Below are 144,179 nucleotides of genomic sequence, written 5' to 3'. Positions count from 1 at the left end.
ATAATGGATGGAAGAGGACAAGGAATGGGGCAGGAACTGGAGCAGGGTGTTCTCATGAGCCAGTGATCCCACAGATTTGTGCAACCTCACAGGGATCTAGGACACAGATCCTGGAGACAATGAGGAAGAGAACAAGCACAGATTTTTGTCACTGTGTTTCTGCCTGCCCAGGCTTTAGCCCAAGTCACTCTGTGGTCAGATTCAGACAATGTGCCCCAATGCCTGCTCAGTGAAACCACATGGAACACATTTGAGAAGCTAATCTTATCAGAAACTGCTTTTTGAAATTCATGTAATAATTGAACCATTTGCAAACTTCCCTACTGGTTTCTGTTTGCTGTTCCACTCAGGCACACGGGGATGGATGCCCTGTGGGCAGGTTCATCTAGCATTAATTCTGCAGCTCAGCAAAGGGGAATTAAAGTAATAAGGCAGGGAGACAAGGGACTTAGGCTAAATCAAAAGTAGAAGTGCTGTGTATAGATGTTAAAAAGGGAAAAGCCATGGTCTTCAGGGTGGAAGTGAATGGAATGAAAGGACTCAGTGGCAAAACAAATATCAGTGGGAAAGTCTGACTCCATCTGATAGCAGCACTGTTAATGCCAGCTATTCCAAAGTCTCAATGCCAGTTAACAAAAAATAAAAAATTAAAATCACACTAAATGAAATAATAAGTTCTTCTTTTCCCTCTATTTTCTTTTCATGAGTACAGTACACGGAGTAGTCCTGTCACATTTTTTGTCATTTTTCCCCACAACAAATGAAGTATAGAAGTATATTTTCTCATTAAAGTGAGATCAGTGTGTGCAGCAGGTTCTTGTTATGTTTCTGAATCTGCCATGGCCCTGCAGGGTGATCCACATTAGCAGTTTTCCTGCACTTACATGCTTTGCAAAGCAGGTTGAGAGCTGTGGGTGTGAGGTTCTAGAGACCAATCCTGTGATGTGTGAGCCATATCCAGAGGGCTTTCCTCTGTGCCAAGTCCCTGGTAGGTCCTGTTCTCTCATGTACACCAAGGAACCACAAGAAAAACTGGGTAGTTTTTACTCTCATCCCTCCTAATCCTTGGTGTCATTCCTCAAGTCTGCACATCTGCATTGTTTAACATTTACTTCCTTTGTGTTTATATAATCATTATCTTGGCTTTCAGTAGAAGTTTATGCCAGGGCTCAGCTTATTTGGAAACTTTTTTTTTCATTTCATTTTTCTTCTAAAATAATTTATTTTGAAAATGAAGTCCATATTTTGTATTTTCTGGCTGGTTCTTTTTACTCTGCCCTGGAATTTACACAATCATTCCAGTATATTTGTGTTTTACTTTCTGTAATTTGGCAAGAAATTTGGAATAGTATGCATTCCTCCAAGTATTTTCTTCTAACTTTTTGCTCAGATTTGCTTTTTTTCTTACCATGCCTTAAATTTGACAATAAGCACTTCTCATAAAGATTTCAAAGAACACCACCTATGTCTCAATAATATTAAGTTATTTTCTATTCCTCAGACTTTTGAAAAAGCAGAGCTTAAGTTTTCATGCTGGAACTTAAATTTTTTTAGATTCCTAGTAAGATATAAAATGTTTGTGAACCTATTTCTTTAGTTCATTGATATTATTGGTGAAGGAAGGGCTTTACTTCCAAAAAAGCCTTTGTCTCACTCGAAGTGAAATTGCTCATAGCAGTCTTAAATGTGAACTACAAACTAATAGAGTTCCTCTGTAGCAACTGCTGTCTTTCCAGCATATGAACTGCATTCTGAAATTTGAATATGTAAAAGGACTAGGTCAGGCTGTCTTGAGGATATAAAAATTATTGGATGAAGTAAAATTTTGCCTGAAATCAAATTTGCAGAAAATCAAATATCTGTTGTTTAGTTCTAAGCAGATGTTGAAAAGGTTTTCCTGGATGCCATCCTTCTTGATAGGATGTATTTTGATCTGAAGCCAAGTAAAAAATCTGGATGCTAGTCTGGATCTGGAAATTTTCTTTAAATAAGCATATTAGTTAAGTATGTAAATCTGCTTATCATCACTTAAGGAACATTGCCAGAGTAAGAAACATCTGGAGCTCAATATCAGCTAACTTATTAATTCACATTTTTAGTATGTTGCATCCAGAGTATTGTGGGATTCTGTTATCTCAATTGCTTAAGTCAGCTTTATCTTAAAGGCAATTAGCTGTAAGTTCTGTTGTTTACATTTAGACTCACACAAAATCCACAGAGTGCAGTTTTATAGCCCCACACACTCAGCTTCCCAGAGCTGCTCAGAAATAGAACAATGCACACTGTGGTACAAGGAACTCAGAGCTAAGGTAATCATGGCTTTAAACACCAGTGCTTGCTTCCATGGGAGACAGATTCTGGAAATGATTGCTGTTACTGGTCAGCATTTTGAGCTCCATGGTCTGGTTTCTGTATCTGAACTCACCACAGTCTAATTCCAAGAAATGATTATTTGACCTGTTCTTGGTAAGAACATAACTACAGATGTCAATAAAACCATGGACTTACTCAGTTTTATGATTATATTTCCCCCTAAGCTGAAAAAAGATTCTCAGCCTTTAAATTTACACCAAGCCATTTGTATAATTTTTAGCATTTTCAAAACTGATGGATGCTGGATGTTTCATAGAGTATTTCTGCTAGCTTAGATCATAGATTATATTAACCCATGAGAGGTACCTTGCAGTTATTGAAGTGAGAATGGCTAATGGCTGTCCCTTTATATGTGAAAAGTCTAGAAAATAAAGGAAACGTTGTTTCAGGAAATATTGTTTATTGGTGATGAGAAATTAGTATAAATCTCTACACAGAGGAAAAAATATCCAACATTTTGAAACTGAATCAAAATCTTAGAACTGCACAACTAAGATGGAATATACAATTCTACATAATTATAGTGTATTCTGCCTAGTTCACATACTCTGGCTATGCAGTTGAGGTGCCTCAAAAAAAGTGCACATAATTGTCAAACTTAGGTAGTAACACTTAAAGGATATAAATGGATATAAATACCCCTTTGTTTCTTTTTTTTTCAGTGAAATTTAATGATAATGGTACTATTAAAGTAAAACTCTTCAGACCTGATGGGATTCAGAAAAAAGCACAAGCTCCAATTAATATTCTAAACAGATCCAGCCCTTTCCAGGAACTTGGTAGCAGCCTAAGGTAGTTCAGGTTTGTGTACCTTAAAATTAAAGACTGTCTTAGCTGCATCCTCCTGCCAAAGGATATTTATATATTTATATTTTGCATTTACTCCACGGGAGTCAGGCCCAACCCAAAGCATTCTGTGAATTAATTTTTCTCAAGTACTGCTCATTGCAGTCACAGTCCCTTAGCTGTGGATCAAAAGTGTTGGTCTCATGTCCTTGAGCAGATTAGGTAACAATTTATGACTGCATGTGCTTGATGTGGCATCTGCTGATGAATTTAAATGCAGCCTTACAAACAGACCATAATGATCACTATTACTACTTTTAATAATTTGATTAGATGTAATGGCTTTGGAGCAAGGATTGCTTCTCTGTTGTTTGTACTTGTCACTGTGGAAGGGAGTACTGATTCAGAGTTTGATTTCCTTGGTGCTGCCATAAAATGAAAGCTACATAACAATATTCATAGTAATTTGGAAATATAAGGCAGATGGGGCCTTCAGCTTATAAAGATGATTTTCTCTCATGTTCTTGCTGTTGCTCTGACTATACAAAGTCACATTAGGGCATAAAGAGTTCAGTTTTTGATATATAGAAGGAAAATTAAAGTATCTTAGTGTGATTCCATGAAAGAATTTTAATATTAACTGGGCAAACAAAGCTTGCATGTATGATCTTCTGTTACTGTTTAAATTCTCATTATGTTTCAGGGTTTTAATAACTGGAAGTTTCTTCACAATGTACCTACTATGTGAGCTAAGCTGGTCCAAATATTTTTCCTGACTCAAATCAATTAAGAATATTGTGTTTCATTGTATACTTATAAATACAGATAGAGTCTCTCTCTAGAGAGTGTACACATTAGAAGAGACAAGTTTTGGAGGGCAAGAAATTACTAGCATAGTGTTGAAAAGTGTTTCTATTCTGTGAAACATAGAAAATGTATTCATTTTTATTATATACAGTAGTTATACATTGCATTGCTCAGCTTGTTGTGTACCTACTTGTTTTATGTCCTTATAGTAAGTCATGTTTCTATATAATAGATTGTAATTTTCTACTGGTCAAGATAAGAAAACAACACAGGGAGTATAATAATATATATATATATATATATATATATATATATAAACAAAAATTAATATTTTATCATACAACAACATTTCTATTCACTTATTTTTTAAAGGAATCAGTGTTGGGGTGAGAGAAACCTATCTTGTATTATTTTAAAATCTATTTCACATGCATTTGAGCAGTGGAGTTAAAGTAATCCTCATACTGACTTGCATACATACAGGCAGAAAATATTTAACAGGAGCATTACTGCTAATTTCTGTTGTGATTTTAATTAATTAATGTCAGTTCATCTGTGCACAGACGACATCCTGGGTTGGGTTCATAAGAGTCTGTGAATCCATTACCTTCAGGTGAGACACAGCAATAAGCACAAGCTGAAACTTGTTCTTTGAACTGGATTACACCCAAGTGTAGGCTTATTTCTATCTATGTTGGTTTGGGCCCTCTCCTCTTTTTTTATGTTCTCTTTCTTAAAAAAAGTGAAAAATCTTACCCAGATTGTAGGGAAAAGCTTCTAAATACAATGTAAATAAACACCTGAAAGAAAGAAATCTGTGATACAGTTCATAGCTGTTTATCTTTGAGTGAAAGACAAGAATTGAAGGGTGCTGTCCTTGCTTTTTTGTTCCTCTGGAAGAAGCATAATAGGAGAAGGTGAGTCATGAGTATGTTACAGGAAACATGCAGCTCAGTAGTACATTCTGTTTGGCCTACTGAAATTGTACTGTTAGGAAAATTCCTCTACATTGGCAGTGAAAGGTCTAAAAATACTTTTCCAGCCCCTAAATGATCAACTGTGTGTGTGTAAATGATCACCAGTGTAGCTTTTAGGCTGAAAAGTTGTGACATAGATGTAAAAATGACTTCCATGGAGCACTCAAAAGACAAACAATCCTTCTAATGTCATTGGGGGTTGCAGATTATTTGCTGAATTAAAATGAAAACACTTTCACACACAAAGAACACAGAATTTCATCACATTGATATATCTTGAATGAGCTGTTGAAAAGGAAGATATTTACTGGAATTCAGAAAGAATTTTCTTGAATCCTTTTGGTGATAATAGGCCCTCTTTCTCTCTGCATCACTCAGCATCTGTCAGCACTGAAAACGTGGGCCTAAAATTTTCACATGGAGTTTTCTCCATTATATTACTATTTTTTAAGAACAAAAAATAATGTTTTTTGTTAAATCCAAAGAAGAATTTTGTTATGACTGTAGAATGTGGTTCTGGAGAGGAACAGCAAGTATTACCCAGTGAATCATACTTTTCAAACAAAAAGCAGCATACAGGAAAAGATCAAGGTTTATTATGCCTCACTTACTATCAAAGAAAAATCTAATGGCAGATGCAATGTTAGCAAATTCATGGTGCTCTCTTCAGTTTTCCACAGCAGATGAATGACTGTAATTGATGCACTGGTCAGATAGATGAAAACAAAATAACATTTGTCTTTGACAGATCAAGGATTCACCTGCTTTCTTTTAAGAGAAAAACATGAAAGCTGGAATGAAGTTTTATTGGAAGTGATGCATTTTCATTGTCAGCAACAGGCATGTGAGTGCTGGCGTGACAGAAGGTAAGCTCAATGTTCATATTTAATATTTTATTGCTAAAAGGCATGGATTTTTTTCTGAGTAATTTATAATTCTAAGAGCAAGATTGAGCAGGACCCTGTGTTTAGCAACAAGTGAGGAGGCCAAATGGTTTTTCAAAACTTATTGTGTGCAACAAAGCCACTTCACTGCTCAGAATACCTTAGAGTGTGCACTATGGACTCAGCAATATGGAAAATAACCAGAAAGTCCTCCTTCTACCATCTTTTCTCCTTCTTGCTGGTTGGTATTTTCCTTTATGATGTACCTAATGATTCCTTTTGGTTTTTGAGGGGTGCTTGTCAATATGGTTAAAATATTCTGGAAAGCCAAAGGTTATCTTTGTACCTTAGGGAGGGTAGAAGACCCCATTGACATTGGTAGACAAGATCATTGGTAGACATGCCTCCCTCCCACCCCCATTGTACTGTCCCTTAAAACTATGTGAAACAAGCAGAAGATATAGTTAGTGGTTTTATAAATATAATTTTATCCAAAAATTCCCAGTTCAGAGGACTTGCAGAAAAACCCCACTATTTAAGTCAATATCTATTGTTCTCGCCCCCAAAAAATTAGGGTGCTTCAGAAAAAGAAAGGACAAGGTTTTGTCTGCTGCCATGCTATCTAAAGTGCATGGCCTTTGCAATAAAGAAATACAGTATATAAAACAACTTTTCCAATGAAAGCTGAATAAACAGTATTGTGTTTAATTTGCAAACTATTAAATTTGTGATAATGCTATTTAAACATTGTGGTTCTCTACTGTACTTATCTGATATAATTCTTTCTTTGCATACAACCATGTCCTTCCAATATGAGTTGTCACATCTCTGATAAAATGGAATTGAGAGTCATGACAAAAGCAGGAACATCTGGGAAATGAGAGCAGAAAAGCTGAGTGTCAGATAGCAATCAATGGATCACTTATGGCAATTATGCTTAGGAAATTAAGGTAGTGCAGATGATGTAATTTGCACATGACCAGGCTGGTGAAGGGAGTCAACTCTGCTCCCCTTAGGCAGTTCTGGAGATGCCTGTGCAGATGTCTGTCCTGGAAATGCCACACGTGCAGGAGAAGCTGTCAGCTCCCTGAGGAGCCACCCACCTCAGCTGAGGCAGAGCAGGGTGAATGCCCCCTGGCAGTGCCATCCATTAGGACAATCTGGGTAAGCCACACTCTAAAGAAATGAGAGAAATGAAACATGAATTGTAAAGCACAGAGAAGCTCCCCTTCCACTCAGTTTAAGCTTCCTGGCTCAGTCCAATCTTGACACCTCTCCAGTGACACGACACTTACTCTGTTTTGCCAGTCTGTCCTTTCCCATTTATCCAAGTGTTTTTGACTTTTTTTTGTCATTTCAACTTAGCCCATTTTCCTTCTCTACATTTTCTAGTGCAATTAGTTCACTGACTTTGCTGCCTTCCCTTTCACATCATGTCAACTAATCACTTGTCTATATTTCTCTTGCCTCAGCTGGGCACATTTCTCTTATGCAACAATTCAGCTTTAAGCTTCCCCTCCTCTTTGTGCTGCCCCCATTATTATTTATTAATGCTTTGCACAACTCTTCACCAAGAACTTTGACTTATCTTAAAGACTTTCAATAATTAAGCCCCACAATAAGCCTATACAGGATGCAATTATATTATCTATTTACCAGATGGCTAACCAGGAACAGACAGAAGTTAGCTAAATTGCCCTGGGTTAAAAGTTGGAGAAAGACAGCACTGGGAATAGAATCCAGTGTTAGTTGAGTTTCTCTGCCAAAAGCTTGTAGTACTACAAAGTGTGTATACCAGCTGTTGGGGAATCACTGTGCTGGCCCAGAATTGTCCTGCTCTAGCTAAGAGCTTAAGATCTATTATTGAATAGATTTTCAAACTCAGTCCTTGCCCTTTTCTTTCCTAAGGGGACAACAGAAACATCTGAACTTGTAAACGTAAAATGAAACTCTGCTGATGTTTTCCCACCTCTTCTGTCGTAGCTCTGTAACTGAGTGAGGTCTATGGATAGCTGTTTTTTTTTTAAAATCATGTGTATTGTCAACAAAACACTCTGAAAAAGAGAATGTCATTGTTTTTCTGTCTATCAATCTTTCTGTTTGTCACAGTGCGAGCCAGTCAGACAGCCTGCCCATAGCACCAAAAAGCCATGCTGGATTTGTTATCTCTGTGACCAACCATCTGGACTACATACTGACTTCTCTGTCACCATCAAACAGAGGAATCACACTTTGTAAATAGTGACTTTAGGGATTTTTTTCCAGAGCTACTTATTTGGTGAGGCTGGCAAATTCTAACCAGTTCTTCTAAGTTTAGGTCTTGATGTCCATGTTCATCCTATTGTCATGTGTATGATCTTTGATATGTAGAATATTGAACAGAATAAAGCCTATGGACTATTCCAGATGCAGGGTTTGCTGTGTATTTATGAAAGCATTGACATGGTGCTCTATTTTCATGAAGTATTTTAGGATCATTTTAAGTCTTTGGGATCATTTAAAGTGTTACAATGGAGACTTGCAGTCCTTTCATGATCCTTTCACTGATCTTGAAATCTTATTTTAAACTAGACATGACCAATTTTCATGCTGGCAATTAATCTACAAAGAATGATTCTTATGATGGACAGAAGTACTGATTCTCTGCTGCCAGAGCTGTGGCCAGAGTGTGATCTCTTCTATAAAGTTGGTCCCATTCCCCGTGGAGGGAGAGCTGTTGTTCAAAATATTGTCATTAAGTTGTAAACATGAAGAAATACCTTTTGGTCATTTTGCCTTGAACAACCTATGGGTTCCTGGAAGCTTTCCAGTGTGAATGGTGAGGGCAGCAGTCTCCAGTTATTCTCAGTACAGTTCCAGATCTTCAGGCACGTGTGTATTCCAGTGCCCAAGGTGATGCCTTCCAGTTGGACTAGTTACAGCATCCTGCATAAACCCACTGGAGCTGCAGAAAATCTTTAAGGGCCATTTGAGATTTTGTCATAAGCAAGATTAAATGCTGAAGTCTAGATGGCCTTTCTAATTTGGGGAGGAAAAAAAGCCCATCCATATGAAATTGTGCTCATTACTGAGGAAAATAAATTCTTGTCTGTCAAGCAAACTGCTAGGCTTTAGAAATGGTTAGACTTGCACATCAATTACTAGGGAAAAACAACACCTGTGTACACTAATTACTTATTTAATGGAAGGTTTTCAGATATAGGGTCAAATTCTCCACTTGCATCAGTTGTATGCCACAGAAATGTCATTTTTGTCAATGGAAAACCCCACTGATTTACACTGGTAGGTGTTAGAGTAAATCAGGTGAATGAGATGTTATGGTGCACAAGAGGAGTGTCATTGTAATAAATAACATCTTTAACTTTTAAATGTATGCTTTATATATTCTTACACGATTGATGTCCCTTTAATACTGTTTGAGTTAATTTGAGCGCAGTTTTGTTTAGTCTTTGTCTCATGTTTGTTGACTTTTTAGTCTCCTTGCTATGTCAAAAACATTTCGATGCTATAAATAAGAGCATGGATTAAATACATCCTTTGTGACAAGCAATGTGCAGAGCATTCACTTCTTTCTTCTAGAAGATAGATTATCTTTTTCATTATTTTGAATCTGCACTCTTCCAGTATTCTGAAGATCAGTAGAAGTACATTTAAACACAGTTATGGAAAAATGATGTTATATATATATTTTTTTCTGCTTGTGACAGATGTGTGCTTGCACCTGAAAATATCCACACTCATACAAAGTACAATTTTAAGAAGTTGCAGAATCCATGACTGTGGTTTTATTTACTACAGGAGCTGTGTATGATGCTGTAGTACAAGAGCTTGCGCTATAATGGGATTGTGTATGATTCATAGGTTAAATCAATTAGGTTTAAAGTATTCCCTCTGGCTAAAGAGGTGGGTGTACAAAGGATCAGACTGAGGAGGTCATCATGCATCAGCTGTAGCTCCCTGTGCCTGGCACTTGAGGAGCTGTGTCCTTATTCCCACCCCCACCAAGCATTCTGAAACATGTCTGATGTCCTGGCAGGTATCTTTATGGTTATATGGGTATGGCCAAACCTCTTACAGGTGTAAGTTAACTTGAGTGAAACTGTGTGTTTGCATTAAGGGAAAATTTAATGGGTGGTGTGCACTGCACCCACAGCAAAGGGAGACTGATGGAGTACAGTACAGTTCACTTAAATAAAAGCAAGAAACAGGAGGAAACATCAAGGGCAGTTAGCCATACAGTCTAGGTGCACACAGAAGACATCATTGTATATTTTCAAGTTGTATATTTTCACCAAATATCCCATTGAGCCAGTGATCTGCAGACAGGAGTAAGACAGGATGAGTCTTTCCTTGTGTAACTGTCCTAGGGCTCAGAAAGCCCAGTGACTCTGAAGTCTAGTCTGATCTCAGGCAATTCTATTTTATATTTGTCTTCATTATTGAGCACGCTTCATATTCTCTTCCTCGGCTCACTGCAGCTTCATTGCTTCATTTCATGTATCAGGAAGCCGGACAAAGCTCAACTGGCAGCAGGATTTAGACTTTTATTAAGTCAGATAGAAATCATCTCACTCAGTAATCTGGAAAGATGTTGAGAAGTCGTGAGTTTGGCAGGATGGTCCTTTTTAATTACTGCAGATTTCTGATCTACATTTCCCTGCAGTTTAGCATATTGTTGTGAACTTGCAATGTGAGTGTCAAACTCCCCTCTAGTGGTTGCTACACAGAGAATAAACATTGATTTAGCTTGATGACAAGTATTTAACTTTGGACAGAAAAAGATGACAATTCATATGAGATTCTGATGGTTGTACATAGTGAAATTTATTTATTTGTCTTTCTTCCTCCTTTAATGATTTAGTTACTTCACATGTTGAAATACTGTAATTAAAACATGATTCATTGTCAAAGCAAACAAACAAACACAAACAAACAAAAAGAATGATGGCATTATGCTCTGCAAAATGCGAATGTGCCACCTATTGGTGATGCCTCTGCACTTCTTGATTGCTCTCCAGCAGGTCGGTGGCAAGGTCACCACGAACAATGCCAGTTGTCCCAAACCACACAACAGGGCTGCACACAGCTCTCTGCCTGCTTGTATTAATGCAGGACTAGTGCTGCAATAATATAAAAGCAAGAATTGAGCAGTAAGTGTGAAATAAAGAACTGAGTGTTAAAAATGTGCAAAGAATAGAGTGACTCATTAAGTGTCATTATGATTAAAGAGTTCCATTTCTTGCTAACAGAGTTCTCAGCAGCAGATTGTGAAACCAGAAATACACTCTGCAAGGCAGAAGTTTTTTGCTATGTGTGAAGAGGAAAGATATGGTGAACTTGTATGTTTCTCAGCCATCTGAGCTGTAAATTTGCACCTCTACAATCCTCTCAGAGAATCTGTTAATAACTTTTTGGAAGCTATTCTGCTTGAATCCTATAAGGCAGTAAGATTGGATCCTGCCTGCACAGGGTCCATGCATGGAAAGGAAGAAGCCTCAGGACATCTGACACTGTAAACTCTGTTGTGAAAGTTTTGTTTCCCAGTTTTCAAAAGCAGCCTTCATTCATCCTTTATGCATATTCAGCATTGTATTTCTGCTGAATAAATATTTCCCACTGGTACCTCTGTTCTTCAGCAAGTGCCAGTGATTAAACCAGTCTATGCAGAAGTGGAAACTGTATTTTAAATCTGTGGTCCTTCTAATCTGGTTTTTCTTATAGTTTATATAGCAGTTACCAATTGTTCCACTCTCCAGGATAGTACTCACTCACTGCTTATAGTACAGGGTCATCTCTACTTCATTTCATTTAGTAGAAAAACAAAAATCAATGTTATTAGTTTCCTCAGTCTAAACCCAGCCAAACTGCTATTTAGTAAAAAATTTTGGAATGTATTTTTGCTCATAATCTTCTCTATTGCATAGTTTTAGTGATGGTTTGGTGCAGTTTTTGTGCTTTGTCTTTTTTTTTCTGTTTTTTTTTTTGTTAGTGGCACAGCTTAGTGATAGGACAGAGTCAGCCCTGACTGGCTGCAATAAGCTAAGCACTGGTGTGTGACATTAAATGTACACACTAGAATGTAAGATGTCATTGGAAACAAAACCAGTTCTGGAGAGATAAGGTAATGAGTGCTAGCATACAGCAAGCACGATTAAAGTATACCACAGTGTAATATTTGACTAATCATCTAAAAATATTGGTTTTCCTTAAACTTGAGATTTGCCAGAATCACAAAACAACCCAGCAGCCTAGATAAAAGTCAGAATGAAGAATCAAAAAACCACATTTCCACATTTGAAAATATGGGGTGTGTTGTTATGCCCATAAAGATTGTAAAGCAATAGCTGTGTCAGGTCCTCTTAAAAATAATACACTTTCATCTTATGTCTTAATGTAAGAGCTTCTTTTGGAGCAGATGTTCTGGGAGTGCTCCCTCCCTTCTGCAATGACAGAAGCACAGCAATGCTCCTAGAGAGGTTTACCTTTCAGAGCTGACAAGTGTTAAAAGAAAATGGGGGGTGCGAACAGGTTTATAATCTACATCACAGATATGTGGGAAAGGGTTTTAAAATACACTGTGTAAGGAAGAGGAGAAAAATCAGACACATTAAATAAAGTCTATATAAATAGTAACAGTGAAGTCATACAATGATCTTTAGCAAAATAAGCCCCACTAAAGCAGGCCATGAGCAGTGAGAGCTGCTATTTCTTATGGGATGCAGTGATAAAGAAATTACATACTTATTTGAGAGGAACATAAATAAAGATTAATAGGTTAATGAGTTATTTTCCTTTCATTACTATACTATTGTACTTTATTATAATTGCTTTGCACTCATTTAATTAAATTTGAACTAGGGCCAACACAAGATAATTTGTTTTCCCTGTACTAAACAATGAGTATGCAGATTGGAAGTACTGAAGCAGTAATCAGCCCTCTGTTTGCAACACTTTTCTACTCTGAGTAGACATTATAATTGATAATTTGATTGTTGCAGCACTCTGTGCAATATATTTTAAAGCAACATTAACATAATGGAAATTATGTTGTGTGCCTAATCCAAGCTTTTCACTGTGTAAGTATATGAATCCCATTCTGTAATGAATTAGGGCACTATCCACCAAACATGCATTCAACCTTTACACGCCTCATTTTGGAACAGAGCTATCTCCTTCTAGTCTCCAGTCAATGTCTTCTCTATCAAGTTATATCACTGAAGTTGTACACAAAAAGAGCTAAAACAGCTAAGCTAAGCATTTCAATGAAGGCTGATTTGTTCTGAAATAAATCTTTCATTAAAACTAAGTAGGTTTTTTATAGTCCCTGTATAATTTTTGCATTATTTCCAAGGAAGGTGTTTATCCTGTCCATTAGATTTTATCTTTCCATTGTCTCTTTCCACCTTCTGAGAACCCCACTAGCAAAACAATGATGTGACTGAGAAGCTGAGGTAGGACTTTTCAATGCCTTTAATATAAACAAAAGCTACCTCATTATATTTTTATATATATTGAACTTAGGAAACAAAGCTTTTTTTTTTTCACGTTCTGCAAGAATGAGAGAAAAGACTGAGGTTCTGTTTGATCTTTTCCTTATCCCAATCACATGCCCACCATGCAGTTTTAATGCATTCCTTCCTGCTGCCCACAGTCCCTGCAGAGGAGTTGGTGTCTGCATCTCCTGGCCTGATGAAGTCCTGAGGGTGGTGGGACAGTCCTGAGCCCTTGTGTGCCATCCCAGCAGTCACCAACTTGCCTTTCAAGTTTGGGCCATGAAAAAGAAGAAGGAAAACATAGTGAAGTGTGCTGGCTTATAAAACTCTGCCAACTTTAACTTTATTTGTTTTCTGACAAAACAAGAGTGGTTTTGCTTGTGTAAATATTTGAGTCACCTCACTTAATATTTACCTGAAGTGTCCCTGTACTAGAAAGGTGAGTTGTGGGTTTGTAAAATAAGTTCAACTTGTTTGAGAAAAGTGTTGTAGAGGAGAGTATTTCACTTACTGTCTTTTAGAACTGAGCTTGCAAAGTCTCCTATGGTGTTCCTTATGCAAGGAATCCTACTGAAAATAATCATGATTAGTATTTTAGAGAAGTCATGATGAGCTTAACTGTGCTGCTCACTGGAGAGCAGTGCTAATGAGTGTGGAGAGGCACAGGTTGTCTGCACAGACTTTTGTTCTCCACCATGTTTCCAAAGGAAGTTTTTGAAGGAGGTAGGAAGCCTGACTGACAGGCTTGACTTCCCTCTTTTTCTCTTCTAGTGTATAAATCCATTTCCTTCTGCTGACAATTCTTTAACATCATTATAAAGCCTAATATATTAGGAGAGAGGCCACTATAATACTCCTGGAACTGAGAGAAAATTAGAACTACAGGAAAAATGAATGGTGTTACAGATATTCAAAAAGGTGTCAGAGAGTGCTCCTTGCATCACCACCCAGCTCTAAAACCACTGATCCCCTGAGAGGTTCCCTCTGTCTGTCACTATGGTGTGACACTACGCGCTTCCACTTTTATTGTTTTGGGATTTCTGTGCTTTTCCAGCCATGTAACAGGACCTTGAGGAACCCAGCCTCAGAGTTCCTCTCTTACATATGAGTTTTCACTAAATAGGTCCCCAAGATGTGTTTGGGGTCCAGCAGTAATGAGGTGGATTTGTGTGCATGAAAGGAGATGGAGCTGCTGCCCATGGTGAGGCACCACGGTGTGTTGGGAAGGAGCTGGGACTGCAGGATCCCTGCTGGAAATCAGGGTGGAGGGAGCTCCTCTCAGCTTCTTCAGGGCCTGCAGGAGGCTTCTCTCCTGCACTTAGTAGCACAGAGACAGAAGCCTTTTGTAACTTGTCTACCATGAGGCCTAACCAAAGTCCCCTGAGTCTTAATAAAGGTTGCAGTCATCCTCAGCGTGTTCAGTTTTGCAATAAAGGTTGGTGCATTTCAATAACTTTTGAGTTTTCCAGAGATAGGCTTTGCCTGAGCAAAGAGACACGGGGTCCATAACAGACAGGGCATCATTTAGTGTTCATATCAAGGATTGGTGGGATTTTTCCACACCACCTTAGAATCTGTTACGGTGGATTATGCCTTCAGAAAAACTAATTTATAATGTCTCAAGTAGAAAGTGGATCATAAGTGCTCTGTCTTTTTAACAAAGCCACTGCTGTCAGCCCATAAGGCAAATCCAGGGAGGCTTCTGTTTTCCATTTACTGTACTTTTCAATTGATTGGTCAGTCGTGTGTATCCTTTTTCAGTTTCTTTATTCCCTCTCTTTCAGACTTGGGATATCATTGCCTGAAATCCTGAGGGTAACATTATAGATTTCTTTTTATTTCACACAGAGACCTTTAAACACACAACATGCCTGAGTTACCCCTCTATCTAGCTTTAAATCAGTCTGGGTGTGTAACTCAAATCACAGATTGAATGCTATAATATTGCTTCTTTGCACAATTTAAAAGCTTGGACTAAAAAGGGAACAACCCTTTTCATAGGTGTGCATAATAAATATAGCATGACTAGAGATGTAAGAATGGGAGAATATTTTGATATGAGGTGTTTTAACTGAGCTAGGTTTATAGTGAAATTGAAAAGTGCAAGAAGAAAGAAAAGCTCTGAAAAGCGTGAGGGGATCATGGAAGGGTATGGATGGAAAATAAAATAGGAGATTTTCAAAGCTGAAGTTTTGTAGCTAGAGAATTCTACCTGCCATCCAGTGTGGATATTTATTTGGGATAAATAAAATAGCAGTTGAGACTGTTGAAATGCATATATCAGTCATCTGTAAGATAAAGCAGGTGGGGAAGATTGAAAGATTACAGAACAAAGGGGAAAGTGTAAGTAAAAGGAAGAAAATAAAAGAAGTCTGTGTGAAGGCTAAGATAAATAAGAGATTTTCTGAATACACAAGAAATGAGGTCACTGGAGAATGCAGTTGAGTTTGAGACATTGCAAAGGTAGCCTACCTTTGGTTGAAAGAAATATATTTTTCAGATGTTAAATTCTTTGAGTCAGTTTTCTCAATGAAGATAAGGATAATACAAAGAAGAGACACTGAAAAAGAAAAAGGAATGAATGTAGACTCTGAGTACTGACAAAAATTAGCACTTTAAAAATCAACCTAGAATTCTGGGAGAAACTGAAACGCTCAAGAGGAGACATGAACATGCTGACCGTGGTATTGGAAATAGTGCCTGGCTGGAAATGCCTGAAGGCTTGAAGTACAGTCCTGGATGGTGATTTCTTGGCAGACTTCAAGTTATGACATGCAGTTTGGATAGTCTGTGGATACAAGAGAATAGTTCTGTACAAAGCAGTTTCCACTATCCTTGTGTACTATGGGCTTTTTTCAAGTTTACAACAGAGAGAAGGGCACCCAAATGAGACCAAGGTGAGGTTGATGTGGAGGAGCCATATTCTCACTCTGTTTGAGTGAGGGTATTTAAACACAATGAACTTAGGAGGATAGGAAAGACCATGAGCTTGTAATCAGGTAAAGAATATATAACATGCTTTCAGAGACAGCCCAGACCAATGGAGAGCAGTAAGACTGAACAGTTCTCAGTGGCAAAACAAAACAAAAAGTTAAAAAAAAAAAAAAGAACAGCAAAAAGAATCAGTTCATCAAGGTGTGAAATGCAAATACAGAGGTTTCATGTAGCCTGATACTGATGAGGCATGACAGTAACATCGTAATGCTCGAAAGACCAGTTTTAATTATCTTTTTAAAAAGTTACTGTATGATCAAAAAAGGTTCAAAACCACTGCTAGTATGGTACAAGGGCAGAGAGACCTTAGTTATTTGTTTAAGTTAGAGAAAGCAGGTCCATAGAACAGAGGAAATTAGGAGGTCATCTCATTGAGTCAGAGATAATTCTGAAGGGAATAGGCAGGATAAATGCTACCAGGTTAGTTGAACTCTTTTGAGATGCAAGAACAAAGGAGATGAACTAAGAGAAATCAATGGCCACTGTATTTATTGGGAATTCCTTAGCCAAACTGGGAGCAATTGCATGTATAAAACATTTCACTAATGGCAGCAAGAGAAAGAAACAACTGAAGCAATAATTTAAAGGGCTAGTGTATTCTAAGGTTTTAAAAATATAGACATTTAACATTAGCATTTACAATGAGCTATTTTCTTTGCAAATAATTATACATAATCTTTTTGCAAGGCAGCTCTATTGCAGTAAATAATAACACAAGGCCAAAAACCTTCAAAATAGAAATTTTAATTTAGAGGTGAATATAACTCTGGTTATTGGAATTTTTCCTACAGTGATTCCCCAACAGCACAAGTAAATTGTGTGTTGAAAGAGGGAGTAAACACTACTTTACTATATATACTTCTGTGTCTACCATTCATCTTGTTTGAAAACAAGTACAACAGAAGGGATTGTGTCATCAGAGTGATTTTTGGGTTTGGCTGGGTTTTTCTATTTGTGTTTGTTTTTTGGTTTTTTTTTTAATTAATTTAAATTTACATCTCTGCAGAAGAGTACACAAATGCACAGACCACACACACATATATATTTTTGTATATATATTTATATATTTATATATATAGTATCAAAACCCAGAAATTTTCATGCTGTAGTTCTGAAGTAAACTTCTGAGAGCCCTTCAGGGACTGGTGCTTCCCAAGACCCTCCCTGTTTAACAAGGAGCTCCCCTCTTCTGTAGCATACTTCATGGAAAAGTGCTAACTGAAATGGGGGGTAGAAGGGATACAGGATTTTCTTTTGCCAGAGACAAATGAACTTCTGTTCCAATGTAAAAATGCAGAATTCTGTCTGTACATGGACTATACTTTGTTATATTAGGAGTCCATCAAAGGCTGAGATGAAGCTGTTACATTCTGTCTGGAAATGGGAGCCTTTCCACCAGAGTGCTGATGGATCATCAGACTCACTCTGTCAAAGAGAAAAATGAATCTGCACTAAGTGAGGCTCAGGTATGAGGCCAGACCACTTCTACTCACCAGCAGTGACCGCCTCTACAGAAGCTGTCAGCAGAGGTCCCTGTGGTCTGCTGAAACCTGGAGCTTCCCTTTTCTTCCCAGGATGTGAGGATGGACAAATGTAAGTGAAGAGTAAAAGATGAAGCACATTGAAGGGTGGAGAGTGGTGCATGCTTGTGAATATTGAATTGCTGTATGTTGAAGCAGTTAGGAACATTAATTACTCTGGATTTTAAGTATTAGAAGGGAAACATGCACTATATATGTACTTCTAGGATGAGTACCTGAGAAATTAACATATATCTGCATAACCCTAAAAAACCCCTATAGATTCAGAGCCGTTCCTGAAATTTTCCTAGTTTGTGCTTTGCTTTGCTAGGCACATAGAAAAAGGATTTTCCCTTCTCCTTCTCAGGCAAAGTGGGTTCCAAAGTGGTTCAAATCCTGGTAATCCAGCCTGAAGAATGAAATATTCCTGAAAAGAGGGGGTATGCTATCTGAAGAACAGATCTCTGCCAGGGCTGCTGCTCTTACAGACACATCCAGGCTGGCTGTAAATGAGGTTGTTCAGGCAGTAATGTAGCCACAGCAGCTCAGAGCTGCACAGGGCACGCTGTTTACCCAGTTTTTCAGCCATGGAACAACATTCACATCAGTGAATGCAGTGGAGACATAGCCAGAATAAGAATGTGATTTATTCTTTCAATGTGAGAAGCAGCTATATGTTCAACAAAGGCTTTCCTTAGACTAATGGCCAAAGTAGGCCCCAGTGCAGCTCCTCTATAGACTGAGAAGAAAGGATTGTTTGTTGAGGCCCAACTGTCCCCAAAACCCAGTCTGCTGAGTGGATTCTGTCATGTATGAGTTCTCTGCCCGCTCCATTGTCACGGGTGTTTCCGTGAGCCTGCCATGCACGGCATAACTGGGAATTTACTGCAGCACTTGCTGATAGAGCAAATAATTCAAAGTCCTGTCACAGCTTGGAAAGAACAGATGACTACTACAGAACAGTTTAATATATATAAGATATTGTTTGCCAGTAGAATACTGGACAATGTGATTTTTCTATAGATCCTCTCATTCTCAAGGAATGGCAAAGCATTTAATGAAGGAATGAGTTAGAGTTGTGGTTGTTCAGTCCAGAGCAATGGCTGGTTTAGCCTTTCAGTGCAAAATCATGATGTGCTCAGCAGTAGCTCACAGAGCCATGGCCAGTAAGGGCTGTCGTGCTGAGACAGGGACACTGGCCCTGACACTCTCTTTGTCCCCTCGAGCTGTCTGTGGTGTTGCTTGCTCTCTCCTTGGATGGCTACCAGAGGAAGAAAGAAGGAAACTTTTTTTAATTCTGAAGTTTTCCCCAGTGTCAATGACAATAACTTTGACATGTGTGCCTTTAATTGTGCATTGCAAGAGCTGCAGTTTGGTGAGCCCTGGTTTTTGTGTAGGAACTCTGTTCTTCACAACTATTTTCTTGGTCAGCATGTGCCTCCTGTATTCTTGGGAAAAAAATATACGGTCTCCTGCTCCAGTGTGGGTAGCTACCCTTCCTGAACTGGTGAAACAGCCAAGGAGTAAAACTACACCATTTGCTTTCCAGGGAGGCTTGACTTCAGCTGAATTTCAAAGGCAGTTACACATGTGCTTCATGTAAACTAATGCTCCTGAAAATTGCTGCTTTTGAAACCCAATTTATAATATCACTCATTTTGGGTGCTACTCATTTCAAGCCTTTTGAAGTGCTGTTTTTATTTGCATATCTCTAGCACTGATTTTTGGATGTCACACTGCTGTGTTCTTTGTCTTTCTTAGTATTTGGTTTACGTTGTCATTACAGAAAAGACCACTCCTCCCAGCAGTGAGGTCTGTCTCACCAGGTATTGAAGGACATTCAAGGATGCAGTGCAGAGCAAATGGTTGTGCTTGCACAACCAGCTTGCATGTTATAACTGCACATTAGCATGGTTTTGGTGCTTGCACAATTTGCAGTAAACTTGGCTGGAACTGTAGGGTAGAAGTCTTTGCTCTAAAACAAAAGTGATCAGCTGAAGAAGGCAGTGTTAGTCTGTGTGTAAGTTATGCTCTAAGCATGAGCCCTGTTAATGGATCCCCAGCTCTGCTCTCCCTTTTCCAACCCTTGCACACCATACAGTGGTGGATCAGCACAGATCCACAGCCCCTCTCCAGCCTGGGCATTTGCTGGGCCACATGTGGAGCCCCAGAGCAGGACAGGGATTGTGACTTCATGCTCCACAAATGCAGAATTTCTTCTAGTTGGGCTCAGCTCTCAGAACCTGTTTGTCATGCAGGTTTGCTCAGATGGGGCTTGTTATACAGGGCCTCACAGCTCAGTGTTTAGACAAGTGAGTGCTCTGGTTTCAATCTGTGCAGACAAATACAGATTGATTAAGAAGATAGTACCCCAAAGGTATCTGATTCAACCAAACTCTTCAACACATCCCTATCTTCAGCCAGGTGGAGTATTTAGATTTAATGATACTCATATTTGGACAAAAGCACAAGCTGCTCATGAGACTACATGAGCAGGAGAGGCTGTGTTGATCAGCTCTTTTTCTGATGGAAATGATTCATTCAGGCCACACTTTTACTGTAAAAGTTTGGGAGCAGGAGTGAATCATGCCAAGAGCTTAAGGGGCTGGAGTGGCTCCATTTGATGCAGAATGATGGAAGAAGGGTGAGAGGGTGGGGAAGAGAAGGGCCACTGCCCCCTCATGCTCCTGGTCCTGCATGAGGTGACTTCCACTGCTCCTGCTGCTGCTCTCCTGTGTGTGAGAGTGATTTCCCAGCACCTCTCAGTGACTGTCATGCCTCCTGTGGCCCTGCACAGGTGGCTGTCTGCGTCCCTGGGCTGTGTCTGTGTCCCTGGGCTGTGCCCATCACCCTGGGCACTGCAGGGAGAGCTGCCCCATCCCATCAATGCCCTCTGGGCAAAAGAGGAACTTGCAGAGTTGAGGCTGTGATTGCTGGGAAGGGTGTTGCTGCACCTCAGCAGCTGGATAGATGCCATTGAAAGTGAGAGAAGGGGAGGAAAATCCACAAAACAAGTTTTGGAAAAATCTTTATCAAACAATACCTGTTGTGGGAACTGCTTTCAGTGAGATTCAAACCCATTTTCCTCTCATTTCTGCAACGGTTCTGAGCTGCTTCATTAATAACAGACTTGTTTGGGAGACTGACAAGATGGGAACCAGCACTGTAATTACACACTGCTCTTTTTGTGAGGACTGCCATGAAAACAATGCTGTGTTCTCATTTTCTCCAAAGACAAGCAGGGAAACAAATTTCTAACACCTTGCCCTCCGTTGCAGCTGGACACAGTTCCAGACTGACATGAATCAATTAAAAGTAATAATGTAACCCATAGAAACATTATTCACCAAGCTTCATACAAAAGAAAGCATTTCTACTTGCCTAATTAAGGGATGAGAAAAAAAGTATATATTTTTGGCAGTAGTTGTGGAGTTACTTTGCTTTTTTTTTCAGAAGTCAGACCATCATAGCACAAAAAATTAACAAAAGAAAAATGTTTCCTTTTCCTGGAGTTGGCTAATTAAAAACTTTCTCCCTCATCAATTCACTGAACACGGAAGGAGACATTTTGTGGCTTTTTAGCACCTGGAATGCCATATTTATTTTTCAATTGAAAAACTGTATTACAGTGAACTGCCATACACACAGCTTACCTGGATTCTCTAAATAAAGCAATGATAATCTTTATCATTGCTCTCTTGACTTTGTTTCAACATTCTTTTTAATGCAAATTTCCTAATCTAACTTGTAAAACATTTAATATTTAGAATATACTCCTTTAAGATCCATCAAAAGAGGCAAAGCTGCACAACAATGCCTGGTGCTGGAGCATTGTGAGCCTGCTACAAAGGAATGAGGTGATTCTTTCTTTCAGGTCAGGAGGTCAGGCTTCACTGCATTAATTTTGCTGAGTCTCTTTGTTATTTATAACAAACAAGGTCATTTATTTTCATTTCCTTGTTTCTAATTGCATGCATCTCCTTTGGAGTATGAACTCGGTAAACAGGTGGCTGAAATGCTGGGGAAAATACTTGAAGCAGTTCCAGAAAAAGGGCATGTCCCACACTGGTAAAGCAATTTGATGAGTTAGAGATTTAGTCATAGCAGGATGTGCACCTGCTTGAAAGCAAACACACTTCTCTTTGGCACACACAGATACATGCAAATTAAAAGAGATTATTTCACTCTGAATGGTGGGTTGATATTTGATCAAATTTAACACTGTATATTTTAAATAAAGCCTTGGTGTATATTAGTGAAATACAATCTCTTTTCAGCTGCTTTTGATTTTTTTTTTCAACTTCTCTTTGAGTATCACAAATGAATGATATTTCTTCACTAGCTGAGCCTACAAAAAGAGTATGTCTCTGGAGGAGAACTTTATCAGTGGATCTTTATGATGAGAACTACCTACATGCACTGAAAAAAATGGGATAATGAAAAGCTAGGATGTTTGACTGACAAGGAATAAACCAGATCTTAAATTTTTATACTAAAATGAATTCCCACAAATTAAAGGGCATTCATTGGAGTGATAGCAGTATGTCTTTTTAATCCTGTAAACCCACGTTTCCAGGCAGCCCAAATGGAACTCCTAAATATATTCATGGGCAGCTTTTGCATAGGTAGTTATTGAATTTGCATTTCAAAATACTGGCACTGTAGGGCTAAATCTGCGGCTGCTTTGTCCTGAAAGATGAGACACACTGTGGACTACCTTGATTTTAGGGGTATTTGAGAATATAGCAGGAAGCAGTGATTGTCTGGCATGACTGAGCTTCTGTTGTTGGTGGTTGAGAACAAGTCCAGGGCTGAATCCATAAAAGGAAACAGAGAGAGATTTCTCAGCATGGTTTTCCAGTTCCCCAGAGAATGGGAGGCACCATGGCCGTGTCCACAGGCTCTGCTCTGAGCTTTGGAGCTTCAGAAATGTCTGAGCAGGGGGAAAGCGTGGCAGGAACGCTGGAGAGAAGGATGTGCATCCCAAGAGACAACTGCTTTGTCTCTTTTCCAAGATTGGGCATAGAGGGGCTGTTTGGAGGAGGCTCTGCAAGGGACATGTATCCCCTGGCTTAAATTGTCCTTTTCTGCACATTATTTCCAAATAGTGGGGCAGGGAAGGCAATTTGGTTGTAAGGACTATGCTACAGCTTTCATTGTTTAAGATGCATTCTGTAGCCTTTCTATGAGAAGATTACTGTCCTGGGCTTTTCTTTCCATGCATATAAAAACATACTTTGTAATTTCAGGGAGACAATATCATTAAATGGTATGTTGGAAGAAAGAAAATATTTTTTTATCTCTAAAATCGATAAAAATCCAAATCCTTTCTTTAGCAAAATATTTGTTTCTTGAATGTAATTATAAATGTCATTGTACATTCTTCCTGACTTCAATGCTTATCTTGAGGAGTTCAGTGAAAATAAATTGTTTTCATGAAAGCAGAGAAGCCATTTGATAAACACACTGTCTCAGAAAATTGTTCCTGAAGCAGAGGTCGTTCTCTCACTTTAAAAGAAAGAGAATATGTTTTAGAAAACAAGCCAGGCAGCAGAAAAAGCATTTTTTGTTTCAGACAATTCATTTTAAAAAGCAATGTGTAAATCACATGGAAAATTCTGCATTGATTATTTTGACTGCTGTAGAACCCTGGAATAAATGAAGTTGAAATAGACTTATATCAAAGAACATTGCATTTAGTAGCAAGTCAGAGTGTTATTTTACTACTGGTGTTGGTTTTTTTTTAGATTTGGTTTTGTGATCAGATGTTTTATTAAATATTAGCCATTCGTGGAAATGTGGACAGATTCTTTAAGACCAGCTTGGCACATACTGTTTATGAGCTTCAGGAAATAGTCTTGAGAACTGGAATCTGTCCTTTCAACACTGAAAACCTGGCCCACTGAGGCATACAAAAAACCAAAAAAGCCACCAGCACCACCACCAAACCCACCCCAAAAACCAAACAAAACAAAAACCAAAAAAACCCCTCAACTCTATAAGTGGACATAAGTCCTGAATGAAAGTATAGCAGTTCATTTAGAGATGTTATTGCAGTCCCTAATCACACCTTCAGAAATCTGTTCCTTAATTTTCAGTCTGATGAATTTATGTATGTGTCATGTGTCTATTACTAAGTCCCAAACTCTTTTGTACAAGTGCTTATAAAATAGTGCTTCATTTTTTTAATCCTCAGCTAGAATTATGCTGCTATTAATATCAGAGTTATTAATATGCTCTCAGAAGACTACATCATTAATTAGAAGACCTAAAGGATAACTAATGGGTCCTTTGGAAGACTACTCTCAGTTATTGTATGGATCTGATCTATCCAAATAAAGCAGTATGTCCAGAGCATTATTAATTTTTTTTTTTTAATATCTTCAAATTCCCTTGCACTGGTCACTAATTGTTTAATCCTATATAACCTGTGCTGGTAGATAGTTTGACATTAATACCATGGTAAGTCACTGTAACATTTGAAAGGGACACGATGACAGCAGCATTTTTAAATGATTCATTTTGTTTTTAAGGCATGACTGTGAAACTACACACTGCTTTTACCTTGTACCTTGGCTGTGTCTCATCAAGTCCTTCATTGGCTTCCAGGAGATGACCAAGAGCCCATCCCTTCCATGGCCACCAACAAAGGATGTGCATTGTGGTCACTGGGGACGGACAGAGCCACCTCCCCAGCCCTGGGGAAGCCACTGCTGCTCACCTTCCCCCCAGGCAGCTCTCCAGGGTGAGTGTGCCCTTGAGATGGGCATTGTTGAATTAAACTCACAGAATGTCAGAAAGACCTTTCATTGATCACTCCAGAAACATCCCCACATCGTTCTCTGGGTGCTGTATATTGCAATGTGTGCACCTGAAATATATCAGAGGTCGTATGTGGATATTTCAAACCATTGCCTAAAAGAACATTGGATGAAATTAAAACTGAGAAACATGCATGAGTGAATTTGTTGCAGATACAAGGATTAAATGTAACCTTTCTTACCTGGAAAAACTCTTCAGTATATCTCACTAAGACTTTTTTTTTTAAATATTTCTTTCAGTAATTAGATTTGGTTCTACTGTAAAATGAAAGTTTCTGCCTATCACATTCCTCTAGACTCACAGAGAAACTTAGAGAAGAATTTGGATTGTTTATGGTGAGCATATTTTTCTTTCTGTAGACATGGTCCTTGTAAATTCCCTGTAAAATGTAGATGCCAGTGGCTTTTTTTCCCTCTCATAATAGTTCCAGCAGTTTAAATTCAACAGCAGTTTAAATTCAACAAATGTATGAATGTGGAGAGAGCTGGAGGAGAAAACCAGAAACATACCACACAGCTTTATATCAACAGATGATACAAATTATATATATGTGCATGTAATTATATATATCTATGTGTGTGTATATATGTATATATAACCATACACAGCACCATCTCTAACCCAGTTTCCTGTCTTGCTTTAAAATAACATCCCTGGAAGAAAGGAATACACTGCATTAATTTCTTAGTTTCAGTTAAAACTTTTAGTTTTTAATGCCAATCTAGAAGTGACAGTGTTCCAGTCATTGTTCTCCTAAAGAAGTGAATTTTCATATTACTGGACAGTTCCTTTACTGTTTTCAGTGCTGCAATCAGTTTGTTTTTCAACACGGTCTTTATCCCACAATAACTGTGTACTAGTATGTGAGGATACTGTAACACTGCAGTCAATAGCAACAGGATATTCCCTCTGCCAAAAAGTAATTCTATATTGTCCATTACACACAGGTTATTTTGGAAGGTTATGGAATACTTTCTTTAAAGCAGCAGAAACCTTTTTGCTGTAACATAGTTCAACAGTATTGATGGTTGTCTCTGCTCTCTAAACAACTCAAATATCTGGTTTTCTGGTAGAACTGAAATATTGTATGTGATTTGAGGTGGTAAAATACTTCAGGTAAGGTAAGAGACCTCAGCAACCCACAGAAGCATCAAAGAGGCAATGTAAATCTTTGAAAAGTTTAATAATTATATTTTATTCCCAGTTTCACAAAGTAATGTATTTCCTGATTTGGGCCTGAAAGAATTTTCACAACCCAAAAACTTGCAGTTGTGATTTTTTTTTTGTCCCTCCTTGCAACAATCTATACTTGTATTTTGAAATAATGATTTGTATTTTAAAGGAATAACTGTAGTTTTAAAATAATCCTTTGATCTGCAGTACTCTAGATGTGGCAACTGGGACAATGAGAAGGTAAGTGATCATCTGGCAGGCAAGCACTAAACTCCAGCTCTCTCAGTTGTTTGGCTTCTCTGATCTGTTGGCTGAAATTCCCTCCTTTACTGCAGGAAACATAGTCAGTGACTAATAAGTGTTTATTGATCTCTGCTTGAGATACTTGCTAAGAGATGTAGATATCAATGAATATTTGATCTGACTTAATGTTAGTAACAAAAGTATTTTCTTTATTGCCTCATTTATACAGGATATTCATGCATGTGTGATCACTTCTAAATGCCATCTGACTCTACCACCTGATGAGAAGGGGGCTTCAGTGGGATAAATTCTAATGAATTAATATGCTATTAATTGTACTTTTTCTTAGCCAGAAGTTAGTAGTGTAGTTGTTGCTTTGAAGGGTTAGTCAAAATATCATTGATTCTCAGCAGCTGTACTTGATAAGTAGAATATAGGTCTCATTCAAAACTCATTGCAGTCAATTGAAGGGACTTTCTATTGATTTCAGGAGGCTTTAGAATCTTTTCTAAACCAGACCTGCTTGGTGCTCTTTCTTTTCTCCTTCTGCATTCTACCCTTTTTGTTTTGTGCCCTTCCATCCTCCACATGTGCTCTGGGGGGAAGGAGCTAAGTCAGTCTTAACAGGCGACACCAGAGATGTCCTGTTCTTCCCTTTCCTCTTGTTCCTCCCAGTTCTTACAGAAGCCAAAAGACAGTGTGGGAGACTGGAGGAATAGTGGGTCATAGGATGAATATTTAGCTTTCTCCTTCTTTCTTCTACCTTCCTCTTCTTAAAGCTGAACCAAAAAATTTCTGGTAAGTACCTTGTTGTGTCTGGATAGGTTAAAGTTTGAAGAGTTAAAAGAAGTTTGTAAAGTGCCTTACTTCATCTGGATGTTTTAAAATTTGCCAAATTTAAAATTTATTCTACTTAAGAGTTCTAAAGTTTGTGGGTAAAAGCTGTTATTGAACCTCCTGAGAATTTGGGCGTTTTTCCCATGCACTGCCCAGGGTAAATCCATCTACTTTCCCCTAAGTCTGTGGAGAAGGCAGAGGTGCAAGTGAATGTCAGCTCTTTGTAATGTTGGCTCTGCATTGTAAAACTGGAGCAGAGAGCTTCACTCCAGCCTTGGCTCCTTCCATCCCTTCTCCCTCACTTCTTTCCTGCCCTTCCATCCCCTCTCCTTCATTTTCCTGCCCCTCCCATGCTTTGTCAGCAGGAGGGAACTGTGTGGTCAGAGATGGGGGGGCTGCTGAGGTGTGGTGCTTGGGGAGGACCTGGCTGCCTGCCTGAGAATTTGGGTGTTAAGAGATCTGGTCTGTTCACTCTCACCTCTGAGGCTCCTTCCTGACCCTGTGGTTTGCTGGAGTAAATCTTCCAGTGCCTTTCTTACTGAGCCTCAGATAATATTTCCATGTTGCTGAACTGACACAGGGTTTGCAAAGGCTCTAAGGATGCAACGTTTGGCCTGGCATGGGGAAAAAAAAAAAAAAAAAAAAGGGTTGCAAGGCTTGTGTGGGAATCAGCCAGGCTTGGAACATTCATATTTACCTGTGCAAGTTGAAAGGTTTCTGGGCAGCAGTGAGAATTTGTGCAGGCACACTTTCAAGTCTCTATATGACTGATTCACTCAATACAATTTCTGTTCTTACATCAGAAAAGCAGTTTGAGTGTTCTTAATGGCTTTTAAAATTGAATTGTGATGATGAGTCAGAAGAAAGTATAGCTGAAGATGGAACAGAGTCACCATTTGTGTGTTGGTTCCTGAATCATAATTGTTGGCATCAGTAGGCATACATTCAAACCTTTATGAAACAAGGCTTTTTGAAAAGTTTCTTTGAAATTGAGGCTACCCAGGACCAGGGAAATTACTGGAGTACTCCACTTACTGTAGATAGATACCTGCTTTTATTAAACCAGCAGGGAAAAAAAGAATACTTACTTAAAATTGCAAATACTTCATACTCCATCTACTCTGAAAGAAAAAAAAAAAAAGATAAAAGTGGACTTTCAAAGCCATAGTTTTACCGAAGGACCTTTAAGAGAATGGCTTGAGAGAAGAATTTGTTGGACTCCTTTCAAGCATCATGTACAGAAGTTTATAAATACTTTGGCTCACTTTTCATCTTTAAGGTATTCCTGAGATAAATGCACTTAAATGCATTGTAATAAAAACCATGTAATGACGTCATGTATATGCATTAAAAGTATAGCAGAGATTATTCAAGTTTACTTATTTAATATACTGCATTGAAGAGGTGTTGAGAAAGAAAAACACACACTTGCATAATTCTTTAGTTTCTTTTTTAGTACAATTCTCTCTGGTATAGTATCACATAAACCATAATATTTTATTTAAAAAGAAAAATAAATTAGCATATATATGCCAGTTTCTCTTCTGCTTTTCTTTAGATCACTAATTCATTTCACTGCAAAAAACTTACTTTGGGCATTAGGTAGAAGTCACAAAAGTAGCTTGTACTCAGGAATGGTAAGTCTTTTACTATAGAAAATACTGAAGTTCTGCTTTATTTTCATGATAGTATTAACAGAGAGTATTCCAAAACTTTTCACTAAATAATACTTTGGGGATGTTTTGCCTAGCTTAAGGCTTTTTTTAAATTACTTTTTTTTTTTTAATGCTGACTGAGTCTGTTCCAATTTACATTAAATTTCTGAGCCAGTGATGTCAAAACAGAGTATTTTGAGGTATTACTGTTGTGGGTATTACTTTCAGAAGGAACTGTGTTGTAAACAGCAGAATACTTAAAATCATTGCTATTTACATCACCATTATTTGCTCACGTGCTGACCCCAAGTCTCCTAACCAGTGGCAGTAGCTGCTGGAGCACCTGCTGTGCCTCCCACCTGCAGCCAGCCTGCAGCAGAGGCTGCTGCTCCAGCAGGGGCCAGGACAGGTGAGCGGGGCTGGGCTGCCAGGCAGTGCCCAGGGCCGTGGATCACAGCTCTGCAGCCCTGCAGTGCCTCCTTGCACTGCAGCAGCAGGACCAAAGCCAGACTTGGAATCACTTGCTGTTCACTCCTCACTCATGTAATCTTCCTCTGAGTTCAGTGGAAATATGCTTTCAGATTTCATGAGAAGTGCAGAGACCCAGAGCTAGACAGTGGGAAAGAGCAGTGTTCATATAGCAGAGCAGTCCAGAACTTGAGGGCAACAATCTGTTCCTATACCTAAGAATCTGTTGAATGTAACGTGCACTTGGGTAGAATTCTACTTTTACTTTCAGCCTCAATTGAAAGATGTTTACTGTGCCTGTACACTACCACTTTTCCATCACTGTGTTGGAGGAATGCTCTGATGTGATGTTGCAGTCTGAAACAGTTTCATTGCCTTTTTCTGAACAATTTGTTTCTCTCAGGAGCATAAGTAATTTTTTGCCACTGATATGGGGTGTGCCTGTGTGAATATTCTGTGCTGTATGTGCCTTAACCATTCCTCTCCTGGTAACAGAGTACGTTTTGCAGTCTTTTGCCTTTGGTTAAAAACAGTTGCCATAATGAATATGAAATTGGATTAGGTATGTGACAGTGTATGCCTGTTATCTTTGCTATCGAGGCATTTACCCATTCATTCATACACAGTTTTCTAGAAAGTTAAATTCTGAATACTCTATGGAAATACAAATCTGCGTTATGTTTAATTCTGCTCTTAGTACAAAATACCATGCTAGAGATGTTTGCTTCAAAGTGTGATACTTCAGAACCAATATCCTGAATAAGGGTGATCTGGCATGTCCTATGCAACCAGGAGCTACTTGTGCCACCACAAATATTGAACATAAGATTTCTAGGAATGGAGATGGGAAGATGTTCCTTTCTACATGATGTAGCTGTTTTACAGTTTCTCCCCAATGTTTTTAGACAGTGAAGAATCATGGCTGGAGATGAAGTATGGGGCACTAAGCTCCTGAAGCAGGCAGTAGAAGTGGGACTGAGCATGGGCCCAAGGATGTTTGTCCTTCAGAGAAGGTCTTGCTGCTGTTGTACAGTTAAACCTTGTATACTTATATTACCATTGCTATTTTGCAGCTGAATGGAGGAATCTCCATCTGGGGCGTACTTTCAGCAGCATGAGAACTGCCCAGGAATCCACCCTGGACCCAAAAGGCAATCCTCTCCCTGTCACTGGAGCCTTGACTCCAGGGCGTGTTTCCATTCCTCTTCCTTGCACCTTGTCTGTAGGGCTCAAGTTGTAAGGTTAGCTGGCCCTGTCTGCTTTAGTGTTTTCTCCAAAAGTTGTGGAACAGATTTTCAGATCAGCAAAGCTCCGTGCAGGGGAGCAGATACGGCTGGGCTGTGCCTACGACTGACAAAACAAATTTGGGTTATTAGCGGGTTGCTTTGACTCATCACCCGGAGACTTTGAGAGTGTGAGGAGGTTTCTGTAAGCGATGTAAGCGAGGCAGGCTACTGTGGTTTAAAGTCTTGCTCCTGACAGCACGTTAGAAAAACCTCGTTTCTTCTGCTACCAACCTGACGCAGCAAGGCAGCGGTGTGAATCGATAAAGTGCATTATCCAAAAAAAAAAAAAGGGCGGAAAACTGGTGGAAGCGGTGAAAGTTACTCACCTGGAACCTTCCGGGAGCGAGGACAGCCATGGGCAGGGCCGCTGCCGGCCCCGCTCCGGCCCGGGCGGGGGGAGCGGCGGCGGGCGGGGCGGGGAGGGGCGCGGGCCCGGGAGCGCTGCCAGCGCGGCGCCGCTCGCTCGGCACTTGGCCCCGCAGCGCGCCCGCCCAGCGCAGCCCTGTTGCACCGAGCCCGGGGTAGCCGCCCCCTCCCCGGCAGCGCGGGGCGGCCGCGGCCCCGCCGTGCCCCGCTCCGCCGGCGGTGACGGTCCCCCCGCCTTTGTCGGGCGGCCGGTCCGTCCGTCAGTCCGTCCGCGCCGGGCGCGTGGCTCCTTTGTGTACGGCAGCTGCTCCTGAATGCGGAGGCAAAGCCCGTGGCTTGGCACTGAGCTTTTAAAAAACAACAGCCCTCCCTCCCTCCTTCCCTCTCCCCTGCCCTCCCTCCTTCCCTCCCCTCCCCTCCTCCCGCCGAGGTGGACGGGCATCCACCTGGGGTCCGCTGCCCACCTCTCCTCTCATCCTTCTCTGTTCTCCTCCTTGTTTACCTGCACTTTTCCGCCGCCTCTTTCCCCGCTGTCCCCGCCGCCCCCCGGTCCCCGCTCTCGGGCAGGCTCGGCGCCCCGCAGCTCCGCTCCCTCGGCGGTTCGCCCGTGCCCCTACCCCGGGGAAGGCACTTGAAGGTGGATCTATTAAACAAACCTCCCGGCGGTCTCTCCAAGTGGACCAAATCTCCAGCATGGATGTAAGATTTTACCCGGCTGCGGCGGGCAGCGCGCTCCCCGGAGACCCCTCCAACCTGGACTTTGCCCAGTGTTTGGGTTACTACAACTACAACAAGGTGATTATTCCCGCGGGTGTTAATTCCTCGTGCTGCTGCCCGGGGCTCCGTCGGGGCGGGGGGAGGCTCGGGGCTGGGGGATGCGCGGAGCCCGGGGCGGTGCGCCCGCCGCTCTCCGCGGGGCCGGGGGATGCCCAGCCCCGGAAAGTTGTGGTCGGCGGGGCCGGACGGCTCCTGCTGCCGCGGGGCTCGCCCCGGGGAGCCTGCTCTCAGGCCGGTGCTCGGGCGGTTCAGAGGGGTGCGAGCGGCAGACAGCCGGGAGGAGCTCGGGGGGGCGATGCTGCTCCCCGTGGCCGGCGAACAAAGGCGCGTCCCGAGCGCGCAGCGTTCGCGCTGGGGTCGGGACTTGCCGAACTTTCCCCGGGCGGAGCCGCGGCGGCTCCCGGCGGGTCGGGCAGAGCGCGGTGGGCTCGGACGGCCCTGAGAGGAGAGCACGGAGCCTTCCTCTGCTCTGTTCTCTCGGCTCAGCGCGGCTCTGTTATGGCCAGTTCCTAACTAGAGGATTATCCAAACGGGAGGATTATCCAAAAGTGCATCAGCTGCTGGTACAGGAGGGTAACTAGCGCTCCGCTTTGGCGAGGGCTGTCACAGAAGTTGCAGTACCACTTCTGTGTATTCACACCTCTGCGGCATGTGCAGTGTTTGGAGTAAACCCTAGAAGCAATAGTCATTTCCTAGTGTCTTACCTTCATTTACAGAAATATGTTTTAATAATACGGGGATGATTTACCACAAATTACCCAAAGTTGAGAATGACACTGTGACTCACGCTATTTTGAAAAAAGACTTAGCTGTTTGCACTGTGATGTGTCAATAGCACATTGAGCTATTAGCACTGGGCCCTCACACATGCACATAAAGATCCCTTTCACGCTGTGTTTTTCCTGGTGCTATGTTTGTCCAACCTCTGGGGCCTTTTGTGAGGCACTGTATGAGATGCTGGGGAAAAGAAGGGTGCTGCATGAAGCCTGAACTTGCGTTAAATCCTGTTTTTTTGCAAAACGAAGAGATAAACTTTGCTGAAATACAATGCTCACTTTCAGAGAGAGAAGTAACGTGCGTTCAGATAAATTCAGGAGCTGGAGAAAACTTTCTCCTGGAGCAATCGCGTCTGGCTGGATGTCGTGGGTGTCGCTCTGCAGGCTGATGTCCACCGGGGCCGCTGCTGCTGGAGTTGGGCAGGCGGGGCGCGGTGTCCGGCCCGTGTCCGGCTGTCCGGCCCGTGTCCGGCTGTCCGGCCCGTGTCCGGCTGTCCGGCCCGTGTCCAGCTGTCCGGCCGGCCGCGGGGCCCGCGCATGCGCCCGCGCGGGGCCGGCGCTGCGCGGCTTTGTTAGCGCGGAGCGGAGCGCGCAGGGCGTGAGGCAGGGCTGAAATGTCAGCCCCAGCTCTGAGTGCTGCCGAGGACTCCGGGAGCTCCAAAATGCCCCGTAAATGTCCGCTGCTGGCTGATAAACCGGCTAATTTTGGAAACTTGCAGCGCTTGCTGGCAGCCGGCGTGTTTACTGTAAATTTCACTTGTTCTGTGACTTTCCTGTGTTGTGCAAGGCATGCGCTCAATTCAAGCTCAGGTGCAGGTTACTCTGTAGGCTCTTTCTAAATTTCTTTCTATGTCCAAAATTTTTAGTATCTCCTGAATACCGGTAGTTTCTCATGTCCATTAGCTTGCTGCTAGGGCACAGTTACATATAACCTTTTAACTGTATTTCCCATCGTTGTACAAAGAGAACAGAGTGTGCATTCAGAAAAAGTCAAAAGTAACTAACTTTTGGCCTATTCAGAAACATATTTCAGTTGCTGTACTCCTGAACATAATTTTGGCAAGTACCTCGTAGGCCAGGCTTCCAGTCTGCAGCAGAAAATATTTTAATTAACAGAGTACAGCTCATGATGCTTGTGCCTTATAATAGATATCTTTGTATGCAAAAGGCCTGATCTGGAGCAGGCTGACACACGCAGAATTGTGTTGCTGTTGCTGTGAGCTCTTCATTGGCTCAGCTGGCAAAACAGCAACGTGGTGTACAGGTGTTTCAAGGACAGAACAAGAATTTGTGAATGAGTTCCTAGAAAGGATGGGCCTAACTGTGTTAATCTAATCTCATTTTCTGCATTGTTTATAATCTGTAGTTATAGGAGTCATTGTAAATTTGTGGGCTTTTTAATTATTCTGATAAAGAGAGTACATCTGTTTTGATATCTTGCCTCCCTGCCTTGCTTTCCCTGTCTTCTATCCTTTTCCCTGTGTTTCTAAGGAAAATAAATGATTGTTCTGTTAGGTACCGAGATGACCAGAAGGCACTGAAAAAAAGGGCTGAAATATTTACTCTGCTGAAGTAAATGTGAGAACTGTTATTGATTTCACTAGGGACAGTATTTCACCTCAAGTCTTTCTGAAACTCATTTGAGTGTCCTGCCCACTCATCCATGCCTGCTTCATTGTTAGGAGCTGAATCCGTATTCTCCTTGTGACAGTGACATTGCCTGTGACAACTGCTGGGAAGCAGCCTGATGGCAAGAGTAAACAGACTAGGTGGTTGTATATATGTGAAAAAGCAGAATTATTTATGTGAAAATATTCTCAAGATCATTAAGACACAGAATTGATGGCATGTGGCCTGCCTGTGGAAAATGGTATCTTGTATCATAGTGTCTAAAAATATCAAATTTAAAATCTTTTAGTGCAAATACACTGCACCCTGTGAGACAATGCTGCCTTCCACCTGCCTGCTTTAAACAGAATTTCCCAGGACTGCAGGGTTTTTGTCCTTCAGTGGATGCAGCACTGGCAGGAATGTGGCAGACTGACCCATGAACCCCCAAGCAGGACTTGGGATCTCAGGGTGCCCTGTGAGGAAGGGTCAGGGGTGGGAGGGGAGCTTCATCCTGAGCCCTGCGTTTGGAGCCAGGCATGCTGAGGAGCTGTGCTGGCCCTGACCTGCAGGCAGCCTTTGACTGGATTCCACCCCAGCTGCTTTCTAAGTGCAACGTTGTGCTTTTGGAACTGGAGCTCAGGACTGGATAAGAAGACCTAAGAGTGAGGGATAAGAAGACCTAAGAGTGAGGGATGTCATCTTGGGGTATTTTGGAGGAGGGTTAGTGTTGAGTGCAAGACAGGTGTTTGAAATGGACTGGTGTACATCCACATCCCTGCCACCACTGGCAGTGCAGCAGTTTCTGGGAGATTCATGGGGGCTGCTTTTGGTGAGGTGGTGCAACATGGCATGCACATGGAGAGGGCAGAAGAGGAAACAGGGGCACAGAAGTGCAGTGATTTGTCCAAGGTTACCCAGTCGGTCACTGACATAATCAGGGCCACAACCAAGGTATTCTGAGATTCAGTCCAGTGGTTTATGCTGAATCTCATTTGCTCTAATAGGATTACTTACATGTTTAAAGTAAAGCATGTGCTTAAGTGCTTTGCTGGATCAGGGCCATATTTGATAAGTTTTCAGCCCTGATGTGAGAGTGCATTACTTGACCCTGCATGTGTGTGCCTGGTTCGGGATAACAGCGATCCACTTCTGCTTCATGGAATTGCACAAGTGAAACCATGGTTTGCCTGCTTCTAGAAGAATCCTGCTGCAGTATACTAAAAAAAAAAATCGCCAAAAAGGAGCTATAAAAATTACAGAAAGTTGAAAGAGACCAGCTGTTGTAAAACATTCTGCTTCTGTTTTGAGCCCTTTTATGGTTCTGCAGATGGAGAATGACTTTGGACATTCAGTACAGTTGAGTAGCTTTTTCTAAACAAACTTTTTCACTTATTGAGTAAATTATATGTCTTGTACTAAAAATATTTAGGGAACTAGTATTCATCCTGGCATATACACGTGTTTTTGGGTGGTTTTTTTTTTTTTAAGGAGCTGTAATTCTTATAATGCCATTTGGAAAAAGTGAAAACTCCAAAACCTAAATACATACAGCTCAGTGCTTGAGTTATCATATTAAATTCCAGAATCCTTACTTCATTATTTAGCTGCCTGCATTTTATAACGTTTATCTCTACTACACAGATTGTCCTTGAAGGATACAAATTTCAAACATACATACCTTAATTTAGGCACTACCATACATATGAGATTGTCAGAGCTTGATGTTTTTGGCTGAAATATTTTTCATTTTACAAAGGAAGCTCAGGAAGTTTATCTTGTTCTTCCAGAGGTAAAGCAAAGACAGCAGTAGTTTAGTAGCAGCTAAACTGGGGCTCTAAGTCATTCCTATTAGAGTGTGTTGTTAGAAAAAAGTAGATTACAGTTATGCAAATAATTTAAAACTACTCTTCTTGCAAATTTAGTGTGGCTCTATATGCATAGGTTTTCTTCTCCTGCAGCAGATGGTGGGAGACAATGGGTGCATGTATGTTGCTAAGATAGAAAGCTCCATGCTCACTCATCAGCTGCCCTGCAAATATGCTTGTTTACATCTGGGCTCTGCTCTGCTGCTCTGTGCTGAGCTCCTGTGTGTGTGTCCACAGCCTGACCATGGCAGAGGTGGCCACAAAGCACCAGGCAGCTCCCGAATAGTAGAGGTGTGTAGCACAGACACAAACACAGGTCTTGTTGGAGACAACTTAGGTAGGGGATTGGGAACTTTCTGTTCAGTGTCAACTCAGTAAATGATGTTTTATCACCAGTATTTTCCACTGGTCATCTGGCACATGTGGCAAGTGTGCTCAACTGCTTCTTTCCCAGAACAGCCAGCTCCTGCCTTGGATATCTCAAAACCTCAGGACTGTGTAGGCAACTAATGCTAGGGAGCAAAAAATTCCCCAAATATTTGTCTATCCAATCCAGCACTAAAATTGTTGGATATATAATTCCTAGTCCCTGGAAGAGGAAGTAAAATGGTCATATGAGTATGTCCACCAGAATGAAAATTACAATTTGTATCATCACCCCACCTTGCATTATGCTGTTTTGCAGGCAGAGTCACCCCTGAGGTTTTCTGCCATAGCTAAGAGCTGGCTGTAAAACAGGAAACCCCTGTATGCCACACCTGGGCAAGAACCTCTGGTGCTCAGAATGAACACCTGTAATAGGGATACAGATGGGATTGTGCAGGGTACAGTTCTTCTGTGGCTCACAGAATGCAGCTCCTATACTGAATGTACCATTTGCTGGTTGAGAGTCGATTGTATAAAAATATATACTTTGTAGGAGTTAATTTTTAGAAATTTTTCTTAGATGTTTTCATTACAGAGGGTTACAACCAAATCAGTGAGATGCTTGCAAGAATACAGTAATACATGAAGAGTTTGAAAGTAATGCTTAGGAGATATTTAGAGTACTTAAGATATGTATGGAAATCATTAGTGGGTGGAGTTTTTAAAACAGTGATGTATATAGCAATGACAACTCTGGGGTGTGTGTGGTGTGGACATGGAGCTTCACTTTACACCTCTGGCTCTGGAGTGAGAGACATTGACCAAATCCACTGGGATGACAAGAACCTCATTCCCATAGTACCACCCACAGTACACCACGCTGTACTTCACAGACAGGACCCAGTCCAGCCTAACCTTATAATGAATTATTGCAAATTTATAATAAAATCTAAAATAGAAGCACAGGAAATAACAGCCTCTATTCTTTGGCAGATACTCAAGAGAGGCTCTCAGTTGTGTGATTCATTTGTTGCAGTTTTGTGCAGTGTCTGACAAAGCGAGGCCAGTCAAACTGTGACCTGTGGTTTGTGCTGCAGCTTTTATTAAATTTACACTTAATACATCCCTGTGTATTTGTTGAATTCTGATACTCCTTAAAAACCTAAGTAACGCTACTGAATGATGATGGTCAAATTTAAGAGGAGAAGAATTTGTACAGCACTAATCCTACCTCTTTATCTGTAATCACTTTTCCACTGCTGTAAAATTGAGTACTGTTATACAGACCTAATGGCAGGGTTGAATTTTCAAATGCTTCACACTCTTATCTGATAGCTGTGTTCTGTACTGTTACCTGTCTGTGTGATGTATTTATAGAGTGCCAGTCACCACAGTATCTTTGTGATGATTGCTACCAAAATTGAGAACTCTGAGGTGAAAATCTAATCAGGACTTTAGATAACAATGTCACACAAGAGCCTTCTGGTCTTTGCCTCTGTGCTCTGTTCAGATGAAGCCTTAGATGAGATCATGCTTGCTGCCACGTTATTCATTTTTTATTTTTGTAATAAGATTTCTATTTCACATCTTTTCCACTGATGTTAGCAAGTGTCAAAACAGTCCAAATCCTGTTTTAAATGTATTCTCTCTGTTTATACCTGAAACAATGTATTCAAAATCATAGGCATTACAGGGCAGCTGAAATATTGAAACCAAAAGGGGAGACTGTCATTACACAGCTGCATCTGCCATGGGTAACCTTGAATATCCAAACAGATGTTTTCATGAACTTCTTCATTCACTTCATGGTAATGGGCAGATTAGCTGAAAATATTATTTTCATCACATTAAAAATAACTGAGTGCTGGAAGTATGACTGACCCATGCTGCAGACTGAGTTGTGTTGGAAAAGGTGTGCTACTGAAAATAGACAATGTTAGTTTATAATTGAAAACTGTTTTAAGCAAACAGTTCATCTAGTTTGTTTCCAGTTTGTTTGTATAGTTCATGTTCCAGCTCTTGGCATCAGTGTTTGCTGTTTATTCCTGCACAACCAGTTTGCCCAGCAGCCACATTTGGTTGAAAAGCTCCATATCAAGAGGGAAAGAAAAGCAATCCATTCTCAAAAAATGTAAGTTGAAAGTATCCCTTGTATCAAAGTGGTTTTTACATCCATAGAAAACTCAGTGTGGGCATCTTTCGCTTACTTCCATGTGCATTAGATCAGGCCTGACCTTGGTATTTCATGGGAGAAATTTTTATCCATTCAATGTTTTATTTTCACTGTTTTAAAGTAACAGCCCTTCTCACTGTCTGGGTCTTAGAGCCACATGTTATTGTTCCTGGCCAAAGACTTGTGTGAGCTGAGAATAATGTGGAAAACAGTGGGTTGTGACATAGGTTAAAAACAAAGGGTGTTTTGGGGTGAAATGGCAGGACTTGGACTGGTAACCTCTGAAATAAGGGATCAGAGGTCTCAGCTGCTGGCTGGAGTCAGAGCTGCAGAGGCAGCAGCACAGGGATCTCCTCCCTTCCCTGCTCTGCTTTACCATGGATGTAAGTGATGGCTATGTTAAATCATTGTGTTAAAGCAGCACATTTCTCTGACAGATACATTTGCATTTGGATTTTCCTTCTCTACAGTGAATATTCTGAAGAGTTCTGATCAACTGGGCAACCTAACAAAAGGTTGGAAATACATAAAATTTTGCACAAATCCTACCAGCATGGTGGGATTTGTGGAAAATGAAGTCTATGTGCAGATGGCTGAGATCACTTGAGGCTAGGTGTCTTCATCTCTCCCTTTGATTTCCTTAAGAAGCTCTGCTGTGTTTGGCATTCCAAGTGGTTATAGTTAGTATTGTAATTCTCTGAGCAGTTAATTTGAGAGAAATTAGATAGGGACCTAAAATCTAAATAGTTTTAGACATCCAAGTAAATAAATTAAGGGTCTTTTTTGTTGTGGGGTGGGGCTTTGTTTGATTGTTTGTTGTTGTTGTTGTGGGGTTTTTGTGCGTTTTTTGCAAGGAAACAACATGAGCTTTATGAATCATCCTTTCTGTCCCAATGGGACAATGCCTGTATTCAAAGTCTCTGAATTATATAAAGGTTTGTAGGTTCAGGACATATTTAAACACCTCAGTATTGATTAACTGTCTAATTTTGATAAGAAAATGGTGTTAAAACCATACAAAAATCAATTGCTGAATGTTGGAGTAGCTTATTTTCAGAGCAGATCATATTTATCTGCCATTCTTTTTATGCTACTTTCTTCATGATTGTAAGGCTTACACAAATAGTTGGATTTGTGAATAGTTTGAGAACTGTATTTCAGTACTTTTTATTAATAAAATTTGTTATTAATAAAATGCTTTTGTTAAACTGTACTTTTATCAGTAAACTGTTTACCTGATAGGGGATTAACAGTCCTCTATTTACATTCTTTAAATAAAGAATAATTTTATTAGGCAAGGAAATATAATCATTTTGTTTGCTTTAATAAGTTAATGCTGTTACTTTTGTGGTTTCCTGAAAAGCACGTGGCTGAAATGATGATGACTATAATAGGTGGTGGCCATGTAAATATGGGGCTATTGTGCTATTGATCTTTTGTAGCAAAAGTCTTGGTAGTTGTGGTTTCCTACCACAACCCAACATGGTTCTTTTTTCTCCTTTTGTTTGCTTGATACAGTTTGAAATAAGTACTATACTTTACATTTAAAAATGCCTATTCTATACATGTGGTAAAACCCCCAGAATTGTATGATGCATTCTCTGCTCTTTTTCACAGCAGAACTTTAAGTAAAAACAAGACTGATCTCAAAACTACACTGGACCATAGATGTAAATACACTGTGAGGTGCAAACACAAGAGCTTAGTATAGATTTGCACTACAAAGCAATCATGAGAGTGAATAATATGTTTATGCCTATGTGACTTTCTCTTTGTGGTTTTATGAGTGTCCAATTGCAGTGTTCCAAATGATAAGATGAAGTCATTTGTATCAATTTCTTTTGTCCTTCCAAATAATTTGCAATTTCAGGATATTGTTAAATAAAAGGATCTAACAGATGCTTGTGCTGTCCTTTCCTCCTGACGTTTTTAAATCCTACTTAGAGCTATCTTTATGCTCCCGTGGTGGTGCAGCTGAGACCCAAGGAGAGCATGTGGAGTGGTAAATCAGATGTTATGTCACACAGGGCAGCCAGGCTTCCTAAACAGTGGTTTGCATCACTGCTTCCATGATAGAGATCTACCTGCTGTTTATGACAGAGCAGAAGTGCCTTTGTTTCATTCTCATCCTTTCATCTAAGCCTCTTTTAATGTAATAGCTCTGTGCTGGGGTCTTGGATGATGCTATAAGGTGCATTGGGTATTGTATGGCTTCTGTAATTGTTGTTTCAGGGATGTGATGAGCCCTCAGAGTGTGCAGTCTCAGTTCCCAGGGTGCTCTCCCCTGGGTCTGCCTCCAGCACTCTGAGTCAGCATCCCTCTGTGTCGGGGGCTGCAGGGCAGTGGTTCAGTGCCCCCTGCTCTCCCTGGCCTGCTGATGGAAACAATGGTTTGTTCTGAGATTTTCCCTTCCTGCAATCAGCTTTGGGGGTGCCTTTGCTGTGAGAGGGCTCCTGGAGAGTGCTCTGCCTCAACACATTCCTTGGGTGGCTTTCTGATCTCCCCATGGCTCTGCCTTGGGCTGGCTGATGGCACGTACCAAAAACCTGACATCCTTGGAGCCACCACAGCTGGGACAGAACCTCGGTGTTTGTGCAGCTCAGACTGAATCAGGTGAAAGACAGGGCTAAATATGACCAGGGTGATGAATCAGAGATCATATGAAAGGAAAGTATGTTCATGAAATACCTGCTCAAGCAGGCAAGCAGCACTTCAGTGTTGTGCATACACAGCTGTGTGATGTGTCCAGTGTGCAGCTTGGAGAACAGTCTTGCTCTTCTACCTGTAATTCTTCACAACAAACAGCTATAGAATGGTAGCGTGAGCTTCTGTGTTTATTTTGCCTCAATCTGCAGCTTTAGCTTGCCCAGTTTAAGTAGAAAACTGTTTTTCTAAATTTAGTTGGCAAACAACTTGTGATAGGATAGCAGCCTTTTTCTGTCTTCTCTGCTAGAAAGTGTTTGAGTAGGGATGGTGAAGATTGGCTTTGACTTCTATCAGCACAAATATATTGCTGGTGATACTGTATCATAGGAGTATGCTGCCTATCTCCTGTATTCTTGTCTCTAGTAAATAGCAATTTTTCAAGAGAGGTCTCAGAATTTGCCCTTCTGTTAATATTCTGGTGGAGAGTTTACATACCAGAAAAGAATCCTGATTCTTCACTTGATAACATATTAAAGGGCTTGGTTTTTTGGTTTTTGTTGTTGTGTTTTTTGGTGGGTTTTTTTTGTTTGTTTGTGTTTTGGGTTTTTTTGAGGTTTGTGTTGGGTTTTGTAAAGAAAATTGGCAGCTATTGCTTGTAATACATGCAACTAATAAATGTGAAATTGAAAACGTGACTCTTGGACAGTCACACATTTTTAAAGCTCAGACAATGTGTATTGGTTTGCACCAGTTCTAACACAGTGCCACTGCTTGGAAAATGTGGGGAGGGGCACTTTGCTCCTGCACAGAAATACCTACATTAGGATAGAAACATCATCTTTGGAGATCATGGGCTCCTTATGATGGCTTGTAACATTTGGATTGCTAACTAACTGAGTTCCATTATAGTGCACTCTGCATCATATTCCTTGTCATTTGTGTGTTTATGCAGAATTATTTCTAAATAGAAGCTTTTAAGGTTATTCCATCATGAGGCATAAGTGAGAGACAGTGATAAAAAGCTTGATTTATTATGACTAACTGCAGGTGAACACTGTTGTTATGCCTCATTCTGAGTGTTTCTGTGACTCAAAAAGGACTCCATTGAAATACCATGACGTCAATGGAGTATTTTAAATGCATATGAAAGGATAAAGTCTAGAAATCATAATAGTAAAAGTATCTATCCATATACTTTTAGTCTAAATAAAGCATTTGTAGATCTTCTGAGTTTCATTTATTCTCTGTGTGGGTGAGACCTGATACAAATGATACATTTTGCTTTCTGCTCCCCCATATGTAACCTTTTTTCTTTTAAAATAAATGTGAAAGTAGAAGGGACAATATCCATGGAGGAAAGTTATTCTGTACCTTCAGGCTCATGAAATCAGATTGATACTTTGCAGCTGCAGTGACTACAACCAATGCACCACCCATCTGACACAGAATTTTAACAGTGAGAAATCTTTGATCTTCTTCTTTTTAATGATTTTTTTCCCCAGTTCTTCTTATTTTGCTCATTCTTAGAGTTTTGCCTTATCTTCCACACTTCTGTGGTAGGAAGCAGTCTTTGCATTATCTGTTGCCAAAGGAAATGGCCATTTGTTGATTTAAAAGGATAGAAAAGGGGATGTGTAACACCTTGGGGACAAAGAGGAAGTAGTGCTTTGGGAACACTGCTAAATATTTACAATTGGAGGATCAAGTGTTTTCAGTCTCTCTGAGTTCTTAAACTTCTTTCTTTTGTTGGCAAGAAGCAGGAATAGAAAGGGGTAAAAATACCTGTTATTCTCACTAAAAATTGTTCCCTAGATTTTAAAGAACTGATCTTTGCTTCTTATTTGATCAAAAGAAAGAGGCCAAGTTCATCTTTGCTTCTTGGTTCAGTTTGTTTATGGCACCCAAACAAAGGAGCTTGTATCTGCAGCTTTTTTCCCCAAACCTCAAGTATCCAGGGGTCTTTGAATGCAGAAGTAAGAAATAAGAAGATTTTAGATGATGAATCTCAGTATGTATGCTAGAGCAAGGCCAGTTGCTTATTGATCCCAGCTACTGAAGTTTTCCCTGTGAAGCTGATTTATGTTTATCTTAAAAAAAAATAATCAATCAGTGAGACAAACTGAACCTCATGTAAGAACTGATTTAAAACATATTCAGCTTTTTCTTTCTCATCCTTACTTTGTAAGAAAATCTTCTGTGGATTCAAAAGGAAAGGGTGCAATCCTGCTCTTGCACATAGGAATGTACTCTCTTTAAACAAGAGAGTTGTATCTGCTTTTGAATTGAGCTTCATAAACTTGCTGGGAAAAATTCAGCTCACAGGGTGTATTTTCAAATAGTAGTTTTTGGGCACTGAACCACTCATTTCCTAGAAGGATAAAGGCAGTTCTTTGTACCTGCTGGCAAGACAAAGGAATCAGTGCTGCTGCTGCTGTGTGATGTGGGGACAGCTGCAGTGTTGGTAAGGGCTGACTCTGGCTGGTGGGAAACACCTCTGCTGCTGGGCCTCTCATCCTCACCAGAACCAACACACTGGTCTCACTGGTTTTGTCTGCACTTTTACTAAATAAATGAATGATTGCTATGTTTTCTCTGGCTTAGATACCAAACAAAGATGAAGGAAAATGCTACATTCAGTGGAGAAGGTGTAGATAATCTTCATGTCTGAAGCATAAAAGAACTGACCCACAAAATTGTAGGTCTGGCAAAAATATTTAGGTTTTTTTTTTTTTTTTCATAAGTGTCTTATACTGGAGAATTTGTTTTTCTTACAAGAAGAAAACGTAAGAGACAGTGTCTATGGCCTGGGAGTAATAATAGAAAATGCAGGGTGAGAAAGAAAAGAGTGTTGTTCCAAGCATGGCTGTATAAACCCTGGCCATGAACTAGATTGAGAAGGAGAGGAGAGCCTTTCTCTCCAGAGGGCTGAGCTGCTGAGGCAGCCTTTGCCTAGGGAAGGAGCAGTAATCACTTTTAAGGTTGATGCTCAGGGTTGATGCTAAATGTCATCTGGCTGGGTGAAACACAGGCCAGGGGGTTGGCTGTACTTTTAATCTTGTTTAATGTTGTTCTTTTGGGTTTCATCTTTACCTTCCTGTGATATTGAATTTGTGTTATGCACTCTGTGAGTCTTAGAGGGAGTCTGTGAGACTGGACAAGGCAACCACAGATGTGATAGTTACTTACACACTTAATAACAGCTTTGGAGTGTTGCATAATAGCTAGTAAAGAAAATTCATGTCTGAAGTCTAATTATATAATGGAAAACAATTAGAAATGAGATTTATAGATGGTGAGTAGTTATCTTTTATCTCTTCATGAATGTGGAGAGACTATTCAGTTCTTCCTTCAGAAGTGATGAGCTTTTCTTTGGTGGTGATGAGTAGAAAGGGAAAGGCCTTTAAGCATCTGAGGTGATGGAACAATCCACATCTGGAGCCTTGACAATCTCTAGAAGTGTGGTATTAAATCATTAGATAGTCTTGATGTGGATGTTTTGTAAGTGCACATCAGGTAATCATCTGCTTCCTCACCTCCATGCTCTGCTGACTGGTAGCTGCCTCAGTTTTTGAGAACACAGCACTCCCAGGAAATATGCTTTGTACTGCATCCTGTGGTGTTCATTTGAATTATATTTTTAGTTCAGTGCACAAAAAAAAAATAACAGCATACTTATTTATCTACTCTTTTAGGGAAATTTGCACTGTCCTCTATTGCCATCATTATTATAAACATCATATCTTTCTAATTGATGTAATGATTTTTTGTCCCTGTATGTCCTTTTCCAGGCCTGTTACATGATAGAAAAATGTGGGCAGTGTGTTTTTTCATTTTAAACAAATATTATCTGATGGCTTCTTGAAATGGTCCTCTGGTTGGAGTGTATAAAATTGAAACTTCATCCAAGTAATTTTCTTTGAAAAATCACATGAAATAAGGGTAAAGCTGCAGAAGTTGTATGTCAACAAACAGTATCTTGAGAATTCTTCAGAGAGAGCCCAAGTGTGTGGCACAAGGACCTGGTAGATCTCAGATCTCTTTGAAAGCCTCTCATTCAGAGCATTGGAGATGTGACACACTGATGTTTTTGGAAGGGATCATTTGGCTGAACTGGTTTTGTGTTTCACACTCAAAAAACCTGTAGATTAATCTCAGAAGTTCAGAAAAAATTAACAGTAGTAAATATTTGCTAGTTCTGAGGTTTAAAGAATTAGATGGCTCCTTCTGAACACTGGTAGCCTCATGTTTAGGTAGCTGATTATTTACATTTGCAACATGATTTTGTGGGAATTACTGAGCTCTGAAATACAGTGTGAAGATGTGCTGCTTGATTTTAAGGCAGTTTAATCGCAAAAATCTTATTGTCAAATTTCATTGCTGCTAATTCTTAATATGTCCCAAGACAATTATATTAATTTTGTGCTATTAAAATGTGATTAAAAACCAGTGAAGATTTTTTTCAATAAGATTCTAACTTTGTCTTTTTTTGAAGAGTAGGTTGAAATAGTTGAAAAGTAAACTTTAAAGCAGGTGATTGTAGCTGATGTAAAAGTTTTCTTCAAAACATCAGTTGTCCAAAGTAATTATTCTTCCTACTTTGGCTGCTAAGTACTAACAGTGGGATTTTATTTTGTTTATGCTTGTGGATCAGAATGGGAAATGAAGTGTTTTTATCTGGTTGAAAGAAAGATTCTTTTTCTTCTTAAGTGGACTTTAGAAAAGGGAATATGTGGGGCTTTTGTAGCATCCCAGACCCCTGAAGCTCAATGCCAACACTTTTATCCTTGGCCTAATGTATCAAAAACTGATTTTGGGGTACTGGTTTGAGAGATACAGGCTGGGGTCTGGCTGGCAGGGAAGCACATCTCAGCAAGGACCAGTGGTGGACTGAAACAGAAAAACCTGCAGTGAGAGCCTGCACAGTGGCCAGTACCTGACACACTTGCCCTGTGTGAGCAGGGGCTCAGGGACCAGGGCTTGACTAGCCTGGGGAAGGAGAGACTTCAGGAGACTTGGCAGCATCCCCTGCACCTGTGAGGAGGTGGGGCAGGCTCTGCGCAAGGGTTCATGGTTGGAGGTTGAGTGGTAACAGGCACAAGCTGAAATGGGAGTTTCAGGCTGGATGAAAAGAGGAAAAAATCACTTTGAGGATAACAGAGTCTTGGAAGAGGTTGCCCAAAATCCCTGATGGTTCTTAAGACTGGACTGAAGAAAATCCCCAAGCAAGAAGTTCCTCAGTTTAGTGTGGCTGTACTTTGAGCAGAGGTTGGATTGGAGATCTCCTGATGTTCCTTCTTAGGGCTGCACAAGGTGAATAGGCAGCAAAGATCAATTTGATCCTCCTTGCACTGTTGTAGAAAAACAGCTCTGGAAGGGTGGCACTGCCTCAGCCTCTGCTTGGCAGGGCCCTGCAGTGGGAGAAAGAAGTTACACATCCAGGATAACCATCTCTGCTCTGCTGGGATAACATCCAGGATAACCATCTCTGCTCTGCTGGGATAACATCCAGGATAACCATCTCTGCTCTGCTGGGATAACATCCAGGATAACCATCTCTGTTCTGCTGGGCTAACCATCCAGGATAACCATCTCTGCTCTGCTGGGGAGGAGCTGGCTCTCCAGGGGCAGTGAGCTGGTCACTGTGACCTGTCAGACCATGGAGATTTGATGCAGCTGCCTGGATCCCCCTGCCTTTGTAGATGCATGTTAACTCATGCCATCCTAAAACAAGCAATTTTTCCTTAGCTCCATGTAACCTTGCTGTAAGGGATTTCTAAAATGGAGCCCATCAGTTTGGTTTGGCAGTTGTTAGAGTGTAGGAAAAAAGTGTGTAAAGACTTTATTTGAAACTCCAATCTGGAATAGGTGTCGCTGGTAACCGTTAGCTTTTCATATATGTGACTTGGCTGTTGCTTCTATAATAAAGTTTTAGAGTTTCTTCTTTCCTTCTTCAGAATTCCACATGATAATTCAGTTTTTATTCTCTTTTAGTACTCTTTAGAGAAATTCATCTAAAGGAAGGTAGCTCAAACATCAGAATTTCCTAGAAACCCTGTTGCTTTTGATACACAGAAAAACAAATCACAGTAGCAGCACAAATTTGGAGATGTAAAGTAGTTTTCCTAGAAAATAAAATTTTATTGTGCACAGCATTCTTGGAAGAAGGTTTTTGGAGGAAGCTTTTAACTTTAGTAGATGTTAATTACTGTATTCTACATTTCTTCTTCCTCTGTAGTTGGTGCCAGGTGCTGGTTGCATGAACTGACAAAAGTGCCCATGTGTGAGAGGAATAGGGAATGTGCTGAACTTTAAAATCATACATTGGATAATTTGGTGTTTTTCAAAGTTCTAGTTCCAACCTAAATCTCTGTGGTATGTAATGGTACCAAAAATGTTCATTGTAGCATTGTAGGATATTTTGGATTTTGCATTTAAGACACTAGAAAAGGATCTGATTTTCTGATTTTGGATGTTATGGTTATGGCAATGAAGTCTTTAAAATGTCACATGCCCAAACCCCTCCCCCAGTCACCACCTGTATTGTAGTAAATTAAACCCTGACTAGCTGGTGCAGTCTGAAATCATCATGGTAGTGATTCAGATCATTACTACAAGAGAGTGGCCTAATGAAATTGCTTTGTTGGGCAGGAAAGGACAGAACCTAAACACTGAAATGGAAAATAACTCAATATAGTCTTCCAAAACTCAAGATTTCACTAAGACCTGCTCCAAACATTGAAAGTAGGTTGAAGAGAAAGTATCAGCACCGTTATATCTTAGTACATTTCAAAGAAACTTTTTTATTCTTATGAAAATATTTTATAATCACATCAATTTATTAATCAGAAGTAATTAGCTTTTGCAGTTTTAGAGACATTAGTCACAGAAATCAAATACCCTGGAGAACATGGACCAGGACTTCTTACATATGGCAAAACCATGGTGCTGCCTGTGTGGAAATTGTGCTTTTCCTGCGTTCTTTTGTATTAGTTAATAGAAAACCTCCTTGAAAGAAAAAGGATACTCATCAAAGAATGTTTTATGAAACAGAAAAAGAGAACTCATAAACCCTGTTGGATTCCAAGAGTTATTACATTTTACATCATATGCAGTTTATTTTTCCAGATGCCACAGTTGAAAATAATGTATTTTTAATATTACTTGAAGGAGTCTACAGATTCATAATAGCACGTGACATGTTAATATGCTCTGTGACATCCTACTGGTCATATCCAACTGTGATAAACAGTTGTATGTGCTATAAAAGTGACATCTATTATAAAAACAAGGATAATGCAGGAGGATACAAACAGTCTCTTAAATTTGTAAAGACTGTTGCAAATCTTGAATGTTAATTTAAGAAAAAAGTACATGCTAATGCTAAGTTTATGCCTTCAGTTAATAGTCTTTTATTCTTCCAGAAAAAAAAAATCAAGCAGCTATACTTTAAATGAATTTAATGAACTGCAAAGACTTGACATTTTCACTATAAAAGTCACACTTCATTTAATGAAGTAGTTAAATATTGATGCTATATTAAAATACAGGCTGAATAAAAATGACAATATGGTTTTTAAAGTAAGAATTTGAGCTGTTTTTCCTTGTTATATTGAAAATTTCATGAACTGAGAAAAGGGAAATACAACAGAATATTTCCATAATAAACACAAGGCCCTTTGTTGAAATAACATTAAAGTTGAAAGACCCAAACCTATAAAAGAAAGGAAATAAAGTCACCATACTTTTAACTTGGCATCTTTGTAATTAAACACTGAATGTTTAAATGAGTGGAACCAACAGGATTTTCTAAAATTTTCAAAAATTCTTGGAAACAAAGACCTGTGCTACAGGTGGTACACAGAAGGCCTAGACATGTGTTTACCCAGGATCAATAGCTGAATTGAGACCAAACAGGATCACAGTATGAAGTAATTGAGCCTTAAGTGCTGTGGTTTTGGTGACAGTGTTCTGGCCAAGCTGCATTTCCTGTGTTGTGGCTTCCACACATTTCAGTTGGGATAGTTTGAATTTTCAACTGAATTTTTACACCTGCACTTTCACCACAATGTTGACTAAAGGAATATTGCTGGCAAGCATGGCTGAGGTGTTTCCAGCTCCAACACTTGGATAATGGTTAGGGAAAAAGAAAACAAGAATGAATCCTAGCATAGGTGTGAATGGGACCAATGATTGAGTGATGGTATGATTGTCTTCACTTTGATGGATTGAATTATGTTGTAATGTACTCCATAAAGCTGTACCAATTCTGACACCAGGCTTCTGTGTGTAGTAAAACACGGAGGATGACATCTTTGGCTTGTTGAAGTCAATGGCAAAACTCACATTAATTTCAGCCCTCTGTAATTTCATTCTCAGTAGCTGACTTATAAAACAATGGCAAATTGATTTAGTACATTCTTTTCCCCCCTTGGGAAAGAGCTCTACTCTATGTAAAATGATTTGTCTTTTGACTTTCATGCTCTTACTCTGAAAATAGGAATTTTAATTCAGGATAAATACAATCTGATTTCCTTCCCATACTGTGAGCATGTAAACATCAAAGGTGATAAAAGAAAGTGGAGCTATTTTGAAAGTGGTGGGTTATGTGTATAGTTATATACACAACTGCTAATTGAAACTGATGGTGAGGAAGGCAATTGTCCAATGGAAGACTGTTGAATTCTTTCTGTGACTAGCAGCTATCAGGTGTGGGCTCTACACGTGTTAGTGGAAATCTGATGTAGGTGTTTGGGTTTTTTTTTCTCCTTACATGCAAGCAGTTTTTTCCTTAAAGCAAAAACAAAGAAAACAGTGGATTCTGAAGTTATATAAATGTATTTGTATCTGGAATACATGCTGAATTTGTGTTTATAACAGTGATCTTCAAAATTCTTCATAAGCTGCTACATCAGCATGTAATAGCATAGTTATGTGTCCTGGTATTTTGGCACAGCAGGCTCTGAAACATGAGCTACTTAATAGAACATAAAATTTTGTAGGCTATTACATAATATCAGTGAAATTTACCTAGAATTAATAGAGCATTGAGAATTTCTTCCTCCTCTAGACATCCTTCCAGAAAATGGAAGGAAATGGATAATGGATGTCAAATACATGTTTATGCTCTTCCTTGTCTTAAAGTAGTTCAGGTTCTGCAATAGCTGTGGCTTTGGGCAGCTGATCTGCTTCCTGCCTAGGGCAGTGCTCCCAAGGAATACAAAAGGGTGAAGCACAGCCCCAGAGAGGATCTTTGGTGGCCTGTTTAGGAATCTGTGTCCTTATGTAGGTAAATCTTCAATGGAAGAATTGTAAAAGGTGCTTGAGAAGGTACTCTCAAATTTCTGTACTGCAGAAATTCAATAGTTATGTATTAGAGTCATAATAGTAAAACTGTGTCAGTGCTGCTGTCTTTAACAGTTGTATGGGGAAAATGTTTTATTAAACACTAATTTCACTAGTTATTTAAGAAGTAGCTGGCTTTGCACACATTAATCTCTTTTTCTTTTTAATTCAAGGTTGATGGTCTAGGTCTTACACATTGTATTTATGAATAGGGCACTCAATAACTATGCAAAATATCTATTTCTCTCATGGGAATCTGTGCTTTGATATATTCTGATCCTTATTAAATTTAAACAGGATCAAATTTATACAGCTTTGGCAGAGATTTATTAAAATACACTGAGTGGACAGCTTGTGGGAGTGCAGTGTGCTGTAATAACATATGCCTCTTACCAGAGAATAGTAATTATTGAGAATCAAATAAATCTGTAGGAGGTTAAGTATATATGGAAAAGATATCAATTGTAGTTTTCTACAACCAGACACAAGTACTGTCTGAAGATTTGTTGCTGTATAAAGAAGTGAAGCACCTTTTTAAAACTCTAAATATTCAAAATGTCATTTACCAACAAAGCTAATGTTCATCCAGTCTTCTAAAAATGTTAATGACATTTGCTCAGTAGCATTAAATTCATTATTTAATGCTCTTCATCTGCATAAGAAGCTATTCACATTTATACCAAAGATTTATTAAAGGTAATTGAAAACTGTTTGTTACAAACTTGTGCAAATTTCTTTTCTTAATCTGAGTCATCATGTCCCTGGAAAGGAAAATACAGAATAATGGTTGCTGATTAAATAAAGAAAAAATATGGTTTACATATTTTATATAATGTCTACCATTCATTCATAGTTTGGCATTGGTTTGTTTAAGATTAGATTTAAATTATTGTATGTGATGATTTCACTAGGCTGAGAATTGAAAAGTTTATAGGTGTGCCAGGAAAAGGAGTAACTTCTGGCATAGCTTTGAGTTTGATGAAGCTCCTTTTGTTTTTGTGATACAATTCTTTGGAATTTCAAAGCTGGAGCCATGTAAAAATAGTGACTTTTCTCACTAAACATTGAAAAAAGACCAACCATCAGGTATGAGGGCAAACCCAAATATTCTATCCATCTGCACTGCTACTGTGGAAAAGATTCCTGATGAGGGTTAAAGAGAGGAGAATTTGGTGGAACATGTTCTAGTGTGGGTCATGGGGAGGTCGTGCTCCAAAACACAGCAGGCAGGGTCTCAGGTCTTTCATGGTTTGGTTCCTCCAAATAAATTTCCTTGGGAAGGCCACAAAAGACATTTCTTTGATGCCCCCCTGGTTCCTTCAGTTACATGTGTAATTTGCTACCTGTACTGATTAAGTCAATGGAAAATAGATTTGCTGTTGAAGCAGAAGTTGAAAATCTGTAGGTTTTGTGCTGTAGTAATTAGTAATAAACCATTATTCAGATTTTTATGGCTTAGGGATGTTTGAAAGGCAGCAGTATCCAAATAGACAGTTCTGGGTGTGCATGGGTGTGAGGCAGCAATAAAGTGTCCTTTGGGCTCTGGGCTTTGCTAGTTGTGGTTTAAGTGAATAGAACTTCATTTGGACTGTTTTACTTCCATTTCTCCCTGTGGTATGAAAGATGTGGAGTAATTTCAGCAGGAAATGTATTTCTGAGGGTTTATTGTGTGAAGAGAGTGACTTTTTAAAAGAAAATGCATTTAAATAGAGATTATATTTGATTTAAAACTACTACCATCAGAATTCCTCTGCATTTTAATTTGAACATCTAGTCAAAGCTGTCTAGTTTCTTGGTAGGAAATTTAAAAGATATTAATTTTGGTAAAACTTTCTGTAAGTCTTTATGCTTGAACAACTGTATCTTTTTTTAAAAAAAATTCACTTACACTGATGTGGATGTGATATAAATCTAGCTCACTCCTTATCAAATTCCTGGTGGTTCTTTTATTAGTCTTTTGTCCTGTTCTTCTTTCATCCTACATTTCCAAATGGAGTTTAAGATTTTTCTAAGTAAACTTATGAAACCTGATTACTTCAAGCTAGGAAGTTTATTCTCTTAAAACAATACATGTTCTGTTTCTGTCCTTTCTGTAGGTGCAGCAACACTGTGTATTTGTTAAAACAAAAGGGCATTTGGGTTCCAATCACATTTCAGTTATCCCATGGCTGTGATCTTGGCACTGTTTGTGGTGCCTTTCCCTCCCTCACTGACTTGTTCTGTGAAAGTGGAGACGATGATGATGATGATACACAGGGACCTCCTGGTAGTGCTCTGAAGCTCAGTTCCTGGCTGTTGTGTTGGGCTCTGCAGGCATTTCTACACTTTTTCATGCATATTATAACTGTGCATAATATATGTTAGCCTAGATGAGGTATATATGTATATATGGTGTGTTATATCAGCAGGGTTCAGCACAATCCTGTATAATTATAGTTCACCAATGAGGCATCTTTTGACACTACTGAAATTTTTGTTTCTGTTTGTGATTATAGTAGAATAAAGGTGTAAGGAGTAGGAGAAAATTCTTCTTCTTAAATCCCCAGGTGGTTTGACTCAGAATGTTTATTTCTGTGGAAAATTTTTATGTTTAAGTCTGTATGAAGTCAAGTGATTGTGGAAGAAAACTGGGAGTCAGATGAGCTGCGGCCCTAAGAAAATGTTCATCTTGTCTGTTAAATATTTATAGGTCATGCTCTTCATTGTCTAAGCCAATTCAAGAAAACACAGTGTTTTGCAACTGATTCCTGTTGTGTTTTCTTTGAAATATACGAATTTCCTTTGGTGCAATATAGATGAAGATTTATTTGCTTGTAAACAGACATAAGACAGTTTGTAGCTTAAGCACAGGAAACTTATAAAAGATTGCTTTATTTGTTAATAGAGAGCAGCCACATTACACTGGTTTGTATGTACTTTTATTAAATGTGATATGTGATACATAAAAAATTTAAATATTCCAAATTTATAAGGATGCTCACCTCTTGAAATTATTTCCTCTTTTAATGCTTCAAATCAAATGTATAGAGACAAGCTATTAGGCTATGAATTTATTCATTCATCACAATGAATCAGGTTGGCTTATGAAAGATCTTCGTCTATATTGATATCTTCAGGGTCAAATAGTCATATTGCTTTTTACTTTGAATTGTTGCTACTGGCTACATGCTCTACTACAGGCCCTGACAGAGGGGAAGATTTGTGATAGTACTGAGGGGATTATTAAGGATTTAAAAAAATGTACTTTTGCATTTTTGACTAAGATTTATCCTGACTGTAATAGTTAGATGTTTTGTGTAAAGCAACAATAAAATTTGTTTGGAGATGTAAAACTATTTATTTAATTTATGTATGTCATGGGTTTGTGTATGTTCTACAAAGACAGTGTAAGCTAAAGGCAATAGCCTTGTGCTGTTGGAAGACAGCTAAATAATTGTTCTGAAATGTCAGTGGCTGTGACATTCCAAAAACACTGACATTCTCTTGAGTGATGTCTATTTCATCTCAGACTCACAGTGATTAATTAATAATGCTGAGCAAGTGAAAGTTTTAATTTGAAGATAACATATGAGGTACAAGATATTAATTGCTCCAAAGATAACATGCTAATTAAAAGGTTTATGCACAGTCATCTAAGGTTAACTGTGCATTGAAATACTCGAAATAGAAACATAATTATAGTCTCCTATCTGAATGCTGCATTTTTTGCAAAGGTAGCATCTTTTGTGCTTTCTGATTTGCTTTTGCTGGGGAAGAACTCTTTGTGCAACATTCCTTTTGCAGTGAAGGTAGTTCAAAAAGGAAACAGACATTGTAAGCCAAGGATTTAGAGCAGTGTAAATAGGTCTGTGTTGAGTATTAGTTCCAAACAAATAAAGTCAGTTTTGAAGAGAAAACACCAACTTCTCACATCATAAAACAAGGGAGTTGTTTCTAAGTATTAGAGTCTTCATATTTAGATAAAGGAGTGTGTCTGGTGGCTGTCTCCTGGGCCAAGCTCTGTCTCATTCTCTAAGCAAAAAAGGGAAGGAGAAAAATGCAACTCCTGTGGCTCTCCTATGATTTATTCTGTTGCAGTACAATTTTCCAGCACAGCAGTTTCTGCTGTTCCTTCCTCTGTCCTCGCCAACCTTTTGGAAGTTTCAGCATCACCTTACCCAGCTGACAGGAGTAAAAGGAGAGCTCCTGGCCCTGGCAAGCTTTGGTTTTCATCTGCAGAAACGTGGCACGTTGGAGCTGCTCCTGGCCTGAGGAGAGCCCCTGTGGCAGCATTTACATATCCATGTAAACAGATAACACATGCCATGCAAGTGTCATGGCTTTTGAGACAAACATCACCTCACACTGAACGTGCATGACTTCTTATGTGCTCCCCTTGCAGGGCTGTGCAGTGGAAATAGACATTTTTGTTATTCCTAGATTAACATAATGCAAGCAGCTTCACACCAGAATAAAACTAAGTGGTAGTGAAGTGAGTTTGGAATTCTTACCTGCATGAAGTAATGGCTGTGGACATTGTCTGTGATCTCACACCAGTGTTAACATCCATTCTTTGTTGGCTCAAAGGGAGCAGCCATTCTTAAGCTCTATAAACTATTTATTACATTCACTAACTCAAAGTGCAGAGGTAGTATCACTTTTATTTTAAATCATCAAGTTGAATAATGGAAAAAAAAAGTCTCTGTTCAAGAGATTTAAGCAAATATTTAAAGACCATAAATCTTCAGTCTTGGCTTTCTTCAGTGATACCATAGGCAGCAGCAGCAGTTGCTGCTCAATTCATATATATATATATATATATATATATATATGTATATATTTACACACGTATATATGGGGAGATATTGAATTGCACATGAATACTGCATGTATAGCTAAGATAGCTTCATATTCCCTTATATCCTGCATTGCACAATTATCCTTGCACTAAGGAAAAAAAAGAAGTCTTAAATGAGGCAGACAGATCAGTTACCACAATAAAATCCATCAGTTACTTCTTACAAGTGCTGATTCTGTAGGGCAAGAACTAATTAACCAAATAATTTTCCTGCTATCTAGAAACCTAAATAGTTTAAAAGTTTATAGCCTAGTGTGTTGGACTGAAGTCTAGAGATAAATTGTCTAAATCCAGAAGTATGAGCTTTAAAATTCTCTTGCATCAGTTTTCTTTTCCCTTCAGTCCATAGGAACCTGTAATTTTTCTCAAAAGTCTTTATACTTAGAAAAAGTTCCTGTGTTCTACAGGTAGCCAGCCATGCCACCATTTATCCTTATCCTTAGAGATTTTGGTGCTTTTGGCTTATTCCCCTTGCCTTTGGAACAATGGTCCTTTAAGTTTTCCTACTTACATTTTAGCATTACCTAAAATCTATACCCTGTGATGTTAGAAATGTTACTGTTTTCATTAATTGCTCAGGGCCAAGAGTCACAGAGAACTTAAGTAACTTGATCAAGGTCATGCAGACTCAGGTGGCAGAAGCAGGAATTGTACATGTATTTTCTTAGCTGTAATTCCATCCTTCCTCTCCTAGTGAGTGTTTCTTAGCAAGATGCAGAAATCTACAGGTAACTCCACTGAGATTGTTAAATGTGTATCAGTGGCTTCCAGAGAAGAAATTAAAAAGCTGCCTTGGACTGTAATCAGTAAAAGTCCCCAGGCTGGTTACAGTTCCCTGGGCTCAGGAGATTGAACTGTGGTGTTAAAACTATTTCCCCCAGTCCCTTGGCACAGGCTGGGGTTTTGCTGGGTTACCCCATTTGTGGCTCTGAAGCCTCTCTAACTCTTCAGGGAATCATGTTGAAGAAATAAATAAAATAATCTGTCTTCCAAGAGTAGTGATTCCAAATCAGTCCTCACAGATGTGAGAGTACTTCTTGTGCCAGAAAAATTAAAAATGCACAGGAATATGTTCCTTTGGTTATTGCTCAGGGATAAAAACACTTTCAGATATGATTTTAACTTAAATGGCACTTACCATTGTTTAAAGGAAAAAAGCTCAAAATGAGCATATGTAGACATACAGATTCAAATTAGGAAAGTTATGTAGGGTTTCTCATTGGGTATTTGTACTTTTAGTAAAGTGCATTTACTTGGACTGGACATTGTGTAGGTGCTCCTAATCATCTTTTCTTCCTTCTACTTTCAAGAACAGATCTTAGCATCTAATAAGTTGCAAATTAATTTCCTCCAAAATAAAAAGAGAGCTGAACTACCAGATTTTTTTTGTTGAAGCAGTTGAAGACAAATACATAACCTTTTGGAAATCAAATCGCTAGTTTATGGGTTTTTTTCCTTAGGTAGACTTCAACATACACTAAGCCCTATTAGAAAAGGTAATGTTCATGAATGTTTTTTGGAAGAAATACTGAAGTGTGTGTTCTACTTCACATTGCATTAAATTGATTTCTTGGCATTCAAAATACCACTTTTTTTCAAAGCAGCTTATTTGTAGCATCTAGCTTTTTAAAAATAATCCATATTTCATACTCAATGACATCTTGGGCCTTTTCAGCCTGGAAATATCTGGATAATAAAAGTTTTATGTGGTTGGTGCTTCAGTTCACCAAATGCCTTAATTTTCCATCACTCACATTGATTTTTATTTTTTTTTTAACAGAGTGGTTCCAAGTAAGAAAACTGCTCTTCTGTAGACAGTACTTACCATCTTTGCTACAGAAATGAGTGTAATGACTTTTGAACAGAATGCTGAAAGTGCTTATTTGAGTGGAATGGGTTGAATTATCCTATCCCATTGAGCAAGTGATGGTGAACACATTGTCACCAATTGTGGTGTGACAAATTCCAGGCTTTGAAAATAGAGCCTTTAGGGCAGTTCACTTGATTGTGGTAACAGCAGAAGTTGAGACAGTTACTTAATGGCTCAGTCTTTCAGTATTTCACAGAGGTTATTATTTTGGAGTCATTATCCCAGAGATCATTATTTCATTGCAGAGGTTCACATTGCAAAGTCTGGGAGATGATGCTTCAAGGAGTTACTGTCTTGGCAAGTCATAAACAGGTGTTTTGGTTCGAAGCTGGCAGTGGTGCTGCATGAGGACACCAGTCCAATTCCCTGCTAACAAAATATGCAAGGGACAAAGGACCTTTTCTAGTAGTTTTTGATCAGCTCCCTCTAAAGTGCTGTTATGAGAATTACTGAAAACACTGTGTCAGTGACAGCCCTGGAAATGATCGCCAGCAACTCCTAGCACAGCATGTCATATCAAAAGTATTCTACAGCCAGTGTAGAATGTGTTAGGTAGGAAAAAAATCTGAGAACAGTTTAAACAAGCTGTAACAAGAGCTAAGGCAGATTAAGCTGCTATAATAAATGAGGAAGGGATGCTCAATGAAATTGTATCCTGAGGACAACTTGGTTCAGATGCTAATACATTACTGCCTCTAAAGGGAAGCAGTATGGTTTTATTTTTTTAAAATTTTGTTTAAGTGTAATAAACATTTGGCTTAACCTACTGGTTTGGTGATTCAGGGCTGATTATTGGGGAGGAAAAAAGGAACTTGAATTTTTAAGTGTCATTGTTAGAACTCAGCTGTGTAGAGAGAAGGTGTGCACATGGGACACAACATCATTGCTGTTCTTGGGGAGTGCAGCAATGCCTGCCTGCAAGCAATTGAAATAGTGGACAAACAATTGTCCAAATCTGGGCTTCTCTAAGCCATATCTGTGAATGAGATTGATGCAGACAGGCTGAATTCACTGTTCCTCGTAGCCCAGGTTGTTCCAGCCATACTGAACATAACTTGGAAAGAATTCTTTGCTTTGCAGGAACTGGAAACATGCTAGGTATAGCTCTCATGAAAGTCAATGACTTTCTAGGCACAATGCTATGAAAGTGCTTAAATTTTGAATGTGTCCATTGAAGCCTTTCCTTGCAGCTTCTTTTATTGATGCACATTTCATAACTGATTTGGTTCAGTGTCATAATGCAGTATCACAGTATTTGCTGAAAGAGTCATGTGTGAAAGGCCAATTTTGAGGAAGGAAAGGCTGTTGCTGTGCATACTTAATGGTTGAAAGTCCAAGACTGCATCATATGTGCAGTTTGTTCTGACAGAAGTTAGTATTCACTGGGTGATTAGTTTGCCTTCTCCCTTGAATGTGCTACTTTTTCTTTCTAATCTTATAGTTACTATTAAGTGCTCTCCTAATGACCACTTCTGATGCCCTGCTAGCATAGCAAGCAGCTCTATAGTCCACTTTAGGTATAAATGAGTTTTCTGTGGTTTTTCTCCTTGATGTCAGCACATGTATTGTAATGACAAAGAGGAAGAGAAAAGTCATGACAGCTTAAGTTTTATACTACTTTCTGCTGAATAGTGCTTGAAACATTTTACAGAAGGGACAAGAAAACTTATTCCTTTATTTGTACTTGATTTTTCTATTGAAATATCTCCCCATATGTCTTCTCCAACAGCAAGAATTTATCTCTTTGAATTTTGTGGACTTATTTTAATAACATCACTCCTTGTCTAAAATTTCAGATTTTTGCCATTGTTATAACCTCTGCTAATAAAAATGTCCATTAAAGTGTCAAAAATATTTAAATGCATATTCATGCTGTGCTTGAAATCCTGCACATCATTTTCTTAACTAAGCCATTAGCCTTGATATATACTGTTACTTTGCAAATCTTCACTTCAGCAATTTGTACATGTCAAATTTAACCACTGCACAATACCTAGGAGTAAGAAAAGCATCTGAGTTTAGTGCTGTCTGTACCCACAGCTCTCAGTATCTCTTTTGACACTTGATAGCAATCGTGCTGCTAGATATGTTTTTCACTGTATAATGCAGAACACAGGTCAGCTATTCTAATCATGGCTTCTCAGAACACAAATCCATTAACCTGTACTGATAACCCTGCTGCAAAGACTCGACATAAACAACGCTGCTCTGTGAATGATGGAGTTCATGACTGAACTGCATTGGAAGGGGCATTCTGAATAAAGTTAAGAAAGTAGCTTAGAAAAAACTTAATGAAATTTAAGATGAGTTGCCTGTGGCCAAGGCACAACTGCTTATTGAAGTTTCTACTCAGAGAAGGACTAATTTCAGCTAGAACATTGTGCTAAAGTGTGCATAGCCTAACACAATGTAGAATACTTTTACTTCATTTTTTGAAGGTCTTCAGCAAATACTTTTGCAGGTTGCTTCAGTGTCACTCAGTCTTGAAGAATTGAAGAGTCTCTTCATCACCAAGAGCCAGGGAATAATTCTGGCATGACATATGATGGTGTTGGTAAAGCTGACATTATCATAGCACATCATCATCACTTTGGATGAGACATTCCCCAGCACACATCAGCTATAGATGAAAACATGCTTCACTTCTTTGACTCTCCTTCTTGGAATATCTGTTGTTTGCTTGGGTCTTTTTCCCTCTCAACTCCAAAAGATAGGAATTCTCCCTATATATATATGTCTTCTTGGTAGCAGATTAATTGATTGCTATTTTTTCTTAAGTCTTCAGAGACCTAAGGATAGTTTCCTGACATATCTTAGACTTTCATGTACATTGTATCTCTTGCTACACATAGGATCATCTTTAAAGCTGTGTTGAGATCTCTCTCACTTTTGTTTTTGTTAGCAAGTTCTTTGAAAACTGCCTCAGTCCTCTCTTTTTCCTTGTATTCTGTTTTGATTTTTATAGCTCCCAACCTTGGCAAAACAATGTTTTTCAATCTTGTCACTATCAGGCCCCCTTCAGGAACTGATTACAGTAAAATATTGAAAAGTCATTGTCCTCCTGTAAACTGAGACTCCATTTAGAGCAGTTTACATTATTAACTTGATGTTAATCTTTTGGAGGAAGTCACCTCAGACAAAGAGAATTGGCAGATAATGGACTTGTGGATGATTTTGAAGACCATTGGATCTACAAGCTCATCTTTCCAAGTTGCTTTGTGCTGAGAATCATTTCTCTGCAGCAGTCATAGACTGACCCACTTGTGAAAACCCCCTGTGAAGATCTCTGTCATCACAGAGACATTTGTTCATTCCTGAGAATAATCTGTTCATTCAGAGAAAATTACAGAGGCCATGTCATCAGTGAAGGAAACGTGACAAACTTTGAGCTTGGAATTGATGCAGAGCAACTGAAATCTTCAGTGTCTCAGACAAGTAAGACAGAGCCCATCCCATTATTTTCTCTCCAAAGAGAGGCTCAGTGTGTGTTGATAAAAGCATTTGCAGTCATAGATGATAAGGCAGATAATACCAGTACAATGTAAGACTGGCTCAGGTGAAACCTCATGCCACTGATGGCTTTCTTGTGAATTGTCTGTGCCTCAGAAAAGCCAGGTGAAAGTCTAGCCAGGGATTGCTGTGCAATTGCTCTAATGCTGATGGAGGAACATGTAATAGTGATTAAAAAGAAGCTGAGATCAGCATTCCAGCTTAGACTCAAGCATTCCTTGTATTATGCATGGAAGCACAACACCTTGTCAGCAATTACTTATTACCTGTAATGTCTTCTGTGGTCAGGAAGTCAAATGTACCTACCACAAATACACCTGTACGAGGCCTTGTTTTAAATTGCACATCTCTCAGTAGTTTTTCTTGTCCACAATTTTGGCAATATTTTCAGGTTTTCAGCAACATTTCTGATACTTGCAAAATCCATTGAAATTATGACAGAGGATAAGATATTTCATTGCTTTTAGAAAGAAAATAAATATTGTGGTGGTATAAATCCAGCTTAGCATGACTGAAGTGCCTGTCCATGAATGCACTCTGGTTTGTATGAAAGTCATGTCTGTTCTTGTTTTGGTGATCACAGTGAAATCCTTCTCAACCCTGTATCTGGAGTACCTATCTTCTGTTTGATTCTGCAGTCTTTTCTTGAATTCAGCAATGTGTTCCTGGATGAGTAAGTCCCTGGTGTGCTTAGCAGCTGCATGGAACCACTCATGTAAGACCTGATCAACATGAAAAAGGGTTGAAGAACTTACTGCCTAAAAGAAATCTATGTGGGTATATTTTAATTGCTACATTACCATGACAGTCTACAATGTTTATAATTCTAAAGACTTCTTTGAAACAAGAAAGATAAGCTGCTTGTATGCAATAGAAAAGAGTCAATACATCAGATGCTTGTCAGATAAACATTGCAGAGCTACCCTAATAAAGGTATTGCAATTGCATCAATGTCTGCGATAGTTTTAATGTCAAAAGCTTAATGCCTTTTGGTGCTTTTAGCCTTTCTGATTTCCCTAAGTGATCATAAAGTTATAAGTTTTTTAAGGAAGTTGCTAAAAACCCTGTTAGGGGCTTTTTATTACACTGTCAAATTCATGTTGAATTGGTATTCATTTTCACTATTACAGAATAATCAAATTTGTGCTGTTACAGTTGAAAAAGGAAATAATGAGGATGTAACGTAACACTGCTAATGTGATGAAGCATTCTTACTCTGCTGGGTAAAGCATGTTCTGGCTGCCTGTTCCAGCTTTCTTCAAGCAGTGATTGAGGGAGGAAGTGGAGGGTGTTCTGTTTGTGGCACGAGGTTACACACATTCTGATTTCAACATGTAATTGTGTTCTGATGGCTGAAAGGGTGATGGTTTGCCCACTTGTGCTCCCTGCCAGGCTGTGGATTGGTTCTGGGCTGTAAGGACACAACAGCCAAAGTGTTCCTGCCATCACACATTCAGTGCTGTGTCCTCCTGCTTTACTTGTGACAAGCAGCTCATGGCTCTCTCTCCAGAATAAATGGCTCATATATTCTTTTATGTTCATCTGAGGGTTTTTTTTTTTTTTTTCCAAAAGGGAGTAAAGCTTTTAGAGTGCGTTGTTAAAAACTCCAAGCAGCCCCCTAAAGGTTCAGATCTGACAGGGATGTTGGGAGGCAGGTCAAGTGACTGCCTAATGAAGATGAATGGAGAAAATTGCTGGTACAAGAATCACGTGGTGGGCGCTTAGCCCAGGTTGCTGAAAGTGTGATGGAATCTCACAGCTTCATTTATCAGTGTCATATTTGGGCTAAAAGTGAGCAGTATTGTTCTCATTTCTTCCAGATGGATAGGTCAACTTTAATATTTATTGCTCTTGTAGAACATTTGTTTGATGTATTTCCATTAGCTAGGCAATAATAGAAAAGCAGTGGAGAGAAACATAAAACAGCTCCCTTCCTCTTCAGCTGAAATATGGCATACCCTAATGTGTAAATGTTTCTGAGACTGCCACAGATTTAAAAAAAAATATTTATTTGATGACATGATCATATATATTGAGGAATTTTTAAAAAATAATGGAAAAAACACATTGAGGAAATACAAAATATTTAACTTTCGGTTGTGATTGTTACTCTTGTAACTTTCTGTGAGCTTATAGAGCCTTTCAGGAGAGGCTTTTTCTTAAGAATGTCAACGAGGGGGAGAGAGAAGGCACAATAACACTGTATTTGATGGACTGTTATAAGTCTGGAAGTACTCTAGCAAAATCAACTTAAAATATTTGCTTTCTAAAAGGGAATATAAAGATGTTTATTTCTGTCATCTTTTTTTTCTTCATTTCTGTTGTTGCTAATTACTTTCTCTATGATGGGAAAAGGCTACCTAGTGTGGGTTGGCGTAGAATTTAAAATAAATAAGGGATTTAACCACTACAAAATGGTGGCTTGTAGCTGATAGTGGTGTGCTGTGGTTACTGTTTATGAACTTTTTTTTTTCCATTTATAGGAATTGTGTTCAAGGTGTTTGACATATATTATTTTATACTGTGGAAGAAAACTTAGCTGTTTGTGAAGCAGGTGTTGTGTTAAGTGCAGTGCAAACATCCTAGCCATATGTTTCTATAATTTAAATTAATTTGGTACAGTCATACTGTTAATCTTTAGTGACTTGTTGATTGGCATTTTGCAGACATATTTCTGGAAGGCACCCAATACCATTTTCTGTAGCCTTTCTGGCAGTAGCAGAGAGTAACATTTCCACAAATTGGAATCTTGTACAGCTCTGGGAAAGGAGCCAAGATTTAAATTAGACAATAACCTCTGCTCTGTATATAGCTTCTATTCTTCAGCTGTAGGGAAAGTGATTTGTTTAATACAGTCAGCTCTGTAGCATATAATAGACTGATATATGAGTCACTCCTTGGCAACGTGTGTTTCTTAAATTTATATAGATTGAACAACTAGTTGGTAATGTACTTAGTTACAGTTGTGCAAACAAAAACTATTAGCAGAGCTGAAGAGACCTGGAAAAAAATTGTGTTTGCTTGGTGTTTGCTGAGGATTCTGCAGAACTGCTGGATTTTAGATCAATCCTTCTCTTCAGATGCAGAGGATACAATTTCATAATCATAAGTATTCTTTGAGCTTTGGAAAATCAATAATAAAGCTAATAATAAAGCTTTTATGTTAGAGTTTAATATTTTTAATGTTTTGTATATGGACATGCATTCTTTAAAAATGAAACTTAGCATTAGTGTGTTACAGCTACATAATTACATTTGCAGCTCTTTTTGGTTTGCCCTTGTATATTTTTTTCTCTCTTCATGTAAAAATCTGTTGCTGTCAATTGATACCTGTGAATGCAAAGAATTCTTTTCTTTCCAAACAGCAAGAATCTTTTCTTTAAAGGAGAGCTCTTTACACCATTCAGTTCATGTTTATTTAAAAGCTTAAAATCTTTAGAGCAAATCTCACTTTTTGTCCAACAGAAAATTGATTTTGCTAACAAAAGTGGTGTGGGCTTGTAAGAGAATATTCAGAAATATGCAAATAAGTACAGATAGAAATCTGTGTGAGCAGCTGAACAAAGCAATCAAATTTTCCTCATTGAAAGTTTGTTTAGCGCCACTGTGAACGTTTTTGAACAAAATTATGAACTACTGTCAGTGAAATGCTTCTTTTTATAGGAAAAAGGGGCATTCTTTTTAATCAGAACTATTTTTAATACTCTCCAATTTTTCTGCCAGGTCTTATATTTACAAAATAAAGCACATTGTAAATATTGAACAATAGACAAATATATTTCCTTAACAGTTTATAATATGCTGCGTATTCTGGGTAGGTTCCAAGCAGTAGTTAGTACAAAAGATATGCCAATCAAAATTATTTTTGCAACTATAACCTGTTATAATGCAGTCTCTTATCTGAAACCTCAACTTGATATAAGCCAGATATCTTTTCTTAAGCTTTGTTACATGAATAATTTCCCTTGTCCTGAACTAATCTTGCTTCTGTCCTGTAAGCCTCTTGCTAGTGCATGGCAGCAAAGTATAATTTATCTAGAGGTTATATAAATCTTAATAATCACTACTTCCATTTGGTCATGTGCATTTCTTTTTCCTTACTCAATGCTCAGTTGTACACAGAATTTTTGATGTACTTCAGTAAGTCAGATTTGCACGTCCAGCATGTCCCTTCTGGGCCATCTCTCTAATGATTCAGCCTCAGTGTAAAAGCTGACTTTTTTAAAAAGTCCCCTGATGGCAGTGAGATGAATACTTAAAATTTTACCATTTCTACTGGTGAATAAATGTGTGGTTTCACAGTGTGCCATGTTTGTCACTGCTGTTAGTTCAATGCATTCCTTCATCTACTCTTCATTTCTGCCCCAGGTGAAAAAGAATCTTTAATTGCATTTACCTCCCCAAATTCTGTGTTTCATTTTTTGCAGTGGAGCCTAAAATAAGTTGTGTCAGCATAAGCAAAGGTGTACTGAGTTATAGAGCAAATAACTGAATAAGCAAGTGGGTGGAGGTTTGAAGCATGATGCACACTGAGATACTCTCTGGCACTTGAGGTCACTTAGCATCATTTCTGCTGGTGGCAGTGCTGGCATCAGGAGTTTGAGTCACTGGAATGTCTTTTAGTTTGGTTCCCACTGCTGCTGATATAACCATTTTATTGTTACATGGCATAGAACCTTTTTTTGGAAGCAGGCAATGCTTTGAATCTCTCTCTTTGTTGATGATGGCCATTCTAAATGTTGATGATTCTGCTCAGATGACCCTGGAACTTCTAGTGTGGGGAGTGGGTGAAAGTGTCACTTTAAGATTTTGATAATAAAAAAATCTATTAATGAAGCTGAAGGGTTGTGATATTCTCAAGCTGAACAAAACTCCATACCTTTGAAGCAAACAGGGATTACTGAGCCAGTGGCATGGGCTGTGCTTCTGAGGGGAGGAACAGGCTGGAAATGGGCCTGAATTTCCCTAAATTTATGTTTATGAAGGAAAACATAGGAAGAGTGAACACTGTAGAAAGGGAATTTACAATTGATAATGGGGAAGCGTTTATACTCCTTAGCCCTTTTCCACACATGCATGGTGTAACAAAATGCAAAAACTTTTTCCTTGTCTCAGAACATGATATATTTATATGTTGGCATGAAAATTGATAACCCTTTTATTTTTTTATAGTACTTATTTTAGCTACAGCTGATACTCCATTTAGTGGAATAGGGCACAAAACCAGCACCACCATCTGAATCAAAGGGCACAGCCTGATTTATGCTGGCAAATAACCCTTCAGTGTTTGTCTCCTTGGCAAATACCACAGCAGGTTTCAGGTTTTTCCTAGGTAATTCTTATACAAATTATCGTTTGAATTTTGATTTGATGAGAGGTGAGGGTTTGGGGATGTGGTATGTACACAGAAGCAGAGGGGTTTCTTACAGCCAGTGCTTTGTCTGTAAGGTTGGACAAAGGTGAGATTACAGCACTGAAGAGTTTCCTGTGTCCCTTGGACTCTGTCCTGGCTGGTTTGGGTGGTGCTAAGGAGGGTCCCATGTGGAAATGTGTGAAGGGTTCATATAGCACGTTACCCAGGATTTCCCATGGCTGTCTGTGAACTTAGGCATGGACAACTGTTCATGTGCTGGAGAAAGAAAAACTCTGGGATTGTGTGGGGCACAAAGGAAAGAGACCTCTTTGGTGGTCTGGAATGATGAGATTAATTTGAATTTCATATTTGCTGTCCCTTTTTTCAAAATATGAAAAAATGGCATTTATATGAAAGTGTGTGTAAAAATGTGTCCTTTGAATTGTTATTAGATGCTCTCAAAATCATGCTTTACAAGATATTACAAAATATAAATATTTTTCATTAAATTCTGAACATTTTTCCTTTCTGTGTTGATCTTTCTTCAAAAGTTATTTTAACTCACTTTAATCTCTTATGTGTTTGTTTATCTTTTCCTTATCTATCTGATAAGCTAATTTTTTCTATCCTTCTCTGATAATCATTGTCTTACTATGCTTTTCTATGGGTCTATATTCCACACTTTCTCTGCCTCCTAGTACCAGCACTTGCACAGCATTTCATATACTTGTGTATCTTTTTATTCCTCTTCAAACCATACAATGTATATTGTATTTGACACCTCACTTCTTCCATTAAAATATGTTTATTGTTCTTCACCAGTTTTGAAAATACAGTTGAACAACTTTGCTTTGATTACCAAAGGAAATCTCTTTCACTGGAAAACTGCTGTAATTCCAAGGCAGATCAGGCAAGCAATTACAGGCAAAACCATTAGTGTGAGGATGGCTTTGTTTTGGGATTTTCTAAATCTAAAATCCCTGTACAATTATTACCAGAAACTGTTCTAGATGTTTGTACAAATGAAGAGAAAACAATTATTTAAAATACCTTTTATTTTTAACTGACACATTAGTTATTTTTTCCATCCTTGGTTAATATTTTCCTCTTTTGGTAGCAAAAATCTGCCAGAACATCACGAGCTTTTACCCTGTTCCTGCCTTCTCCATTACATTAACACTAATACTGCAGCATTTCCCAATTCAGGTAGAAAAAGTGACTGAGAAACTTCATGGTAGAGCAAAATCACTCCAGTTTGGCAGGTGATGAGCAACCAGCTGAATGGATTTCCTGTGATTTGTTCTCTCTGTGAACAGGCAGAGCCATTTGCATGCTTTGTGCTCCCTTCCATGGTTTTGCATCCTTTCATTGGCTCACTAGAAATGAAATGGACGTGGGATTTGAAGTTCTGAACCTTCACACAGCTCTGATATCACAGAAGCACCAAAATGTCTGTGTTGTAAAACCTGGCTGAAGTTATTATGTGATCCAAAATATAATGTAGTAATGAACCAGCTGTAGCCCTGAGTGTTTGGGAAGCAAAACCCTGAATATACAGGATTTTGTGAGAGTGCCCTGACTCCAGGACTCACTTCTAGTGCCCAAAGATTTCTGATCTCTGGGGAATTTTCCATTCTAAAAGTGGGATGGAATAGTAGGGTTCAAGACATAAAATAAAATTGAGAGAACTCCCAGGAGTTTGCACTTAGTTGTGTCAGGCATCTGCCTGCCAGAAGCATGTGGTTATGGTGCAAAGTATTACTTGGTTCTGTCAGAGTGGTTTCTGTATCAAAAATACTCTCTCAGAGACTCCCAAAGAAATGTTTTTGGTAGAGCTCAGGTCATGTCATCAGCTGACAAGGAAAAAGTGTGCTACATGTATATAAGCTTGTGACTTTTCTGATTTGACATCCAGTTATCAACCTGGCTTGGAATTAACAGGTATCCCTAGGAATATGTTGCATAGTTTCTAACATTTAGACAAAGAAAGTTCATGAAGAGATTACAGCTTTTACACATCTACTGATTATGATTACAATTCATGCATCTACTTTGAATTCATGCTAAAGCTACATCTGATCATTTTAAATTCAACTAAGAAGTGTTCAACTTCTTGCACATCTTTGATATGAATAGCATGAGACTGAATTATCTCAGTCCACTAAAGTAGGAGAATATATTCAGAGTGTGAGTTGTGAGCTGTGGAACAGCTTGGCAGCAGAAATGCCACTAGGATCTGGTGTCTCTCATACTTCAAGAAAAGAAATGCAAGAATTTGCATGTATCAAAGCTTGTGCTTGCTTACATCAAGACATGAAGGGCAGTACTTGACTGTTCAAGTGAGCTTTTATTACCATTTTTAGTTTTATATTTAAAAACTTTGGTTTTTCTATGGCATCTGAAAATTATGAGAAGGAATTCCTGGTGTGCTTTTTAATATGCACTTAATTCTAACTCTAATTACTCATCAGTATTTTGACACACCAATGTTGAAGATCACCTGAAGACTTGAGAGCCTGGTTTTGTGATGGTGCCAGGCATTTCCAGCCCTGCATGTGTGAGATGCTTTATAGAGAATCTCCATATTTTAACATCTGGATTTTCCTAATATAAAGGTTTGACTGGAACTTTATTCATTTCATTTGTCATAAATGGAATTTGCTGTGTACCCTTTGTGTGTCCTCAACTCTCAGCTGAACCTCAGGGGGTGCAATCAATATCAGAAGTAATTTCTGTGCCCACTTTCAAGAAGAAACACAGTGACCCAATTAAGTGAAGAAAATTCTACACTGTAGTAATGGATGAAAATGCAATTAAAGTAGGTTACTCACCTACAAAATAAAGTTTCTGCTGCCCAAAATGTTGCCTTTAGGTTGGAATGAAACAGTGGGAAGCTAAAGATAGATAAATTAAGCCTGATTAGTCTCTGTGGCATAAATTAGGAATACAAACCACCATGAGGGATTATTCCACTCTTAAATTTAATTCTTCTGTACTGTTATTTCAGAGTGTTGCATCCAATTCCATCTTGAATGTTTAAATAAAGTCAGGTGCTGCTGAAGACTCTCCAGAGGCTTCCCTGCTGTGGGACTTGTAATGATGCCCCAACTAAAAATAGTGGAGAAATCCTCCAGGTTTCAGGTTGATGTGAAATAAAGGAACAGGAGGAAGTGATGTGTTACGTGCCTGTTTACAAAATACATCTGTGATCTATGTTTTACTAACACATGTAAGGTTTCCAAACTGAAAAATGTCATCAGCTGAGGAATATTTGAGGGCGACTGACACCAGCTCTAGTGCTGGGGTTGGGGCATTTCTGAGTGGCTTTCCCCAGTTTCTCCTTGGAGTATGTTTAATAAGAGTAGTTACATCCCACAAGCTGTCTTTGCAATAAATTTGCTTTATACAGCCTTGCACATGGTGAAGTAGTGTTCACGGAGACTTTAAAAAATGCTATTTATCTATTGGTTATGATTAGTGCATCTAAAGTGGAAAGTATTTCATTTCATTAAGGAATGCAGGAATTCATGGTATCAACATGGCTGAGAGTTGAGATATTTAAGATTTTATGCATGTACTGATTTTAGACTGAAAGTATCTTGACTGATCCTCCATTATGATTATTATAAAATGTCTACATCTGCTTCATCCTTTCTCTATCAATTTTACATTTAAAACTTGATATAATTTGCTAGTGTAGGAGAGCTGATTCACAGTCTAGAATGGAATTTACAATTTTCACTGAAGTGAGTGAAATTTGATATAAGATTGTAAGAAAAGCTCCTTACAGCCCCAATTGCAGTATAATCACATCACTTTAAATTCGTGTGCGAAAATGTTACAGTAATCTTGAATGTAGTGATGTAAAAGTATTTCTTGGGATCCTAAGTATAAAATGCTGTCATTATGCTAAGAAATGCTTAGGTTCAATGCTTAGACAGTTTATATAAAATAAAGGGGGGGGTAGACATGATTAACAGCTTGATTGTATGAATTTAATGCCTCAAAGAGGGAAGTGAACCAGAAATGTTCACATGGCAAAACCAGTTCAGTGTTTATGCATTTACCTCCTGGAAAAACCCAACCAAACAAAACTCCCTGTGGGAATATCCCTTGCAGCAGTTGAACTGCTGGGGGTAAAGGTGTGCTCAGAGGTAGGGAGGGGAGTTGGGGCTCCATGTCACCAGGGTTCCATGTCACAACCTCTGTGGGACCAGATAGGAGGGGCAGCCCCACCATCAGGGCCACAGACTTGGTTTGGGTCCTTTTTTAAAATTGTTTTGTGGGTGTGGAGGCCATTCTGAGAAGCTGTCCATCGTCCATTTGGTACATGTCATGGAGCAAAGAGCCATTTCCATCTCCTCACAGGACCATGGAAAAGCTCAGTTATGCTTTAGCTTTGCGTTGTTCTTTAGAGCAGCTGTGTAAAAAGAGCATATTGTAACTGCCATATGTCCTCAGATGTCATCAGAAATGAAATCTGTAGAATTTCAGCTGTTTAGAGTAATGGAAAATACATACATCAAATGGGTGACGTGAAAACTGCATGTGTGAGAAGTCCTTTGCTCGTGTGGAATCAAAATTGCCACAAAGTTGTAGAAAAATACATAAAAACAGGAGAAATATAAGTAAGTTCTTTTTCAATTTTAGCAATATTTCCCTTCCATGACATTTATGCCTAATCTGGTTTATTGTAGCAACAAGTATGTGCTCATGAGAGTGGTTGGGAAAATAATTTTGTAGTTCATCACTGCAAACACATGTAGGTTAGAAAGCACAGCAAGAAAACACGTTCTTTAAATTCTTTAAATATTTATATATTTTTTAACAAAGACTTAAACTACAGTGGCCTCTCGCCTTTATAACTGAATGTCTTAACATCTGGTATCTTTCTGTGTTTCAAGCTTCAGGCAACAACAGGGTGTGATAATAGGGAATGTACTTCAGAACTATGGGAAGTAACATCTGTAGATCTTGTAAGGTTTTTATAATGTGAAACCCAGTGGGTTGGTCTCAGTTTGATATTTGTATTATCCTTGTACAGAGGAGAAGTAGTCTTAGCATATGTAGGAAGACACAGAGGTACAACCCAGAATCTATGTTTGAGTCTCCATTTTATTACCTTTGAATGCAGAGCTGCACAGACTGTGGACAGACATTTTTGTCTACAAAGAGTCAAAATAGGAAACTGAAACTCTTTGAACATGCAACAGCAAAATTATTGCTATGTTTGTCTTGGAGAACATCAAGAACTATCAAGATTCAGATTAATTTTATAACACCTTAATCTTATATAAATATTAAGACCAGGACTGGTCTTTAAACCATTTTAAAATATGCATCCACTGAAATATGGAATAAGTAGCATTAAAAGTCTGGCATATATTGAATTGCCTTGACTGTCAGTCAGCAGAATAATACTGTGCATATTCATACAAAGTTACTTCTCGCATATAAAAACATTTATAGAATGTGTCCTTCTTAAGAGATCTGGAAATGTCTAACATGAGACCATTAAATATTCCTTTCTCTACTGTTCCTAAGGCTTGTTCAGTATCACACTTTGCAAAATATTATTCAGTTACAGCTTTTGGCTGTGGAATTCACTGAAGGAGTTCATATTAAAGCGTTTGGCTGGAATCACAGAGATTAAGTCAGTGCTTTTTATTGTTATTGTCAAATTTTTATTTGCTGGCTGAAAGCTTTTAAAGTAACTTCAAGTGTTTCCATTCTAATTGCTTTCCAAAAATTTTAAATCTGCACTATTTGCAAACAGTGTGTCTGATGGATATTGAGACTATATAAAAAAATATATAAATGTCTATTTTTCTTTCGGATCTCACTCAAGTATTTTATCCCGCTGAGAATTTTTTTGGCTCTAAGCAGAGTTAGAGAATGTATTTATGTACATATATATGCAGGCATAGCTTCACTTATATAAGGATATATATAAAATAATTAGTGTGGCAGATGTTTGAGACTCAAAAATTGGAATCTAAATGGTCCCCTGAATTAAAAGTTTAAAGATTTTAAATATCAAAAGACCATCACATGTATGATTCTACACATATTTATGAACAGATTCAATAATTAATGAACCACTAATGAGATTATTCATTTTCCTAAAATTCAGGATTGAGAATGTGACAGGAAAGATGAGTACTTCATACTTTAAACTTTGGTGCTCCTGTCTGTTGGCTTTTTGATCATCAGTGATGTGGTTGTAAGCAAATGCAGCTTTCTGGCATGAAATCCCCTATGGGAACTCCTGTGGTTCTCTACAGGGCCTGCATTCCCTCCAGATCCTTGCATTATCCAGATGTGGTGGGATAGAGAATCCTGATGGGAAGAAATGGAGAGAAGTATCTGCTGTGCAGCAGGTTCTGGTGGCCAAAGTCACCAAGGATGACACTTCCTGGGTGGCTCTTCGCTAGTCCATGAAGACATGTCCTAGCAGACTTCTAGGCAGAACCTAGCAGGAAATTATCCCTCTTCCAGAAGACATGAACTACTGAAAATAAGAAAACTCTGTAATCTGTCTCAGAAAGCAGATTACTACTGTACTATTCTATAAAAATTACTAATCTTAAATTTGTTCTGAAATTATGAACAGAAAGTCCCAAGTATAAACTTGGCATCTATAGTACATGTTACCTAGTGGACCAGTATTTCACAAAAGTGTTCCAAAATGGTGTCTCTTGCTGACAGAAGCACTGTCCCTACCCTTGTGTGTACACACACAGAGCAGTTTGCTCTTAGATGAACTGGGATACCTTTTGTGCTTACTGACATGCTCAGAGGCTGACCCAAATGTCTTCTGCCTGCATCTGGTCCAGCTCTCCATCTCCTTCATGCTCAGTGACTCAGCCCGTACCCTCCTAGAGCTGCCTGTTGTCTGTGGTGAATCGTTGGCATCCTGCCAGAGGAGTGAGTCCCAATATTTCTGTGGGTACTGATGTAGTGTCAAAATCAAGGCTACCATTTTGCATTCATCCTGAGGTAAAATTTCTTCTTCATTTGCAAGGGTTAAAACAATGCTTCATTCACTTACAATGATATGAATACCTAACGACGTTGCTGGTGTGGCACCTCTCAACATTCCGCCTCATTTTTTCTAGCAGCAAAATCAAAATAGAATACTTGTATTTCATAAAGTCATATGGATACCATCTACTGCTTCTGAAACATTGAAACTTGTATGAACGACTTGCTCTTCCAGAAAATAACTCCCTGCTCCTCCTGTGAACACATAATAACTTAGGAGTAAAGCCTCTATAGCGATTAGCTGGATATCCATCTAGAACAGAAAGGATTGGAGAATTCTTGTATGTTTTTTTTATGTTCATTGAGAAAATAAATTGTGTTTTCTGATGAGAATACCCTCAGTATTTAATTTAATACATCTAGTGAGGACACTGCTGTTTGTAGATGGTGATAGTTAATACTATTTAAAAGAAAAAGTCTCCTGTCCCAGCCCTCCTCCCACTCCTTCTACTTCTGCCAGAATAATTTTAGTGTATATTGTTTTGTTTGGAATAATCAGGCTGAAGTAGCATTAGTCCAGCTTCTCATCTTTTAATTACAGACAGTTTATTGTCTATGCTGTCCCACTTTCTGCATGGTTCCCCACCAGCCAGCTAGACTTAGCAATCTCCATTAATTTAATTTGGCATTTCATTCAATCAGACAGGCTGTGAACATGATGAATTTTTTTTTTTTTAAATAACACAATGCTCATTCTTAATTGATGTCCTTATCAGACATTGTATTTTCCAGAGCTGTAATTATTGGTCAGGCAGCAAAATCAAATCTGCCCAAATGCAGTGAAGATGTTCTCTGGTGAAATTATTAAGATACAGTACTTAGACCTGCAAAGTAATTTAGTTTTGGTCTGTAATTACATCTTTTGGGATTGTTATCTTTCATTTTACTCATAAGGGTAGTGTAACCTCAGAGGAATTAATTTGCCAAATATGAAGATAAAACTGAGATTCTTGCCATAAAATATATTTGTGCTTGTTGATATTTGAAAACCACAAGTATGCTCACACCATAAAAGAATGATTTTATTAATTGCTATATTTTAAAAAATATGAGTTCTAATTTTACTGCAGAAATACTGTAAGTGTGATAATTTTAAGGGTGCCATTTTCCATAAGCAGTAAATTGGCATCAGAAATAAGAGAATTTGGACGTGTAACTGCCTAAAATACATACACAAGAGGACGTGTAGTGTTGTGACAGAACTGGTTTAGAGCTTGTTCTACAGGCAGTGAGAATTTTGAATAGAAATACTATCCTGACAAACTTTAAATGTATATTTTGACTAGACATTAACTAAAAATTATGAAAGGACTGGTGATGTCATGATAATTAAGTCCAAATTCTGTTTTCCAGTAAGAGTTGGAATAAGGTTTTCTTTAATTAAAAAAAAAGGGCAGTAGGGAGTGGATTCTGTCATAACTATACATTTTTTTATTTATTCTCAGATATATGCTGTATAGTCGTTCTTTGAGTATAGAATTGCAGTCATTCCTTTTAAGCAAAATTTAAGTTGATGGATTAGGTATGAGTAGATGATGAAATGTGTTTCATTCCTGTTCTGGATATATTTTAAGTTTTTCATTTGGGACATTTATTCACATTTAATAGTTTTGTTGTTATCCTGCGCTGGAATAATAATCTTTCCAATGGTTGTTCTTCCTTGAGGTTGCATTATTAAACATCAGTATTGTAAAAATAATTATTTGGCATATGTAACAAAATTGCCTGCTGAATTAAATTTTCTTTTTGAGTGAAAAAATATTATTTTTTAAATATTCAATTTTATTCTGTTGAGATGCTCAGATAAAAGTCTATGCTCCTTTATGTGTGGTTTTATGTTGCTTATACATTTCTGTATTTGACTTGAGTAAATGAATAGTTGGATGTGAGTTCTAACATTTTTCAGATTAGAATTGCACCACAAGTCAGTCAATTTAAATACCGGTTGTAAAAATACTAATGACTGAACATTGTAAGTAAAATGATTTCTCCATGAAAATCAATAGCCAAATTCTGATTAACTTTTATAGGTTCAAGGATGTTATTCTTTGTGTCCATAATAGTAACATCTTCAAATGTTATTTGCTTCAATCTTGAAGCTTTTTTAAAGTTATTATAGTTTTGTGGAGTGAAATTCTCTTCTGTCTGTTTTATCTCTTGTTATGAGGAGTCAATCACAGTTGCCAAAGAGGCCAGAGAGTGGCCAAAATTCAACATTTGAGATTTTCTGAAGACTTTTTTAGTTGAAATTCAGACTCAGGGGACATTTAATCACTGATTTTTATCCCAAGCTGCCAAGGGTTTTCTGTGCCTTTCATCATACCAGAATTCTGCCTTAAAACAACTGCTCATTAGTCTCAGTTTCATAACCAACCAATTTTTAAGCTCTGGTGAGTACAAAGGGTGGTTTGAAAACCCAAATTGCATTGTGCTGTGCCAGTTCCAAGTGCCTTATCCCTTGATTACAAACAAATAGCCTAACATTTGGCCCCAGAGGTTTGGTCTAAGAACACACACTTGGTAGAAGTGTGGCAGTGATACAGTTTTTATATCCCAGTGCTGGGCAGGAGTTGATTTGGGCTTCATTAGGGCATGTGGTGAGGGAGGAGAGGTGTGACTTTCCCCCTTGCATTACAGCCTTGCTAGAGGAGCTGAGTAAGACCAGGTGTTTGGCTTCAGGTCTGGCAGTCAAAGAGAAGAGAAGAGAGAGCTTCACCAAGCTATTTTAGAATGAATGAGTTTTCTGGACATGCTTTATACAAAGTGTTAGTAAACCAAGCATCCAGTCTCATTCCAGTCTTCCTGTCTGTCCAGAGGGATTCCAGCAGTGCCAAGATTCAGGTGCCCTTCCAAAATACAAGAGCAGGCGACTGAACTGTTGTAGTTTTAATGCAGTGATTTGCATGAAGCATGGAAGCTGTGATTCACAGCAAGTTCAGAAGAGGCTTTGTTTGTGTGCAGTTCATTTCCTGAAATGGGCAGATGCCTGTGGTTTCCATGGGTTGGTGGTGGCAGTCAGCTGGGTACTCCTGCTTAATGTGTTCATCAAAACTGAAGAGAGAGTTTGAACTGAAATCAAATGAAAAAAATTGTAATGTGATGGTGTGCATTGCCAAAGGAAGCTGGAGACATTTTACTCTTTCCTAGTTACAGAGCAAGGGAGCTCCAAGTTCTTGAAATGAAAAAGTTTAACCAAAACCTTGCTAATTGCTCTGGCAAAGTTCTTTGCAAAGCATCCCGGCTCCATCCCAAACAGAGGCAGCTGGACTAGGTGTGCATCTTACTCTTCTTCTGTCCCAGGGACACCCAACAGGTGGGAGCCCCTGGAGTCTGCCTGGGCTGGCCAAATTGCTGGGTCTCCCCTTTAATTTGGATCCCTGCTGGCAACCATAGCAATGCTCTGAGCTGTTCATGAGGAGTCAGAGCAAGGGATCCTTAAGAAAATAAACAGAGAAAAATATTGTCTGCAACAAGAGTCTTTTCACAAAAAAAATATTTTACTAAAATAGGCGAGAACCCGTTGTTCTATTTAGAATGATTTATAACTGTTCCCAGCTGATCACAAAGTGTTTCTAAATTAAAAGCCATTAATTATAGCCTTATATAGATACAAAGATATGCAAGAAGTGCTTTGTAATTCCAGCTCTGCACTTCAGGTGAGAGCTTTTTAAATTACTTGGACCATTGGAGCCACCTGCTTGACTAAATGCTGAGGGCCCTGTGTTTCAGTACTCATCAGTGCATTGCAGTGTTAACATTGTTACTGATTTTTCTTATTTCTCCAGGGCAAATACTAATTAATGGATACAATTCACAGCTGATTAGCTGTAGTTTCTTCAGTAATTACATTCGCAGACTAACTGTTCAGAAGAGGATTTCTAACCCAGTTCTTATTTCACTCTAAGCTTAATTTGTTTTTTGAATTGTTTAGGTCCTTAAGATAATAACCATTTTATTTTCTTTTGTTGTTATAGGTACCATTAGATAATATGGAAGTTTAATCTTAGAAATACTCACTGATAATTGTTATGTGCCTTCACTGGATTTCTAGTTCAGAGACAAAGAACAAATGTGAAGAATATTAGTTGTGATCCATACTAACAAAAGCTGAAATATTCCAGTTTCTGACATCATTGCCTGAGTCATACACAATGGGGTCTTAAATATTATAGCCTAAGAACAGAATGACTTGAAGGATATGTACCTGTAACTTTTAGCTTTGACATTTTTTGTTACATCATTTGCTTCCACAGTCTTAATAAAATGGAAAATTAAATTGTCACTCTCCCCTTTGTTTTACTTTAATAAAACAAAAGAGAAGAAAACCACCCTGGCAATCAGAAAGCAGTAGCTGTGCTGTGAGCAATATATGTCCATCAAAACAATGTAGAATTTTACTCTTCAAGGAAAAAATCAGCCACTTTTCTGTTTTGGGGCACTGGAGCCCTTAGGATGCTAAGGTCATTAAAATAGGGTAGGGTTTGTCCTCACTTATTCATCCAGTGTTAGAGTAATGCTTGCCTAACAATTCAAAACCTTTGCCATTAGGTATCATTTGAAAACTTGATTTCTTTTTTCTTTCTTTCTTTCTTTTTTTTTTTTTTGTTACTGTAGAAAGAACAGCTCTATTTGAGCCATTTGAGTTTTTCATGTAAATCATTCTTAGTTTGCCACGAAGTGACATGAAAAATTCTATCCTGTCGATCGCACTGTTGAGCTGAAGAAGTGTCTTTGTGCAACAAATCCACACACACATCCCTATGTGCCAAAACAGTCATTTGAATGTGCAATTTTACTTGAATTTTTTAATCTCCAAACATGGGTGACATCTGGGCTTTTAAAAAATGGATGACATTATTTGAGTATCTGCATAGCTGGGGATAACAGAGTTTTAATAGCTATGAGGCAGCCTACATATTGTGCTAAGGCCTCTGTTGCTTAACATGTGTTATAGGTTGAAAGATTCAGAATGATAAATACACAAATGGAATTTGTTACTTGAGAATGAGGGATCTCATTTTGTATTCCTTCCCTCCTTATGAGTGTCTTCTAATTTAGTTGATGTCCTGTTTAGTCAATCTGACAATTCATCAGGTGCACAAGGCTCCAATTCTTTTGTTTTTTCCCCCTTTTTTTTTTTTTTTTTTAATCTCCTTTTAACTTTGTCTTATTGCCAGGAGTGAATGTTTGAATTTTCACAGAAAGAGCCTTTCTTGAAAGGATCACTTGTCCTTCCAGTGAGAAACTGGAGATTCTGAAACATTTCACTGCTAAAAGCAGTCAGGCACCGAGTGCAGCTGTAGCAAATTGAGCTGAAGCAAAGTGGTTTTCCTTTCAGGACAGGTTCAGTCGCTCTGAAAGCACACCAGAGCTTCTTGCTTGCAAAGAGCAAGCTGTGCAAGTGCATGGTCCCCCATCCCCACACACTGGTTGCAGAGCTTGTGCTGCTGTTGGGAGTGTTTGCTGTTGTGGGGCTGAGGAGGGGGTGCAGGTCCACCAAGATCTGACAAGATAAGATAAAACAAAGCCTTCCTGAAAATATTTGTTTTATCCAACTGGGAGTTGGGAAAATGGGAGTTAGGGGAGGAATTCTCAGTGTGGCTTCAGCAGCAGTGATGTGGCAGGGACAGTATGGGGGCTTTTCCTTCCCTTATCACTCTGCCTTGCTCTGTGCCTGGAAGGAGCAAGGTGTACATGTGAAATCCCTGTTTTACTGTAGGTGCCTGACATCCCTGGTGTCTGTTCCTTGAAGGAAAGACTCTGGATGCCTCCCTGCTCTGGGAACATGTGCAGGGCTGGTTACCAGCCTACATGCCTTTGGAAGTGCTGTTCAAGGGCATAAGGCATGGTATTATGCTGATAATTCTCTTTCTTGTCTGTGTTCAGTCTGTAGAAGTAAAAGTACCTATCTTCCTCAACCAATGTTCATACTGGAGAGCTTGGAGGAGGTGACTGGCATTGAAAGAAATCCCTTGTGATCACTGGCATGTGGAATGAGAGCTGCTCCTCAGTGGGAACAAGGGGCACTGGCCACATCTCGGGGTCTCAATGTCAGAGTTCCTCTGATTTGCAAAATGTTCTGGTGTTAATGTTCACTGGGAGAGTGGGAGTTCCACTGGAGTGAAAGATAAACAAAGGGGGATTGTTTGGCTTTTCAATTTTGTGGAAAGAATGGGACTTCAGGAACAGCATTGTAGATTCTCATTCTTCCCCTTACTGGCCTTCAGCTCTTGGGAGCAAGGTCTGCTTGGAGTAGGAATACAGCAGCTACTTCTGGCTGCAGCTGCACTCCTCTAGGTCAGGATCACTGGCAGAAATGTTAAAATGTGCATCAAAAAACATTTAGTAGAGTAGAAATGTCTTTCCTGGGGGCCTCTTCCTAACAGATTCTTAGTCTCCAAAGCCACCTTTAGGTCTCTGGGCTGACTTTGCTGCATGGGCAAAAAAAAATTGGAGAGATACACATGAATATCTTCCTTGTAAAGATTGGGGGATGCAGAGTATGTATAATAATAATAATAATAATAATAATAATAATAATAATAATAATAATGTTGAATCCAATTGAGTTCTGACTTCAAAGAATATCTGCAAATACTTTTTATCTGTTTGTTGTTTCGGTTTTGTTGTTTTTGTTTTCTTCTCCCAACCTTTTCTATGCCAGTGATGGGGTAAAGAAAAGTTTATCGTGGCATACATTAAATCCAAATATTTATTTTTCTTTCAGTTTGGAAACAATAACAACTACATGAACATGGCAGAGGCAAATAATGCATTTCTTGCTGCAAATGAGGTAGATGTTTTTATTTTTTATCTATGCTCATATTCTGCTGTTTGCGGTGATAATTTAACAGACTTTGAATGGATGAAGAGTGAAGTGCCGAATTTCTGTGTGTTTTATGGAGCACAAAATAAAGACTTTAATGAGAAAGAAAATAACCTGACAGCTCTCCATTACTAGTCAATTTAGCTGTCCATAAGGCTGTTACTTACATAGCATGTCAATAGAAATAAATCTGCTTTATGTATGGAAAAAAATTATGAACAGAAGGAAACAAATAAAAGGCACAGTAGGTGTACACTGTGAAAGCAAGGTTAGTAATAGTCATTACTAGCTAATGTTCTAATTTTTGTTATAGATACAAATGGTTTAATTTGGGTTTTCAATACTCATATGAGATAGAAAACCAAAGCCAGCCCTGTTGCCTCAAGTGTATGTGCTACATCAAGGAATCTTTTGAATCCAGGGTCCAGAACAAACCCAGAGGCTGGGCTGGTGGAGGCTGGCTGGGTTGTGGAGATGATGTATTTGATCACTGCCTTTGAGAATCGAAACAGGAGAAAGTGTGGGAACTCCAGGCTCCATGTATCTGCTAGGTGGGGCTACCTTATAACCAGTTAAAAGACAATTACCATACTAATCCTGACCCCAAGACCAGACAGAAACTGCATTTGCTCATCCTTGAAACCCAAGCTCTTACTCTGTGCACTGTCTGGTATGTGCACAGCAATATGCAGAACAAGAAGTGTTTAGAGGGTGTGTGTCATAAATGATCTTCCCAACATGAGGAAAGGGTAGAAAACCAGGCAGCCCTGATTTTTGTGCTGTAAGTGGGGCTCCGTCACAGGTACTTCTGTGCCCTTCTAAAACAGTGACCTCAGAGAAAATAAGCAGAAAGGTGTAACAATAAATATGAAGGTTAGAATTAAGGGTAGGATTTTATGAATCATTATACAATGGTCACCATTTCTTTTTACCCAGCAAGACTGCTTAGATAAGGGAATATTATTTGGCACTAGCTCCAGTGTTATTTGTGATAATGAACACAAACCCCATCTGTAATGACAACATGATGTTTCTTTCTGTAGAATTTCTTTCCTACATTTGAATCAAACATTGATGAAAGCTCTGCTGCCAGCAGCTGTTCAGAGACAATTTAATTCCAGCTGTGATAATTCACCGTGTCAGACATTGGCTGTTATATGTTGATACAACAGTTCTCCAGATTTGCATTTTTATCAAAAGGAACAAATGTTTTGAACATTTCAGTACAGATGGCATTTAACCATGCACACAGGTTTTTTGTTTCTTTTTTTTTTTAATATATGTGTAAGATATAAATATTTGAAAAGTTAATAACTTCCAAAAATGTGATTGGTAAGATAAATCTCACAAATGTTATACCATCTTTTGGTCATAACACCACCTTTCTGCAGTCCCAAATTGCATACTATTCAGGCTCTTTTTACAGACTGAATAGCCCAGTGATTTGGATTTAAGGCTACTTCACTAAGGGGCTTGCTTTCTTCTTAGATTACATCTATTTTATTCTCAATCTTATGTCTGTTATATGTTTGTGGGTTTTTTTGCTTGTTTTTTTTTTTTTAAGATACATACATATTTGGATAAGTAACACACTCAGAATTAAATTCAGATTTAAAAATGTTAAGGTATTCATCAATTTACTCTCCCACATGTAGCTATAAGTATTAAGCTATAAGTATTAAGATGAATGCTACCTTTCTAAGTAAATGAATGTATTATTATCTAGCTGTGTTATATATTTCTGCAGCTGTCCTGGAATTATTCTGTTAGATGGGAAAAAAAGATCCAGTTCTTATAATAACTAATATCTCATAAATATGTCAAGTAACAAGAGGTTCAAATGTACCATAATAATACTGATTTCACTGAACCCTTTTGCTTGAACAAGGAATAAAAATATGATTAAGTGTTACTGTTCGTATTAAAGCGTGAACCTTACTTTGCAATTACTGCATTACAATGTATTTAATTATAGTGGTTTTGCATTAACATGAATGTAGCTTTCTCAGTATTATTTTGGGCCTGAGCACTGCTGAGCTAGAATCCCATTTTATTTCTGTAAATAATGCCTTAAGAGTGTAATCTTAGAGCACATTCAGGCTTAGAAGCCACACATTTGCTTTATGTTTTCTGTCTCTATGTCATGATTACTACGACTCATTTTAAAGCACCTTAAATATTTATTGAAATAATATTTCAAGTGTTAATTACAGTGGTAATGAAAACAGCCAAATGCCACATATCAAGAATGAGTGTTTATCCGTATTGTTAATGTGATATGTTAGATTTCATTAAGCAGTAATGGGGTAGCAAATGAGTCACAAATTACAGTTGCATCTGTTACTAGACCACATTAGTGCCAAAATAACTGCAAATGCAGCCATAGGGTTATGTTCATTAGCCAACCACTTCTCCTGGCCAATCCATCCTTTGTGTTTGTGAACCACGGGGTCCTTGAGAAGAAAAATTCACACCTTTTGTAATACAGCAGTGGGGAAGTCAAACATCTCCCTAACCCAGGCCCAGCCTTCCCATCCAGAATTGAGTTACAGCCTTGCAGTTGGAGGAGATGGGCACAGTCTCAGCAGACTCTGATGGTGCTGCAGACTGCAGCAATCTGGGACCCCATCATTTCTGGTGTGAGACCAATAATGACAGCTGACAGGTTCTATATGCAAGCAAAGGTTTTCCTTGTGTTTCAGTTTCCGTCTTCTCTCAAACGGTTATTAATTTATATCATCATTAACAGTTTGAAGGATGACAATTTGCAGCAGTTAATGAGATCTTTCACTGAACTTATCATTTTTAAATTAACTGACATTAAGTCACTCTTTCAAACAATGTAATTAATACATAAAACAATTCTCCCTTCCACCCCAACCTGAATCTTGAACTAATGCAAACAAACAAATCCCAGAGCAGCCTTGCATGTCCAGAACAAGACAAGAGTGCCTATTTTAGGACTGCCAACTGCCCAATTTGATCAAGGCAGTCCTGATTTGGGTACATTTAAAATGGCCTAATTTCAAGCACTGCATTTCTATTATTAAGTACCAGTGGACCTGAAATAATACATGAAAGTTCATTTAACTCTCAAAAAATTTGAATAAGCGTAGCTCATTTGTTTCCCAAATAAAAGTCAGCAACGTTGAAGCCAGATACAGACTCTGAATAAAGATTATCTTTGACAGACACATGCACACGAACAAACATGCACAAACCCTGAAGATAACTGGCAGTAAATGTTTTGCTCAAGGCATCTTAACAGGTGTTTAGTTATAACAAACCTACTGTTCAAACAAAGCTGGCTTGCTTCAGAAGGCACTGGAAGCTGCTGTAATCACCCTCACGCTTTCATACATCTCTCCTCCAAATTGCAACCTGTGTTTAAAAGGCTTCACTGTATTTTGGGAATGGAAAAGAAGTAAAGAATGGTCATATTTCATGTTTGTTAGTGGATAAAAGCAAACAAAAGATGTGAAATGGGCAGTGCTGAATTCCTGTTGTGTGTGTGCTACGAAATTGTCGGTGTTTTATGAAGCGTGAGAGTAATGTAAGCTGTTTGTGCTATTTTACTAACATATCAATAAAGGGGCAGTTTGTTATTCAGCCAAATCCAATGTAGCTGATATTCGGACTAACAACAGACAGATGTTGCTAATTAAGTACACATTAAAAAACTGTTAATACTGATACTCCACTTAAGCCATATGATAATGAGACTTAAATCTTTAATCAGAATGATCCGCAGACCCATTCAGCATATGAAACTTTAAAATTTTATTGGTTATTATAGAATTTTCTTTTGAAAAAGAACTAAGATTTGGACTTCAGGTGTGGAGGTGATTGCTGAGCCCTGTGTGCCCTAACCCTGTTTGCCTTGTCCTGTCCTTTTCCAGCAGACGTTCCATACGCCGAGCCTTGGGGACGAGGAGTTTGAAATCCCACCCATTACCCCCCCGCCCGAGTCAGATCCCTCACTGGGCATGGCAGATATACTGCTCCCCTTTCAGGGCCTTGGTGACCAGCTGCCTGCACAAGGAAATGAATTTACGCCTCAGTTTCCCCCGCAGAGCTTGGATCTTCCCTCTATCACAATATCCCGGAATCTCGTGGAGCAGGACGGGGTCATCCACAGCAATGGATTGCATATGGTAGGTCTGGTTCTTTGTGTGTTCCCATTGCCTAATGATGTCTGTCACATGTAGATCTGGGCCATCTCTCAGTTTTCATCGACCCCTCAGAAGATCTGTGTGTTTTCTTGGGTGCCTGGCCAAGGTTTTGCCAGTGTTCTGTGTCATGTTACAGGCGTGTTCTGGATGAATGATGACACATGTGTTGTTATGCAGCAAACAATGATTGGCTATTTCTCAGCTCCCTAAGGCAGTTGCCAAATGGTTAAGGGTTAAATACTGGTGGTTTCAGCAACATAAACATGTTTGTTAATGTACAATGCTATGCTATACTGTTTGTGAGCAGATCTCTCATGAAGAAGCGGTCAGGCTTTACAAACACGGAATTTTCATTTTTGGAATGGACTTGGAAGCCCATATCCATTGGCATCGTGTGCATCCCAAGTGCTCCTAAAGTTCAAAAATGTGTTATACAGTTGGCACTGGCATCAAGAATTGAAAGACCATAGTGTTGGCCAGGGTGAACTACAACATTTAGAATTAATTGCTTGTCTGTATTTGAAGTGTAGGACCCACATCTGACATCCTTCAGGATATTTTGAGAGTGCAGTATTGAGAGTAGTTCAGAAGGAGAGCCAGACACAGGATGGCAGCAGGAAAAAAGCAGTGTGTTTCCCTGTATCCTGTATATTCCATGGGCTAAATCTTTATAAAAGGGAATTAATTTTTTTACACTCGTAATAGAAGTGACAGGGATGTATTTCCTTGACAATACTCAGAAATATAGGGCCCTAAAAGGCTTTGTTGTGTCCAGTGCTCTTGCTGGCCATAGAGGCTGAGGCAGGGTGGTCTTCTCTTCATGGGCTGTGTCTGAGCCCTCAAGAGCGGGGAGGCATGAACTGGGTGTGCAAGAGCTGAGTGATGGGGACTGTGAGGCTAATTCCAGAGTTAATTAGAACAAGCAGGGCCGTGTGGAGTTTCCTCCAGAACCTATACCCACTGCAGGGCTGCAGTCTCCAGGGGAGGTGCATGGGGCAGTTCCCACCTTGTTGCAGTGTTTCCCTGTGGGCCCAGGGGATCTCCCAGGGTGGGTTTCTGAGAGCTTTGTGCAGTAACATCCACACTGCCAGCCATGAGACACAGCTGTGAGCCAGTTTATCCTTCTCAGCATTTTAAACTCAGTGCTTACAATTGGAATTAGTTTCTGTGTTGCATATTGAAGAACGAGTGAATGTTTAGCTTGAAAAGATATTTTACATCAACCGTATTTTTTTTTTATTAGCTCTTTTATATAGGACCTTTTGCTGAACTTGGCATAGTGAAAATACATATTTACTGCTGGACTGTAATAAAGGTTGTGTTGTTATGTTGTGATTTCTTTTTTTATTATTCTGGCAAGTGAAAATTAATTAAAGATTTACAAACCAACAGGCAGTAAATATTTCTCTGTAATTCTACAGGCTGCTGACTTCATTGCAAATTTCAATATTTCTGTGGAGGTCATGAAGAGTAGCTAGCACTAATGCAGAGTGAAGCACAAGCTGCTCATTACTTAGGAGATACAGAATTCAGTCATTCTGTGGGTCCAAAACAGGCACTGCCTAAAACAGGCCTTGAAGGATGTGGTATTTGTTTTAGATCTCATTTTGCACTGTACATGTTGGGTAACTTCTGAAGGAAGATCAGATTAATAAAACCTGAGAGTTAGGAATGTTGTGCCTGGAAACAAAAGTAATGGAGTATGTGTGCACTGAATACAATGAAACTTGGTCAGAAAATGTTGTGGGCTGGGTTGGTGTTCTGTGTCCCAGTATCCCCTCAATGTTATCGAGTGGTTTGTAACCTGGCCCAGTTTTGCCCTTTAATTTTGCAACCTTTCACTGAATGTGATTCTTCCATGAGTAAATGCCGTCAACTTGACACTTCCAACCAGAAGAGCCCTATAGATTATGTATTTCTTTGCTCAGCTCTTCTGGTGCTGAATGGGAGGCTTCACATCTTTGCCTTTTCCCTCGACTGTGCAATGTAGAAATTAATGGCACAGTTTCCATTGGCTGCATATGGGAACAAATACATACAGGTTCCCATACAGGTCAGTGAAAAGAGGTAGAGAAGCTCCTGCCTTCTTACCCCAGCTTTCCAGTGGCATTTTTTAGGGTGATTTCCAGTTCAAAGCTATGGACTTGGAAACTTGTGTGCTACAGTTTTGTGGCAGAGAATTGATGAGGAATTGTGTGATTTGATATGGAGGAGCCACATAGGGAGGTTTGTATGTCAGACAGTCCCCACAACTGCTTGATTTGTTTCATGCTGTGAGATGGAGTGGCCCCTGCCATTGTATTCTACTCAGCAGACTTTTTCTCTTCTGCTCATAAATGCTAGGTAGCTTTGGGAAGTTTAAAAATATTAACAGAGGGTCCTTACATAGCTTTCCCCTGAACTCACATAGCTCTCTTCAGCAGTCAAATTTTCCAGCAGTTAATCTGTATTTCAAAAATAAAAAAATGAAAACATTATATCATATTTTATGTAGAAAATGTGCACTTTATTAAACTGGTAAATATTTATTAATACTATTAGAATTCATCCTTAAATTAGACATTTCATGAATTACCTTGCCTTGGAGCTATAAAAACTTTATTGCAGCAATAAAAAAATGTAAAGGAGGCATTTTGACTATGAAATTTCATTTCATGGTCAATTGAATTTACTATATCTGAAAGAACTAAAGATGGGGTTGTAAAATAATTATGATGTTCGTACACACTTACAGAACAATGTTCTTATCCAGTGATACTGGGACAGTCTTATTTAAACGCTGTATTAATGGTGTACTGCTAATCACTAAAGCTTCTTGGGCTGAATACAAACTTAAATAATTTTAATATTAACTGCATTGAGTTTATTGCTTATCTCGTGAAGCATTAGAGGGCTTTACTGTAAGCAATATTTAATTTAGGTAAATGTAGTCCTACCCTGTTGCAAAGCCTGCTAGAAGAATTTCACCTTGAGAAATGTCATGAGATTTTAAATCACAAATGTTGAAAAAATAAAATGGGCTTGGACAGAATTATGATTAATACTGTGTGTCTTTGGCTTTTTTCTATGTACTACCTGACATGTTCACCTATAAACTTGAATGCAGAATTGCCAGAGGCATGGTTAAAAATAGGTTATGTCAAGGTTTTCCTATGTCTCCCTCAGGGTATGGAGTTGGCTAGGTACCACATTATGCTTCTGCAAGTATCTCACATATTACTCACAGGAAGACACACATTTGGAAAACAGAAAAGGGAAAGAAAAAAGGTTCAACATATTCTTTATGTACTATTATATTGAAAATAGTATTCATGATGGAAGAAAGATATCTATATATTTATTCTCAGCATAATTGTGACCTAGCAATTACTAAAGATTGTATTGGTGAGTTAACCATTGTTTATGCTATTATGATATATGTACTATGGAAAGAGTGACAATTTATCACAATGCTGATTAACTTCATTATTACTGGCAACAAACACAACACATTTATCTTTACAGCATTTTTTACCATTTAAAAACAGTCAACAGCAACAAAAAGAGGAGATAAAACGGAGGCAGTTTGATTAATTTTAATATTTTAATAACATGCAAATAAAATTCTGATGTTCAAAAAGGAGTTACTGAAAAATGGAGTGTTGATGTACATTTGACTTCAAAGAATGCCGGATTTACATGATGCAAATATTATCCCTATAAATACTTGAATATAAATAAGCAGAAATCAACAGCAATAGCCTGATTAAAAATCAACCCCCAATATTTTATATTATTGCTCTGTTTTCTGTTGAGCTGCCCATAAAAAATTATTTTAATCTGCAAACTGTGGCAATTCTATAAAACTACAAGTTTTGCTCCTGAGGGTTCCTTTTTTTAACACCTCTCTCTAATCTGCCCAGCCTGCTGAGTAGCATTGACATCAGTAGTACATCAATTTCAGAAAGTGGATTATTTTTACTAGACAGCTATTGTGACATATTGGGTCAGTCATAAATGAAAGATATTCATGCAAGCATGCAATACTTGTAATGAAGTCTCACTCTGACCTTCTGTATGATTGATTCTGTAATTTAGTTTTCTCAGGCAGTGCCTGAAATGAAATGAAATCATGTTGAACAAGTTTTGAATACCCACAGTGCACCAGGAGAAGAAAAATCTGCAGCCCCAGAGGCTTGAGAGAGAGCAGCTGAACGATTTATCTCCATGCTATTATAGCCTTTGCCAGCATTCAACATTTCTTTTTTTTTTTTTTTTTTTTTTTTTCTTATTTGGCTTAAGTACTTAATTCTGCAGGTAGCTGTAAATGGGAAAATAAAATGCTGTTCAGATTTAAAATGACAGGACAGGAGTATGTGCAGGGGACTGATAAAATATCTTGAATAGAACTGACCTTTCATGTAGCTGAAAGTTACTGGGGGATTCATCCTCATAATTACCATATAGATTATTTTTATTTCTTTCCTGCAATGAAACATTTCAGAGAGCAGTAGTGCTGATTGAATGAAAATTGAACTTGTTAACATTCTTTTCAGCTTAGCCTGTTGTACATAACAGAAGGTTAGCTTTGATGAATTTCAAAATTCTCTTTCTGATATCTAAGAAACAGACAGTAAAATAATTGTCTTTTTTCAGTCTGATTTTTTCTTTTATTCAAAAACGTACAATTGTGGGAAAAACAGACTGATAGTTTTATATATATTGCTCACTACATTACTTATGCTGTTAGAGAAAATGTGTTTCCTATTTGATGAAGATTTGAGCCTGTTTATATTTTATAATTGTTGCAGTGCTGCCAGTGCAGTCAGGATTCTGCACAGATAAGGCTAATTCGTAGTGGAATATGCTCATCTTTAATTATATTACTCCTTAGGAGTAGCACTGTGCTCAAATCAAAGACACAATTTTGACTATTGCTTTTATTTGAAGAAGAGACTTTTAAAATAAACATCTCAAGAATGTGGCTTTAAAGAAATGAGGTGCTAATTTGAGCTTATTGAAGGCTGCATACAATAGAAATATTATTAATGTTTCAGAACAGTGGTGTCTACTTACAGCTCAAAATCTTTTTTAGTAGTTTAAATTCCCAAATTACTAATGAACTTTAAGTGAATAGATTAACATAAGATTGGAAAACTAAAAGCTAAAAATGTTGCTTTGAAATTGGCAAAAGATAGTTATTTCACTACTGACCTGACTGGGTGCCTCTCATTTATAGGTTTTATTTTCCTTTACAAAGAAACTTATTTCTACATCTCTCTTTTAATACCCAGTCAGTAATCTCCTATCTGGAGAGAATGGAGTAGGTTTTCAATTAATAAAATGTTATAACAACATTGTTTAATGTGTTGCAGATGAAACAGTTATTTCATGGGTCATTAATGTGTTTAACGCCTGGAATGGTTTATTAAAACAAGCCCTTGTTATTGTTATGGATGTGTTTATTGTCATCTGTGATGCAAAATGTACAACAAATTTCACAAGTTTCTGGGTATTAGTTTATAGAAGTAGCAATTACTCTTACTAGAAAAAGAGGTTCTCATCTATTTTTTCTTGGATTTCTGTGCTGAGTTGCTGAGCTCGGGCTTTAAATCAGCAGTGTTAGTCTGGCTTGTATTGGCCTTTCCCAGCAGAAATGGCAGCTGTTTTGCAGAATTTGTGATACCAGGAAAAATTAATCTCAAGCAACCCTGAATTAAAGGATGCTTGGGCAGCTCTGAGCAGTGACATTTGGCCATGTACAGAACAAGAGGGATGCTCTGGAAATTGAGACCTTTAGGACTCAGTTGGCAGCTCTGGTGGCTGCTCCCAGCTGGGCTGGGACACAGCTCAGGGCTGGGCACTTTGTGGATGAACTTCCAAGTCTTTTCAGAGTAGTTCCTTTTTGTTTGGTGTGGAATTGAATATTTTATTCTACACCTGATGAGGTAGCTGGGTGTTTTGCAGTTACCTTCCAGAGCACCTGGGTGCCCAGCAGCAGGGCCCTGGGGGCAGGTGGGTGACAGGCTGGGAGCCCTGGAGGCAGCAGAGGCTCTGGCACAGGGCCGTGCTGAGGCTTTGGCCTGATGGTGCTGGCCTGCTAAACAATAGTGTGAAGATTTTAATATCCTCAGTGACATTGTAATTCTCAGTGTGGATAATGTAGAGTCATTTTTCTGAGATATACTCTCTTCTCATTGACCAATGAATGGGTCCCCTGTTAATGAGAGGGAAATGTCTTCTGTTGTTCTTAAAAATAGGCCACTCATAGTAACTGCTAGGGGGGACCTGTCCATAGGAAACAAAGTGGCAGCAGTTGCCAAAGACTGAATAGAAGGCATTAAACTAAAAAATAATAAAATTGAAACAGGTAGGTTAATGCCTATTGAGGTCATGAGGGAGTCCTGCATGAAGGAAGAGAAGCACAGTAACATTGGAACAGTCTGGGAAAAGACACTGTAACTATTTTATAATAATAGTACCTAAATCAAGATCCATCAGCTCCAGAAAATATTGTGAGGTGCCAAATGAATCTGGGGGAAAGGATATAGCTCACTGGGAATGCGTTTAGGAATTGGAGCAGAAGCTGAGTGTCTGGTGTTTTTAAGAACTGAGCTCAGAAGGAACTCAGATGTACATGGCTGTGGACACCAGCTGTGCATGAAGCCTAGGCCATGGCTGCAAGCTCTTCTGCCTCCTGAGTTTAAACTCTAAAATCAGGTGCTGTTTCCATAAGCCAGCTGAATGAGGCAGATGCTGCAGCTGGTCTGGATGTGCTGTATGTGGCCAAAGGCTTCGTTGGGTCCAGCCACCCTCACTCTTGGGTAATTTGAAAACTTTGAAATTCCTGCTATTCTCTGCTGTTGCCACTCGTGTTCCCCCCTGGACAGCTTACCCAATACTCAGCTTCCGCTTCAAGTTTGCAAGTGTTGAAGAAATGTGAAGTCTCTTTAGAGTGTTTAATTACTCTGTGTTGTCAGGTAGCTGGAAGAAAAACATACCTGGGTCTGGTAATACAAAACATAATGAGACCTACTTTTCTGATTTACTTTAGAAACCAACAAGTGAACAAAGAAACCTTACAGAAAAGAAAAATCCCCCAAACATGAAGAAAACATATTCCTGAACATAGCTACCAACACTTGTAGTAATTTTTAAACATAAAAATGCCATGTAACCCCTGAGTCTGTCCCTCTGCAATTCCTTGCACAATTCTTGTTGCCTTTGATAATGTTTGTTAGTTGTCATGCTCCCTCACAATCTCTACCCACGTTCCTTACTGCATAATAAGGACCTTTGAAGTCAGCCTTTGATTTGGGAGCTGAAGCACCTGAGTTGTGGAGGTTGTAACAAAACTGCTAACAGTGTTTATCTGACGTTCTGGGACTTAATTTCAACTATCCAGGATTTGTTTGCAATGTGTCGTCACTGTTTGCACACAGCAGACCTAAGCTTGTACTGCTAATTTGGAGAGAAGCTCCTCATGCCAAGAGACTGATCAGATCAGAGCCCAGATCTGTGATCTGAGTCACACATGTATTGTGATCATGCTGTTGGGTGCCTTGTCCAAGAGGAGTGTGATTCAATATGCTTTAAAGTATGGTAGAAGCTTGGGAGGAAGAGAGTGGGGAGTCTGTTTTAAAATGCCACTACAAAATGGTGTAAAAATTAAATTATAAAGAAGTTGTGAATTGGGTGGTGCTAAAACAGCAGCAGCAGCCACTCTGGGTGGGTGGGGGCCTGTCCTGGTCTGCAAGAGCAGAAGGGCTTGATAGCAAATGAGGCAACCAAGAAGTGTGACCTCTCTGGCCTGGGTTGGATCCTGTGAGGAATCTGCAGGCTCACAGGAAAGTAACTGGGTAAGAACAGAGTTCCCAAAGAGAAAACACTCCAGGGTAGGGTGGTGGGGCCTCTCCAGTAAGAATCTGAATAAAGAATTGTAAGAATTTCAGAGACAAGTCCTTGGTTTGGTGGTTGTGTGATTGAGGCCTTGCTGTGAGCTTTGTGTGTTTCCTCACCACATAACACAGGGTTTTGGTGCAGCCTCACAGCTGAGCATGCTGTCAATGACTGGGTCCAGCAGAGGCCACAGCACCACCTTGCAGAGGCAGTGAGTCCTGGGACCTGCAGTGGTGTTGCTCTGGCAGGTTCCTGGGCCCAAGGCCCTGTCCCTGGCACCTTCCTGTTTGGAACCACATCTCTGGTGGTGCTGCCCTGCCTGGTGTCAGTGTGTGCCTAAGCCCTGAGTGTGCTTCCACAGCAGGGATCTTCACTTGTGCTTCGCTGGTCTCACATTGCACCTCCCACCCCTGTCAGTGGTGCAAGGAAAGCATTAATGACATTTGCAGTGTGTGCCTTAAACAAGTTCTGGATGGTGAAAATTGTTGCAGGAAACATCCCAGGTGCCTATGCACAAACCAAAAAGGGGCAAAATTTCAGGCCTGGGGTAGGCAGGAAGAAAACTGATACTTTGCACTGCCAGGTTCCATTATCTATGCAGTATATGCAGTAGATTATGAAGTATGTTATATAATAAGTCTGTGTAAGTGCAAGAAGTGGTAGCACAAATGAGTGACTTGATTTTGAGAATAACTATCTTGAATGACCCCCACAGTAGCCCCTGATGACCCCCAAAATAAGTTGCTCAGTTTTAAGGAATAAATCAATGGCCCCTCAAGTTCTTTTCATGTTTCTTCTATGGTTTATGTGTGAGCAGAAGAGAGTAGAGGGACTGGATGGGCACACAGACCAAAAAATGGCATGTTCTTCATGTTTTTCAGGCAATAAAATGTATATGAACCTCTTGTCACTAACCCATCTTTTAGATCCAGATGAAAACTTTTTTTTTTTTTTTACAAATTGACATGTACTGTTTCTTGTACACTTTTTTTGAGAATCAAATTAGGTGACTTTACTTTTCTACAGAGATATGAAGTGGAACATGGGAGTTTTTTCACTGCCAGAGAAAAGAAGCTGCTGCTTGTAGGATCTCCTGATAACTGCAGTTTGACAGCTCTATTAGTGATGATGGTGTGTGTGCAGGGGAGAGGAAGGACACTTCTTCAGTGGTGGCAGTACCAAGTGCAACTGTTTTGTATTCTATTAAGTAAGGATTTAATCTCTGACAGAGAAAAGCATCCTGTTAGTTTGATTTGTTTTGATTGGCAGTGAAGTCCAATCCTGAAAAAATTTAGATTAATGGATTCTTTTATCTATGCTTTACTTGTGGAGAAAAAGAATATTGAGGATTTCTTCTAGAGATATGCTGACATGACTAAAAGTAAAGGGAGTAATTTACAGTCAGGGACAACTGAGGATTTCACTCTTTACATTGCAGTGCATTTGCTTCAACTTAAATACATCCTTTAAAATATTGCATCAGCTTATGTTACATTGACAGTGATGAATTCCTCAGGCAATAGAATATATAATAGTTTAAGTCAACTTCTGAAACCAGGGCACAGTGAACATAGCCATAAATGTTGGATTTTGCTTAGTTATTCCTTAGTTATTTTGGTTGGCAGATTTCTCAATTCCCTTAAACCATCTCATGCAGTGTGGGGTGAGATCCCAGCCCTACATCCTCCTGTGGGCACTCCCATGGGGCATTTTCATCAGTCCTCACTGACCAGAGTCTCACTGGAGGTATTGCATATTTAAATGATGGAAGACTGTAGACATTGATTTTAATCAAGACTTCGGTATTGCTCAAAAATGTTCTGAAAAGTAATTTCCTAGTTATATTTTTAAATGTCTTGTTGAATGTTCCCAGAGATTAAAATTATATCAGGGTAGGAATTCAGGATAGAATTACTATATGGAAATGATTCTTAAAATGCAGGGTAAGTAAGTGGAAATTAGGACATCTCTCAATGTAATGGCTGGATGCATTTATCTGTCAAAATAAATACTAACTCTATTACAAGCTATACTAAGTACTGGATGCTTAATGAGTTGCTAACAGAAGAGCAAACTATCTTTAATTAATATATTTTTTTTCACTCTAGTACTACATGGTACTTTGAAAACCACCTTTGATAAAACTGTATAAATTAAAGCATGGGAGTATACACATTCCTTTCTTTTTCTTTTCTTTTTTTAAAATCTCCTTACTCCATTATTTGCTTTCCAGCGTCTGTTGATGCATTGATATTTTACATAGTTTTGAGAAGTTGTTCTTTTACAAATCAATGTAAAATAAGCTGTATATTTGTCATAGGCTGTGAGATGTGTCCTTTAGCAATAGGACTAAATATGACTTTTATGGCATGACTGTCTAAAGTGAATAGAATTGTTGAGAGTAGGACAGTTTGATGGACAGACATCTTTATGGTTCCTTTGATGAGGCCTTCTATGGACCAAGTGCTGAATGGCTTTACAATGTGTGCAACAGGGTGGTGACAGCTGTGTAAGAGATTTTGCCTACACAGTCACCATACAGCTGTTTTGAGAAGGGGAAAACATTTTGGATTATATTTTGGTTTTTTAAATCCAGGTATATAATTAGAATCATAGAAGGGTAAAAATTATTTGAGTTGGAAGGGACCTTAAAGATCATCTCGTTCCAACTCTCCTGCTGTGGGCAGGAGACCTTCCACCAGACCAGGTGCTCAGGGCCCCATCCTGCCTGGCCTTGAGCATCTCTGTGCAAGGCTTCATCACCCTCACATTACAGAATTGCTCCCTAACACCTTATCCAAACCGCCTTGCTCTCCATTTAGAGCCCTTCCCCCTTGCCCTGTCACTGGAGAGCCCAGAGAGGTGCCCAGTGTTGCCCTCAATAAATGTCTCTGTACCTGAGGGGTTTGTAGCACTCATGTAGGATGACAACAGATTGATCTGAGTCAAAGCCATTTCAGCCTGCAGAGGAATTAGACAAGTTATTTCTCTTTTGGTTTGGTTCCCCACATCATGTCCTTGTCTGATTATCATGCTGAGTAAAGCAGGGGTTGAGCTTTGCCTGACTTGTTTTAAGATCACCAGGCTTTGCCTAACTTCAATCTAAGGCTGTAAAGCAGATCAGGTCCTTCAAAACTTGATACTGTCTGCTTGAGGAGTTCATGAATTTCTGTCAGAACTAATCTCTTGGTTTTGCTTAATGTTACAAAAATCTTGAATGTTTTTAATACTTGTGTATCACATTTATTTTGGGTAAAGTTTATGCAGAAGGTCTTGTGATATTCTCTAAAATTCTCCCTGTATTCTCAGTGGGTTATTTTTGGATATGTGAGCTTTTCAGTTTTCATACAGTAATGTAATTAGGATGTCATGTGGGTGCTTCAGTGCACTTGTATTTCCATGTGTGCTTCTGATATAGGATGATTTTCATTGTTAAACATTTCTTTGCTTAACATCTCAAGCATAATGAAATGTTACTGATCCCTTCAGTTTGGTATTAGCCTTTGGTAGTATCACTGAAAAAATAAGAGTAAAAATAATTGATGGAAATTTTGTTTGCTTGATTTTAGCTCCCTTCTTAGAAGACTTTTGTTTGCTCAGGAGCTATAGCAAAATGCCATGGACTTCAATATTGCTATGAACTAGCCTCCCTGCCTTCTTTCCAAACCACTGTACACACATAAAAAATGGCTTATACATCTTTGTCTGAAAGCTCTGATATAGGAACCACAGGTTGTTCAGGGCCACAGCACTGTACCACAAAGCAAAAAATGAAAACCCTGTTCCTTTCTTTTTTTAATATTGATCAGCCATATAAGTTAAACTGAAAGTGCAGAAAATGCATTGTTTTTTGTTTTCATATGGACATATGAATAATAAGGGATTGGATATTATATGAAACATTTTCTTTCATATAATATGTGTAATCAGTTTAGTTCTAAATGGCCAGTTACAAAATATTGTTGTTGCCATTCCTGGATTTTATTGAAGCTCTTAAGATTGAAAAAAAAAGGCTAAAGAAATCAGGAAAAGATGCAGAAAAGAAAATCTGAAATTAAGTAAGTGGATGCAGAAAACCCACACAAGCATCAGATAGTATCAGAAAAAGAGACAGTTAAGAATTCATGGGCTTGTGTATAAAATTAGATTCTGGGTCAGTGCAAGTCAAGAGAATTTAGTCTCAATAAAATCATAGATGCAACCGAAATGACAAGACTTGGAGTAAATGGTTTGTAACCCTTGTCATCACATTTTGTTGGCTGAGTGTAAAGGCCAGAAAGGCCTGTATTGTGTGGCAATAAAGGGAGAACAAAAGCAAGGCTTTCAGGGGTAGAACACCTCCAAGAAAGTACTGGCTGCACAATAACGAAGAAAGTTAGTTTTTCTGAGAGAAGGTTATTCTGATCCTCTTCAGCTTTGCTGGAGAAAACCAGCAGAGTTTTTCTTCATGCAATAAAGTAATGTCTGTAAAATGATTGGAGTAATGGGCAGAGTGATATCGTTTCACAATAGACTTTGAATGACTTCCAGATGCCACTGCCAATACAAGTCACAATCAAAATGACCCTGTAGTTAACAGCAGTAAATTTTCACAGAAAGGTGCCCTGAAGCAAATGGGTATTTCAGCCAATAAGTCTGATGTTTTGATCTTTCTGTATCAAGTGCTCCACTTTTGGCACACACACTCATCTCTAAGGAACTTCAGTCCTTTACTGAAAATATTAAAAGCATTTAAGAAGTAGGAAAAGCAGTGTGGTGTGGTATGGTATGGATGATGAGCCAAGCTGGCGAGGGCTGGGGAAGCAAGGGGAAAATGAGGGTGAGCCCTGGGGCACAGGATCTGGATCATGAGCTTGTGAGGTTAACTTGATCTGTGCTGGACCCAGCTGCACGTGCATTTTTATGCTAAAGAAGGACTTGTTTCTACTGTATAGGCTTCAGCAGAAAGAGACACAACTGTCAAATCCAGAATTAATATGATTTACTGTTACAGGGAAACAGTGAGCTGCAGTATTTGTGTATAAAGATCCATGAGGCAGGGTGTGCATCTTCTCTAACACATGTTGCTTCTTTGTATGGCCACCCTTGTCCCAGCCAAGGAAAGACTTCCAGGAGCACAGAGCACTGCCTCTGTTGAGGGCAAAGTTATAAAAAGTAAGGGAAAGTCATTTGGGCTAAACTTTTACCTCCATGCTGACACAGATTTTTGAAAACTGGTTTGTACTTATCCATACTTTAGAAGAGAGCACCAGGAAGGTCAGACTCTGTTGTGGAAGTCCAGTGGGCTCCCACAATTGCTGTTTTGTTCTGTGTCATTTCATTAAGGATCATTGCACCTGCTACTAATTGCAATGTGGCTTATTAATAATGAAAGAGTTTTCAAAATCTAATTTATTTCTCATGTTTCTGGCTGTTCAAACAATGACTGTAGATTAATCAGGTTGCTGAATCAATTTGTGAGCTATTTACACTCTTATTAACTTTTTAAAAAATCTTCTTTTCTGTTTACATGTTCCTTCATTGTGTATTGATCTGTGTGTGGTCCAAAAAAAAATAGTTTTCATAGGCAGATTGCAGCTGAATTTACCTTCAGGGTCTTGCTTTTTTATTTACAAATATGGTAAATGTTGTGCAGATGTAGTAGACACAGTTTGTGCCCTCAAGAAACAGTAGAAACCAAACCATGCAAGTGCTTGTGTTTCTGAGATGTGGAGTACAAGAAAAATAAAGTCGGTGATTTGTACATCGATTTTGTACAAATTTTGCTACTTCCACATGTTTGATTGTTGGATTAAAGATAAAAATGTGCAGTTTTATGTGCTACTTGCCAACAGGGCTCTTTAGGAGTGTTTAGGATTACTGGACTGGTTCTCCAGCCTGCTGCAGTGAATGCACTCCAGGCAGGGCAGTGTTCTGTGTTTAAAACAGATTTAAAATCCCACCCAGACAGGACTGGTTTGTATCCACTGCTGTTACTGTAATGGCCAAGAATAACTGAAACTCAGTAAAGGAAGATGCTTTTCTCTCTCTATATATATATCCCCTCATCCCACACCAATTTTGTTTACTCTCTGACAACAGTTTGTGTCTCCTCATTTCCAATGTTTTCCTGAATCCTCAGTCATCTTGTTTCCCTATTGTTTATGTATTTCTCACTACATCAAGAGAAGAAATGTTTCAAAACAGACAAATGTAATTTTTAGTCAAAGAACAAAATAAGCAGCCTCAGTTGGGGAAAAAGTGAAATCTGGGGCAATTACAGTAACTGTTGCTGCACTTAATTTCTTAAAAATATGTTGAATTCATTAAAAAGGAAGGAAGCAAACTGCATGTTGACAGTGTTGCTTTTGTAAGCCCGTGAAAATAACTTCACCTGCTACTGCTGTATGGTAACTGCTAATATGTAACCAACATTTCCATCTCTTCTAGGATCAGAGTCACAGCCAGGTTTCCCAGTACCGCCAGGACCACTCTCTGATTATGAGATCCATTGTCCACATGGCTGATGCTGCTCATTCGGGAATTATGGCTCCGTCCCAGCTCACCACCATTAACCAGTCTCAGCTGAGTGCGCAGCTGGGGCTAAATTTAGGAGGCACTAATTTACCACACACTTCTCCCTCCCCTCCTGCAAGTAAATCAGCCACTCCTTCCCCATCCAGCTCTATCAATGAAGAAGATGCAGATGAATCAAACAGAGTAAGTTATTCCATCTGCAGCAAGCCTCACACATCCTCATGCTGGATTTTCATGGATGTGGCAGTATCAGCTCAGCTGCAATGTGGTCATTTAAAACACAAATGTTACAGTAAAGTGGAATATGATTAATTTCCTGATTACCTTCTTTTCTTAAGAATTATCCATACCATCTTCATAATAATGAACCTAAGAATAGGCATACATATATATATATATATTTTTTTTTTTGGTCTGATTTGACTCAGGTTTTCAGATCTGTTGAATCTCTTCAGGTATCAGTCTTGGACAGTTTTGTCATTTTGGTATTCTCTGGAGTTATGTAAAACATGGATGTGTATAGAGAGAAGTAAAATAAGGTTTCTTCTAACTGAAAGTTTAGTTAACTTATATCTTCCTTTAAATAAATCTCTTATAAAAAGAAAAAATATTGACCAAATAAAGAAAAAATGTTGTTATAGCAGTATATGTAAAAGCCTAATTAAAGACTTCCATGAAAGGTTTTCTCATTGAGTTGATGGAAGTTATACATGTGGAAGGCTCATTGGACAGGATCCTCAAAATATCAAAGTAAATCACTATCACAGAGATATATATCATACTACATATCATATTTAGAGCCACTTGATCCCCTTGTTGCAATAATCTGTGCATAGCTCAACAAAGGAGGGTGCAGGGCAGAGGCACCCACAGGGAGCAGAGCTGCTGGACCCCATCCCAGAGGGAAGAGAGGGGCTGTCAGTGCCTGGCCAGAGCACAGAGCTCCCAGAGCTGCCCCATCCCAGCCAGTGCTCTGCAGGTGGGCACACACTGCCCAGTTGCTGCTGCTGCTTTTTGCCTGAAGGGTGGGATTTTTAACTCCTGGCCCATGTCTAAGTTGCCAGTCTAAGCCTGGAAACTGGAAAATGCCTCCAAGCTTTTGCCTTTTGAGTCTCAACTGCTGAGATTGGATCTTAAAGGAAAAACATAGATGGCCTCTTCAAAATATGCTATGAACTAAATCTTAATATTTTTTAATACAAATTAGCGTTGGGGTGTCCTTTTTTAGGTCAAACTTGTAAGATGTGAGTCTCAGAGCTGTGCTTAGAATGAGTAGTAACTACTCATGCATTTAGTTCCAGGAGATCCAATGAGATTATGCTGAGGGTACACACTCTTTGCTAGAGAGAAGAGCCTGCACAACAGGACTCTCCCAAGTGTTGCTTACATAACAGCTTTATCCATATAATATTACCACTGACTGTAAATAACTGTTTTGCAATTTATCTGACTTATTTAATGCATTTATTAACTGTTCTTGTTCTTACCATTTCTTAGGCTACTGGAGAAAAAAGAGCTGCCCCAGATTCTGGCAAGAAGCCCAAGACTCCAAAGAAGAAGAAAAAGAAAGACCCCAATGAGCCACAAAAGCCAGTGTCAGCATATGCCCTTTTCTTCAGGGACACACAAGCTGCAATTAAAGGACAGAACCCGAATGCTACGTTTGGAGATGTTTCAAAAATAGTGGCATCTATGTGGGACAGTTTAGGAGAAGAACAAAAACAGGTAAATTGATGCAGGGTTGTCTCACAAGAAGTAATATAGTATTCCTTGTGAAAAAATCCTCCTACCTCTTCTCTGAGTGGGCCACGCTACTTGCTGATGTAAAACTCTACCTCTGTAGAGCTAAACTGAGTTTTGAACTTACTGAAGATCTAGCAACTAATTTTTTTTTCTTTGTGAGAGCTGACAGGTTGTGTTAAATGACTGTATTTGTCTTTAAATTTTAAAGGGCAGTTTGTAAAAGAGCTCAGGTTATAGTGTCCTAGAGTCCTCTTAAAACCATCTTTTGATGATTCCTATTTCAAAGCCCTTGTTTCCTATTAATAAGTTAGAAAAGAGGAAGGTACAGCATATTTACCATTTCCTTTGATCTGCCTTATGAATTTGTTACAAAGCGTGTTGATTTCCAACCTTTGAAGCCAATCCTCTGAGTCTCATTACAATGTTGTGTGGGAAATGCTATCTCCAACTCCAACTGGGTACAGAGTGATGAGTCTTGTATTTCCTTGAGGGTTATTCTTCTTCCCATACACATGGAACTGCTGCACATGGATTAAAGGGGGTTAAAAATACCCCTTGTTTGTTCCCAGTAACAGTTAATAGAAGCTTTTATGGGAGGACAGATTCCCAGATAGAACACCTTTTGGCAAGAGATGAATGGTACTTTTTTCTGAAATACATTTAGAAACTTTTACTCTGATCTAACAGATGATGATGAACATGATTTAAGGGTGAACGTTAAATTTAATAATGATTAAAAATACAGATTTAGTATTTTTACTAACAGTTCTTGTTTAACTCAATGGGATTCTCTCCTGCTGGCTTTGGGGCAAGTCCAAGCCATTTGATCCACATTTTTTTCAAGGGGTACAGATTTTCTTATATGTAGTTCAAATATTTGTTCTGAAAAAAAAATGCACAGGTGTATTCTGCTATTCTAGACTACTGCTGATAGATTTTGGCATTTGTAATACCCAATTTTCTAACATCCCTGCTACTTGGAGTCAATAAAACACTGTTTTCTGGGAAAGGAAAGAGTGCATAGGTAGTTTTGTCAATCAGTTTGCTGCTCAGACTGATGTCAAATTGCAGCATTTTGTTATTCTTGATAATCAACATAAATTGTACTGCAAGTCCAGCAAGTAGCCCTGAAAGCCTGTAACCACCTGCAAGAACATTTAGGACTTTCAAGGAAGAAAAAGCACATCTAACAGTAGAGTGTTTTCAGGGGTTTTGGTCTATGTTTTTTGTTTCTGTGCAAGTGATTTTGAGAGCATTGTGGCAAAAAAAAAAAAATCTTAATAGTTGAAGTTGGTGAAACTGTGGTCTCTTTTAATAGGTATATAAAAGAAAAACTGAAGCTGCCAAAAAAGAATACCTAAAGGCTCTTGCTGCCTACAGAGCAAGCCTTGTTTCTAAGGTAAGCCTAATACTGCCTTTGATGTAATTCAAGTGAGCTTTTACCAATGATATTGGAATATTTGGGGCTGGGGGGGTGTTATGCACAATAGAAGTAGAATCATGGCATTTCTGTAATACAGCTCTACAAGATTGTGCCGCTGCTTGAACCCTGCTTAGTCTCTGCAAAAATAGTTTCATCTCTCTCCTGGCATACTAATGATTACCAGAAACCATCTTTGTAATTGTACATCTTCCTTGAGCTGTGGAGGCAAAGTAATGCACTTCACCACAAAAATAAAATTCAGTCATGAAAAATATACTGACCTTTTGACATTAATATTTGCAAGCTGTTGGCAGAGGTTTGTTTTTCCTCAAGTGCTGCTTCTCAAAGGACAGGCTTGCTTTGCGTGGAGTTGGAGAGCAGTTGTTGTGTGACAAAGCTTAAGTATTTTTGCAGGTGAGGGGAAAGAAATGTGTGGTGGCTGTGAATTTGGAGAGTACTAAAAAATGGACTTGCTGGCAGTGAGCCACAAGGAGTATTTTAGTGGATCCTGAGTTAAAATGAAACCTGTGAAGAAAACAAAGCTCTGCTGTCCTACTTGACAATTTACCTTTCTAGACAGCAGCACTATACAGGTTGCAGTTCTGTTGCATCTGAATATCATAAATGGAAATGTGCTTATAGACATCTAAAATATGGGTAAAACATTGGGTGATGATGTCTTAACTCCTGAGAATATTTATTTGAATGTACAACTGCAGAACATTAGTAAACCATATGAAAAGTTGCTGTGTATTTTAATTATTGATTAAAAAATACAACATCAGAAATTATACACGTGTTTTTGAAAGCTGGAAGATTTCTTCTTCTTGTGTTAAGAAGCTCCATTTTTCTGTTGCCTCTGGGACTTAGATAATATTCTAAAAGCCTTTAGTATCACAATGCTAAGTTTAAGATCAGCAGGAATTCTAAATACCTTTGAGAGATATTATTTTGTGAATCTTAAGTTCCCTTTTCAAAACGATCAGGAATCATATTTTTCCCCAAATCCATGGGACCAGGACTACCAAGTAACTCCTGGGTAGATTGCAGGTGGAAATGACACTCAACGTCATTGTATCTCATCTCCTCTAAATTAAGACATCCTTGCTCTAGCTTTTTCAGGTGAGATGTTTCAGGGTAGGGTTGGGAGAGAGGCTTGTGCAGCACAATTTATTACATTCTCAGGTAAATGTCTAAAGAGTGCCAGTTAATTGCTCATGGGTTGGTGACTCATGGGGTGGGGAGTGTGTGTGCTGCTGCCTCCCAAAGAGCAGGGTTTTTTAAAAACATTTAAATATATTGGGCCTGTTCTAGCTCTTTCAGCGACAAAGTGTGTGTGACATCTGTGACTTTCTGGTGTTGATCAAGGGCACAAGTTAGTTTTTGTCCAAGTAAGACCAGGAGATACCATACAGGGAGGCAGATGAAGAGGTTATGCAATGTATTGCTGATCAGTGGTTGTTTTCAGACTGCAGATTGATCTTTTCTGATAGAAAGCAAAAGATGGCAAAGGTCTCTGAGTAGCTGTTACTTTTATTACCATGTAAACAGTAACAATGTTTTTTCTGTTGAAAAGACAATTAATTTCTCTTCCAAACACAGGCTGCTGCAGAATCTGCTGAGGCCCAGACAATTCGTTCTGTTCAGCAAACACTGGCATCCACAAATTTGTCTTCCTCCCTCATTCTGAATAGTTCTCTTTCTCAGCACGCCACGGTGTCGGCATCTCCCCAAACTCTTCAACAGCCCCTTTCCAGAGCCATTGCTCCAAAACCCTTGACCATGAGACTGCCAATGAATCAGATTGTAGCTTCTGTCACCATTGCCCCAAACATGCCAACAAACATTGCAGCTCCGTTGATAAGCTCCATGGCCTCAAACATGGTGGCAACGCCCTCTTCGTCTCAGCTCAGCCCCTCCATGCAAAGCCAGCAGCACCAGATGCAGCAGCTCCAGCAGCAACAGATGCAGCAGATGCAACAGCAGCAACTTCATCAGCATCAAATGCATCAGCAAATACAACAGCAAATGCAGCAGCAGCATTTTCAGCACCACATGCAGCAACATTTGCAGCAGCAGCAGCAGCAACAGCAGCATCTCCAGCAGCAGATGAATCAACAGCAGATGCAACAGCAACTGCAGCACATACAGCTTCAGCAAATGCAGCAGCAGCAAATGCAGCATATGCAGCACCAGTCCCAGCCTTCTCCTCAGCAGCATTCCCCAGGAGCCCCGCAGATCACTTCTCCCATCCCTGCCATTGGGAGCCCTCAGCCAGCACCTCAGCAGCACCAGTCACAAATACAATCTCAGACACAGACTCAAGTATTATCACAGGTCAGTATTTTCTGAAGATAAACGATCTTGCAACATGGCTTTGTGTTGATGGAGGGGTAGGGGTAAACCATATTTGGCTGAAAACTGTAAATTGTTGATGGTAGTTATGCAGGGATGCATAACAGATCAAATGATCCTCTAAAGTGTCTATTAGATAGGCAATAAAGAACTACAATGTAGCTGTGTATCATCTTTTAGCTGACTATAAATCATTTTGTTTAAAAGAAAAAATGCTGTTCTCTTTTTCATGTGATGCCTTTTTAATTTATTTAAGCTTTACCTACAATATGTGAATCAACTGGCCTAAAAAATACCTGGACCTTATGACTGCAAAATGGCCTTTCAGAGTTATATGCTATAGCCCTTCTTTCTCTAAAAGTGAGTAATGCACTTCAAGGCAGTATGAACTCATAAAGCCCTTAAAGCACAGTTGTAACTACCTGTAAAATTATGATTGGATTTCATACAATCATACTTGTATGACATGAGTTAGTTGATGGCATTTTTTGTCATGAAAAAATAGAGTAAATCACAGATTTTTGCCAAAGCTCTTATTTTTTTTTTCTTTTTCTCTCCTAAATGTCTTTGGAAAAACAAATGCAAGTAACTGGACATAAATGTTTGACCCAACTTTTCACTTCATTTCTCCAAATAAACCTGCCATAGTTCGTAAGAAAATATATATTGACATTTACCCTCTTACGTTAATTCCAATTACAGAACAAATGTGAATATTATATTCTGTGTCGAAGTGATGAGTTTCAGATTTAATACACTGTATTTTTAAAAGGGAAATGCACTTAAATAAAACTGTTATTACAGAAAGCTAAGATGAGAAATGCAAGTTATTAATACGCTGTAAAACCGGTAGAGTATTTAAATGAAACTCCACAACTGAATAATCAATGTAAATATTTTCTTTAAAAGTTGTAAGTTTTCATATCATGTGTTGTAAAGTTTTCATAAATGAGGCTTTAATGTAAACACTGGTAACATGAATTATTAATTGCTACATTGCTTATTGTGTTTTTATGCTGTTTTATACTTTTTTATGAGTTATGATAGCAGCAATTAAGTTGTTTGTATTTTGCTTATCTAAAATAAATGCTTTTATCTTGCTATAGAATAAACACATTTCGGTAAAACTGATGAGCTGTAAGTCTTTGATACAGAAACCAGAAATGTTTCCTTCTAAATGCTTTCTTGGACATTTTTAAACTCCTTTGGATTTTTATCAAACATTCTGGGTGAACAAGTACCAATGGGAACAGAGCAAGCACTTGGCTCTTGTGCCCTCCAAGATGCTCTGCTGCAGAGTTGTGGGCAACTGCTCTGAGGTGTCTGTGACTCCAGGGAGAGAAGGCAAGTGCTGGGGTCACAGAACAGTGATTGTGCCCTGTGCTGATGAGCTGCAGGAACAGGGACCTGAACCTGTCTCTCAGACATAATGTTCAGAGATGGAAATCGGCACAAATTGTTTCTTTGTATCTGGGAGTTCCAGATGTAAACTCAGCTCCTGCTGTGGGCTTCACTCTGTAAGCCTCCAGCTCCTGCCTTGGGCTGCTCCTGAGCTGTCTGACTTTTATTTTCTCATTAAGGTAGAATGTGATGGAGTGGGGAGGATGGAGGGGGCAGGTCTTTCATATGAAGGGTTTGGAAACATTAACATGCAGTGTGTTGTCAGGTTATTAGTGCTGTTCCTATATTTTTGCTCTGAACAGGAAGGAGAGAGCCTCTATTTTCTTGTTTCCCTTCTTCTCCTGCAGTATCTGTGCTGTGAGTGCAGTCTGACCACTATCCCCAGTTGTCTGGCATGATTAATTACAGCATCTGTCCTGTCAGAAGCTATAATGAAGAGGTCTTGATAAAAATTGCAAATTACCACTGGCAACAATCTTAAACTGCTTATGATAAAATGAAAATTAAAAACAGCAAGTGTCAAGCCTGAGCAGAATCCTAATCCTGTTTGAGGCATGGCTACCATGCTCAGAGCACAACCCAAAAATAATGGAATAGAGATCCCCAAAAAGTTGCAGCCAGACTTGAGGGAAGAGGTACTACACCATGTGACTTTCTTCATAATGAATTCATCTTTCAATATTTCATCATCCTCAGGTACTCTGCTTATTATGTACAAATATTGAACAGCAAGAGATTCTAATTATAAATTTATAGATTTCTTGGAGCAGAAAAAAATCATATATAAATTGAAGCTTTTCATAATAGGTGTTAGTTGACAGCTACCCATGCTCCTAATAGCCTTAGCATGATATCTAATAATGCCTGGGATGGAAGGTGTTTATTCCAAGTGCAGGGAAACCTGTCTGCATTAGAAATGGCACAACAGAGGCTGGTTGGGAGAGATTTCATGTGTGTCAGTTTTAACCAGTGTTATGTAACAAAGGAAACCATTTTATAGTCGTTTTTGAAACCTTTAGACAAATGTCTTCAGAAATAATTGCTAAACTGCATGTGACAGTAATTGTGTATTAGTTCTGTAATTGTCATTTTGAAGACCTATGAAGTATCGTTGGAAAAATGTCACAAGTGATAAGAGTTAATTACAACTGAAGTCTGTTTTCAACTATTTGCAGCGAGAAGCAGGTGTTATTACACTCATTAAATGGTTTCATAAATCCTGGGTTTTATCACATTTGATTAAGAGCTGCTGAACTACTGATGTTCAATTCCAGGAAAAATAGTTTTAATTACTGCGGCCTAAAAAAAGGAAAAAAAAAAAAGAAAATTAATCATCAAGCAGGACCATACATTTTAAATATCAAAATTTGAATCTTGAAAAACTGGAGCATCTCCCTGCTTGCCACAAAATTATATTTTGCATTACCCACAATAGCATATTGCAGAACATCTTGTGTTTCAAACTGTGCAAGTTTGTGTTCATGTTCCCTAAATCTAAGTGAATAACTGTGCTATCATAGGTCATAAATAAAACTGTTAGTTTAAATCGCTTGATATGCAATTTATACAAGAAAAATGCAATAATCTGTATGGTTTCAGTGTCGTGCATGGTTTTTAAGAATGTTTTCCTTTGTAGCATTTGCAAGCACTTAACTGCTCCCTTCTTTTCCCAAGGTTTCAGATGCTTTATCACCTCGGTTAACCACATTCTACTTTCACATTAACCCAGGTTGACACATGATGAAAGAACATAAGGAGGTTTAATTTTTAGCTGACACAGGGTCATTAGTTTCCAACTTGGAGAACAAAGCCTTTAAATACCTCTGTGCAACATAATCTCAATTTTATATTATCACCTGACCATTGTGGTTTGCAGGACAGATGGATTAAATATCTCAAGTTTAACCACAAGTCTTGCACTGACTCTTTTCAATGGGGATTCCTATTTGAATGGCTCCTTTTTCATTTCTCACTTCATGGAGTATTTTGCAGCACTGGACTGCATTCTAACCTTTCCCTCCCCCCTTTGTTTGGCTTTTGTTTTGCAACAGCTGTTATTATCGTTTTTGGTCAGCTGTGATTGCTGGAGGCAAAATAGGACCAGATGGTGTTTTGCTATGCATGAATGGCGAGTTAGAGGAGTTTAGATTGAATAGGCCAAGTTTGAATGGTGTCTATGCACCACCTGCCCTCTTCAGCAGCAGCACACACATCATAGGAGCATGATCTGTCTCAGACCTACTAGAATTGGATGGGAATGGAGAGCGCCTCGTTGGATTTTCTCCATATTTATTGATCTTCCATGCACTAACAGCATAATGCAGTACACAGTCAATTTGAGTTAATTGGATATGACACAGCATGTACATGTAATCTATCACTGGAGTCTCCTGGTACACTTTAGGGTTTGCTGCCACAAGAACATGCAGTATTAGCCTGCATTAATAGGCTAAGTGGATGGAAGTAAACCAGGATCATTTCAGGGTTTGATTTGACAAAATATACTGTAGTTTTACAATTGTACCCTTGAAACTGCCAGAAATGCAGTTAACTATGAACATTTCTGATTTGATAGATGGGGGCTGAGTATTTTGTCACAGAAAAAAGTATTTGTCATTCCCACACATTTCTGTGAGGCTTGCCAGTGAAATTTAAACAAATGTATGGAGCAGTATCCACAGGGATGGGCCAGTGGCATTCAGAATAATACCAAAGGGCTGCTTTGGTAACCTAAAACTGGTCAAAGAAGTGGAATTTAAATGTTACATAAATATAACAGCTATTGTATGCTCTGTTAAGGCTGACTTAAAGACATGGAGTGTGAAAGACTTGTGCCTGGATGTTACAGAAGAAAATACATATGTTATGAGTAATGAAAAAAATATATAACACTAATATATAATACATAAATTGCTTGCATTGTTACAGCAATTGGATGTCTCAAAGCCTACTTAATATGTGACTGAGGGCTGCAATCATGCTCTGAGTTGGCAGGAGCTGCTCACTCGGCGTCTTTGTCTGTGGTGTCAGGTAGCCAAGTGAGCTACTTTATTATGAAAATTGCATCCAACTGAAAAAATGCTAAATATTTTCAAGTGCCTGTGGGAAAAGCTAGGTTTGTATTAAAGGATTTGGTTCTTAAAGTCACCAAGAAGTTAATGCTTCTCAGGTGCATCGGAGGGAGAGAATTTTCGATTATAATACGAAAATCTTTGAGAAGTGAATGTATTGCTTTGAACGAGCTGCTGTGACACTTCAATAGCCTACACTGGAGATTTAGAATGCATTCTGTTTACCTCAGTTGAAAACCAGAAGTGGTATTTTAAATAGTGGGTTTTGTCCAAGTTCTTGGAGCATTAACATCTTCAGGCCCTAAACAAGCCAAAGCAATGGAGAATTTTCTTAGAAGGTTTGAAATGAAATTTATTTTAATCTTCCAGGTAAAAAAAGTTGAACAGAAAATTATACTTGTCATGCAGTTATATGGACACTTCTTCCAGGTTTAATTTATTCTCCTTCCTCTCCAGGAATATCTTTATGATGAAGTTACCTTTGGTCTGTTATTTTTCTCCAAACTGGAGTTGCTGCATCATTGTAACTCTGCTGCTCTAATTGTAAAAGAGAGGCTTTGATCCAGAAAATAATTTAAATGAGCTGATAATTCATGTATAAAGGTAGTAATTTCATTGAAGTGACTATTCATATGCTCTGTTACACAGTTGCTCAAGTGCTTTTATAGGTCAGGGGTTTAATTGAAAAACATTGTATTTGTTTCCTAAACAGATCCAAGTGTTTATAATAATAATCAGAACCTAAAAGTAATCTTACATTTTCTGCATTTTTTTTTTATTAAATTCTATCCAAAACAAGTCACGGGTCTCATTTTCAAGTACAGGTGTTCTAACCTTAGTGCTGGTTCAATGACTGAATCATCATAAATGTGTAAAGAATTACCCACCTGATGATGAATTGTATCTGCAGTCATTTAGAAGGGATTCTACTGTGCACAGGTCTGAAAACTTCTACCTGGATCAGCAGTCACAGCTCTTGACTGAGCAGATGCCTTAACCAAATATTTGTATTTACAAAACAGAGATGTAAATGCAGCAAACAAAGTGCCAGGGTATCAGCTGGCAATATTTGTGAAACCTAAAGGGTGTATTTACTGCAGGCTGGTTTATTTTAGTGCTGCAGCCCATACTGTACTGATAACAAACATATACATTGCATTAGGACATACATAATAAACACTAAGTTAAGTACATACATAATAAACCCTTTGTGTTACAATTTTCTTGCTGGTAGTTAAAGGTACTTAATCTTGGAATTAGTTTTGATATTCCAGGAATCATAAGAATTGACCATTAAATTTTAAAAAATAGTAAGTAGCTGTACCATTTCTTAGTTTCCCCTTTCTAATTTTGAAAGTGAAGAATATTCGGTGTCTGGAAATCAGAACGCACTTTGGAAAACTCCGCTGTATGAACTGTTGATCAGGGGATTATCACTGCTGCCCTGATGTGCATGTTTACACATATATAAAAAATAAATAAAATCTTGCACCCTGCTCCTATCTGCTGACCACCTGTGGAAAGCTGGTCCTGAAGAACTTCTCCTCTTTCACCATCCTTCACGTTCCTCCTGTTCCTGTGGGTTACAAGGAGATTAATAGATTGTGCACATACACAATACATATTTGTTTTACTAAAGAGATGTCCAGATGGGTGCACTTAATTGTATGTGGCAAATGTCTAAAATATACATAAATCTAGGCATGCATTTGGGGATTTTGGGGTTAACATGTTAGGTGCTTTGCTGCACGGACTGTCAAAGGATTTGGTTACTGCTTAGCATGCTTTGGCATTGACAGAATATAGATGAAGCTAGTGATAATTATCATCCTTGTGTAAACAGACTTTCTCCCTTATAGAATGGTGGCAGATAAATCTATAAAGTTTTGGTCAATTACAGCAGACAAGTATTTTACAGCAAATCTTGAGCCTGTGGTGAAATACGTGTAATTCTGAGTGTCAGTTTAGATACTTGTGTTTCTGTAAAAGCTGGGCAATCTCTTTTTTTCTTCCTTTCTTCCTTTAACCCAAGGCAAATGAAGTTATCCTTCACTTCAGAAAATGATCAGAACTTGCTAGCAGGCTTGGACAAATTAAACATCCTTGAACAAAAATCATGATACTTTCACAGTCATTTCTGTTGATGTTTCCTGTAGCTGTACTTGGCTTTAAACTGAAGGTAGAGTTTGTTCCAATTATTTCTTTCCATTTTCAAAGCTGCTGATCAGCAAGAAAAAAAAAAAAAAGAACTGATTCACAATTCTGCATCCCTGCCTGTTCAGCAGCACAAGAGGCAGCTCCCACTGGGAATGGGTGCTGGTCCCAGTGCCACCGGGCACAGCAGGACGTGGGTGCAGCACGGGCTCCATGCTCATCTCATTTCATGCCACTTTGGTGTTAGATGTCAAAGCAAGGTATAACTGCTAATTTCAAAGGGAGCAGAGCAGCCCACCGTGGTTCACTGCATCCCCTGGTCCCGGTGGCCATGGGGAGTGCAGCTGCAGCCTCTGCTGGGGCAGGAGGAGATCTCCCGGTGCCAGGGGGGCCCGTTGGCAGCAGCACCACTGAGCTCTGCACTCAGAAATTAACACGAGCTTTGTGGTGCACTCCGGGCTAAATAAGAGCCCATGAAGCCTGTAAAAATAATCCCAATGATTTCAGGATACTTTGGACCAGGGTTTAGCTGAAAATGGACAGAGAAATGCAGCCATTATGAGCATGCTTGTAATTTTTTCCAATGACGTAGGAATATTTCTTGGAGAAAGAGAATTTGAAGGAGAGGGAGGAACAGCAATTTTCCTTCTGAATTGAGAAAATGAAAACTGTTGGGTGTGTGTTGCTATCACAGCAAAGTGTTTCTATCCAGGCTCAGTGTTTCAGCATGTAAACAACTTCCACTGAAATCTGCAAAGTGCCTGTGCAGAGCATCTGGGAAAATATTTGTGCTTTAAATGCATTAAGCAAAATGATAATGTTATTTGACTTTGGTTAATCAATAACAGAGAAGAAATATAATGCTTTAATAAGCTTCTGCCATACAATGTAAAGTCAGTGAAATAAAAACCACTTTGTTATTTTTTTTAAATGTGTATAAATTACAGTGGGGTTTCATTTTAAGGAGTGTGGGGTTTTTCCTCCCCTATCATTATCTGTATATTTTATCTGCAGTTTGTTGCTTTAGAACAACGTATTTGTCCACTGTAGACAAAATATGCACTTTGTTCAATTCCTTACTTGAGGTCAAATTCTCTTGAGGCGAACAAGTGTGGGTTGTGTAGCTGTCAAAAGAGGGTTTAGTGCTTGACCCTAAGAAGCATTGAAAGCCCAGATCTTTCTTTTTTTATTGCTTTTCATTTTCATTGTTTGTACTTTATACTTAAGAAGGGGCCTCTGCACAGGGGAAAGCCCCTGCTTTCGTATTCACAACCAGCAGCCTTCTACTGAAACACCTCAAAAGCTTTTCACAGCAAGAATTTGGAAACCACTGCTCTGTGTCAACTGCTGCTGCATAATCAGGCTGCACATGGAGGGGCTGGGGCAGGATGTGAGGTGCACGTGCCCAGGCAGGATGGGATGGAGGTGCTGTAGGGATTTGGGGCATATGCATAAATGTTCTGGCAATAAACAGAAAGAAAAGAAGGTCTGTAAGCTTGGATGCAATAAAGCAGGAGTGTGATTCCAAAAGGTAAGTTAAGTTGCTGAATCAATGTTGTTTAGAAGGTACAGACAATATTGTTTAACTGGACACTCACTGAGAAGTTGATGATACAATTTTGTATATCTGTGCTCCAACAGAAGTTGTCTTACCTTCTCTACAGATGGTGTTTATATAGTGTGCACAAGTTCAGTGTTAGAAATAGCCATATAAAAGGCCAGAGATTTTTTGAAATTATTCACAATTACTATTGTGTAATTGGAAACTGTAAGTTTTGCATTACACTTTATTTTATAGAACTACAGTGCAATTATATTTGTAAAAGCTATTGCCACTATGAGGTAACCTTATTTGTAAAAAATGTAGTGTTGTAGTGTTCCTAACTGGTCAGGAGTTTTGTTTAACATACCAAAGTGGTAAAGGTGATTTCAAATCCTTTCCATCCACATTGGTAAGACTGTTGGCCTTATCTTTTTTTTATCTTGGGTATTAACTCAGTTCTCCAGGGCCATTCCAAGGGAGCCAGGAGCACAAGAGGACCAAACAAACAGATGGACTGAGAAGCAGAAACCTGAGCAGTGGAGGAAGGTCACCTCTTTGGAAAGTTACACACTCCTTGTGGGAGCCTGGCTCCCAAGTAAGGTGATTTCAGGGGCTTCCAGGTGGGAGGAGGGCACTGCACAAGCCCTGCCCTCTGCTGCTGAAGGCAGGAAACAGAATAAAAGACAAGGAGATGACAAAATAATTGGTCATCTATATAAATTGAGACAAACTACATATACTATGTATTCTGGGACAATTTGCACCCTTAAGAAACCCTAACAAGGAGCAGTTGCTGGCCTAGCCAGAACAGAGTCTCCAAACAGGCATTCATGTGGGCAAGCATGGTTTTAATTACACAGATCTCCAGTCAATATCTGGGAGCCAAGGAAATGCAAGGCTACATGAGCACTCTGTATCAGCATAATCTGGTTCAGCCAACAAGAAGCATTTCATAGACAGCACAGGAAAATTAAAGTTGAGTAAGTCAAAAAGCCTTACAATGAAGAAATAAAATAGCATTCAGGTTGAGAGTATCAGAAAAAATAAACAGAACAAAACAAAACAAAAAAAACCCAACCCAAACCAAACCAAAAAACACCTCCAAAAAACAAAACCCCCACAAAAACAAAACACAAAACCACAAAAACCCTAAAGACAACACTCTCAAAATTACAAACTGTATGAGCTTTCATGTGTAGCAAAAAATTCCTCCAGAATTGTATTTGTTGCTCATAACAGGCAACTGGGAATAACATGACAGGTTTGCAGAGTCCCTGCAGGGCGCAGTGCACATACAGGCACTGTCCTAGCCTTGTTCTTGAGGGCAAATGTTGCTTTCTGCTTGTTGCCACTGGTTCAGGACTGTCATTTTTATGCAGACTCGAGGCCATGTCATCAGTCTCTGCTGCTGGTTCTCAACAGCCAGCCAGGCCCAGCCTGGCAGTGCAAATGGAAAAGTGGCTGTCAGGATCCTCACAGAAAATCCCTGAGACAGGAGGGAACCATCCCTGGGATATGGGGCTCTGTGGGCTCCTGCAGGCCCTGCTGAGGACCAAGGGCACTTTGCTGGCTGCACCAGGCATGGGGAAATCAGAATTATGTGTCCCTCATCCCTGGGAGTGTTTCAAGGCCAGGTCAGATGGGGCTTTGACCAGTGTGGTCTTTGTGGAAGGTGTCCCTGCCTGTGGCAGCAAGGCTGGAGCTAGATGAGATGATCTTTAAGGTCCTTTCCAACCCATAACCATTCTATGATGCTGTGATTCTTTTGCCCTCCAGCACCTTCACTGGAAGATCCAGAGCTACAGTCAATACTAATTTAGGGAAGGAATTATCTTAGTGTACATGCAAAAAATCCCATGTAAGATTAAAAGCCTGGGGAGAAGGAAAGGGCAGGAGAGATGATTTCCAGCCTGTGATTCTGCATGCTTGATTGTTTAATCTTTTTCTGTTTCTGACATGAGGCTGTTTAAATTGCAGCATCTTGGGGTCAAGGATGGAGTCACAAAATCCCTACTGCTCTTGGGATGGTAGATGTTGTAACATGGCACTGATCTGTCCCTGACCCCTGACATCACTGAACAATGACTGGAATTAAAGCACTGAGGAGAAAGGTGGGCCTGGTGCAATGGATTGGAGATGCCCACCAAAAGAGAGCAGTACCAGGAGCTCCCTGCCATCCTCCCTGTTGGGGGGTTTGGTGGGTGAGGAGTGCAGCATCACCACAGAGAAGTTCTTGTGATGGATGTTGGGATTGGGATTGGGCACAAATCCCTGTGGGATGACCTGACTGGGTTCCAGCCCACACTGTGCACTGCAAAAATACATCTTCAGGAACACTGACAGTGGGACTGTACTGATTCAGCACACACTCAGATGTAAAAATCTGCTTACATTTCATGCATTTTAATTACAGAAAAATAAACACCAGTTAAAGTCCAGGTAAATCAAACCATTCTAAACCTCCCACAGGTGTCAATGGCCTCTGTCAGCCTGGAGATAAGCTAATGATACCTGTGGCCTGCCAAGAGACCATTTCTGGTTACCAGCATTCTTACACATTGCCTTCTTCCCCTTGGTTTCAATGGCTCTTAAGCTCATGCTTAAAGTTAAGCTCCTTATAAAGTATGTTGCAGAGTATAAAACATAATTAAGATTTAGGAACAGTAGAAGAGCCTGTAACTGCTCATAATCCATCTCTTCTTTCTCCAGACCTCGAAAATAGAAATAACGAGGCTTCCCAAAGGTTTGATGCTTTAATTTTATTTTGTGTTTCATTTCTTTTAAGGATTTCACTTATAAATTGGAGTAAGAAGAAAAGTTTGTTACACAAGTTTTTTGGTAAAACTTAAGCAGCAAAATAAAGAGGCGGCTTCATGAAAAGCTGAGCCAGGTCACTATTATTCTTTGTGATTAATTAACATCTGTGATGTTTAAATGTTGATAACTGCACCTGTTTCTTTAAAACATTCTCCCCGGTTTCCTGTGTGGAAAAGCAGAGGGTGAGAGGCTGATCACCTGCAGCTGAGGACAAATACAGCTGTGACTAAGATTGCTGGTCAGGTGCTGTAAGAAACTGAGTCCTTGGAATAAAGTAGATAGAGCATCCTTTTGTGAATTTAATGGCACTTGAATAAAAAGTAATTAAACCCTTACAGTATCATATGTAGAATTTCCATCCCATACCTTTTGTTTAGGATCACTGGGATTTTAGCCATCAGCTCTTGAAATCCATGTAAAGCTCGTGGTGGCTTTGGAGCTACTGGACCAAATCTTGACAGTGCAGCTTCAGTACTTTTATAATGTAAAAGAATTATTATAACTCAGAGCTGTGCCTATCTTCCTGCTGTCAGCAAGGGGAAAACTGTTTGACTCAGAGCCCAACACAGTCCTGTTCACCATTGCAGCCCTATGTGAATGATTGTGAGCAGTACTGAGGTTGGGCAAAATTTGGGGCTTCAGTTGGTGCTGAAAGAATTGATACTGTTTCTCCTTATAGAGAGAGTGTCTTGTTTCTCCTTATAGAGAAGCATCTTGCTTTCCACACTGAGGCATTTAAGCAGCTAGTAATTTAAAAAAAAAGTGCTGCCTCCACTGTCCCAATATTTGCTCACATGCAACATCAATATTTTCCATCTTTACACAGAGGTGTAAAGTAGAAAATCTAATTTCTACTTTAGATTTTCTCCTCTACTCCTTTCCTACTTTTAGTACATATACAACTCTTTTAAGCAATAGAGATTTCATTAAAAAAAGCCAACCCAGCAGCATAAACCAAGACCAACTGTGTTCATTGAAGCGTTGTACATCATAGCTGCTGCTTACCACTCTCATTCATCTGGCATTTACAGAGAAAGCCTGTCTTGATATCTTGAAGGCACTTTTAATGAGTACACATCATGAATTTTCCAACTGCTTTTAGATTGAAAATGATTTCCTTTCTACTTGTCAGAGAATCATGTTATTTTACATTTTAAAAGGTTCTTGCACACCTCCCCAGCACCTGGATTGTAAGTGATTATTGGCTATTGTAGTTTGAAAATGAAAGTTGGTAGAATTTACTTCAAGCCTGTTCAACTAAATAAAAAAGTTAACTTCTGCTTAAAAAAAAAATACAACTGCCACATAGCTACTGTACTCTCAGCTAACTATCTGCTTTGATATACTAATGCAAAAGGTTAAATCCTTCTCTGTACAGCACCTGTACCAGCCATCCCATCCCCTCTTGCAGAACATTCAACCTGTCAGACTCCTCCTATCAGGATGCTAAAAGTTGATGAGGGTTCAAACCATGGACTGTGTAGGTGCACAGTTTGTGGCAATTGGGAGTGGGGCTGGCCCAGCCTCATCCCCAATGGGCTCCAGCTGTGAGCAGCAGGTGAGCAGCACTGACAGCAATGAGCCATGGAGTGCCCAGGGGCACAGAGGGCACACAGGGGCAGGGCATGAACCATGAGGGGCACCCAGGGGCAGGGCATGAGCAGTGAGGGGCACCCAGGGGCAGTGCATGAACAGGAGGGGCACACAGGGGCAGGGCATGAACAGGAGGGGCACACAGGGGCAGGGCATGAACAGTGAGGGGCACACAGGGGCAGGGCATTAACAGGAGGGTATAAAAGGCTGGGCTAAAGAACAAGAATAGCAGACACTTGAAGTCTTCTGATGTGGTAAGGTGTTACCTTGTGTGGGTTGAAGCTTTCTGTTGTTGTGTGGTGGTACTCTGTGTATTGTGCCTGTTTCAACTGTGACATGTTGCAACAGGACTGGTCAAAATCATCAAGGAAGAGCCATTCAGGTTTCTTCAACACAGACATAATTTCTGGTTTGGGAAGCCCCCTGATAAAATTGGTTGGAAGCTGGAAGGTAATCTGGGAAAACAGCATGTTCTGTGTGTCTTGTGCTCACCCTCATCCTAGAGCAGCTCATTTTGACACTGGAGACCAGGCTGGGTAAGCCTTTCCAACCCCTATTTTTAAGTCTTATGTTAAATGGACTTTTAAAACCACTGCAAAGCTTACTCTGGCTTTGGAAAATTTCAGAATAGGGAAGGTAAGGCTTAGTTTCATGAGCAAACTCTATAGGCAAAATTCATGAGAGTGGGAAGGCAAGTGGGAAAATCTACTATATTGGGTTAAGTCAGTCTTTTCCAAGCCCTAAGCCTAACTGCCAAACACTGAGCAGTAACTGATAATTTTCTTTCTTTCTCAAACTTTAGATACCTTTGGAGTATTTTCTTATTTTATTGTTCAAATGCTGCTGAAGATGAGTACACTCAGGATTGACCTGCTCTGCCACACAGTCCTAGGAAGTCTCAGAGGGAGCAGATGGAGGCTCCTGCCTGTAAGTCCATGGCTGCTGTTTGATCACCACTAATCAGGTGACTTTACTCACTGGGCAGTTTGGTGTAAGAAAAGAGTGCATGTTTTAGTCATAACCTTGTAAAATTTCACTTTGCATTTGAAAATGTTTTGTATGAGAAATAAAGAACCATCTCTACCCATGTTAAATAGATAATTGAGAATATGAATATTAAGCCAAATCTAAAGAGTTACTGATTGATTTGGTGCAAGTTACTGTGAATTAGTCTGCAAGGAAGAAAACAGGATTACAATTTAAAGATTGTAATTCAATGGCTTAGAATTTGTACCACTTCTTGTTCTCATTACATTTGCAGGAATTAAGCACTTCTGTCACACAATTTAGCATTAACTAGGATAAAAGAGATTTATTGTTTCTGTTGTTATTTTGATGATCATACAACCAAAGGCAGAGAGCAGCCAAAACCATCATTATTTTTGATGTTGGTTGGTGACATACATTACTGTCTGGGTAAATATGGCAGGGAGTGGAAAGGTCCATACCCCATGGATGGTCTGAAATTAAAATCTTGCTTTGATGGCCCAGCAAAGCCATAACTGTCCTGGCCAGCAGCCTGCTTCCCACTGTGACCCCTGCAGAGGGAACATCCTTCCAGCATTGCAGGGGTGACCCAGTTAAAGGCTGCTGGTTCTCTGTGGTGTGGTTGCCCACACTGGGAGCACTTTTCAAGTGTTCCCACTCTGAATCCAGTGGTTGGGTTTGTGGTCAGACTATTAATAGTGGCCTTTGAGTGGATTCCTTGCAACGGGAGGCTTGGCAGAATCCTGGCAGTTCTCTGGGCTTAAGCAATTTAATGCTCATGCCTGGGATTTAGCATACAGTCTGTTCAGTGCTCATATTTAAGGACAAATTTGCAGACAGGGAGCAGAAAAATGACTTGGTTTCTAGCTAGCTATCACATATGGCTGATCAGTTTTTGTGTGAGATCTTAGACTTGTTTTCCAAAACTCGCCAGCAGAGAATATGATAGCAGTTCTTATGCAGAAACAAACAAAGCTCTATTTATGCAGGAAAGCTGTTTGTTTGTTAATGATCTTATGCAGGTAATAGCTAGTAGTAGTGATGGCAATTCACTGCTTGGAACACATTTACCCCAAATACTTGTACTTATTTTTGGGGAAGATGACATATACTGACTTCTTCAGTCCAGATATAAAGAAATATCTGTTGTGTTTTACAGAACAACTGCCTTTATTCTATCTTTTCCTTTGTCCCTTGAGGTTTAGAGTATGACTATTTAATTAAAAAGATTGAATGAGAGACCAAGTTTAATTTTTTTTAAACAATAAACTCCAACATACTCAACAATGTCTCATGCCTTCCTGGCATTTTGACATACGCCTGCAGCAGAGTCTATTGAATTTGGTATGTGACTAAAATCTAACAAAGAACACTGTCTACTGAACTTTAAATCTGCTTGGTTAAATCATTCAATGTGCTGTACAAGTTGTACAGCTGAAATTGAAAATAAGCAGAGCCCTTACAGAACTCGGCCAAGAAGCAGCTTAGCTAAAATTCTCAAGATACGACTTAAGAACTCTGGGGTAATTTTTACAGTAAAAAACTCACTGAAATGATTTGCTTTGTATGAATCCATCTTATTTTCTGCTCTTGTTATTTATTCATACTCCATTACTACTTAAATTAAAACGGTGAGAAATGTGCTTGGTTGGATCCTTGCAGCCAGTTACCACAATGCTTATTTGGATAAATATATTACTGCAGTAAGAGCCCTGTCTGACTGGGCTGCAGAATTGGCTCAGCATTGACATCCATACAGTTAGACAATAAATCCTTCTTTTGCAAGATGTAAAAACAAAAAAAAGCCCCATGCTGGAAAAATGTGTTCTTTTGCATCTCCAGTACATCTGTTTGTCAGACAGCACTCTTCAGGGGAGACAATTCCATCTATTGACATATTGTAAATAATAAATAAAAATAACAAAAAGGCAATACATTATCACATTTAAATAACAAATAAGCAAAATACGAGGCAACACCCACTGACCTTGGAAAGACCTACAGAGACCACATTTCATGCTGCATAGGTCCTAGAGAAATAGCAGAAGGACAGAGAAGACTCTTAGAAATCTGATGAAATGCTGTTTGTCATAAATCCTGGGCTAAGGATTCAGCTTTGGTCAAACTGTTGAACGTAGTGATTGGAAATAAAAAATGAGCCTATCTATGAGCTGTTTGATACAATAATCTGAAGCCACGTTAAACTTAAATGATGTGTTCCACATGAAGATTGCACCCTGAATTATATCAGGGCAGTTAGAATGAAAATAGCAGGTGTCCTATTGCTTTTTGGTCAATTACCAGAGTTAATGAATGAAGCAAATTTTTTATTACTATTTAATTACCCAAGATTTTTTAGTTCACTTGCAGCATCTGGGTTTTTTTTTTTTTTTAAGCAAAAGCCTGCATGCTGAACCCAATTTTTTAAAAATTAGGTCATCTAGAGCATGAAGAGCTTGATCCAGCACTGTGCATGTGAACTTCTCTACCCAGGAGGATGGGAGATGAGCCCCAGTGTCAGGGACTGCATCCTCTTGCATTTCAGAGTAGAACTACTGAACCCACCTTGGTGCTGGTCTTCCCACCTTCCCACTTTTTGCTGGAGCTGTGTCTCAGCCCTGTATTTCTCAGCACCAATGGCCATGACCAGCAGCAGCAGGACAGTGGGATTTATGTAACTACAGTCTCTGGTTTCAGAGACTTCTGCACAGTTGGGAAGTCAGTTGCCTTAACTATTGAGGAAAGAATTTCTTATAAACTTTCCTTGCATGTCTGTCCTGATGCTCCTTCTGATGCTGTACCCCAGACAAAATGGCACCATCAGCCTGGACAAGTGGCATCATCAGCCTGGTGGGCTCTAGCCCAAACAGAAGGGACTCAGCTCTTACAAATGGGATGTCTGGATGCCATGACAGCACCTCACAGCACTGTGCAGCCTTGGCATATTCATTGCATAATATCCTCATGGCTCACTGGGCAGCAAGTACCTGTGGTACTGAGATGCACTCCTGCTACCAGAAGGCATCAACTCAACAAATGAATTATTGAGTAAAACTCTATGGTCAGACTAAGTAATCACAGGAATCCCTTCTGCCCCTAAAATCTATTATCTTAATTCTCTTTTACCCTAAAGCCATTTTACACCCCTCCAGCAATGTAAATGGACCTTAAGGATTGAATATTTATATCCCCTTTGAGGTATTTTTCTGTTGCCAGAGTGGTGCCTCAGAAACCTTTGTGTAAATGAGAATAAGGAGCTCTGAGTCCCTCAGTTGCCATGCTGGAAGTTGGCTCAGGGGCCTGGGGTTTTGCTTGGTTCTGTGTTTTCCGTGTCTGATCGATACATGTAGACTGTTTGGGAGTCCTTGTTTTAGTATTTCATTAACATTGATTCATGTAACTTTGTTTATGCCTTTTGTGCTGGGGATTGGCTACTTAAAGACACAACCAATTAACCATCTGCCTTTGGCATAGTGCTAAAATCAAGGTGTATATGTTTCCAACAAGTCCTGTGAAATCATACCAACCTGTGGAGGTGTGAAAAGAAACCACAGAGTAAACCTAAAATGGTCTGGACTATAATCTTGGAAACAAGTCCTAATGGCTCTCAGCCAGACATCAGATGTTTCTGGGGCGTTGGTGAATCTCTGCTGGTGAGAATCTGAGTGGCTCAAGGAGCTGAGTTTGTAAGTAGAACTACTTGACCTAGGTTTGCCTGTTATTGTGGTTATGTGTCCAATATTGGGGTTTCTCCATTAAAGCCTGCAGTAGGATGGCCCTGATATGCATTATACATGCACACTCTAGAAGCAGCTTTATCTTTCTTGTGGCCTAAGTGTAATCCAATAATAAACAAAGATTCCTGGTGGGTTCTTGGATTAGATGAACATCTGCTCACTAATCTGTTTTTAAACTGCATAGTGGCTCTTTCCTGTAAGCTTTTCACTTGGATGAAAAGCTAGTAATAGATCAATAAATCAATCAATAAAAAAAGAAAAGACTCAGAAACCAAAAGAGAAATTCAGGTGCTCCAGATTCCTGCCAGATAAACACTGGCATTCAGCACTTCCTGGAGCACAGCGCTGCTGCCTGCACAGAGCTCTTCCCTCTGCTACCAGCAGCACAAATGCCTCCTACAGTGAGGGCTCTTTTTGTTTCACTGGGCATTGGATTCAGTCATACAAGCCATGACACATGGCAGGAGAAAAGCAGACACCCCAGGACAGATTCCTCTGTTGCACAATTCCACGGCTGAGAAATGTGCCAGGGAATGAAGAATTATGACCAAGACTTTTCCAGCTTTCCTTCTCGTTGTCTTCAAGGCCTGGTAGAAAACTGTGACAGCTGGAAATGAGGAGAAAAAATGGAGCTTTATTGCTTACCAGAGGAGTCAGATAGCCATTGAGAAGTGCTCCTTTTCAATGGATCTGTTGCAAATCTGTGGACCTGGGCTGTATATTTGTAGGGATGGCTTTTTAGTCCCAAAGTGCTCCTGAGCACTGGTAAGTGTTTCCAAGATCTCCCCTCTTGCAAATGCAGAAGTGCAGCTACTTAGGCAAGTGCCCAAGCCATTGTTATGCCTTCTCTGGGCAAGGAACAGCAAAGTGGGACCAGCTAAGCTTAAAACTGAAAATAGACCCCAAAGTGGAAACTGTTCCAAGAAAACAGCAGGGAACAACTTTTGCTGCTGTTGGTTCTGGGTTTGGTTTTTCTTGGTTTTTTTTTTTTTTTTTTTTTTTGTTTGTTTCAATTTTTATTTTGAAATACAGGTCCTGTTGGCAGGGCATGGGGGCACACAGTGGCAGTGTGGTCTGGCCACCCCAGTTTGGAGAGAGGTGTGGGGCCAGGACTCAGCAGACCAGGACTGTTGATCACAGCACGCCCAGCCTTGCTGCAGGAGTGCTTTGATGAGGCAGCAGGCTCCTCAGAGTTTACTGCTCTGGATTACACCGTGTCACTTCTGTCACACCGCGTGAAGCCCTGAGCGAGGCCAGCGGGGTGGAACTCAGGGGAGCCTGATGTGCGATGTTATTGCATGCTGCAGTGTGGGAGAAAATCAAAGTTTGCCTCTCCTGGCATCAGGTGCTCACTCCCCACCTCTGCAGTGGCCCTGCAGGCCAGCTCCCAGCAGGTGGTCAGCAGGGTAGGTGTTAGGGAGAACTGGGATATTTTCATTAAGCAATTTCAAATCTCATTAGCAAATTTTCATAAAGTGATAATGCAGTGGCAATATTAGCTGTATTAATCCAATATGAAAGTCACTCTCGTGCTAGGGAAAAGTGCTAATAAAAGCCTTTCATTTTATACAGTCTAGCAGCACGGGCATCAGTGTGCTCTTAATAAAATGTTGCAGAATTTTAATCTCGCAGAATCAGTTCAAAGCTTTGGAATACAGTGAATTAATACCAACTGAAAGTTTTAAAGCTCATCTTTACCTTCACAACAACTGCCAGCTCTTAGTAAAACCAAGAATTTTTTACTGAAAAACCCTCCAGAAAACTGAACCAAACCCCAAAAATTTTCATTTAAGCCTGACAGACAGAAGGGATGTGTGTTGTTGTACAGCACCAGATAAAAGCAGCATCTAGAGCTGTGTTTCAGTTGCCAGGACGACAAACCACTGCCACACACTCAGCCATGTGGACTGAGAGGGAGATCAAACCCTCTGTGATGGATCAGCCCAACCACCAGCCCCAGTGACAGCAGGGCTCTGGTGACCTCTGGGTAATGCTCTTACCTGGCCAATACTTGATCTGAGGGAAGAATATAGGGCCACACCTGTTTCCATTTTAATCTTTAGATGTTAAAGCTTCTTGTAAGGAGGTGAATTACAAGATGCATCCAAATGTTTTTACATTTTGCAAGCCATTGGCTTTCCTCTTGCTCAGCCAGTAATCTCATGCTATGAAATCTGTTTTGTAGACTAAACCATCTAAAGCCCATCTGAAATCAGAAACCACGTCCTGCTGAGTGACTGGTTGCAGAGGGAATGGGTGCAGGGCACACTTGCCCTTCTCCCATCTCCCAGCTGGTCCCATCCTGGTGGGTCACAGAGAGACAGACCAGTCCTATCAGCAAGTGGGTGAACCCCCTCTGCCACAGGGTCCTGCTCATGCTGTCCCCATGCAGATGTCAGGCCATAAACTCAGGCTCCAAGACAAGCAGACTCACTGGGGAAGGTATAAAAACTGTGTTTAACTCCAGGCTCATCCCTGTGTCCTCTCCATGTAGGGAACATCAGCTGGTGCTGAGGCACAGTGCTGGGTCTGAGGTGGGGTCACTAATTAATTCCAGCAGTGGATGCTGCTACAGATTGGACCAGTTTATGCACAACGAATTTAATTAGGTTCTGGTTTCTCTTTACTGTTTCCTCAATTAGTGTGAGCATAAAGTGGTTTGTAAAAGGATCAATAGGGTGGGGTTTTAATTACTTAGAGAACATTGTTTATGTTATTTATCCCATGGTCAGTCAGGTGGTTTTTGTTTGTGAAAGGGAGTTGGAAGCTAAAGGGCCGCTGCAGCAGCTCTGCTGAGGCTGGTTAACCTCTCATTGTGTAAGGAATGCTGCTCACGTGAATAAGTGCTCTGTAGTTTTGTCAAGAGATGTAGATAAATGCTGCCTAGAAGTAATCAGTTTCTTTAGTTTCGTTCTGCATAAAGAGTTTCTAACTTTAAAGACTCTTTTCATGAATGGGAAAATATGAAATCAATTCCATTTATCTGAATGAATCTTTCAGCGAGCTCAGGGTTTAGTGTGGGGGCACTGCAGGCAAAATGTAACAAATGCAGCAGTATAAAAATGATTAGAGCATGATGAGCAAGGTTATAGAGATAAAAATGAGTGAAAGAATTGGAAAAGTGCAAACAAGAAATCTGTGTGATACTAAGGGGTTTGTCTATTTTTCATGTTTACTTCTTCAGGGTTCATAATTTTTTGGTCCATCATCAATCACTGTCAATTTGAAAAAGTGCTATACTTAAGGTCATTTATTCAGGGCTATTGGAGGCTAAAATTATGCAGTTTCAGTCAAATATACGTGAATAAAGACTGTCATTTCTGATTAATGACATGTGACTTCAGTGTCTTACAGAATCATCTTGCCATCCAAGCTTTACAAAAAGGTTATTATGTAAAGCTTCTTCCACAATATATCTACTTTTCCTCTTAGAACACTGCAGAAGCCATTTTGCTCACATTAAAATCAGTACAGATATCCCTTATGCCAGTGGTAATTACTCCACAGTTTTGGACTTTGCCAGAATAAGTAAATTTTTGTGGAACTCAAAATTGCATTACTGAGAATGATTATAAGGCTTGTGGTTTTTGCTGCTGTTTCAGAGTTTGCTTTTTATTTTAGCTTTAAGAGAAAGCCTAGTCTTTTATTCGAAAAAAAAATCTATAGAAAACACTAATCATATGCAATGTATTTAAAAACACCACGACATATGGCATTTCAGCATTAATTACTGGTTTTCATGATTCACCATTTCCCTTATCTCCCAGTGCGTAATGCAGCCCTTGTGTGCCTTCCTCTGAGGAAGGAGAATGGGTGAGTTTAGACACTTCAGGGGAACGTCAGGAAAGGAGAGAGGAGGGAAAGGAGAGGCACCCATGCCAGGGGCTGCAGGGACTTTCCCCAGGCAGCCTGTGCTCGTGGCTGCTCCCAGGAAAAGCTCCCTGGTGCCTGAGCAGCAGCAGCAGCAGCAGCAGCAGCTGCCATGGGGGAGCACAGAGCGCCCGGTGCCGCCTGTGCTGCTGCTGAGGCTGCTCCTCACCCATGGACTCACTCTGCAGCCCTGGCACAGGCTGGCTCCTCTCAGAGCTGCTTTCTCACTCCAGGACAGAGCATCCCTCTGGCAGCAAAGCTTTGTTCTGAGGGAAAAGAGGGAGTTTCTGTCTCTGCTGTTTTGCCTCCTGTTGCAGGGGCAGAGTGTAAGGTTATGCCAGGAGCCTTGGTGTCTCGGTACCCAGAGAAGATGCTGCAGGAAAACCCTGTGTGTTGCTGTTAGGGCCCCTCTCCTCAGTGCTTGGTGGTATCAAGAGAAACATTAACAGTTTCAAGCCTCCAAATTTCCATTTCTGCAGCAGGGGGGGTAGTGGTAAGGATGCAGCTGTATTTATTAACCATCAGAGGTTTTTATCGTGGTGCTGTTGCTGGTAAAAGGCACTGCTCCATCAAAATATTTAAGGGCTTTCTCTGAAGTCTGGTTCTTGCATAGAACCCTGGGATTGTTCTTCTCTTTCTTGAAGGGCATTAGCAAGGTACACATCTTCACTTGAGTAGCCATAAAATGAGGGAAGTGTGACAAAGATGGGACTATCAGAGGAACTAGAGCTGCTGCTGAGAGACCAGTTGCCCATAGAGCTGAGCAGGCAGTAATGAAACTCCCATCTGGGGTTATCTTTTAAAATCATCTTTTACTTCCCCTGGTTTGAAAAAAATATGCAGTGAGCAAGTGTTCCTGCCAAACACCCTTCCCTGGCCCTTCTTTTCTCTGTGTGCCTGCATGCATGGCTCAGTACCAGCTAATTCGATGATCTCAGCTGCTACATGGGCTTGCATTTTCCAGGAGGAGAATTTTCTGGTCTTGCCATAAGCCTTCAGTGGCACTCCCCAGCTCTGCTGGGAGGGGGCAGGTTCTGCAGGAGGCTCCAGTGCTGCTGCTGTGCAGTGCTCACAGGGCTGGGACTCCACACTGCTGCTGTGTTTGCTGACTGTGGGAGCCCTGTGGTACAGCTCTGCGTGTCTCTGCACACAGTAATAAAAACTGACTTGGGATAATCCAGTAGAAAGGCCTAACAGCCCAGTGAATCGATATTTATCATATCATGTCAGAACAGAGCTATTGGGCCACACTTTCCCCTTGAAACCTCCTAGTTTTACTGCTTATTGCTTTCTTCTTTGGTTTAAAAGACTAGAATCTGTAATTTGTATGCATTCCATGCTATGAATGAAGGGAATGACCATATTAGCTACAAAACTAAGATAAGGAATTCTTTAAAAAAAAAATTATTTCTCTAAGACATATTTTTTTATATTTCTCAGAAAGATTAAGGTAAAATTTTGTGTTGCTGTGTAGATGCACAACACATTACGCCTCTAGCTTTCTATTTTGTTTATTCCAGTTACTTTAGCTTTGTTTGGAATGTCCTTTGACTTAAATGGAAACAGATTTTTCAGAGTAATTGTTGAGACAGACAGAATGCTCCTTGGGAACTGTATTTCCAGCCCCATGAGGTGCCAGTGCTGGTGAATGTGCTCTGAGCTGAGTACTTGGGAAGTGACTGATTCCTGGTCCAGGACAAGCAGCTTTTGGGTGGGATGAGTTTGAAGTGCACAGCATCTCCAGGAGGCCCTGTTAGCCAATCTCATAGCTGCTCTTTTGTTTACAAATGCTTTTTTTTTTTGTAAAAATCTTCTTTTGCTTTGCTTGCAGCAGTTTTTGAGAAGTTGCTGAGGTGCTGTCCTTTGCTTTCCCCTCCCAACCAATTGAAGGTTCAAGTATTATCCCTGCATGCTGCAAATTTTGATCATTATCCAAATGGTCAAACAGAGTAGGTTCAATGGACACTTCCCTAAAATGAATGCTACTTTTCTGAAAGAAAAATGCTATTTAGTTCCATTTTTTTTTGTATTTATTGTTCATGCTGCTGTTACTAGAGAGACCCACACATTTGGGTAGGAGTGTTATGCAGTGTTTAGTGGTTAGCAGCTACAGACATAGAAAATGAGCTGATTCAATAAAAAAAAAAAAGCTGTCACCTTCTGCTGAGTAAGGGATGTGTTATGGCACTGTGATTGCACAGGGCCTGAGTGGATGCAGAACATCCCATCCCAAAGCCTTTTCCTGCTAAGCCATGGTAGTGGCTCCATGGGTGGCCATGCATTTTGGGGTGTACCTCTGATGACTTTGGAGGCTGTCGCTGCTTAAATTTATGACCAGGTTTCTTGTGAATTAGTCATTGTGATATATATAGAATCAGGATTTGTTAATATATGTGTATTAATGTCAGTGAAATATGCATGCACACAGACTTATATGGTCTGTTATATACTTTAGTGTTAAATTAATAGCAGAATTAATAGAAAATTTACCTAATGCAAAAAAACCCAAAAATGTAGTGCTCAAAATGTGGAGGTCTTGCTAGGAAGATGAATTGCATTGAGGCAGATAAGATCAAGAGGAAAAATAAAATCACATGTGAAGGGAAAGAGATTTTTGGAGATAAATAGACAACAATAGTAAGAGGAGTAAGAGCAATGGGAAAAACCTCCTATTTGCATTGTATAGTGTGACATTGTCCTGTTTTATGCTGTTTTTTCTCTGCAAATCAAATGGTATCCAGAATCATGGCATGATATAGTTGAATCAACTCTCATCAATTTTGTTTAAGGACTACAACACAGGACATCTGTAATATAGGACTGTTCATATTTCTTGTGGTTCTGATACTATTAAAGCTACTTAAGTGTCATGACATGTTTATTTATGAGATCATCAAAGCCACTTAATAACTTTCTCTTGGTAACTTGTTTACATCTGTGTAATACAGAGCCAGATTGTGCAGCCCACAGCCACATTGGTGAGCACTTTCTCATGCAAGTTGTGCCACTGACATAAGGGATTCACAATCTGGCCCATAATGTATCAAAATGCACAAGGCCAAGATCTTATCGCTCACAATCATGTAAATCTGGCTTTAATCCATTTAAGCTCCAAGTTAGGTACCTAGATATAAATCAGTGAAATTTCATTGGTTTCAGTATTTGTTTCAGCAGAGCTGCTCTGATTTACACTGGGAAGATCAGGCCCATTAGATTTGCAATTCAGAAATGCATTTGCTCCACTGGATGTGTAAATGTTGCGATAGCCAAAATTAACATAGCCACAAAGAAAGATTATTTTCCATGCTGGCTATTTAAAATATCTCTTTGCACAATATAAACAAAGAGAATTATGTCAGAGTTAGAAGCAAGAAGGTTTAAGAGTCGCATATGTCTTAACCTTTACACTGGCTATGAGTACATCAGTTCCTACAAGATGAACTGCATTATAAAGTAAATAGATCTGCTTTAAAGAAAGGTCAGGACACATGTTCTGCTAAAATCTAATTTCAGTCTATTGCCCTATAACCTACTGCTCTCTTGAATACAACAGATATAATAGTAAAGAGCCTGCATTTAATTATCCGTGATATAAAGCCTCCTTATCCTCCTGAGAATATTCACAGGGATAATAGAAGGTATTCTCAAAATTCTGTATTTACCTCTGTATAGTGAGTGCATTCTGTTTTAACTGTCTTTCTTGCTTCCTGGAAATGTTATTTTAGCACCTCTTATACCCTTAATCCAATTTTATATTACTTTTATGTCCTAGATTTCCTAGACTGTTTTACAGACCCAAGCAAACCCTATTGTGGTGCTATTAGCTAGTGGTGGGTTCCTGTGAGTGCAGTAAGGGCAAGCTTTGCTCCTCATCCTTATACACATCCTTATACTGTTTGCAGCTGCCTGTTTTTAAGATGAATTACATTAGGATCCAACAGCTTAATAATAACATTAATTTTGCCTGGTAAAAGCCAGAAGAGCTTTAAAGTGAAGGGAACTTGCCACAGTGACAGTGTTAGCCTGACAGAGAAACACCTACAGATAATATGTAGAGTTAAGTAAAAGAATAATTTAGGTGGGCTTAGTCATATTATAACTGATTTACCATGCAGTCCTAAATCAACATGTCGTTTGGAAAGGAGGTCAATGCTGTTAGCTTCCATAGGTGATCACTCCAGCACTGGCCTAAAATATTTAAGCAAACTTCAGGAAACAAAAGAGAAAAACACCTGTCTATTATTCAGATCTACATGAGGGCATTTTTGTCCCATGAGTGACACTGCAAATACGTATGGGCAAACTGTATTATGAACTGGTATTAACTGGCCTAGTTACTGAATAAATCAGAGTAATTCCATCAAGATCCAAGAGCAAAGGATCAGGCCTGAACTGATCAGCAATTTTTCTCACCTGGATCCCAGGAAGGACTGTCCTGGAGGATGCTTTGAAAGTAGATGACCCCTAACAATTACAATTTTGGCAGGGTTTGAGATTCCTAACTTGATTTTTGCAGATGGGTAAGGATCCACTCCCTGTAGTTGTATCCAGGAAGTGACAGAGCTGCCACATTTATAGCACACACTTCTGCCTTTGTTCCTCCATCCAGCTCCAGCTCCACTGTCTTAAGATGCTTGTTTAATATGTAGGTGAATTAAAACATCATATATTTATAAATATACTTCCCTGGAGTCTTTCCCATTGAAGATAGTGATAGTCATTTAAGGTAACATTCTGTCATCATTTGGAACTCATCATTCATGGTGAAGTCCAGGACTTTGGAAAAAGAAAGAAAATTTGAAAAAAGGAAGGGAAGGAAACAGGTTGGCTCCTAAAGCTGTCTCAGGAAAATGAATAGCCTGAATTCCTACATCTGTCAGTAGACTGGGGATTGGCTTGGAAATGCCTATGCAATTGTTACCCAAAACGATGTGACATTCTCTTTGCTTATGGAGTGGCCTACTGTGTTACTGTGCTGCTGGAGCATGCTGCTTTGGTAGAGTTTATGGCAGAAGATCCTTGCAAGCTGCACATCACTTTGGTGCTATACCTCAAGGGTCCTCCCTGCTGCCAGCCCCCAGTAGCTGAAGCACAGGGAAGCTCTTGCAGGCTCCAGATGATTAAATCTTTTGCTACAGGATCTGTGTGATGATCAGCTTAATAGCACTATTTGAATCTTTTAAAGAGAAAAAATACAAACTAACTAAAATAAAAAAAAATTTGCAAAATGGTAGGTACTTATGTCAGCCGTTTCAGTCTTGCTGGTTCTCAGTTTCCTAGACATTTATCTCCAAAAGGCTTCACACCTGGTGAAAAGCCACAGCTCAAAATGAGTTACTGGGACACTGGCACCTGTATATTTATTTACATATTTATTGATCTTCCTATGTCACTTTCAGGGATCCCTGTGGGTCCCACTTTCAGTCTGGCGCTGCTCTGATCCCTTTGTGGAGGCAAAGGGCTGAGATGACCCAGCTGGGCTGGGGGCAGCAGAGGGGCTTTGAGCAGCCTCCCTTGTGGCCGTGTGCTTGTTGTGTTTGGCACATCCATGAGAGTGCTGCAATCTGGTGCAGTTTAGAAGTAGAAAAGCTGTTGAGGCATGTGACTGTGCTGGTGGAGAGCCTTAATCATACCCAAAGGAGAGCAGTAAATTCCACCTAGAAGCAAGAAAATGCCTCTAATTCTCCTTTAGGGAGAATGTCTATAACTAACTTTCCTATTCCAGTGCAATGAGACCTAGCAGTCTCTGCAGAGACTTCTGGTTTTACTGTTTCAAATTTTCTTGGAAACCTTAATACTTCCACACAGGAGAGTTCCTTCTGGGGCATTAGAATGCAGATCCCTAGGACTTCCCTTCCATTTCTTGCAAAAATAATGGTAATTACCAAGAATGAGTAGCAGGTTCAGTGCTTATTAGTCTTACTTTTTAAAAATCTGAAACTAATATTTTTTCTTCCACTGTAACTGATCATTTTAATTTCCCTTCTTTGTCTGTAATAAAAATTGATGCTAAAGGATGCCTGAGGCAGTGTAATGAGAAAATGAAATTAGTTTTTCAGTTGGCTGGTCAAAAGCATTTTATACATGATAATAAACAGTTTATTTTACTCTTTTGCTTATGACATAATAAATGATAAAAACATTTTCCTGAAATAGATATTGCCCACTTTTCTACAGAGAACTCAAGCTGGGATTTTTCCATTCATGGAGTCTCATAACTCTAGGAACTGTCTGCTTTCTTGATCTACTTTTCTTAACCTTTTTTTGGGCAGTACACAACAGTGCATCTCCACACTGAGCATGGGCAAGAGCTTAAGGGTTTTTTCTTCCTTGAAAACCTTTCTCAGAAGTGCTGGGTGGATTACACTGTGTCACCCAGGAGTAAATCTATGTCAAGGCTTTTCTGAGGAGTTTCTCAGAATTTTGTACAGTACCCTTAAAGGCATGCCCAGCCCTGTATTGGAACCAAATGATGCTGGTTCTTTTGCAAGCACTGGAGCCCAGAGAGAGCCTGAGCAGGAGCCAGACACAGCCTGGAGGTCCCAGGGCATGAGATGGGCACCTTTCCTCCCCTCTCCTTAAACTTGGGCAGGGTGGGAAATCAGGGTGATAATGGTTTGCATAAATTCTTGATTGTAAAAGTATCCAGCTTTCTGAGGTCATATTGAGCATGTTTGCAGGTACAGGGAAAAAGAGAATTAGTTGTTGTTCAGGGCTCAGTGGAAACCTGTGACCACTTTGAGAGTTGTCCCATTTCAGCTGCCCCCCCTGCATTCAGCTGTGCCTGAATTGTAAAAGCCTTTTCTTCATAGAGGCTCTTTCTGAAGTGAACATATGAGACTCATTGGTTTGTTTAGATTGGTTGAGATTGATTATAGTGGCTTCTTCAAGAAATCAAAATAGGTGAGTGGTGAGATGAACACATAACATATTGATAAATGTAGTTACATATATGAAATGGGCAAGAAAAAGAGAGAAAAATCTGAGTTTCTTGCACCTGATTCTTACAATTCTTGACAGCTCGAACTCCCACATGCTTGAATAGTTCAATACTGGATTAGTGTGATGTCTGCTTGGTGGATCCTGTGGGGCACAGGCTCAGCAAGAGACACATCATTCAGGATTTTGGGGACAGCTTGTAAACTGTGCAGCTCTACCAGCAATCCCCCTCCAATCAAAGTCAAATTTGAAGATGGAACAAGGGGGAGAGGGGGAAGAGATGCTTTCTTATTTATGCTCCCATAATTGATTTTCTAAACTGTGATTAGTCCATTTCCACACTATAGTGCCAAAGTATTTATTTGTGAAAGTATATGAACTTCATAGAGCAAGCTAGAGCATGCCTTTTAAACAAGAAAAGTAGAATGGACATATAAGCACTGAATTGAAAGTTTGATTATGTATTTATTTTTTGCTGAAGCCCATGACAAGGTTGCCACTATGTTTAATAAAGCCAGGCAGCTTCCTGTTATTATCAGGGCCTGATCTTTTCCCTGTGCTCAGGAAAAAAGAAATTTCTCACTAAGGTGCATGCACAACTTGTTTGTAAATGAAAAGTGATTCTGCTAAATTGGACCCTTTTGGTATAAAAAAAAATTATATTGTTAAAAAAATTTTGAAATCTTTGGAAACTTAACACCACCAGTAATATTAATATCCCAGTTAAAATTTGTGCTGCGTGACTGCTGCAAGTCCACACCGTGTCCACATCGTGGTATGTGGTGGTTGGTTGTGTCTTAAAACTGTGTAAATTGGTAAGTGGCTAACTGCTTAAAAGGGCCTGGTTTTTGCAATAAAGGGCTCTCCTTTGCACCTGCCTGGGGACTCTGTGTCACTTTGCTTCATACATTCACTATTAAATTTCTCAAGGTTACAGTTATCCAGGAATTTCCTTCAGATAGACAGAAAACATTTTAGCAAACATGATCACTGTGGTAGCAATAGCTAACTTGGATAGAGCTATAATGAAATGGATTTTCTTTTTTTCTGTGGATATTCTAGTTTGTGGGGTTTTTTTTCTCCAGCAGTGAAAATTGAGGGAATTTCCAAACATTCATGCTATATATTCCTAGGTTTTATAAGAACTTTAATTCTAAATTGCCGAAAGTTGGTGAGGTTTTTTTTCTATGCAAGAAATGCAGCTACTTCCTAATTTTCTTGAAAATGAACAAATTGATGTTCTAGGTAAAATAACTTCTGCCTCTGCTTAGCATTTCATACCTAAGTTTCATTTTAGATATATTATTCCTTAAAGAGTTTAATTAATTGAAGTGTTTTTCATAAGTTTTATGACAAATTGAGTTACAAATTTCACCCGGCTGCCCCTTCGTGGGGTGTGCAAAGAGGTCATGGTACTTGCCACATATCTCTGACTTGCAGTAATTTTCCAAGGAGGCCAAGGATGAATAGACTGACCTCCCTTTTACTTTAAAGCTCAATTACAGAAAACAGAAATCTGTGAGGAAAAAAATCAAACTTGTTTTGGAGAGGAAGCAGCCACTTTTTGGCGCTGAACATTGCTTCTCCCTTTCCGGCTCAGCCCTCCTTGTGCGGCGTCCATATGGATGAGGTTTATGGGAATATCTTCTCTTCTAACATATCAAAATATTTACCTTGTGCATTTCAGTGCAACATCATTAATTTTACTAAGCTCCCAGTCTCAGTAAGTGCCAGCTGTCTTTGGGTTTCCAAGGCACTCAGATCTGATAAGTGAGCTCTTGTGTTAGCACTGCGACGGTCAAAGGTCCGTGTCAGGTCAGGACCTCTGCTCTGTGGGAGAGATAAACTGCTCTAAAATTACCAGAGGAAACAAGTAAAACAGAAAAATGGAATTTATAAACCTTATGAAATGTCACAAGATGTGTTGCAGTCTTTTGGACAAATGTTAAACGCAGTTAACCTGAAGGGAAAAGGGGGAGATAAAGGATCACCTGCAACTAGAAAAAGATCTGGTGCTAAGGATGAGTAGGACTTAATGAGATCTTTTTAGCTGTATCAGCAATGATGTTTTGATTTTTCTTGATAGAAACTAGAAAGGTATAATTAGGAACATTTTTTTTTTTCCTCTACAGATTCAGCTTGTGAGCTTTATTTAGTACAATAAAAAGTCCAGAGAAATAAACCCATCATATTTAATTTGAGTTCACGGTAGAACATTTGTTAATATTTGTCTTTTTTTGGTTAAGTGGGTAAATCACATAGCTATTAAATCTGCAAGATATAAATCACATTCAATTAAATGATAGCTAAGGTACTGTGGCAGGCCTGATTAAATTGGTGATTTAGTAAGTTTATATACACAGCATCCATGGAACAACATCTCTGATGTGTGCTGTGAAATTGAAAAAGAAGTTTGTTGGAGTCTCAACCACGCAAATGGTGCTCCCCCATGTTGGATACAAACCCCAAACCTTTGGACAGTCTGGCCTGAGCAAGTCCTGCAAGTCACCTCACCTACATAACAAAGCCCCTGTGCATCTTGGATTTATTTATGACAGCTGGACTTATTTATGACAATAGGAGATCTGGGTGAAAGGCACTCAGGTGCAGCAGTGACTGTCCCCTTTCCTCTTGCAGAAGGCTGTGCCTCTGGGGAGGCTCTCACTGGAGTCAGGGAAGTGGCAACAGCCTCTGGAATTGGTGCTTGATGCATTTCAGAGCAGGACCCTGGATGTTTGGGGGTTCAGAAGCACAAGCACTGCTTCATCTCTTCTGTTTTCACAAACATAAAGCACTCAGAAATTAAAATGTCACTTCTAGCATCTTTTAAAGTCAAATCTTGTGGTTAAGATTCAATGGAAAAATTCATGCTGGAAATAGAATTCTTTTCCAGCTGCCAAATCTGGCATAATTTTTAATGTGTCATAGCAGATTTGGTATTATCTTAAATGCTTTTCCTAAAGTTTCTTGATTTGAAAAAGTGAAGGTATTAGAGAAAGGTGAAGTAGTTAAGAAAATACAACTAAATTGGGGACCAATTTAATTTTCAAATCAGAAATAAATTTCTTGTATACATTGCAGTAATAAATGTCTATCACCTTTTTCAATTTTGCATTTTAAGACATCTGTGAACACCAGCGGGAACTGTTATAGAGCTGTGCAATAAATCATACTTGCAGAGTTTCCATTCACCTCAAAAAATGGATCAAAATAAGATCATTCTTTTTCCTTGTCTTTTCCTAATAACATTTTGTACGTTTGATTAGTAGGAGAATGATTCTGCAAAATCAATGCTAAATAAAATCTAAAGAAATTTTTTTTGCTTGAAATTGGAACTAAGCTCAGTGAAGTTGATAGCTGTTCTATCTTCAAACATTTTCTGAGGTATTTTAAGATGGTGTCATAAACTTGGCAGAATTTGTTTTTGAATTAGCACAAAAGGTTTTGGTCTTTTCCTCTCCTGCAAGTTACTGGCTCAGGAATAGAATTGCTGGTAAATGCAGCCTGAGAGTTGAATAACTCCCCATTTCTAAGGCAGATACAAGAGTCTCACAGTTGCAGCCTCTCCCCAGGTACGCCACGAATGGATAGCTTTTGTTTCTGCTCTGCCAGCCTTTCCAGCATATACAAAGAAAAATTGCATTATCTTGGCACTTCCTATTTTTAATTCTGCATGGCTAGATTGCTTTTCTCCTCCATTTTTGTTAAGAAGGACTGGAATGGTGCAGAGTTTTGCTAAGCTTTTCCAGGAGATGTTTCTTGCCTATCAAGAAAATTGGGCAGGAGCCCGATCAGACAAGTGTGCACATTTGCCATCTTGCTCTGCTCTTGCAGTGCTGACTCCTTTGTCAGGGATAATAACATCAGGGAGATGACCTTGTGAGGTAAACCACACATTTATTCAGTCTCTAAGCTCTGCGAGCATGTTGGTTGAAGTATGATCTTTGTCAAGCCCAGAGATGTAATTACCCTGAGAGTTAATGTTAATTGGTTTATTGAGTTTAATTGGATATCATTAAAAATACTGTTGTCTTATGCTGGAACTAAGACAATATTCTCTTAAAGGAAGAGTGATGATTCTTACTTCATTGTTCATATCTAACCTTGGGTTTACATCATTATTTCACAACAAACTTGGATGAACAAGGTCCACCATTGAGGACATTTTTTTTTAGTTCTGCCTACTACTCTTAACCTTTCCCAAAGTTTTGGATGAAGAACTTGATAAAATGCTTGATGATATTGCTAAGGTTAATTACAATTTCAGCTATGGCAAGAGACATGCTATAAATGATTTAAAGAATAATAAAACTATAGAGGTCAAAAGAGCTGACAAAGAAGGTTTCAGTCACCATAATGAATTGGAATTAGACAGTTTTAGTGATGATTATCTGAAATTAACATGTGATCTCACTAAAAAGTTTCAACTGTTCTTAGATTGGATTAGTGATAAGCTTTTGGAAAAGGGGTGGTTTATAATTAATAAGGTTATTTTTTGTCATTGCTAGGACTGACTGTAACTCAGTATGGTGCATATTTTTTAAGGACACAGAAGTTTAGATGGTCCTAGATAAAAACTGAGGTCTAATTTTAGCTTTGGGTGAGACAGAAAAATGACAACATTTGGTCTCATTTACTTGCCATTAAGACAACAATTAAAAATGCATAATCCCCTTTTTTTGGGGTCAGAGTAAAAAAAAAAAAAAACTTAATTTCTTAAAGTAGAAGGAGAATCTTGGCCTTATGGTCAAGTTATCTATTAGTTAGATTATGACTGGAGAACTGAAATTTTGGGGAAGTGTCCACAAAGTCCAACTCTTTAGAAGTAGAAACCTTAGAAGTAATTCAAGCCCCTTCCCCCTGGCCCATCCCATCCAATTTTGTTCTGCTACTTCACTATTGAAAGGGATTGAGCTGGACTTCCTTCTCTTTATTTCCTTTCAGATGGGATAGGCCTTGACCAGAGCCCTAAGCCCCAGTGTTCTGCTGATGGTGCACCTGGATGTGACAAGGAGGACACCCATAGCCTCTCTGAATTTGGCTACATCCCACCATGATTGGTGCTGATTCCAGTCACACTCAGCATTTTGCAGGTAACATTTGGCAGAATTGGGTACAAACAGGGTAACATGTAGAAAGTGGGCTATATTAAGCTTCCTATTTTTTCAGGATATGTGATGCTGTAGCATATGAAAGATAATCATCACAGAGTTTAAAGCCTTTCTAAAACTTACTTTAAGCTTTCTATTTAATATTAAAAATGTATTAGTATTTCATTCCACTCTAAGGTCTCTTTAGCTGGCTCCCTTTAGTGTCTCTGACTCATGGTTACTAAGGCAACTCAGGGTTTGGAGACAGGAATACAATAAAAATATGTTATTTACTTTAATTTAAAGACATTTCTGATGCAAAGATTTTTTTTATATTAAAGATAGCTAATACATTGACAAATTTTATTTTATAAAACTTTAATTACAAAAAATGTGATAAATTCTAAAGATTTAAAACAAATATTTAAACTGGAATCAACATTAAAGAAAATTTCTCCCAGATATCTGGGACAAAGAGAACACATATAAGAACGAGCCAATATTTAATAGTATTGAACATGAATTTCAAAAGAATTTCTATGGGGATGTCTTCATTGCTTGGCCATTTCCCCAGCCATACATAAGCCTCTATCCTAAGAGAAAAGCTGTGTAACAGCCCTAATCAGGTCACTGGGATGAGAGCAGGCAAAACCCACCCTGTCCATCCCTCCTGCCATGGGGTTTCTGCAGTGGGCCTGACAGAGTTGCTGGGGAAGACATCTGAGCCCTATTTTGACTTTAGCTAAGTTTGGCTGACTGGAGGTTTTAAAGACATTCGTTGTAAAGCAGCAGTAAGAATTTCACTGTTAAGCTTGTTTTCCTATTTTCTTGCTGGAAGTTGGAAGGATTTGAAACTCATCCAGGGATTTGAAACTTCAGCAGTTTCTCTTCCTCTGAAATACTTCAACCAGGCAAAGAAAATTTTCAGGCTGCATTATGACCTTAATTCCTCCTTTTTACCCATTATCTGCTCATTTTTGAGCTATAATAAACATGGAGTCCTTCAAGGACTTTTTTCCCTCCCCAAATCTCTTCAAGAATGAATGCTAGCAATGTTGAATCAAGGGCATAGTGTCAAATGGAATAGTTTCAGGATAAGCAGAGTTTTCTTTGAATCTTGTTTAGATGGATGTAATTAAAAAAATAAAAGGCAAGATTGGAGTTTATATCTAAGAGTGAGCTTAAGTGGGGGTTCCCATCAGTCATTAACTCTTCCTTTTCCTCTGTGTATCTTACAGCAAAGCTAACCAGGACAATATTGTATGATTTCCTGGATAATATGTAGTGTGATAAATTAGCTTACACAAGTTAAGTGGCTATGTATGACCAGCAGCGAAGAAGTTATATAAATAAACCAAAGTTAATTAAAATATTAGAAAATATAAATAATCTGAGGTTAGTGAACATTGTTTCATTTTAAATTAATAAATATGCAAAGGTAATGTTTATAATTAAAGCCATAATTTATCTTCATGCTCTGCCTGTTTAATAACAGTGGAAACATAATGTTACATGCAGAAATGTAGTAATAGATTTGTTTAGCACTGACATTATAAACAAATGTCTTAGTCTATTTATTCTAAGTTATGATACAGATTCTTTTCACATGCATCTGATGGCCTTTAAACCATTTAAAATGAACCACATTAATGTAATCTAATCTTGATACTGAACATAACATTTCAGTTTGAATTATCCAGAATCCATGATCCATTTTATTACTCACAAAGCACTTTATACACTTATGATAATGGCAAACCTTGCTCTGTTATTTAAATTCCATTTCAGATGGGATTTTTTTTATTATTATTTTATTTTTTAAAACATTTTTGATAGTAAAATACAAATAAAGAAAAGTCAATGCTCAGTAAGCCCTTTAACAAAGCAAACAATTGAGCTTTTTATGACATTAGCAAATAATAAAGAAAAGATCTGACATTTACACTTGATGAAATTTTATGCTATAACAGAGATGAAGAAAATGGAATGGAAATCACACGTGATAAAACCTGTCCATGAAATTCAGATGGGTCTTAAAAACAACCACTGCTAAATATTTTGGGAGCTCAGTTACTGTATGGAGGTCCATATTATTGTACTGGAAAAATCTGTCTTTAAAAGTCACTTCAAAACATTTATTTTGAATTATTCTGGTCAAATAATAATAAGGGCCTCCAGGGGTTTATTTATATAAGGACCAGGGAAAGGTAACATGGTGTAGAAATAGTCAAAAAGAGGTTTGTAGGAATTAGAACTGATTCGCTATCATAGTTACAAGAATTGGATTTTCCTGAAAACTTCTGGTAAATGTTCTTGGTATTTACATTTAATTAACTGGATTTTGAATTCTAAGTATCTTATATTTATAGTTGGTCTAGATTTTCAACTTCTGGGCCCGTGGCTGTATTTTCTGGTGTAAGAATGTGGCACAAGGAACAGTGATGCATATTAATTTATTACAGTGAAATTTATTTCTGGTTATTTCACCCTTTTCCATAGATGAGATCTTTTTGTGCATTAAAGTAGCACTCACAAGACCTAAACCTGAGGCAAGCAGCTCACACCTCCCTTTAAATAATAAAGTAAATTGATTAAACACTAGGTTAATTTTACTAGACTCTGAAAGCAGAGTTCAGAGTGGCTTTCCTCATTTACTTTGTCAGCAACATGGTGACACAGAGCTGCAGAGTCACATACCCAGTGCATCCTCAAAGCCATGCTCTGCAGGTTAAAGGAAGATGGCTCTGGAGTGTGGTATCAGGAATCAACTTATCAAATAAACTCACTGGTCTAAAATTTAAAAAAAAAGTAAAATCTATTCAGTGTCTGAATACTAAAGAACAATAGAAAAGAACATTCTGGATTTTATAGGTTTGCTTTACTTCTGGTGTGCCACAAAAATAAGCTCCACAGCAACTGTTTGCATAAAGTCATTATTAATAAACTGCCATTTTAAGAAAGCATTTTTAGAATTATGTCCTTCAATCCTATGGGAAAGTTTATCTTTTGAAAACTTCACCTTCAGTGTCATATCCAGCAGAATATAATCCTTTATAAAAGTGATGCCTGAATATTTCTTTTCTCTTTGTATCTGTATGTCAGCAAGGGATTTCAGTGAAGGCATAAAAGACTGAAATACAGCTGAAGTTATAGGGGGAAAAAAGAACTCCTCATCACAGAGCTAAGTTTAGTCTAAAAGTGTTTCCCTATAGTGGAAAAGTAAGAAATGAGAAAAGCATCCAATGTAGCATGGGATGTATAGAATTTACTCATCTACTTAATAAATAAATTATATACTGGTGAATATGATGGTGTTTAAAAAATGGTGTACAAGAAAGTAATGGAGGCAGATGTCAGAAACTGTGTGATTTACATTGTGGCTCCAGCTGAGGTTTTTGGTGTCTTGGACAGTGTCTCTGATGGGGTTTTGAGGCATGCATGCTGTTTTTAGCCAAATTCCTTTAGATTTAACCACAGAGGAGAATTAGGAATCAGGATCTTGTGGGTTATAATTTTCAGTCCCAAGATTAGCTCTCTCAATTGTGTTGGACAATTTGTTTATCTGATGACCCTTAAAAAAATCTTTAAAATAAGGCATGCATTTTGTGTACCTTTTAATTGTCATTAGTAGGACCTAGCAGGAATATATTTAGCTCACTGTTTTTTATTTTCATCATGACAGGAGAAAGGCCTCATAAAAGGTGACTTTAAGACTGTATTTAAGGATGAAAAATAAGAGAACATTTTCACAAGGAGTTAAGCAGCAGATTTCAGCTGAATCATTCACTTTAAATGATCTTTTGTAACAGGAGACAAAACAAGAAAGGTATCCTCAGAAGTGGTACCACACTATTTTCATGTTGATTGCAATAAGTGCTGAGAGCTGAGTATGTTCTTGGTAAAATCAATGTCTGCGAGGGGGAAAAAATAATAAAAAGAAAAAAACAATGAAAAGCAGCACAAAGGCTTCAGGATTTATCCTTTAAGTGCTTCTCCAGGAACAAAGCCTTACCCAGCAAGGGCAGGAACAGTGGCCAGGAAGGAGGAGGTGGACAATGGAAGGGCTATCGTGGGGTGAAGGGGGTATCACAACAGGAAGAGCATCAGGAGGGAACATCTTCATTAATTCCATCATGTATTTGCTTTCTTAAATTTTCTTATGTGCCTGTTCAGCCTTGATCCCATTCTGTGATATTGTTGCTAATTTATAGTAAACATCTCCCTTCAGAATAAGGAATAAGAGATAAGCTTAAACTATAAAAGAAATTAAAATAAAAACAACAAATAGCCCAAACCCCACTAGAAAAAAAAAAAAAAAAAAAAAAAACCAATGAACCAAAAACATGAGTCTCAAAACAAAACAAATAAACAAGATTCCCAAAACAAAGGGTAGTAGGGCTTGGTTCAATGCCACCTGAAACTGACAGTCACAAAACTGAGCTACAATATCTCCAAATTACTCCAGTGCTCTTTCACTAGAGAAATCTCTTTTCCTTTCTTCTTCAGCAAAACCTTTCCTCAGAATAATTATTAAGGCAGGCCTAGGGAACTGTGTTCATTTCAGAGCTTTCATTTTTAGAAAGACTGTTTAATATTTATATAAAGCTCATGTTAAGTTTATGCACCTGTCAAAATACTAAATTATATGATAGTGATTGCAAAATGAGCTATTTATCAGGCAGATGTCTCTAGCAAAGCTGGCATGCACAGATCCAGAGGAGCAGGTCCCCCCCTGCCCCTGGTGCTTTATTTATGGCAGGGGGGTGTTTTTAACCCTGCTGGCTCCCAGACCTGCATGGGCTGAAGGGGCTGTGCCCAAAAATGCCCCGACCACCACAGGACACTAGTAACCTTTCCTTGGCTAAAGGCTTGTGAAATACAGGTACTATGCTGATGCACAGCTTACCTTCACGTTTCCTGCAGCGTTCTTCAAAAGTTGCCTTGATTTGATATTGGGTGGCTGCTTTCTCCAGCTGGGGTCTTAGGAGTGACAAAATAATGGGAGGATATGTTGTAAGTGGAAGACAGATGTTCTCATGGAATAACTCTATAATCAAAAGGATTGTAGAATAATGGCTCGAGGTGTTAAAGGCTGACCTCAGCCAGCTGGAAATTGGGGCTGAAATGTGCTGTTTGTCACTGCTGGGAATAGGTCAGAGTGTCAGGAGCTCAAGTCAAGGGGCAGAGCTCGAGTGAAAGGTCAGAGCAGGAGAGGATGGAAATGTGACAAGCTGAGTAACACAGGGCAGCAGTAGCACCAGAACCCATAGGAAGTTTCAGCAGTTTGCTGTAACTTTCACCAGATGTCTCTGAACTTGTGCCTTGCGTTTGTTGGGGTTTTGCAGGATACCCATTGGCCTTGGCTGTGCCAATGAGAGAAGTACAATATAGTGTCCTATTTTCATCTTTAATGAACAGTCCCTGTGCCTCAAAAACCCCTGCATGTGCATGTTAAAAAATGGATGTGGTGGCCCTGGACTTTAGAGGCTTGGATCTGGCTTCTAGAAAACAGCACCTTCCTTCCAGCAAGGCTGATCCCACACTATCTCAAAGTAAAACACAAGGTCTCTATGTCCAAACAAATCTTGTGCTGCTTTTTTTTTTCTTTTTAAAGGTATTTATTTGTGAAGAATAAGCTACATAGGCTTCACTCTGCTTTGGAGAAAAATTCTTTGTAAATATGCCTAAGACTCTCTAATCCTTGCTATAATAAACTCCACTGATCTGAGCAGGTGTATATCACTCACAGTTGCTGCTTTTTAGCAGCACAGCACTTCCTGCATGATCCATGGAGCAAAATTTCTCACACTGGGAGAAGAACAAGAAAAGGGAGAAGGTAAAATAACTGAATTCCTCCCTCAAATGCAAATTTATACCAGTTTGCTACTAATCTCCCTTGAATAGCTGTGCACTCAGAAACTAAGAAGAAAGCAGCAGCCAGTATCTGGCTGACAAATCACCCCCTGTGTTATCCAAGCAGCTTGGCAAATAACTGGTAAATGTATGCTTGGAAGCATGCAGTTGTTTTTAATAAGTCCTCAAACTCAAAAGCCATTAGGGAATTTTGCAAGACTTACTGAAATATATTAGCATAATAGGAAAAAAACATGCTGCATATCACTTGTGTGTACTGCATAGCTGTACTTATTGCAGTTACTTAATACCTATGTTAAATGCATGGAGGAGAGAAATAGTTTTTTACTCAGTTTACATTTGTTTTGGTTCTGTGTGATGGATTATGAAATACTGAGCTAGGGATATACCTATGGAAAAATACAATGCAGTAGATGTCTAATTATGACCTGAAGTGAAAATGAATTATAACTCCGTTTGAGACTTATTATGATTTGCTGCATTATAAATAGAAGTGATTTATTATTGTTTCACCTACTGCTCTGCTAGTGATGGATCATAATAGTAGATCATCATAATTTTGAAATCAGAACAGAGCTGGTTTTTCTTCCATATAATTCAATTTTAACTCCACTACTGAGGTTGTTGAGTATCACAATCTATCTACTTTACATTATATTTTATTAGAAAGAAGATATGTTAATCTATTTGGTAGCCGTTCGTTACTAACATCTGTTTATGAGACTTCTCTATTAAACTGTCCAACATACCTTTTGATAGTCTCATTACATTTTCAACATGACCCACATGGCAACTAGAAAAAAAACCAGATGACTAAGGGCCAGGATTAAAAAGGAAGGCTTCCCCTTCTGTACGGGCCAGATATTCAAAGCAAAATTGCTGCACCACTGTTGTAAAGTTTCAGATCAAGATGGTCGTGGTGCCATAGTGTTCTTGTGTGCATTTGGTCCTTGGCAGTCCTTTACATTCAGTAATTCCATATATTGCCCCCCCAGTTAAAACAGTGCTGCTGGGTCTTGTCCTGCCAGCCCTCTGGTACAGCTGGGGTGAGCACCTTCCCTTCCCCCTGAGTGAGGGTCTGCACCTCCTCTCCTCTGCAGAGGGAAGCCTCCCATGATGCAGGAGCATCCCCACCACAATTCCAGCCTGTGGCAGGTGCAGGAAGCCTGAAATAATATTCTCCTATGGGAGTTTATATGGAGCAGGTTCACAAAATCTTATGCATGGAAGACTCTGAGTGTCCTGTCCCTCTTGCTGCCAGCAGATTCCCCTCACACTGCTGCCATCGTGCTCCACTTTCCCTTTGATGCATCAGCACCCTGAGCTCCCCTTCCTG

The 144,179-nt window shown here is 39.1% G+C and overlaps 1 protein-coding gene and 1 long non-coding RNA gene across 5 annotated transcripts; one reads left to right on the top strand and one right to left on the bottom strand.

The window, feature by feature from the left end:
- Positions 1-10,626: 10,626 nt before the first annotated feature.
- LOC136561291 (uncharacterized) lies at positions 10,627-13,572 on the bottom strand. Its single transcript, XR_010784315.1, has 2 exons — positions 13,442-13,572; positions 10,627-10,947 (listed from the first exon to the last, which is right to left on the bottom strand). It is a non-coding gene; the product is annotated as an uncharacterized lncRNA (long non-coding RNA).
- Positions 13,573-30,858: 17,286 nt separating this feature from the next.
- On the top strand, positions 30,859-104,898 carry TOX3 (TOX high mobility group box family member 3). 4 transcript variants are annotated; one of them, XM_066557331.1, is made up of 7 exons: positions 30,859-31,479; positions 79,582-79,647; positions 83,583-83,834; positions 98,160-98,429; positions 99,744-99,971; positions 101,308-101,388; positions 103,015-104,898. In XM_066557331.1, the coding sequence occupies exons 1-7, from the start codon at positions 31,378-31,380 to the stop codon at positions 103,762-103,764; spliced, it is 1,749 nt and encodes a 582-aa protein (XP_066413428.1). In that variant the 5' UTR covers positions 30,859-31,377; the 3' UTR covers positions 103,765-104,898. The 4 variants fall into 4 exon arrangements, with proteins under 4 accessions (XP_066413428.1, XP_066413427.1, XP_066413430.1 ...); XM_066557330.1 differs by having other exon boundaries at positions 83,580-83,834; XM_066557333.1 differs by lacking the exon at positions 79,582-79,647.
- Positions 104,899-144,179: the final 39,281 nt, after the last annotated feature.

The sequence above is a fragment of the Molothrus aeneus genome, chromosome 11 (genome assembly GCF_037042795.1).
Source record: "Molothrus aeneus isolate 106 chromosome 11, BPBGC_Maene_1.0, whole genome shotgun sequence".
Lineage (NCBI taxonomy): Eukaryota > Metazoa > Chordata > Aves > Passeriformes > Icteridae > Molothrus > Molothrus aeneus.
The sequence above is the reverse complement of the archived record's forward strand: the minus strand, read 5'-3'. Positions and strand labels throughout refer to the sequence as shown.

Bases quoted from the DNA above. Each gene is read 5' to 3' on its own strand.
- TOX3 (XM_066557330.1), top strand. From the start codon at position 31,378: ATGGATGTAAGATTTTACCCGGCTGCGGCGGGCAGCGCGCTCCCCGGA. The intron at 79,648-83,579 runs GTAGATGTTTTT...GTCCTTTTCCAG, and splicing joins CATTTCTTGCTGCAAATGAG to CAGACGTTCCATACGCCGAG. The intron at 98,430-99,743 runs GTAAGTTATTCC...ACCATTTCTTAG, and splicing joins ATGCAGATGAATCAAACAGA to GCTACTGGAGAAAAAAGAGC.